Raw genomic sequence first — 144,179 nt, forward strand, 5'->3', positions numbered from 1 at the left:
CCGGGTTTGGAATTCCCGGGGTTAGCTGCAATCCGCGTGTGGGACTTAGAACAGAAAGCCTGACGCACTCCCTCCCCATTGAGACCACAGAGAGCTGTAAAACTGAAGCATCAGGCAGCCCTTCAGATTTCCCAGATGTTGTTTCTTTGCTACACAGTTCTGGTTTTGCCCTGGTGAATGCAGCCTTCATTGGCTGCAGGAAGCCTAGACAGAAGAATCTGTTGTGACTTGATTTTTTACATCCTCTCTGTGTCGCATCAAACTGCTACGCCATGCAGCTTCTGATGAAAGTATCTGATCAAGGCCAGGTCTACACTAGAAAAGATTTGCCAGTGTGGCTAGACTGACAAACCATGCTAGCATAGATGCAGCTTATACTTAGGGTGACCAGATAGCAAGTGTTAAAAATCGGGACGGGGATGGGGAGTAATAGGTGCCTATATAAAAAAAAGCCCCCAAAATCGGGACTGTCCTGTTAAAATCAGGACATCTGGTCACCCTACTTATACTGGCAAAAGAATGCTTTTGCTGGTATAGCTCATACCAGTTCAGTGAGCGAAATAAGCTAGCTGGGCAAAAGCATCTTTATGCTGGAATAACTGTGTCCATACTAGGGCTTTTGCTGGTATCGAAATGTTATAACAAAATCACCCTCCTAACTGATGTTTTGCTACCGGCAAAAGTTTTCAGTGTAGACCCAGCCTCAGGGTTAATAAGGGAACCCAGTCCAGAGACACCCAATGAAGGGAACACACAGCAAAAAAAGAAACCCGTCCAGTGCACCACATGCCAAAATGACCTCTAGGGACCAGTTTTGTTCAGAGGCTTTCAGTGTGTGTAACTCCAAAACAGCAGCAAACTCAAGGGGACCTAAACCAGCCTCCACCCCTGCACATCCGAACACACCCCAACATTTGGTGGAATTTGGATTGGGCTGTGACTTTACAGCAAGACTCTAGTAACCTGTGCAAATGGGTGTAAAACGCTGGTGTCACGGAATGTGGAGGAGTCAGGGCCCTACACCTCCCCTTCCTGCAATTCACCGTGACTCTCAGCCAGCCAGTAAAACGGAAGGTTTATTGGATGACAGGAACACAGTCCCAAACAGAGCTTGTAGGTACACCCAGGACCCCTCAGTCAAGACCTTCTGGGGGTCAGGGAGCTTAGACCCCAGCCCTTGGGCTCCCTCCGAGTTGTCAGCCAGCTCCAAACTCAAACCCCCTCCAGCCGTCTCACCCCGCCTCCCCCTGGTTCCTCCTCCAGCCTTTGTCCAGTTTCATGGGCAGAAGGTGTCACCTGGCCCCAACCCCCCTCCTGGGCTCTCATGTTACATGCTCAGGTATCTTCCCTCAAGGAGAATTTCCCATCCCCAATGCAGACAGTCCCAGTAAAACTCCCGACCCCTGCAACATTCCCAGGTCCATACTCCCCATTCCCTGCTGCATCACAGCTGGTGACTCCGAATAGTGGCATTTAATGTTCACTTTGCACTGGTGTGAATGACCATTAGAGCTGGCTGAAACTTGGAAAATACTTAGTGTAAATCTGTGCAAAAATCATGTCCCCTTTTTCCACTGAACATGTTCAAAATTTAAATAATTTCAGTTGGCTCGAACGAGGACAAAATGAGCAAGGCAATAGGGAAGGTTAGGGGAAAGATGGCCCAGTGGCCAGACGCTAAGCCAAGTCTTGGATAGCAGGTCTGCCACTGAGTTCTTGTGTGACCTTGGGAAAGTCTGTTAGCCTCTCAGTGCCTCATCTGTTCCATGGGGATAATAGTCCTGCCCTGCTGTGCCTCCCAGGGGTGTTTTGAGGAGAAATACAGTAAAGGCTGTGAGGTGTTTAAGTTATTAAAGTAATAGGAGCCTATATGAGTACCCAAGATCGAAAGAGTCAGGTCTCTTATCTCTACAATAGGTCAAACCAAACCTCCTGGGTCTAAACATCCTTGAGCTTTAGGAAAAGTCCAGTCCAGACTTTGTGGCTTATGGCTTCATGATTACTTTAAAAAAAAGAGAAAAAAATAGAATTTCATTGCAACTCATTTAGCTGCCTAAGAGACCCAACTCTGATTTCTAAATATCGTGGGGAGCCTTGTGAATATATAAAGCTCATCCGTGCTTAGAAAAGGAAAGCAGAGAGAGAGAGAGAGAGAGAGCGCTGCAATTTTAGGATAGGGAGCAAGAGGGGAAAGTGCCTTGATAATGTATTTCTTTGATTTAGAAACAGGCACACATAACACACAGTTTATTTTGGTCTCAAACTAGTCATACAAAACCATTTCCAAATGACAGAACTGCACAAGAAAAATGAATAGTGCATACCAGGCGAATAAATAATTCCCTTATTTAACTTAAAATGTGCTTGGAAAATGCTCCTCCCCCCCCCCGACTCTCTTTTAGCCGCAGTACAACTAACACCCATCACTTTTGAGTTTACTTCTTTTCTGACAGGTTTTTTTTTAAAAAAAAAATCCAGAATTGTGAATTTTTAGAATGTTTTTTTTCTAGCTATCTAACTTTGCACATGAATATGGCCTTCAACACCTCAGTATCTGAGCACTGCACAACCCCCCTGTGAGGTGGGAAATACTATGTCCCCATTTTACAGACATGCAACTGAGGCATAGAGAGACCACATGATTTGCCCACGTCTGTAGCTGAGCAGGGAAATGAACTAGGGCTATGTACACACACAACTTAAGTCGACATAAGTTATGTCACTCAGGGGTGTGAATTAGCCCCCCTGGAGTGACATAACGTACGCTGACTTTGCTGCTGCCATGTGCAGGGACTGAAATAATTAAGCTGATGGGAGAGCTTTTTCCCATTGGCTTAGAGCAGCTACACTAGAGAGTGCTGCTGTAAGATCTCTAGTGTAGCAATAGCCTAGGTCTGCCAAGTCAACACCCTAACCATTGGGCCATCCTTCCTTAGAACCTCCAAGTGGTGTATTCATACATCTGCCACGTTAAAGCAGCCAGGCACAGCCTACAGTCTGGCACACGGGTGTACACAAGACGTGGAAACAAAACCTTGGTCATTAACCTCCCCACAAAATATACCCTGAAACCAAACAGGATGGGTCTGGGATTGAGGCATAACACTGCCCTGCCTGCGGGACGAGATGGCTGTTTTAAAATGTTGCTGTACAATGATCCCTCAGTGGAGCTATTTGTTTTAAGAAAGATTCGTGTCTTCTCTGTACATACAGCAGTTGGTTTCTTTTTTAAAGGAATACTTACCACACAGAGTGTTTATTTACATTGTCAAGGCACCGTGTGGAGAGAAACCAAGTGAGAGAGGCAAAGAGAGTAAGAGAAAGGAAAAATAGCCGCTCTCCAGGGTGAAGATCAGTCAGCAAGAGACAAGATGAGAAACAATCGCATTCAAAGGGAGACACATTCGTCAAAGTACCACATGCCCTTGTGTTGGGTCTGGCATGACTTGTTGGCCTAGTGCTATGCTTCCTGGTAGCTAATCCTCCTCCTGCTAGGATGCCCCCTAGCACCAGAAGGCTAGAGGATAAGAAATGCCTGAACCTGCAGCCACATTTGGTGTAAGGGTCAAGCCCACAGCCAGCTTCAGTGACTAGTGAGTGTCCTCACAAGGGACTAGTGAGTTTCCTCCTGCTAGTTGCTCTGTGCGTGAGGCTCTCTGCTACATTTTAACTGAGCATCCTCCGTGGATGGTGCTGACCCAGCAAAAGGGAGAGAGAAAGAAGAGGTGGATGACAAAGAAAGGCGAGAGAAGAGAGACAGATGCAGGAACCCGTCCCACCCAGGAGCACCCAGACGTTCTTTGTCATTAGGTCAGGACCTCCATGTATTTTAATTGCACGGGTCACTAATAATTACAAACCCACCCACAAAAGAGAGAGGCTTCTGCTTTGTAATTGCATGACCGTTGCTGTGCTGGTAGCGGGCTCAATAAAGGATGGCCCTGACATTCAAAGGTATAGTCCAGACGGTGAATTTCCTGTGGAATTTGCCATCCTCTCCTTGACTTTTCATAGAGGCTGTTGTTTGCAGAAGGAGTGAATGGATCTTGGTGTTGCTTTTTCCTTTCCCCCTACTTGGATACAGCTTTAAGTCCTGCAGAACATGTATCAAATCCCTCTTTGAGCCTATGGTTTCTAGCAACAGGTGTTGATAAAGGAGGGGGCCAGGGAAAAGCAGGGAAATATCTTCCTCTGGTGCTAACACCCATCCCCAGTGCAAGGCCCCAGGTTCCTTCATGACTGTCTGGGGTACAGAGACTCACCTTCACTGCTGAGACTATTGTCCTTGTGAGTTTGCGGCTGTAGCCTCCTCACTGAGATAAGAAAAGGGTTTCTTTGGGTGAGAACTGCATTTCGAAAGCTGCATAAGGGTTTTGTCAGGTCGGCTGTGGATGAAAGGTGTTACAAGCACACAGAGCTCGCTACTTCAGCTTCCTTGACGCCCTGAGTCATGATTTTCCCAGGACAGAACTTTGCTGCTGGAAATGGTTATGCTAGAGCCAAGGGCTTGGTAGCATCTGTGTTAGTCTACAGTGGACTCTTGTTGGGTTTTTTGCCCTTTTTTAAAAAAAAAAAAAAAGCAAAAGCAAATGTGAATTCAGTGCTGGTGAAACAAGACTGACATTCTTGGAGATGGCCATTTCATAGACTTAAGGTTAGAAGGGACCGTCATGATCATCTAGTTTGACCTCCTGCACATTGCAGGGCACAGAACCTCACCCACCCACTCCTGTAATAGACCCATAAACTTGCAAGTGACCTGTGCCCCGTCCTGCAGGGGAAGGCGAAAACCCCCCCAAGGTCTCTGCCAATCTGACCCAGGGAAAAATTCCTTCCTGCCCTCAAATATGGTGATCAATTAGACCCTGAGCATGTGGGCAAGATTCACCAGCCAGACTTTGTGTTTTTGCATAGAGCATGTACAGTGAAAGGCAATGACAATCTAACCTCCCTGTCAATGTGCCTTAACCCAAGCGTGGAGAGAGCCCTTGCAGGGGTGAGTAAGTTCAGTCTCAATGCTGTCTTCAGTCCTTAGTCTTTTGGCTGAGAGAGCAAACAAAGGGGGCAATTAGTGTCAGTGGTTTTTGTATGACATGGGCACTCCTCTGTTGGGGCTGGACTAAGACCCCCCAAATCCATTTCACACGGGTCAATGAGCAGAGGTTAGTCTCTACCGACCTAGACTGGGTTCCTAACTGGTGACTTAGGGGCATAAGGCTTGTTAGCGAACCCTTTAGCTGCTCAGCTCTTATTGCACCCGTAAGAATCAAGATCCCACAGTCTCCTGTGAGATCAGAGGTTTATTGATCCTTTCAAGGGAGTGGTGATTGGGTGGCGTTAATAAACCACTGTGAAAAATACATCTGACATCTGCATCCAGCCACATACACAAAAGCATGTACACGAGAGCTGGCTGCAAAATGGGAAGGGAAATTCATTGAAAGTTTTCTTTCCCTTTTTTATTGTTTTAATTAAAATCCTATTCACGGTGAAATTTTACTGATCATCCCCTATTTAAACACCTCCTTAAGACTTGCTGTGAGACAGTACTTCGCAAGATAGCAATATTTGGCTTGGGATATTAAGCACCCAAAGTTCCAGGGCTGTTTGGGTCCAGGGCTTGGGTCTTTCTTGTTATGAATAGAGAGGCCATCTGAAAAATTTAGCTGTGGTTCAGATCTGAGGGAGCGTGGTTTTCTCTGCTAAACACGCACGCGCAAACGTGCGCACCAATGCACAAAACACACTTGTGCACATGTCCCCAAAAGTACACAAACCCACAGCACGTGCACACAAGAACCAAATATATCCACGCGTATGCAAACAACGGCCATGTGTGCACACTTATACAATACACTTGCACACAAACATGCACATACAACACTTGTGCAGAAACATACCCAAACAATGCACAGGCATGCACACGTACACAGACCCACACATTCATGCACTCACACTTACGTGTCTCGTCCACACAAAAGATTTGTCTCCATTTTCTTTGTGCCTAGATGATTTTCTCCAGACCTGCCCCAGAAAACACGCCCAGTTCCTCACTGGGTGCCTGGGAATGTGTCTGCTTGGAAAGCAATGTGTAAACAGGATGAGTAATAGAAGCCGGTTCAGGAGAGTGAGGGTGTGTGGCGGCCGGGGAGGGGGGATGTTTTGCTTTTGGTTCTAATTTTACTGAAAGGTGGCTGTGTGTTTTGGGAAAGGCGCTTGGACAGCAGGCTGGGGCCATCAAGCTCTTTGTTTTCTGCTGTTAGAGTTTGCTGGATGTGGGCTGATCTCCAGTAACCTGCCCATGACCTTCCCCACTTTGTGCATTTGCCTTAAATATTCAGGGCCTTGTTTTAAAAGGAAAGACCCTCCCTGCCCCTCACCCGGCTTCCTTTCCTTCGCTCTCCTTTCAGTTCATGGGCCTTTTCTTTTCTGCTGTGCACCTCTTAGGAGCTGGTTCAGCCTGGATCCTCAGCGCCATCTCTCCAACATAGCATTCTGGGTGGTACCAATCCAAAGCGGGACTTGTCCCTTCCTGGCTCCTTTGCGGCCTGCCTGGGGATACTCAAGCTGCTTGGTCACAATTGCTTGCCATCCTGCCTATGATGCTCCTCTGTTTATCCAGGTAGAGCTCAAGCAAGGGCAGAGTAAGCTTCTTATGTGCTGGCCTACCCAGGTGCCTTAGCCCTAACCCTGGAGGGGGGTGCTCTCTAAGGCTGAGAGAGGGGCGCAGTTTGCACCGTCCCATTGCATCCTTGACCCTCTGCCAAAGCACCAGTCACCACAGGTTAGCCCGACTGATGGACAGATGGATTGGTGTCCAGCCAAGTCGGATCGACAAACAGAGAGCCAGCCTGGGCTGTGATAAGCAGGGCCACTGCGGTCATGTTTCTTGGCCACGTAGAGACTTGTCCACTGGGGAACAGGGCTGAGGTCCATCAAACTCATTTCACATCGGGGCTCGCAGCAGGTCTGGAGGGGGAAGTAGAGGCTGAGGGAGATGGGCCTCTTCCTGACTGGAATCCTCTGGCCTGCTCTTTAGTGTAATGTCAGAGTGGCTCATAGGACTGGAAATGGGGAAACCCATGGGACGCTCATAGGGGGCCTTCCCGGCTGGAAGAACACCTCAATCAGACTCATCTCGAGTACCCACCACACAACAGAGGACAGGGGCACCTTGCGGCAGGAATCATCTCTGCTCCACTGCTGAGGGCTTCTGTTGTTCTGCCCCTGCTCCCTTCTGCCTTCAAGCTGTTGAGAGCCATTGTGCCTCTCATCTGGTTGGTTTATTGGCTCATTTCCCGCTATGCCCTTAGCAATGCTCTGGAGGCATACGTTACTGGAACAGTGCCTCTGGGAGTCAAGCTGGTGAAGCCCATAGGAGGAAATGGAGCAGCCTGCATTCTATCCCGGGGCGTGCTGGGGATGAGTTAGAAGAGCGGACTAGAGCAGTAGTATTTTTCCATTGCTAAGTAAGTGTGAGCCGCTATCTAGCCAAACCCCGGTGGGGTGGCTTTGTATTGTTATCCCTGCTATACAGATGGGGAAACTGAGGCCCGGTCTTCACATTGACAGCGCTCAGCGGTTGTGAAAAAAAATTCACACACCGAAGTCCATAGCTGTGCTGACCTAGTCCCAGGTATAGACACAGCTAGGCTGATGGAAGAATGCTTCCGTCAAGCTAGCTACCATCGCTCGAGGACGTGGAGTTCCTACCGCAATGAAAAAAACCATCTGTCGCTATTGGGAGCATCTACACTATGGCACTACAGCAACACAGCTCCAGGTCCGTAACTGTGCCCTTGTAGTGTAGACGTGGCCTGGGGTTCAGAGAAGTTAAAATGATTTGCTTAAGATCTCTATCCCCTGTGTGGAGAGCATGATATAATGGCAGAGTCAGGAGACCCGGGACCTGGGCCTGTGTTGTATAACACAGGACCATCTTTCCTCTGAGCTGTTTCTAAACCAAGTGGCAGAGCAAGAGAGCCAGCCCTCGATCCATGTTAAATGCCTGTTACACATTCTGAAAGCGTAAGAAACTTGCCTGGGTTCATGCTTTGTTGCAAACATGTCACTCCGCCCAGATTCCACAGAGGGGTTGCCAAGGTTCCCAGTCTTGGGGCCAGTTGGTGATTTTGAACCAAACCCCTGTAAAACCCACAGTGGCAAATGCAAACCTGGATTTGGAGGTGGGGTGGAGGGGCATAAGGCCCTCCATGGGCTGCATCCAAATGAAAAGTTCACAGGGACCGAAACCCTGACACTCACCCAGTTCATCCCAAGTTCGAATGGTGGAGTGTGGGTGATGACAAGGAGTGGATTTTATGCCAGGAATTTACATGCCTCAGACACTCGGGGTGGCCTTGTTTTCTCCACTAGCCCAGGGCATTCAGGAATCTAGCATTAGTGTGCATCTGGGGCCCATGCCACTGTAGGCCAAGCCAAGGTGTGCGGGGTCAGATCACCTGTGCCACACCTTCTCCCAGTTGCCAGGAGTCCGGGCTGGACTTTCTACAGCCACCTGTCCCACGATGTCACAGCAACCAGCAGGAAAAGAAACCTCCATGGAAGATGTTGAAACTTCAGCTGCAGTGCAGGGTTTCGGAGCCTAATCCCTTCCCGCTTTTGTGTTCAAGCGCCCTTGGAGCCAGTTTCTGCCCTTGTCTGGGAGGTTTAAGAATGATCTATTCAGGGAGGAAGCCTCTTTCTTCACACTTGTAATCCTGTTATGTCTACAACTTCGCTGCCTGCCAGACACAATGAGAACCAGCCTACAAGGGATTACAAGATGGGATTGGAGCGCTCAGCGCCGAGAGGACACAGCAGCCCTTTGTCTGGCTCGCTGCTTGGCTTGAGAGGGCCTTGCTGCACGACGCCCCATTGTGATGCCTCTTCACACAGAGAGATTCCTGAAGCAAGCTTCCCTGTCCTACCTTTATAGAGCCGGCTTACAAACAGGTCCTGGTAACTGGTCAGCCAGGCAGCCAGTGAGACATCTTGCGGCAGTGTCAGCATCTGAATTTATAAGGTTGCCCAAACAGGCCTACAGGGGACAGTTTGACTAGTGGTTAGCGCACAGGCTTGGGACACAGGATTCTAGGGTTGCAGCTGACTTGACATGCGAACTTTGGGGGGAAAACGTCACTTCTCTAGCTCTCTGTTTCCCCCACTGAAAACAGAGATACTATTTCCCTGCCTGCAGTGAATATCATAAGGCTGAATGGACAATAGTGAAACATTTTCGGGTGAGAGTTGCCGTAGAACCATGCAGTATATTTCTTTGTGTCTGCAAAAACTTGTATTCTGTTACTCAGAAATCCCCTGGCACTATATTGACATGGCATTCTGTTTATTAAGGGTCAGAGGGCTTGATCTCTGCTCACTGGTGTTATTGAGATCACATTCAGGCTCAGTGGTCCAGTGGTCTGAGAGGGGGCCTGCCTCTTCTCTTAGAAGGGTGTAAATCAGCAGCACCGCCAAAGCCAGTGGAGTGACAGTGCTGTGACATGGATGGAAGAGAAGAACCAGGCCTGGGGACTCAGCTGCTGGGTTCTTCTCCAGCCCAGCTGCGCAGCTCTCAGGCAAATCACAAAAGACAGCGTTTCCACTAATCTGGGGACTCCGAAAAATGGAGGCACCCCAAATCAGTGGCCACTTTTGAAAATTTGAGCCTTCCTGTCTCTGGGGCTCAGATTCCGCAGCGATAAATCTGGGACAACAAAGGTGGGGCCAGGCCTGGATTAACCAATGTGCACTCAGTGCACTTGGACAGGGCCCCCATCTCACGGGGGGCCCTGACCACTGGCTGGGGGTGACCGTGCGGCCTGGCACATATGGTCACAGCACCATTCCAGGTTTGGCTTGGGTCATATAACCGGGGGCAGATGAGAGGAGAGGGAGGGCAAATTTGAGTGAAGGTGGGGGCCCCCCAATTTCAATAGTGCAGAGGGCCCCAAAATTCTTTAATCCAGCACCGGGAGACGATTGCTGTCTCTGGCCTAGACATGTATGATTGCATCTACAATCACATGGACTTGGCCTTGGGGTTTCTTCTTAACTCTCCTCCCTCACCCTCAAGCCGTTCTAAATGGGGACCGTTTGAGCTGCTTCCCTGGCAGCCAAATGCCCTGTCATGCGATTTCTCACCACAGCCTTTGGAAAGCACTATTAAGAGCCCTTCTCTGCCTTGGTTGAGCTTGTTTCTCAGGCAGCGTGACAGGATGAGGAGGAAATGTGCCAGGAATGGCTCCGTCTACTCTCCATAGAGTTGGAGTCTATTTTTAAACATCCTCCGACTCCCCTGAGACTGCAAAGCAGTTGGAGGTGTGGGGACGCTGCTCACAGAAAACTCCCAAGCCAAGCTGAATTCCAGTTCAAAGTCCCGAAAGGGCATGGAGCGACCCAGGGAAATGCAAGCCATGTATAGGAACCTGGACATCTTGTGCTCACTGGGGTCTGTGAGCAAACAAACGCTCCACCCCACAAACACGTACCATGCAAACACACAGCTCCCCTATCACACACACATTCAACCCACAAACACGTACCACACCCCTATCCTACACACACACACACACACTTCTGCCCCACAAACATACCATGCAAACACACTGCTCCCTATCTCACACACACACACACACACCCCTCCTCTGCATACACTTGTGCCACACACTTTCCCCCTTATGAACACAAACCATACCACCCGCCCATATGGACACAAACACAACCCACACACACGGATATATAAACACACATCTCCCCCTCTCAGACACCACACACTTCCATCTCACACACAGATACCGAGACACACAAATAGCCTACATATAGAGTGACACCAAAGTACATCCCTCATTCACGGACACATAACCAGCCTTGATTAATAGTGTCGTTATTGGGGTGGTTCCTAGAGGCCCCATTGAGCTATTGCCCACACACAATGGAAAGTTGATCTCAGCCCCAAAGAGCTTGTGTAACCCTGACAGACCCAGGTCGTTGGCAGGCGGGATCGAACCTGGGATCTCTGGAGCTAAATGCATGAGTCTCTACTGCATGGCTCTTAGCAAAGGCTGTGGGAGACTCATTAATCTCTAAGTGGTCTCCGTATGGCTAGCGGGGACAGAATACCACACCCAGGAAGTGAGTGGGTTACACTTGCAATTAGGAAACAGCAGGTGGTTACAACAAACAGCCAAAGGCAGCACAAGGTAACAGTGAGGCAACCGGAATGGGTGTTATAAGCAGTGTCCTCCACACACCAGCTACCTCGCCGTTGTCAAAGGTTTTGAGCCTGTCCCTGGCGGGAGAGGAGCTCTAAGGACAGGTTTAAGGGCATCCCTGGTCAGATTTTCACAGGGATGGCCTGGAAGATAGCACAAAGGTGTTTGAGGGAAAGCTGGAGGATGGGCATCATTAGCAGAACAGAGGTGGGGGCCGGCTCGTTAAGCATGCAACATGATTGCTCAGGAGAGATCCCCTCAGAATGCCACAGACGGGGTTTTAAACCACAGCCTTTCCTTTCTGTTTTACAGATTTTTCTACTCAAGTCAATTCCACGTCCCTGAACTCTCCAACGGGCCGGGGGCCTATGGCCGCACCTTCCCTCCATCCATCCATCGGGCCAGGCATTGGCTCCTCTCTGGGCTCTCCGGGTCAGCTCCATTCGCCCATCAGCACTCTGAGCTCCCCCATCAATGGCATGGGCCCTCCTTTCTCTGTCATCAGCTCCCCCATGGGGCCTCACTCAATGTCTGTCCCTTCGACTCCCAGCCTTGGATTCGGAACTGGCAGCCCACAGGTGAGCGGGGAGGAGAGAGCTGGGGGCTGTCGGGGAGGAGAAGGGTTTTATTTACAAACAGTGGGAAACGAAAAGTATCTTATCCACATGGATTATTAAAAAAAAAAAAAAAAGTAGCAATGAGCTCAAACCAAGGCCCCAGACCGGAACAGCCGGTGAGGCGTTCTGACTCCAGATCCAGTTCTGAACTACCCAGATGGGATCCCTCCAGATCCGGACACCTCCAAACATGAGCAAGGTTCCCTGCGTGGTGCACCTGGACTCATGGAATTTTGTGGGGCGGTGGCTCAGTACGATCAGGGGTGGGAGCTTGGCTTTACAAACCATGTGCCTGATTCTCCTCTGGCTTACGCTAGCCTCAGCCTGGTGTACCATTGTGGATCCCAGGGGCATATACTCCCGAGCTGCACCAGTGTATGTGAGAAGAGAGTCAGCCTCCGTCATTAGTGAAAGATGTCACCCGACAGGGACGTTGTCAGGCTGTTTGCCTGGGCTTCGTGTTATTGGGCTGCAATGGGGACAGAGTCACTCGGCCATTTAAAGAACAGTCCTGGTCAACAGCAAAAATCCAGCTGAAAAGCTGACTGACGAGTACACCCGGTGCCTCTCCGACGAGCGGAGGTGGTACAAGCACGTTTGGGATCCTTTGCAAAGCTGGTTGATCGATGTCAGCAGAGCCGACACGGGTGCCACTGAGAGCAGAAACAACTGGATTCGAGGGCTTCCATCCTGGGATAAGCCAGGAACAAAATGGGAGAAAGGGCAAAAATGGCTGTCAGGGCCGGCTGGAGACCTGCCCTGCTCCTGGCATAAACTGGAGGCTGTTTTAACATCTGTGCTCGTGCTGGGGCAGTCCCGACCTGTAGCTGAGAAGAGCCAGAACTATCATATGCCCCCGTGCTGGGTATAGCGCCGTTCTGGGGCCCCCCTTTTCTGTATCGCCCCTATATACTGCTCCCTCTTGTTTCCAGGCCGAATGTGTTCCCCTTCTCTTCACTGGCGGAGGGAAGCGCTGGGGTTTGCTGACTGAAGATTATGTAAAAATCTCCCGCTATAAGGAAAATAAGCGCCTTTTAAAAATAGCCAGAGCTGGGAGAGCCGCCCCGGCCCTGCCACCTGTTGCTGACTGACTGCGTATTACGTTGAGCAAAAGGGCAGATTAAGGGGTTGGCTACCACCTGCCGCTTGCTGTTGGTTTATTTATTTCACAGCCTCTCCGGGAGTCAAACACCTGCCAGCACGTTTATTTTTATATCGGCCTGATTTATTTTCGAGGGATAACCACTTTCTTGGCTGGGGATGGGGGGGAGTGGCATTTTGTGCACGCCTGAGATGGAGCTATAAAGTCTGGGCTCCTCTGTCCCCCAGCCCATTCATCACCCTCAGGATTCCACCTTTGTGCCCCAGAGAACAGCGTAGGGGTGCGGGGATAGACAAGAGTCCCTCTTGGGAGCCTGTCCTAAATCAACCCGAGTCTGCTGGAGTTCTGTCAGCACCGACTGTCCAAGCGTGAGAGCCAGTGCCGGAGGGGATGGAGACCTCGTCCATGTCCATGTGTCTGGTGCTGGGTGGGTCGGTGCCGCTGGTGTAAATAGCTATAGCATGTGTCTGTTCAGGGGCTGCTGGGGCCACTGGGGCCCCTGATGCCACCTAGGGCAGCCAAAACAGTTGCTCTGATTTATGGACCCTATGGGGCTTCGCAGGGTTGCAGAATTGCCAGAGAACATGCCACGTCCCCTGCCCCTGCGCTGAGTTCTCCTCCACTCTGCCAACCCCAGAACCCACGTCTCCTGGCTCCCTGTCCAGTGCTCTGTCCACTAGGCGAATCAATACATACGCCTATCCCCAGCATGGTGTCAACACTGAGCACCTTGGGTAGACAGACTGCCTTCCACCTTGAGGTCAGGAGGGGAGAAGTGAAACAACACTTCACAACCGTCTGTGGCACGAAGCCAGGGCAGTGGGAGACATGTAACAATGTGAGTGTGTGAGCTGCGAGCGGGAGAGAGTGAGAGGTTGGGATGGGAAGGGGCGACATGGCCAGAGTTTCAATGACACACCGCGGTTGTTTTAGGAAGCAGAGATGCACAAGACAGAGGAACTGAAATGAGAAGCCACGGAACAGAAAAGGGGAATTGAGAGCACATCAGATGGCGCTTAGCAGAACCCAAGCATTTACAGCAGCTCTAGACCCTGATGGTGTACCAAGAGTGCCTGTTATTTGCTCATGGCCTGTCTTAAATGGTTTTCCTGGAGGAGACAGTTTAAGATATTTTCAGTCTAATGGCTTTTGCCATCTGTCCCCTGTCTGTGAGCATTAGGCCCCTGTCATTGTTAGGGGCAGAAGGACTTACCTGAGCCTGCAGTGAGAGGGGAGTGAGGCAGTCCCCATCATCACAGTGTGGAGGAGGGCAGGCAGGCAGGCAGGAGAGGAATGCGATTCCCTTTGTCTTTGTACCAGCCCGCAAAGCGCCGAGGTTAATGAAGCATGTCCCCCGCGTTGCAGAGGGGAGATGGCACTGATGGAAGGTGGTTTGAATCAGATGGCAGATGCCACTTGCCATCAGACTACGCCTCGTTAGAGCTGGAAACCTAGCAGACCAGAAGGACACCAGGAGGATGAGGTGTGCCGGGCAAAGAGCCGCGAAGCCACACGCCTCCCAGCCCCGCTCGCTCTCCTTTGCAAAGTTTGTTTTGTTCTCTCCCCCATGGAACATTCTGTCCCTGCTGAACATATGCTGGTGCCCGTAAGCTTTGCGGATGGGCCTAAAGAAAGGCCAAGGGTTGGGCCAGCAAGGGTCTTCCCCGGACTTCCTGTAGTGCTGGACTGGGCCAGAGCAGAGTGTTTCAGGAGGAAGGGAAATGACGTTTAGGGCAAACAGGGCTGTAGCTTCCAGCTGCATCCAGAGGGCAGAGCTTGGCCTCTTTGATGTCTTTGGGGAACTCGAGGAGCTGGTAGCACTTGGCTTAAGAGCTAGGCATAGTGCAGGCAGGGGTCATACTAGTTTCCCATGCAGCAGTTTGCCAGTACCCCTCACTCTCCCCTTCAGCTCCCTCTGCTATTCCAGGCCTGTTGATGCACCTCACTTCTAATCTGCACTTCAGTCTCGGCCGGCTGTTCCAGGTCTGGGGCCCCCTGCACAGCTCTACTGATCTGGCCTGCAACATTCCCGATTGTCCCTCTCGTGAGTGATCCAGAAATAAAAGGGAGTGAGCAAGTCAGTCTTGCTGGAGCTATGCCTCACGCTTACTGGATTCTGTCATCCAGGGATCCCAAACTGGTTTTCAAATACTCCAGCCTCGGAGAGCACCCTCCTGTGAGGTTGGTACCATCACCTCTATTTTAGCAATGGGGAAACAGAGTACTGAGAGGCCAAGACGTCTGCCGCAGGCCACCCACAGCAAGATTGCAGAAGATCCCAGGGCAAGATTATCAAAAGGGCTCTCTCTTGCACGCACACGTATGTACATATGACATCGAAAGGGCTCAGCATCCAGCCGTTTCCATGGTGATATCCAATGTGTTGAATTCTCGTGAAAATCCGGTCTGATAGTGAGTCCCTGGCAGTGCCAGGAATTGAACCCAGGAGTCCTGATAAACAGATCAGGACTTAGCTCTTTTTAAAAAAAATTGTGGGATCGTCATTTTTTTCTTGACAACCCCAGGAATCTCTGAAGAACATATGAAAGAAAGAAAGAAAGAAAGAAAGAAAGAATTACATTTGAGTATATTTCATAATCCCTTCTTCTGCTCACTTCAGTTCCATTTGCAGGACCCAGGTGCAAAACTGGAGAAGCAGCAGCAGCCTATAGGACTGTGGCAGACCCCCCCAGGCATTTCTTGTAGCAGCTCTGCGGATGCCTGGGGAAAGCGAGGACAGATCAGACACTGAGTTGGGCTGTGGCGACTCTCTCAAAGCGGTCTCATTCCTTCAGACACAATTTATTCTTTTTAAGGACATCTGTGGACTCCGTGGCAGTTTTTACACCTGGCTGCTATCGGGCCCCAACAGAGAGGACCTGGATCCCCAGAGCTTAAAACAAAGTCAACAGTAGAGAGAGGAATGGAACCCAGGAATCATGATACCCAGTAACTTGTTCCAATTGCTAGGCAATGCTGCCCACTTCCACTGTGAGCTAACTCGAAGCACTTCCTTGTTATCAGCCCTGTGGCCCTCCGTTGCGCACACTGAGCTGAGTTTGTGCTCACCAAAAGCAGAACTAGGTTCCATATGGCGACGAGGGTGAAGCTTTGGGCCAGGCTGGCTGGTTTTCTCACTACCCCAGCTTCAGATTTTTGTTCTGCAGCCTTAAAGCCAAGAGGAAGGAGCAGTATGCGCCAGGGGAGAGTGTGGGAACCAAGAGGTGCACGTGTAGCCTGCCTGTGGTTTCGGGCAGCCTCTGAAAGAGGAAACGGAGGCGGTTCCCATTCCCATGTGCTGACTCAGCAGCTAGTTGGGGCTCCTGCTGACTCATGGGGGAACACTCCCTGTATCAGTTTCGGGTCCCAGCCCCTAGGGGACGGGCAAGCGAAGAACCAGGGACTGCTGACCCCTAGCCATGTGCCAAGGGGGACAATGGGGCTTTCCACTGGATCTGCCCTTTATACCAGCCTTCCCTTCCCTGCCTATATTCAGTCCCCTTGCTCTCTGCAGTCACACTGCACCAGCCCCCCAGAAATGCTCGGTCTGACAGTGCTAGTCTCTCTCACCCCCTGAAGCCAGAAGGACATTTGGTTTCTACATGGAGTGAGTGATTAGCTCAAAGTAGGGGAGCACTGGGATCAACTGGTGACTTCTCCCCTGCTTGTTGAAGGTATCTGCTGCCCAGCAGTCAAAGTGGGCACGCTGTCTGGATTTTCTTCACTGCTCCTGGATGTCCATACAGCCAGAAACATCTTTGACCACCTTCAGCTACACCATTCCTCTCCAGGGCAGACCTAGTAACAGCGATTCTTGGTACCTGCAGCCTGGACCACTGAAATGTGCTCCCATCTGGGCCTGATTCTAAAGGTCACACCAGAAGGTGCAGCAGGAAGTGATGCCTCTTAGACAGGACGAATGTGAATGCCATACACCAGTGCTCCTCTTGTATGTTGGTTGGCTCTCAAATTCTGGTCCACTCCTCATCTCCAAAGCCCGGAATGGGCTTGGGACTGGCTATCTCAGTGAGAACTTGTCTGCCTGCTCCCCACAACACACCAGAACATTTTGACTGAGGGGACAGGTTTGAATTTGCACTGATCAGAGCTGGGGAATTACTTCTACAGGAAACCAGCTTTTACCCATTCCCTTTAAGGAGCTTTACAAGATGCACTTGTTAAATCTGGAGTTGTGTCAACCCCTTAAAAAAAACAACAACACAACCAACAACTGTATTTGTTGTAGGCCACACAACAAGCATTGGAGCAACCTGAGCACTGGAGAAAGGCAGCTTACCAGGAGGGTGAAGGAAACTTTCATCTTCAACAGGCAGCTGATGTTCTTTGACTTTATTGGGGTACCCAGAAGCTGTGGTGATGGGTGCTGTCGAAAGATGTTTAATAATCATCAGCTGCATTTTGCAATTGGACTTATATTCCTATAAAGCGCTGAAGCAAACTGTTGGGTCTGATTGCTCCTAAACCTTATGAAGATTCAAAGTGTGGATCCTTATCTAATTCATAGGTTTTAAGGCTGGAAGGGACCATTATGATCATCTAATCTGGCCTTCCAAATAAAATAGGCCATGGAATTTCACCAAGTGGTTCCTTCATCAAGCCCGTAACTTCTGGCTGAGCTAGAGCATCCCTTTTAGAAAGGCAAAAAGTGTCAAGCGATGGAGAACCCACCATGTCCTCAGGTAAAATCAAAGCCCATGGCGAGCATTTAACAGAAATATCCAGAGAAACACATTTTTTAGTTCTGAGATCCAAGCCTGCTTTAGCTCCTCCTTTTCCTCTCCCCCATTTTGGAATAAAAATTCAGTGCTGCGTATTTTGGGGCTTAGGGTGCTAGTAAGAAAGGGGAGACCACAAATATTGTGGGCACACTAAAGCCGAGACTCCCAGAAATTGAATCTTGCACCTCAGCAATATTTCTGTGTTTCAAATTTCCCACCTCCCCGTCTCTCAAGGACAGCTGCCAACAGGGCAGTTTGAACAGAACAGAGAAGAGATTTTCAAGCACCCTTGTGTTCCTAGATTTGTACAGGAAACGTGCCAGTCAGCTGAAAGGGAACAATGGAGTGGTTCAGCAGAAGTCTTGACGGAGACAGGATGGGGAAGAGGGGATGATCGCCTGAGAGACGAGACCACATCAGCTGATTCAGGAGGCGTGTCGGAGGCGGGCAAGATGGGAAGTGCCGATTTTGCCATGGGCATTTGAGGAACCAAAAGTGCAGGGTCATTCATGAGACGGGGACTGAATATTGTAGAGAATAGGCAAAATGTGAATGAGCACCATTGCCCTCCACTGGAAGTGATCAGAACAACTTGGCTGTATGTGATAGGCCCTATGCCTCTGCCAGCTAACGGAAACACCCCTTTAGCCCCAGTGGCAAGGACCTGTGCCTTCAGAGCAGTAGGCCCTGACTTCTACCCCTGATGAGGCTGTGACACCTGTGTGCCAAGGTGGCAGCTCTAACGTCCTAGGCATACACGGGGTTTTCTCCATAAAGAATGTCAGCGGCTGAGTTTCGTGTGACCGTCCCAGTTAATCCCATGGAAATCTGTCTGTGTGTCCATCCCTCAGGTCTTTCCATCTGTCTATTATCCGTCCAGGGGTTTTAGCCCGTACTCCTCATGGTAACTGAATGCCATTCAAGTCTCTCATATATCTCCGACGAACCTATGGATCCTCCATACAGATGTTCATATGTTCTTATGTCCTTACCTCAGAGGATGGGGCCCAGAGGTCCTAAGGATCTGTCGTTTCCTCAGCAAACCAGGCAGGGCTTTTGGGTGAGGTAGGGAGGAGATTTAAAACTCTCTCTTGTGGGTGGGTTTACCTTGCTCCTTTCTGTGGTTATTAATCATCTGACAGACACATTTCCTAGGGTCACAGATGTGCAGCGTTAAAGGCCAGAAGGGACCATGGTCATCATCTAGTCTGACTTCCTGCATAGCACAGACCATAGGACCTCCCTGGATTAATTCCTGCTTGAAATCCAATAGCTGTGGTTGAGCTACAGCATCTCTTTTAAGAAAAACAAAACATCCCGTCTTGATTAAAGTATTTCCAGGGACAGAGAATCCATCATAACCCTTGGTAAGTTCTTCCAATGGTTAATTACCCTCACTGTTAAAAATTTACATCTTATTTCTATTCTTAATTTGTCTAGCTTCAACTAGAGCCATTGGATCTCATTAGACATTTGTCTACTAAACTGAAGAACCTCTATTACTAAATTTCTTTTCCTCACTTAGGTACTTCTAGACTCATCAAGTTACCTGTTAGTTTTCTATTTGGTAAGCAAAATAGATTGAGCTCCTTCAACCTGCCACTAGAAGGCCTGCTTTCCAATCCTTTAATCATTCTCATGGCTCATCTCTGAACCCTGTTCAATTTATCAGTGGCCTTCTTGAAGTGTGGACACGAGGGGTGAACACCAGTACTCCAGTATGAATGAAACCATCAGACTTACCTTTTTAAACCAATGCGTGTCTCTAGAGAGGGAGGGAGTGGTTTTGCTTTAATGGAAGAAATGTGGAGAGGGCAGAAATATCATGAGAACCCCAGTGTTCTCCATTCCTGCATCTGTTGCAAGGCTGGGAGAAGTCCTCGTGTATTAGATAACATACTAAGGGCCAAATTCTACACTCAGGGATTCTGGGGTGAGTCTGAAGTAATCCTACTGACTTTAGCAGCCTTTCCTTGGGTACACACTTGAGAAACTGAGAGCAGAATTTGACTATAAGACCACAGGTCTTGATCCAAAACCCATTGAAGCTGACAGAGAGACTCCCATTGACTTGAAAGGCCTTTGGATCAGGCTCATAGATGACTGTTCAGATTCTTTTCAGGCACTGTGTCTTGCTAGTGGGGGGCTATGCGGTGCTTTCTCAGTGCAGCGGATTGGAAAGCCCCAGGCTGTGCATCATGCCAGGCATTTGATCAGCCCGATAAGAGTGGGAATCCTCCCTTCCTTTCCCACCACATGCTCTCTCATCACTTTGGTCCCTTCTGAGATGAGGACATGTACACATCCTCCCTCCCCGCCACGCCATGCTGGTTGCTAAGATCCTCATGCACCAGGGACTCAAGAGCAGAGCAGTTCATAGCAAGAATGAATGAATGAGAGGCCTGGCAAAATATCTGCAGCAAAAGGGATTTTGTGGTGGTGCGGCAGGGGTTGGTTTTTCAGATGTAAATTGCCTATTTCCCGCTGGTGTTTGTGACACACAGTCGGGAGAGCTCTATTTCCTTCACGATGGAATTTTGCACAAAATGTTTTTGCCACCTAGATGATTGTTAAAAGGAAAAGAACACTTTGGTGCAAGAGGTCCCTAGTGTTCATAACAGCAAGTATGGACCAGCGGTTAGGGTGCTAGCCTGGAACTTGGAAGACAGGCGTTCAGTTCCCTGTGCCATTGTATTTTCTTGTATGGCCTTGGGCAAGTCACTTAGGGCAGTGGTTCTCAACCTTTTCTCATTTATGGACCCCTAAAAAATGTCAAATGGAGGTGCGGCCCTTTTTTAGAAGTCTTAGACATGGTGGGCATCTGCAGGCCAGAGGGTGACAACCCCTGACTTAGGGTATGTCTACAGAGCAACTAGACACCCGCGGTTCACCCATGCCAGCCAACTTGGGCTAGCAGGGCTCAGGCTGTTTCACGTGGGCTGTTTGACTTCAGAGAAGTGTAGACTTCTGGGCTCTAGGACCCTGCAAGGTGGGAGGGTCCCAGAGCTTGGGCTCCAGCCCAAGCAGAAAATCGACACAGTGCCCTGTGAGCCTGAGTTGGCTGGCACGGGCCAGCTGTGGGTTTTTCTGTGCTGTGTCTACACTGCAACTGGCAGATTTCATTCCCAGCTTGGATGGATGTACACGTGCCAGCTTTGATCAAGCTACTGTGCTAAAAAGAGCAGCGGGCCTCAGTGCCTTGGGCTAGCTGTCTGAGCACAGTCCAGTCCAGAATCATGAGCATGTACTTGGCAGCTAGCCTGTGGCCACACGGCTATTTTTAGGCACTAGCTCAATCAAAGCTAACATGTATACGTCTACCCGAGCTGGGAAGTACACCTCCCTGCTGCTGTGTAGATGGATCCCCCATCTCTCTGTGCCTCAGTTCCCCATCTGGACAATGGGGATAATGGCAGTGTCCCGCCTCGCAGGGCTGATGTGAGGAGAAGTACATTAAAGATCGTGAATTACTGTGGTGATGAGGCCCATATAAGTACCTACGATAGCTAGATAGAGGGGGTGGATGGGGATAGATAGATAGATAGATAGAATGAGAAGAAAGCACCATCACGCCTATCCTCCTTCATACTATCTATCTATCTACTGCAAAATAATTCCAAATCACCAGTCACATGGTCTGCTGGGTTAAATATCATACTTCACATTTCTGAGTTCTGTTCTCACCTCTGCCCCATATTGAGACTTCATAATAATTTCCATGTAACTTAACACTTCGCAAGGGATACATACTAGGATGCTAATGGCTGCTGTGTTTGCTGCTATACATCCGGGGAGCTATTTAAGCCTCCCTAACCCTTTCTGGCTGACCCTGCTGGGGATGGAGTAAGTAGAAGAAAGGGGACAAGGAAAAGAGAAGTCAAGGGGATTTACGGAGGGAACATAAGTAGAAACTGAACTGAGGGGCCCTACACAACCCCAGATCCCTAATTCCAGCCCTGCTGCATCCGTGACCTGTAGCCATTCACTAAGTTATCTTTCCCTTCAAGAGATAACACGAGAAGATGGTCTATAAATCCCAGGTTCTAGGGCAACCAAACTGTGGTGTCCTGGTCTTCATCATCCGTGCAGGCGATCTCAGCCGGGGTGCTCCCACATATAATCACTGCAAATCATTTTCTCTGTTCGGTGTCCTGAGGCGGCATTAGGGGGAATCTTCCTAACACATTTAGATAAGGGCTCTCCTGCGGAGGTGGGTGGAAATTTGGCAGCAGGAAAGGAATTTGCCTTCCCATTAAATCAACCGGCAACAGTGGTTTAAGGGACTAGCTTATTAGAGAGTGGTGTCAGCTCTTACTGCTTCCCTGGCTTTATGGAAGGATTAGTTGGATCCCCGGCCCCTTCCCCTTGTTGTAACATGAAGCCTGTGATCTGAATATTCACAGAGGCATGATTTTATCCTGCTGCAGGGATGAGTTGCCCTTGTCATCTTATTACAGTGGGATTGGATGTTTGCTGTTCGCTCTTTTTCCAGGGCAGTGGATTAGTGATCTTTGGAGATCTGTGTTTGAATCCTTGTTTTGGCTCATAAGATACTGGTAATTTCCAGCTAGCATCGTGCCCACTAAGGGATGTTTTCCATGTCACACCCAATTTGGTACAACCATTCGGTTTAATGCAATTGTCAGGGTGGGGGTCAAGACTGGAATAATAGAGTCATGTTCTGGTCTAGGCCCAGGAGGCCTGGCAGGGGTGCTCCAAAAAAGTGAGGCTCAAACACGGCAAAAGCAGCAAATTATTGGCTTTATTGAAGGTAAGTGACACACCCACAACGGGGACTCCAAGCGTTGCTGTCACGGCGGCGGAGAGCCCAGCGCACCAGAGCAATGCCTGGGACGGAGTCCAACGAAGGGGTGGGTAGCAGGCATTAATATACGCTTAACATTATCAGCTCATGTATAATTACTACGGGGTTGTGCTCCTTTACTGGCATGGGGCCACACGAGGCAGTCAAGGCCAGTTGAGGACCAGTTTTGACTGGTTCCTTATGTCCGACACTGACCGATAGTAACCGTCTGCACAAGAAAGCGTTCTTCCCTAGCTAGGCGCTCACAGAGTCTTCCGCAGTCCCTTACAAGTCAGCTCCGAGGTTAGTGAGGCCCCATCGGGCTCCATCCCTGGCTGTGAATGGTGCCCAGAATATCGCATTGGTTGAGTGCACTTGCAAGAATTTTACATAGGTTGGGGCCCCTATGAGTAGAGCCCTGCAAATCTGCAGATATCCACTTCATATCCCCGGACCTTTTTGGTGGATAGTGAAGCGGATGCGGATACAACTGTGCAGGGCTCTACCCATAGGTCTCAGCCTCCAAGGGGTAACTTCCCCCCATGGGCTCAGCCCTGCAGGGCCCCTGACCGACTGACTCCGCAGCTCGGGGCTCCTTGGTCCTGCTTGCAGGGGTGGCGTGGCGGCTGCTGCTGGCCGCATTGCGAGCGACGGGGTCTCGTGGCTACAGCCGGGATCCTGGCTGGGCAGGGGGTGGTGCCCGAAGGGACCAGCCCACACCGCTGGGCTCTTTTTTTCGGGTTGCTGGCTCTCTCCCCCGCTCCCATCCCCAGCATAGATGGCATCATCCGCAGCAGCCAGGCGTTCTCAGCTTCCTATGGCTGTCAATAGGGCTCTAGTTTACGGCAGCCACGTGGCCTAATGGATAACACCGGTGGCGCCTGGCCCGTGGCGTCCAGCTCGGGCTGCCCAGGGGGCTCAGTGCGCTCGGGGCCAGAAGCCATGGCTGGGGCTGGGCAGCAGGCTGGGGTCGGGGCTGTCTAGCACCTGCTTGCCACGCCACTTCCCGTCCAGCGGCTCGGGCCCCTCGGGCAGCGCCAGCATCCCCACCATGGCTCGCCCTGGCTGCACTCCCAGCCCACCAGCTCCTAGGCAGCAGAGCCCCCTCAGCCGTGGGGATTGGAGCGGGCGCCCCACCTCTCCACCCCATTGTGCCCCATCATGCGCTATTGCTATTGGATGCCTTCGCTTGCAAGCCCCCGGGAGCACCACACGAAGTCACACCACTTTCCACCCACCTCCTCGCGCCACCCTGTGACCCTGCCCTGTGCCACCCCTTACCCCCAGTCCCTGCCCTCGCACGGCCTCTTCCCTGCAAGACCCCATCCCCCTGCTCGCTCATCTCTGCTCCCCCACCTTGGGGTGGCTTGCTGCTGCGGGTGCGGACAGAGGTAAAAGATGGCTAGCAGATAGCGGGTCGGATCGCGGGTTGATCCTAGCAGATGCAGATTGGATGCAGATCCACATTTTTGTATCCACGCAGGGCTCTACCTATGCGGTATCTGAAACCAGGATTGAGGGATGTGGGTAATGTATGAGGATTGCAACAGCAGGGGGTGCTGCAAGTCAGGACTGGGGTGGACTAGCAAATTTGGGGGGTGAGGATTGGGAGGGCATCTGCAGAGCGGTGGGAGAGCCTCGCACCGAAATAGCAGGGGCTCTACAAGTAGGATCTAGGTGGGATCTAGGTAGATCCTTGTGAGTCCTGGGACTTGAATAGGAGGGGATCCTGCCACTCAGGATTGAGGTTCATAGCACAGCCATGTGGGGCACCAGGTCTGGAGTGATCAGCTCAAGATGAGGTGCATGGAGGAGTGTGCAAAGAATCTTCCGTAGCGGTCTTACACTGGGGATGGGTAGGACCCGCTCTGGAGAGCATGACTTTGCCCATTCTCTGCAGCCTAACTGGGGGCACCCCGAGTGGCATCTGGAGACACCTGAGCTCTGGGAGAAGGGCCAGGCCCGAGTGGGAGGATGCCATGTGTACAGCATCCCTCAGCTTGCCTTTATCCTGGGCTCAATGATAACCACTTCCCCTGTGTTTCCCACTGCACAGCTCAATTCTCCGATGAACCCCATCAGCAGCACAGAAGATATTAAACCACCCTTGGGACTCAATGGAGTTCTTAAAGTGCCAGCACACCCCTCAGGAACCATGGCCTCCTTCACCAAGCACATATGTGCCATCTGTGGGGACAGATCTTCAGGTAAAAACCCCCAGGTGGCAAGTGGAGGAGGGGGTTGGGGAAGTGGACCTCGGTGGAAGGAGAATCCCCTTTCCTGGTCTTTATTTGTCCAGCAGGAGCATCCACATGTCTCAGCTTTCTGAGCCAAGGCAATGCAACGCCTTGGTTTTACCCGACTTCTTTCCCCACCTGTGTCCTGCCTCCCTGCCTTGGAGAGAATATGCAGCATGTATTCCCTCCCATCGGGGCACAAAGAGCCGAATGGTCTTGTGACCTGTTAAAGCCACAAGGGGCCACTGGGAGCAATTTGTAAGTCTCTAAGGTGCCACTCCTGTTCTTTAATCACATTAAAGGCATCCCCCAGCTTCTGAAGGTGCCACAGGAATAAATAAGACAAGCACAGCCTCTGCGGGGAACCTTTCGTTCTTCCATGCCAAGTGCTCAGGGCCATCCCAAACCTTAACCTCCCAGCATCTCCTTCCCCTGCACCTGGAGATTGATGGCCAACCAGCTAGGGCTGGAGCAGTAAAAACGGCACCTCAGGAAAATATGGGGGGATGATCCCATTTAGCAGCCCTACCTTAACCCCTTTTGCAGATATGCCAGAGGGGATTGGATTTAATTGAGTGGCAGGGCTGTGTGGAATATCCTCAACCACCACTGAAAACAAACCAAAGCCGGCTTTGGTTTGAGGGTGCCCTTACCGCCTCTCTGCTCAGAGCAGGTTCACTCAGAGGGAGACTCGGCTTGCAGAGCACCCCAGGGAGCCTGATCTGATCTCCCAAGCCAGGTGAAACTTGGCAGGTTCCTCTGTGGTCAGAGAAGAACTTGGTGTGGGAAACAGGTGAAATTTTGCCTCAACCTCTGCTTAGCCGCTGGTTGCTTCATTATATATTGGAAATTGGCTACCACTGGGGCAGTTCAGCTCCTCCTTCTACCATAGCCTTTTTATCGCATATCCTTCCTTCTCCCATGTCCTTTTATCCCGTGATGACCTTCTCAGACAGTACCAGATAAAAGATACACTTCTGATTGATTATCCCCACTCTGTAAAATAAAATGTGTTAATTCCCTTTGTTCTCATGTCATTAACTCTTATCACAGTGGGCTCCCTGCTTGTCTTTCTCTCCAGGCAAACTTTGCTCTCTGTTATGCCCAAGTGATTTTCTAGGAGAAGGTGTCCTGGATGCGTAACTCAGAGCAAACTTCAGTACATAGTCTCTATCAGTAACATTTCCCTAAAACTTCTGACTCCATTCCCAAGCTATGCTCTCTGGCCCACGAGTGATCCCTGCATGGGGTCTTCCCTGGGGACGTGCTCAGAATGAAACCACTCGAGAGCCACCCACTGAGGAAAGAGGGGAGCTCCCGTAAGGTTGTGTATGTAGTGAACATGTTGGAGAATAACCGTGCCGACTCAGTCCAATCTGTGGAGAGGCTGTTTGTTCTCACATAGATTACTGCGTGTGCGGGGAGAAGTCTCCTCCGCAATGAGCGGCCATGTGGATTGTTCATTTCTTATGATACCCCAAATGCCATGGACAAAGAGAGCAGGGGCTGTTTGTCACAAATAACGCTAGCCTATTGGCTTCTGTGTCCACAATGTGAGCAGAGAGGTCAAGGGCTGAAAGAGTCTTGGAGACATCAACTACTCTCTGGTCCCTTGTCTTCACTTGGAAATTAGGTTGTGTTAGAACATGACTGTGGCTCATGATGTTAAACATGATTTGCAGCCCGTATGGACAGGGACATCTTGTCATCTGGTTGTGGCAAGGCCTGTATTTCCAGTTGGGTTTGATCCACGACCAATGGACATGATGGTAAACATGATGGTTGAGGCAGGTTGCCAGGGCAACATGGGGGAAGCTTGCCTGGATGTTGTACCTATTCTGTGGATGAATAAAGAGCGGGCAGGACCTTGTCCAGACAGGGGTGCCTAGACTGAGCTAGCTAGCTTGATTGCATTAAACTGTCTGAAACCCTAGGCGAGACAAAGCAATTGTATATTAGCACGTGCTAAGTGGGCCAAGATAAAGCCTGATCCCCCCTTCAAATCCGAGGCTAGACAAGGCCTAAGGTAATTAAACAACCCAGGAGTAGCAGCAAGAGGGTTGTGGGGGGGGGTCAGGTAGGTGACCTGTTGGTTGCTCAGTGGGTCTGCATGATTTCTGTGTTTCTTCATCCTCCTCAACCCCCTGCAGGTAAACATTACGGGGTGTACAGCTGCGAGGGCTGCAAAGGTTTCTTCAAGCGTACAGTGCGGAAGGACCTCACCTACACCTGCCGCGACAATAAGGATTGCTTGATTGACAAGCGCCAGCGGAACCGTTGCCAGTATTGTCGGTATCAGAAGTGCCTGGCTATGGGCATGAAGCGAGAAGGTAAGGCAGACGGAGCAGGGACCTCCCCTACGCACGCGGGCACCTGCAGCGGACCCGGCGGGGGCTCAGGCACACTCCTGCCGCAGGAGGCTCCCTCCCGCTTCTAGCCCTGCAACGTAACAGGCACCAAACCTGCCTTTAGCCCCTTTTGTTGGTGATGGTGAATGCAGCCAGGAACTTCTGCCAAGGACCTCACTGCGGAATCGCTGCTCCTGGGCCTGAACCGTGCTGTTTGCTGTGACGCAAAGGGTGGATTTCTCTCCCCTGTGCAGACCTCTCTTGCGTATATTCTGTGCTCGCTCGACAGTGACCGTTAGCAAGGTTGTAATGGAGGAATCAGGCCAGATGCGTATCTGAGAGGAAGTTGTTGCCCTGAGTAACTCACTTAGTTCCTTCACCAGCAACAGAATGTGTCTGTACATTCCATTGCCAGGGTATGCTTTTATTTCTCATAAGGAGCAGCATCCTCATCAGATTCTTCTGGCTACCCAGGCCTGAGCAAGGTCACACTATGTGACATGATATTACTGTGTGTTAATGTGCACAAGCAAAGCTCCGAAGGTGCAAGCATAGTGTTCGTTTCAGAGGGGCGAAGCGAAGCGAGAATGGGTAGAAGCAGATACTATTATCCAGTGGCATGGAGGAAGGCAACAGGAAAATACAGATTTGCCTTGATTTTAAAAAGCTTTCTTTTCCAGTGTTCAGAAGGCTGTAAAGCCCAGATCAAGGGGTGAATGTGGGACTAGCATTTTAGGTTTATGTTGGGTGACAAGCACTGTAATCTGATCTGGCCCATCCTTTTACAGATAACATGATCTGAAATGATGTTAAATCCTGGAAGATTGGTAGATTATAATGCGACACTGTCAAGATACAAATGGTGTGTTTAATAAAATGCTTTCCCTGCAGCACTTTAGATTAGTAAACCTGAAAGAATGTTATCAGCCTAATTTATTTCTCATGGTGCTGTTTGTTTATATTTTGCACTTCTCTGAGCCTGAACAAGACAGGTTAGTTTCATTTTTTCTTTATAGTCAGTTTTACTGTCAATTCCTATGAACTTTCCCCGTGCTGTTGTGTTTGGGTTTCCAGTGTAGTGGGAAAATAGTTGAAACTCTGTTTTTTCCATGAGGAAGAATAATTATGATTTTTTTTTTTTTTTTTTTTTAGTTTTTGTAAAATTTTTTCCCCTCCTGAAATTTAGTTTTGGACCTAAACGACTTGACAATGGCTCGTCAACGCTGTGTTGGTCGGTATGTGCTTATGACTTGAGAGCGACTGTGTGAATAATCCTCCACTGGTATCACTCCAGTCACTGATATCTGCATTCATTACATCTTCTGAATCACATCTGCCGTGCTCACTGACACATAAATCCACTTCTTTACTGCTCTCTGTTCTGCGGAGTCACAATAGTCGTGGGAGAGCAAAGCTGCAGGATGTGTCTCTTTGAAGAGCAGTTAGTCTTGTCTGGAGCGTTAACTAAATAGGGCAGCGCTGAAGCTGTGTCTAGTGTTTAACAAACCCTGACATGTTTGATTTACGGGGTCATATAAGGACCCACACATGCAGATTCTTCAAATGTCAAAGCCATCTCTGCTTGGGATGCTTTGGAGTTCCAAAGGCAACTGATTAAAAGGGCATTTGGATGGGGCTGGGGGAAAGGGTTAGCTCTCCAGAGAGAGCAAACTGCAGAGGACTGAATTCCTAAAGGGAACCTTCCTCACCCCAGCAAACTCAACCATGGGTGTCCAGAGTAGAGATTTCCGGAGGGGAGTGTAATATGTTTTGCACTGAGGAAGGCTGGAAACTCTGGCAGATGTTCTGGGTTTTATACAAGGAATTTTTTTTTTTTAATCATGGGGTAACCATGTATAAGATATACATATATGGTCTTAATCAGACACAGAATGTACCTCTGGTATGTTTCAGACATGAATCAGGGTGTGTGTGTGGGACCCAGAGCATTTTGTTTAGGGTGCTATAGTTTTAACAGGTATGTTAGAAATGTGAGCATCCCTCCCTATGCTAGCAACAAGTCTGCATCTTCCACATGTCAGGCAGTGGCAGAAAGAGTGCGAGTCACATTTGTTTTCTTGTTTAAGGGGCAGGGATTGTGCGCCTGGCTCTGCAAACAGATGACAGCCCTCCCTCACAGTAAGGCAAGAGGGCTCTCTCTACCTTTTGAAAGTAAAGCAGCTTTGAGGCTGGTGTCCTGAGCTTCCCCCAAGACCCTGACTTGACTGCACAGTAGGTAGTAGACAGACAACAGAGAGAAGGAGAGAGCGCGCGATGTCCTGAATCAACCCTGTCTCTTCCAGGTGGAAGAGACCGAGTGCTGGGATGTGGACAGACAGACAAAGCCACAAGCTGGTGCAAAGAAAGCAAAACCAGCAGGGGATATGGATGGAAAGGAGAAGAGGGTGGAAAGTCTTTGGACTTCAGATGAAAATTCACAAGTGGTGCTGGCTGTGGGCAGAGGCAGGTATCTGGAGTTAGGCAGGGATTGGGCTTAGGAGGATTGGTTGTTATTGGAGTTTCATCTCAGCCGTGGCTATAAAGAGTGTCATAGGGTACGTCTACACAGCAAAAAAAACCCCTGCAGCAGCATGTCTCAGAGCCTGGGTCAACTGACTTGGGCTTGCAGAGCTCACGCTGCAGGGCTAAAAATTGCAGTGTAGACATTTGGGTTCAGGCTGGAGCCCTGACTCCAAGACCCTGACCACTCCCTGGGTTTCAGAGCCCAGGCTCCAGCCCGAGCCCGGACATTGACACTGTTATTTTTAGCCCTGCAGTGTGAGCCCCAGCCAGTTTGACCCGGGCTCTGAGACTTGCGGCCATGGGGTTTTTTGGCTGTGTAGACATGCCCTCCTTAAAAGCGTGTTGTGGCTTAGATTCTACAGGCTCCGTGTGAGGCTCTTGCAAGGACGTGTGACCACTCAGTGCTCCTGCAAAGCCAGCCTTTGTGTGTGAAAAGCATCGGAAGTAGCCAGGCTGGTGTCTGGCTGCAGGTGTTTGTTCTCTGTGGTGCTGCCAGCATAGGAAGACTCATCCTGAAGAAGAAACCAACTCCCTTCTTCCTGTCACGTCTCCCCTCCATAGCCCCTTGCCCACCGAGATGCCCACTAGTACATATTGGCAATCTGTGCTGGCATGATCCTGGGCCTGTAAAGCTGTGAAGGAAACAGTCTTCAGAGGAAAGGCACAGCTGCCATGCCAGTGTGAACAGAGCGCTGTCAGATTGCATTAGCGGTAACTGATGGGTGTTGCGTTCTTTGCTGGATAAAAGTTGCAAGTCAGGAGGTCAGCTCTATAACTTGTACTCACCAAATTGTTTCACTGAGAGAATAAAAGTGACTAACAAAGGCCAGCTCATCTAATGTATATTCAGCAATGGCACTTGCTTTTCAAAGAGAGGTGAGGGAACGTATTCATTTTTGTTTTTATTTTCAGTAAATGTATTGTTGAAGGCTGGGATTGTCTCTGGAGCCTGTTAAATTTCATTGGAACTGGGCACCTAATTCCCCTAGGCGCTTTAGAAAATCCAAGTGAATTTTATCTTTATTTGTTCTGAATCAAAACGGAGCCCAAAGGTTCTGGTTCTCGTGCACTTCAGGATCTGTTTTTTCCCTGGAAGTGTCAGTTAATGTGAGAGGGTTACTTCCAGAATCGTCCGCACTCCCTGAGATGGTGTCACAGGGCGAGCTGGGTCTGGAAAAGGGTTAAGGCCTCAGAGCTCTGGATGATGTGTTAGAAGCCCAGAGTTGGCACCGAGGATAAGAGGTGCTGTCCTCAGAGCAGGAAGGAGAGTATACTGTGAAAGACCTGGTGCGGGGCGCTCTTGCAGTGGGCAGCTGTCTGGGTGGGGAAGGGCAGTGGCCGGAGGTCTGGATTGGGACTGGAGGAGTTCCTGGAGATGAGTGAACTGGGACCCAGGAGGGGCTCAGTGGGTTCAGATCAGCGGGAAGCCTCGCTAGGAGGAGCTAGGGGGAACTGGGCTGGACTCAAGGCGAGTCGAGTGGTGGCAGGAACAGAAAAGGAATGGCTTGCGCCTGGAAAGGCGGAGGAAACTCTTTGTCTTGCTGTGTCTTAATAAACCTGGCCCCAAGAAGGGGAATGTTACTTGAAATGTGGTTGTGTGGGCACCCATTGGCAAGTCAGAGGGGAAACTGAGGCAGCACCCCGCAGGGGTGGGGCATGCCGCTGGTGCAGATCGATTTAAGTGCAATGGTTTGGGGCTCAAACAATGGACCTGGCTGGTTGCCCCAGGTGATATGTGGCTTTTCTCATTTTCTTTCTGTTGGCTCTGCTGAACTGACATCCTGTAAATCAGGTGACTATTAAATTCCTACAATTACGGCAATTGCCCGGGCAGCGCCACTGTAAAATTATAGGTCCATTAATTAATTTCTAAACGGCAGTGCAATTCCCAAGGGAGTGCAGACTGTATGCCATCTGTGTGAGGACTCTATTAATTCATCTTGATTCACATTATCACAACGTATACCGAATGAATCCATAATAATCAGCCAATTATTTAAAAGTGTGACAGATGGGACCTTCATAACCCTAGAACTGAACTCACACACTACTGGCAGACTGATCTTATAGTGCAGTGTATATATTATGGAGGGCGAGGAGAAAGAGGAGAAAGTCTTTGTGTTTAGCATATGTGATAAGTAGACGTTCGGAGCTAGATCCTCAACTGAAGTGAATCAGCACAGCAGAGCTCTATTGATTTCCCTTGAACTATCCCAAGTTGCACCCAATGAGGATCTGGCCCATAGCAAATAACTATTTGGTGCTATGTTGATAAAGACCTAGATTCTGTTCTTGGCACTGCACTGCGACTCAGTTGCCCTCTCTGTGAAATGGGAATAACAATACTCGGTTGTAAAGTATTTTGAAGTCTGTGGGTAAAAACTGTCTATAAATGAGCCATCCATCTGGATCAGATATACAGTTCCAAGAAGCATCTTCTGCCCATTTTGGAGCAGCCTTTTCACGTTTTTTATTCCTGAAAATAAGTTGGATACGGTTCTGGTTTTCAGAAGTTCCTGGGTGCAGTTATGCGTGCAAAGAATGCACATGCAGTTATTGACCGAATTTACTCATGCAGTTATTGCAATGGACAGAGGGAAGTGACCATTTGCACATGCAAATGGTCAGTGAGATACACATCTGGCCATTTGCCCACATACACACCAGAGACAATTTGCAAATATAGGTGCGAGAATTGTGTGCAAAGCAAACACATATGTATTTTCCACATGCAACTCTGAGCCTGCATCTTTGGGAATGAGCCCTTTGCTGTGACTTCGTTCCCTTCGACCCATTTCCCATCTGAGACCCCTTCCCAACTCACTTTTCCCATTGCTCATCTCACCTACCAGCACCACATTCCAACATCGGCTCCTTCCCACTGCATCTTCCTCCCTCATCTGTTGCCTGCTCATTCTGACTTGTCATCATACTCAATATATGATCTGTACAGGCCTGATATCTCTCTGATTCCCCTCCTCCCCTCCCCCCGCCCCTACTGAGCCTCAACTCTAGTTTTGGCTGAAATTTTGGGCTGGTTTGTATGATCAAGCCCCATTTGTCCATACTCCTAATCTAAACAGCTACATCTTATTCACAATAAAGCCAGTGATATGGGCCTTAATTCCATTCAAAATATGTTGCTCTGGAGACCACATTTATGGCAACGGAAATAAATACTTGATTCCTGTCGCCCCAACAGTATTTATATGCCAGGGACGTACGGTAAAACCCTCTTACCAAGCTCTCTCGCTCTAACAGAAGAATAACACAACGGTAAATCATTTCCCACATGGGAAAGGAGAATAATGTTGTGACCCAGGGAATCAATATGGGGAATGAGAGAGACGTAGGCCACACTTCAATAATGGAAATTTATGCAAGAGGAAAAACCCTCTTATATAAATAGCTGAGGAAGGAAACATGCTTATTTAAGGAGCCTAAGTGCAGGTTTGCCATTAGACAGCTGGTGGAAGACACAAAAGGGGGCGGGCCATAAGAATCCCTCTGTCAAAGAGTACTCAGAGAGGGAAAACTTATGGGACTGAACTCGGAGGAAGTGCAAAGAGCAGCTCACGGTAGACAGAGATGGCAGAGCCTGGTTCATGCCCTAAGCAATGTCTGACAGCATGGGAAGGATCAGAAGCCCCGCATTGGGGAGCTAGCTTAGGAGTGCCTGTGTTTTATATCATTGGCAACATCAAAAGGCAAGAGGGTTGACATTTAGAATGAAAAGGATCAAATTGTCTGTACTCTGGGCTTGGTGTTAAAATTTAAGGCTTTGCCTGTGTGATGTTCTTAGTTTAAGGGAGGAAAAGCATATAAATGGAACATTTTTTCTGGCATTTAAGTCTCTTCTTAAGGCTGTCTATTGATAAATTTAAGTAGGATATCGATGCTAATATCCATGGTGCACTCGCCTTATTGATTCCGAGACACGGAAGCTGCAATAAATGATTAACTGAAAGTGTTGTTTGCCATATAAATTACTGCCAGCTGCACAAGCCTTTGTTTTCTATACTTTGTCTTCCGCTAAGTATCAGACGTTCACCAAAACTAAGGTTACAGTCTGGAGAGCTTCACCAATGCAGGGGATATTGTGGTGGGGTTAGTGGTTTGCATCAAGTAGTATAGATCTCACTCCTTGACATCAGTTTTCGATGCTTGGAGAAACAAATTCAGCCCTGAAGTCTGCAGTGAATCCATGAAACACATGCGCACGTGCACCCACAGGTCCCTAGTGCTGCCAGCCTGGGAGAGGTGGTGGCCTTGATGGAGGAATGAGCACTCAGCTAATGACTGCTGCAGTGAGGGACACCCTGAAGATGCATCATTTTGTTGTGTGTCTCTTCTCCACAAACAGCCCACGCACAAAGAGCTCCTGCCCAGGGTTTGACGATGGTGGGGAGAAGAGTAATGGAACTCTACCCAGCTTCCCACACCCAAACAAAACTCCACTTAGAGGAAGGATGGTCTTGTGGCTAAAACAATGGACTGGGACTTGGCAGATCCGCGTTCAGTGCATGACTCTGCCACAGATTGAGTGAGCTTGGGCAAATCACTTCATCTCTTTCTACCTTAGTTTCCCATCTCTAACACAGAGTAATAATATTACCTACCTCCCACCCTGTCTCTCTATTCTTCTCCAAGGGCCAGCCCCTATGCGTGTTCCACACCTGGGTGCACATGTGCTCCATGCGCCCAAGTCCAGAAATTCTGACAAGCGGGGTCACGAGCACAGTAGTTCACCTTGTGCTCCGGACTGAGGCAGTGCCTCGGAGGTAGTGCGGACCAGTGCCTCTCCTGTTCCTTTTTACCACCTCATGGTGTCCCTGCGTCCACAGATTTCTCCAGCTTTTATCCTTATACTTTGTAAATACATTTGTGAGTAGTTGATTGATAGTTTATATTTGCATAGTTGGAATTTTTAATATAGTTGGTGTAGGTAGTTTTTTTCCCCCATACTGTGAGCTCCCTCCACACGGTCTGGGACTGTGCCCAGAGTCCCACGTTCAAGAACTGTGTCTCCTGCCTTTTCTCTTTCTCCGTGAGCAATGATCACCAGTGCTGTCTCTGTTGTTTGGGTGAGACGTACATTGCTGCAAAGTGCAGCTCCTGTCGCTCTTTTCCGCCGTGAACTTGCAAAGCTCAGATTCAGAACATACCTTATGGAGAAGGCTCTGGGGCTTCACTCTGATCCAGGCCAGGGTAGACCTCTCCTTTACGTTGGTCCTGTCAGATGAGCAGTGCCCCTCTGAGCACAAGCTTAGGAGCGGAGTCTGCAGGTGGCTCTTCCCCCCGCTCAGAAGAAAGCCAAAAGAGGCTCTTGCATCCCCCCAGAGGGGCTGAATTTCTTTTCTCCCATAATTATTGCTTGGTTGGTTTGTTTTTTTATGTATCCATTCTTTCTGTCTTTAGCCTTCTCTTTGAGGCAGTGCCTCACGATGGCAGGACACTGTTGGTAGGAAGCACTCAGCATCTTCAGTGCTTAGGTATCTCTCTTGGTGACTTTGGATTGATTAGAGTCTGGAAACAAGACTATAGAAATAGGCAGTAAGGTGGGGAAGCAGTGAACCCTGGAGAATGGGCATTGGAGAAGAGCAGTGGCTCTTCAGTTCAGATGAGCTTGTGCAACTTCTGTTATCTTTGCGTGCACAAAACTTTTCTCTGAAATTACCCCAGTGTTTCCCAGGGGCGTTAGGTCTAAACCAGAAACCCCAAATGGACAGTCCTTACGTGCTGAGAATGGGGTTTGGGAGCTCCTTTTCCTGTGGCAGATAAACACAGGGGGCCAGATTTTCAGCAGGTGTGAATCAGAGTGGCTGAGGATCTGGCCCAGTGCCTTTCCAGAGATGGACAGCAAGATGTCCTCTGTGTCTGAACTTTGCTTGGTACAGTGGGTGTGTTTGGGTGAGGGCAGGGGGAGGGCATCAAGGAACCAGTTACTGCTCTTTTATTCTGTGCTGGCCCAATCCTGGCATCAACTAGCGCCATGTAGGAGCTGCTCTAACTTCTATCTCTAGCCGAAGATCCCTAAGGGACCTAATACCAGTAAAGAATCAGCGTAGCAAAAAGCAGCTCCCCCACAGCCATTCCCACCAATCCCTGGCCGTGCCTCCCAACCCCTGGCCATGCCCGTGTCAGCGTGTGGGACGGCTGGTGAAGAAGCTGTCTCTGGCCAGCTTTGCCATACTGAGGAGTTCCACCAGGAAACTTCTTTGCTGACCCAGCTATGGCCTGTGTGCATCTGCTTTGCACCGCCTGAGCAGCACAGAGTCCAGACCAGAACAAGGAATCTGGCCAGGCTTCTTCCAGCAGGTTTGCCATCCAAGCAGCACTGGAGATAGGGCAAACTCCACTCCTTTTCCTTGCTGTGCGTTGCTGTCCTGTGTGATGATATCCCACTGCGTCCAAAACTGGAGAAACTGCTGCGATCGCACAAACCAAGCAGGAAATAGCAGTCGGGAGCCCTTTCTCATGCTCCCTCCGGCAGTCCTGGGACATATCACACAGTGCAGACTTTGGGAAAGCTGCAAGATGAAGCTCGGGGCCATATCCCCCCACCCCATCCCTCCCTCCCTGTTACAGACTTACCTGTTTATTGGCACCGGTGGTTCCCAACTTAGCAAGAATTCTCTCCATTTCCCATGTCCTGAGAACCGCAATCTGTTAATTCTGGGGACCCACCATCACAGATCATGCTATGATTTTACTGTTATACATTTATATAGCACATCCTTGGTGCACACGCCGCTTTACATAGCGAGTGAAGAAGCCACGGCTTCATCCCAACTCTGCTACTGCCAACCTCCAGCACCCTGCTCTGACCACTCGAGCAGGGTGTTCTGTTCCCCCAGCTTGAGACCATAAAAGTCCTCCCCAACCTCCACAATCACTGCAAGTTCCATCTTCATTGCTGCAAAAGAAACCCACGCTCATTCCCAAAGGCATGCACCAATGATGTGCCTTGTTACCTTCTTTGTGTTTAGAAAGAGATGTGTCCATTCAGGATTGGGGCCCCATCGTGCCAGCAGAGAGAGAGACGTGATCCATGCCCCACAGAGTCTACAATAGAGCAGCAGTGCCTTGAAGGCTAGGAGCATTCCCCCTCCTGTAAACTATATGATCCCTGACTCTGAACATTCAATAAGCTTCCCACTATAGGACTGTCTTTTCCCTTCTTCTCGCTGCATTTTCCCTAGGGCTTGCAGTATGGTTTGCACATTGCTCCACACTCCACACTGAAGCTGAAGGAGTTAAACCGAGGATGAATTTAGGCTGTTGTGACGCATTAAGTTACTTCCGCCTGCAGTTTCAAGACCTCTCTGTGACTCCTTTTCTCCTAGGAATTTCTCAGATAAATCACTGAGTTTATAGAGACCAAACTTTCCCCTTGTTCTATCCTAAAATGACTTAGTCAGAGCCCAGGTCCTGCAGTAACACAGTTGCCATTGACCCATGCCTAATCTCCTCCTCCTGATGTCCCGGCTGTGCATCAACTCCCCGGTGAATTACACACGCTCAGGAAATCCTGGGTTTCAGAGTAACACAGCATGGCCGTCTCCTGTCGATTCATTAAAGTGGCAGCTGGCATGACTCGGGGGTGAGGACCAAAAGGAGTCCAGAGAGAAATAGGGAATTCAGCTTTCCAGCTTGTTGTTCTACATGAATATAAAAGCAGGCAAATGGCCACATCCTACTGCAAGAGCAAAGTTCAAGAGAGAACAATTATTTATAGCTATAAGTTTAGACTGCAAAATTCTGTCCCTCCAGTTTAATGTGTTTGTTACTTCTGTCCGCCTGATGCTTTGTTCTTCAGACCATGCCATTAAAAATTCTACTTCTAATAATAATTCAACTTTAAAGGGACACTATTGTCAGGTTGAAAAATCACATCCATCCCTCCATCTCCTTAACCTGTGCGCCTGTGTTACTTTTAACTATTGATGCAGTTTGTTTATATTCTGCACTTCACTCAACTTTGACGACAATAGATTCATAATTTTCACTTTTGTTTACCGTCAGTTTCACTTGTTGCTTCCCAGTGCTGCAGCATTTGCAGGGGGGATGTTTAAATCCATTTTTTAAAAGGGCTTTTCATTTAAAAAAAGCATGACCATGTTTCTATTAACTTTAGATTTTGCATAACTTAAAAAAACCCCACACATACAAATTTTGGGTCCAAGTTACAGGACAGAGTTACAATTTAACTTTTTATTTCTCAGCTTTTTTTCATTTCCAGCAATATAAAGCTCTGTCTTTGAAAGAGGCATATTTGGTTCAAAAGCCAAAGAAAAAGGAATCTAAGGCTGAATTAGGTAACTTAGGTCCCCAGTATTTTTTAGGGATACAGACACTACCTGGCCAAAGAGCCCCAAGGTTCCTAACAATATATGGCTAACACCTAACTTCATAAAAAAGGCACAGAACACAATACATTCCACCTGCGGTGGAACGGAAATCCCCAGTAACCTGTCCCTGCCAATGCTCCATAAATAAAACACCCTCTCACAGAAGGCTAGAGAGGAAACTAAATATTCCTGAGGCTGTGCTTTGAGGATGCCAGCAAAAGACGTTGGCTTACAAGGAGAGGGGGAGTATTGCAAATGGAGAGGGGATGCTGCCCCTGCCGCTGTCTACTCCTGCTAATACCCTGGGATGCTCGGTACTTCCAATTCTGCTGGCTCATAGCTGCTGTGAGGGGATGTCCGACATAAAACAAATACTGAATAGAGCTGGACAGTCCAATGGTTGTGGTGCTAGTCTGGGACTCAGTCTGCTTTACCACAAACTTCCTGTGTGACCTTGGGCTAGTTACTCAGTCAATCCATGCCTCAGTTTTCCCTTCTGTAATATGGGGGCACTCATACCTCACAGGAATGTTGTGAGGATACATACATTGCGAGGCACAGAGATCTCCTGCTGATGGGGCTATGTAAGTACCAAAGATAGGCTGGTAATAGCAATGTCCAGAAAGGATGCTCTTCACCGCTGGTTTGTCTTCTTTTGTCATTTCCTCTCCCAGTGGATCCTTATGTCCATCGTAGAACTATAGTTGAGAGGTTGGGATGGCAGCAGGATAGGATCAGGCAGCACTAGGGAAAGAGGGAGACACAAGAGGGAAAATGTGCATCCCATTGACCATCCATTGACAGCCTTTTGCATGCGTGACGGAGATGGATGTAATCCCTGGCATGAACAGCTCTGGCTAATCCAACGCCCCAGATTCCCCAATGCTTTCTGTCCATGTACTTCTCAGTTCTGGCAGCAGAGTACATGCGTGCAGAATTTCTATGGAGACTATTTGTCTTCAGCGACATTTTGGTCCCGGGGGCAGCCCTGCTGAAAGAGTGAGAGAAGCTCTCCCAGACAGGAGCAGCAGGGTGGCCTCCCTGATTGTGTGCTGTAGCTTCAGGATTCTGGGGAGAGCTGAAAAAGACAATGGATTGGACAATCGCTTGGACGCCAGTCCTGGGGTGTAACCGAGGCTAGATGCTGAAGTACGGCCATCCTTGCTCACGTTTACAGGGTTAAACTAATCGCCAGATGTGAGGTCAGGGAGGGATTTCCCCCCAGCGCACATTGGCAGGGACCTTGCATTTTATCTGCTTCCTCCGGGGAATCATCTCTGTTAGGATTGGGTAGACGATGACCAAACCACCTTGGCCAGACATGGTCGGGTCTGCGCAGGGACGATCCCCACTCCACTCCCCTACCTTTGTGTGTGGTGTTGCTAGCTTTATGCAGACATTACTGAAGGCAAAGAGTGACAGGTCTTCCCCCTCAGCATTCTGTACTGCTCCATAAGCCCTGCCTGGTGGACAGAGCTTATGCCACTTAGCTCACCATATTGACTGGGTGGGCACAGGCAATCAGAAACTTGTTCAGGATGTGTGCAGCTCAGTTGTGTCCAGGAAACAATCTGTAGCGTAGAGGGAACTGACCATTGATGCTTGGCTATCGTCTTGGGTTTGGGAATAAAAGACTCGGGAACTATGAGATCTTACCAAAGCTGGGAAAGCTCTCTTCTGAACTTGAGTGTTTGGGTGTAGTATTAACCTCTGGGCTCTTTACCACCTGAAACTCTGCTCCAGGTCCCTTAACAACGGCTCGTACATTCTCACAGGGGTGTCGGCAAGCAAACATACTGCTGCTGCTGGAAAACAGTCCCTCCACACAATGGCTGGTGGACTTCTTGGAGGTGCGTGGGCAGTTGTGTTACTTTGATCTGCGAATACCAGAGGACAGTGGCCTGATTGTCATGAGTGCTGATCGGTGATAAATTGAAGTCCGCCCTGGAACAGGAAGCTGTTTGTCAAGAGCTCTCAAAGGCATTTCTTAAAGCATGTGGGCATCTGTGTTAAAAATAGGGACTGAGGAACAGCTTTGCTAGGCCCATCTCTTGCATCATTTAAAACTGGACCAGATCATGTATTGGTGAATATACTCCTGGGGGGAAAAATCCCAGCCGGCCTTTTCCATCAATGAGCGCTAGGATTCTTTGATCACTAATCAACTGTGTCCTCTCCACTCAATAGTCGCACCTCCATGAGGGCCATGTGCTATTGAAAAAAAAAAGCATCTTGCAAAATAGGGCAGATTGATGGGGTAGTGGGAAAAGACTTTTTACAAACAAAGATCCAGGGCACGTGTCAGCTCAACTTTGGCATCTGCAGCTATTGCACCTCCCTGGGGTATTTCCAAGCAGTTGGTAATGGCTCTGATGCTAATACAGCCTGAAAGTGGGAATTGGGCTAAAAAATATGAGAGATTGAGAGAGGAGGAGGAGCAATGTGGATGGAGAAGAAATGCACCACGGAGCGGAGATATGGTTTAAGTAACAAGAACGGCATCCCTTCCCCTGTACCCCTGCACAGGGCGGCTCATTGGAAAGTGAGTAACTCCGGTTCATATACCATGCACGCACCAGAGTGCAGCACGTGGCTTTGTTCCCAGCTAGGAAAGCAACAGCAATAATGTGTTCGAGTGGGATCGGAAACTAGCTCAAGACAGTGACACAAGTGGTCAGAAGAGATGGCATGAAACAGAAAGGCTTGAAAAGAAGAGAAAGGAAAGGCCAAGGAACGTGAAGGGGAAGAACCAGGTTAAAATCCCCATTGTTAATTAAACAGTGGGTACGATAATACTTTATGCAGCAACTGGACTGCTGTCCCGCACCACCATAATCTATTCTGAATCTCGGAATAGCATTTCTCAGAAGTACTCTCTTCCCCTCTGGGCGGGGACCTTGGCCCAGATCCTTAAGCATAATTAGGTTCCTAACTGCCACTGAAATTAGAGTGTCCTTGTGATTGTATTTGTCTGTATTTGCAAAAAGAAAAGGAGGACTTGTGGCACTTTAGAGACTAACCAATTTATTTGAGCATAAGCTTTTGCTGTAGCTCACGAAAGCTTATGCTCAAATAAATTGGTTAGTCTCTAAGGTGCCACAAGTCCTCCTTTTCTTCTTGTGATTGTAGATATCTCTAAAGCTCCATGCACAGCTAAATAAATAAAAAGTGCTATATAAATAAAAAGATTTCCCTCTGACCTGGCGTACAGTAGGTCTGTTTCGGAATAGATTGCGCTTCATTACCACAGGAAAATTCTCTCCATCCGTCTGTCCATCTATCTATCTTTTCACACCCTGCCCATCACATACTGGGATTGAGTGCTGGGTCCAATGAAAAGCTTCAATTCCATTACATTAGTTTCCGGTGAGAGCAACATGCACCGTGAGAAAATGGCATCACCCCATCCAAGTTATTATTCCTGTAAGTACACATTTTCGTCTTGGAAAAACGTGCTTATCTGTATTAGTGCAGGGTAAGTGGTCATTAGAAGCTGCCACAGCCTGTTGCTTTTCCTGAATAAACAAACAAATGCTGTAACATTAGCACGAATGGAGGCTCTCAAAATGCTTCATTCTGGCAACTCTGCTGGTGGGAAATCCAGTCTCCTTTTGTCCCCATTGCTGCCCTCATTAAAATTCTTCTTGGACACAAAAGCACTTTGGGATGTTGAATCTGGCTGTGCAAATGGCAGGTGGCTTTGACGCGGTGCCCAGGGACATGGATGCAAAGTCCACGTGTTGGAACAGAACGTCATGCACATTGCTGTTTGACGGTGCCACATTTGTGAGAGACCTTAAAGGTACAGGTCACTGGGGAGCGTAAGCAGGAGGGGATTAGATCTTCTAGCTCCTGCTTGGAAGTGGCTTTGCCTGTTACATCTTCCTCCCTGCCAACCTCCTCCCCAGAAACTGAAATGGACAGAAAGGCTGTGCAGGAAAGATGAACGTAGTTGCACGGCAAAGCTTCTCATGGAGTCAGGAAAAGCAGCCAAGATCGAGCCCAATGTAGCCTGAATTCTCAAGCAAGATTGTTGGTACCAAAGGGTAGGTTACACAAACTGGGGAGCAGTCTTAGGCATGACCAAAGCAGATGGTTCTTAGGGTACCCCATCCAAAGGGGTATTGAATCGGCACTGCAGTCCCCATGGAAACTTGCAGACAAGTCAGTCGTAAATCACCGCTCTCCAGCATCACAGACCCCCCCCTGTTGTCCTTCTCCATTCCAGCAGCATGTCACCTGTTGCTCAGTCATGTGTCATTGGGTCTCTGATAGACCCCAGGACCTTTTGCTCTCAGCTCTCGGGGCACAACTGCAGCTGATGCAGTTGAGGGGGCAGGTGTTGGGTCCTGGGCTGCATTTTGGCATCTCCATGCATCTGAAGAAGTGGGGTTTTTACCCATGGAAGCTTATGCCCAAATAAATCTGTTAATCTATAAGGTGCCAGCAGACTCCTCATTATTTTGTCAGATCTCACTGAGCAGAAAAAGGACAGTCCTTTCAGAGGACGGGTTAATATAGTTGAGAGACTAGGTGAGTTACTGAGCTGGTTGCTTAGCGCACGCCCCCATTAAAGAGCACCAGGCACTGATGGGTCTGATGATGACGACCGTTAAGGTTCCATCTCAGAGTACTGACTAACGAGGGGACTTCTCTGGGAATTGGTTATCCAGCCCCTTCCCAGCTCAGAGGGCAAGGCACAGGCAGAGAGACAGATATAAGAGTGGCATGACCTCACTCCACTGGCAGAGCACCTTATATCCTAGTGGTTTAGGCATCTTCAGTCCCAACCCCAGAAGATACCTCAGCTCTTTGTAATATTGCTAAAGAAAAGTGCTAAAAAATCACGAGTCAGGCTCCACAAATGCGGAGATTGGGGTTAAAAATCATGATTATTAGTAACACTACCTTTGGAGCTCTGGTCATTCACTTTTTAGTTTTTGCGCCTGTAAGGATCACATTTTCAAGCTTTTCTCTGCAACCATGTGGGCTAAAATCTTCCTTTTCTTTTTTACTGGGAGCTGAGATTCTGGTGTATTCACACGACTCCAGGAGCTGGGGCTTTAAGTACCATGAGACTCATTATAAAATCACAAGCATTGGTGACGCGGCAGTGGTAACCAATATTTTCCCTTTCCTAGTTAAAGCTCTAATTGCCAACCTCTTGTTCTTTTCCAGCAGCTGGTGGATTTATTACTCATCCACACCCTCATGGTGGTAGCTCATCTTCACATGCTCTAAAAGATAGTGTCTTGTTATTAATTTCACTCTGCAAGGAGAAAATATCTACCTATTAAAGTGATCAGGCAAAGTATTGGTGGGGGGTGTATTTTTTTCCTGAATCTTCTTAGAGGCCACCTTTTATTCTGTTTCCTTGCTTCTCACTGGCTGCTTAAGAACAAAACCAGACCAAATCACAGGGGCTAAAAGGATGGCTGCGAAAAATACTCTGTAAAGATCTTGGCAGACTTTGTACTTATAGGTCAGAGGGAATCTCATAAAAAGTTCTCTCGTGTCTCATGACTAGCGCTTTGTGGAGGATGGAAGTTCTATTTCACAAAGGATTTTGAGATTTCCAAATCTGATATCATTCCAAATTGGAGCAAAACCTGAATATTTCCATATTCTCCGCAAAAAAAATTCTGAGAATAAATATTGTTTCCGGTTGATTGAAACATTTCATGTTGATTTTGACTTTTAATTATTTTTTTTAAAGTCTTTTCAAAATGAAAAATCAAAAGATTTTGTCCCCAAAATGTTCCAATGGGCTATTTTGACTGTGTTAGAACTTCCCCTCCCTCCCCCATTTTTCTTCTTAAATGAAAATTCTGACAAAATTAACCTGATTTTGTGAACAGAACTGCATATTCCAATGGAATATGATTCCACTGAAGTTTCTCCAGCCCGCTTTATTAATGACAGTTACTTTGTTATGTACCACTCTGGGGTAGAACTTTGACTTTGAATAAAAAATCATTTAATAAATATATTGGAATCAAATCACAGGTTTGCCCTAATCAGAGATGGAAAAGGCCCACTATATCAACAAAGCCAGGATAACATAACACAAGAACTAGGGGTCACCAAATGAAATTAATAGGCAGCAGGTTTAAAACAAACAAAAGGAAGTATTTTTTCACACAATGCACAGTCAACCTGTGGAACTCCTTGCCAGAGGATGTTGTGAAGGCCAAGACCATAACAAGGTTCAAAAAAGAACTAGATAAATTCGTGGAGGATAGTTCCATCCATGGCTGTTAGCCAGGATGGGCAGGTATGGTGTTCCTAGCCTCTGTTTGCCAGAAGGTGGGAATGGGCGACAGGGGATGGATCACTTGATGATTACCTGTTCTTTTAATTCTCTCTGGGGCACCTAGCATTGGCCACTGTTGGAAGACAGGATACTGGGCTAGATGGACCTTTGGTCTGACCCAATATGGCCATTCTTATGTTTTTATGATACAGTGTCCCCTGACGGAGGGATATTAAAACTGAAAGAATTCCCAGTTCTCAGTCACGCATCTGATTCACAGGACATCAATGTACTCAAAAATCTGCTGCTGATGCTGTGTAATAAAAGGCTCCTTTCATGAGATGAGGTTCCTGATCTTAAGGGACGTGAAACAGGGTATCTGCTGATTCCAGACCCAGCTTGGCTGGTTGAATCCTTCCCCGCTCTGATCAGCAGTAGCTTTGTGCAAAGGGGAAAGGGCAATGTTCTGCAGCCCCTTGCTCATAATTACTGTTTTTATTACAGTAAAGGCTAGACGGGCCAACTGAGATCAGATTCCGACTGGATAGACACACAGCACTGGATAGTCTTTGACACTGAGAAGTTACGATCTAAACATGAAAGACAGACTAGACAGAGGGGGAAGTCGAGGACCAGAAATTGTGGCCAATTTCACACAGCAGGTCAGAGTCCAGAACAGAACCCAGGTTTCATGAATTCCAGGCCAGCGCCCAATTCACACTGTCTTGTCTTTCACCTCTCACATGTGATGTAGGGGAGAGAGGCACAAAACTAGCCCCTCTGGCGCTGAGAATTCTTTTTCCAGTTTGCCATGCAATATTGTTGCAATTCCCCACACGATTCCCGTTCCAGTTGTGCTGCCATAGTCACGTGCTGCTGCGCCGTGGTGTTCCTTTGGGATGTTGGGTTGTCGCCACTGTACCCTGAAAAACCATGAAGGATTGCTCTGGGTCATCCAGGGTGTGAGCTGGATGTGCTGTGTACAGTAGAAGGGCCTGAAATGCAACGTCTGTATCAGAATCCACACCCTCCCCAGGTTCAGGGGGTTCACCTCTAAGGTTGGTTTCAGCCCCATCATAGAGACAGGACTAGCCACGAAGTCTGGAGCTGGTATCAGTAGTGTTCTGACCCGGAGTTTTGGTTCCCACACTATTCCTTTATCAAGATGTACAGAAGTTGCACAGTCTGCTGAGACAGGCATCCTGCAGCTGCATTGAGAAAATACTAAGAAGTGCTAGGATCCAGGCCACCCATGCCCTTTGCCTCCTTGAGAGAGTCACATTCCTAGGAGAGAGGACAGTAGGGTTATAATCTCATGAGGCCTTCCCTACACAACTAACACACTTTGAGAGAGCCGTCCCTTAACGTCATTGTATAGTGTCCTGTGGAGGGAACACTCTCCCACCCCTTGTAGAGAGGGACCCCTTTTTGAAATGACAAAACCAAGCCAAAATCTTTGCAACTATGTGTAAATAAAGGAAAGACGAAACCAGCATAAAAAAAAAAAAAGCAGCGACCACCAAACGATATAATGATTTTTGTTTCTAAATTTTATTCTGTTACAGGGATGGAGCACCATCCATCCCGGCCCACAAGACTTCTGGGAAGCCAAGAAGAACAAGGTATTCCCATTTCAATATTACCAGACAAGCTGCCATGCAGCTACCAAGTTTATATATCTATATATCTAGAGTTAAAACAGCCACCGCCAAAATCTAATTGCAAACTGCTCCATGTACTCTGTCAGCAGGCAGTGCCTTTTCCCCTGTGACTAGCCCCTAGGCCAGGCGGGAGTAGGGAACAGATTCAGCAACAGTGTCCCAAGTCTACATGACTAGGGCTTCCCTGACAGCCACTAAAGAACTTGTCCCTGGCACCCTTCTCCCAGATTGCATGATAATAAGCAGTCCATCTGCTTGACTCCCAAAACTAGCAGATCCATCTGTATCCTCAGCTTTCCCTCCCAGCTACCTCCTAGTCCCCCCCAGTTCAACCCACCCCATTGTGTTCTCTGCACGTAAAAAAACAAATGGATCCCCCCCTCTTTCCAAACACACACGTTTCGTTTAGAACATCTCTCTCCTGTGGACAAGGGTCAGCTCTGGTTAGGTTTCTCCAGGCACGTGGTGGAGGGGGAAGGATTCTCGCCCATGGCTGAATAGCGGCAGATGAACATACTGTAGAGATCTCCGCTGGAAAGAGCTTGGGGTTCCAGGTTGGAGAGGGAAAAGGAGGCAAGGAAGAGCTGGTGGAGTAGAGGTGTCTGCATTAAGGAAGCCTGGGCCTGAAGGGTTAAACCCAGTCCCTTCATCAGGTTTGCTTGCTCCTTGCAAAGTGCAAATTCTGTTTCTCCCTCTCTCTACCTCTCACCTTCTCCTTGAACTTCTGAAGCATAGGCATATTACCTCACGCACTTGGTCTCTCTAATATCCTGGGACCCACCTGGCTGCAGCAACACTGCACGCTTGTGTAACTAGTCATCATTTTATAGCTGTAATTTGTCTTCGCCAGGGCACATCTAGAGATGCCGAATCCTCTTTATTGTCAGTGATGATCATTTTTGTCTTAAAAAACAAGCACCAAACCTACAAAAAGCGCAGATATCTGTGGCAGGGTCTAAAAGTCGTCCTCTGTCCGGCGGCTGTTGGCAGCCTGCGTGAGACGCATTTGTGGGCCTCAGCGTAGAGCCTACGCATCACAAATATCCTGGCTGCTAGTAGCTTAGCCGTTGGCAGTCTCAGCTGAGAAGCTACAGTATGAATGGGCCATGGAGGCAGAGCTCATCTCCCATCCGCAGAGGTCCGGACTGAGACGATATTGGGAAGTCTGCACTGCCCATTAGGGTGGATAAACTGAGGACTTTGGCTGACAGGAGTGTTGATCCAGCCCCTGGCATTCCAGTCTCTTGTCCATGCCTGCGTCCAAGCAGGGATCCTCTGGGAAGCATCCACTGAGTCCTTGGCCTCCTTGCAACAGCAGCCGTTGTCTGGGGTTTTTTTGCTCGGTGTTGCCTTCTGGTTCCTTCCTTTGACCCTGCCTTCCGTTGCCGTTTGGTCATTCTTTATGCTGATATCTGGTTTCTGTGGCCCCTCCCGCAATTGAGGGGGCGGCCTTTCGTTCTGGTAGACTCCGCCCACCAAGCCCAGTCACCAGATGGGCCGGCACCTTGCATCTGCACTACGTTCATACACAAAAGGTCGGAGGGGCTTAGGCTCTGCTCCACACAGAACACCACTCAAGGAGCTGCCGAGTACTTGCTGCTCTGTCATCTCCCTGCTGTGACCTATATGCAGCAGACACCCCAAGCATGTTCTCAACACTAGTTAAAAATGCATCCGTGAGAGGAAAACAGCAATACCCCTTGTCTGTCTGCAAATAGCAGCCCATTGCCTGGTCTCTCCTCTGGACGTTCAGAACAGTGATGGTATGAAGAGCGTCCTTTGGGTCACTGGGGCACTAATGCCCATGTTTAATCAGTTCCGTTTCCTTCACACTGCATACAAGTCTCCTTTGATTGGTTCTGTTTGTTTGTTTTTGTTGGCAATGCTGACCTAAAAAAAATGGACCCTGTGGCATTTCTAATGAGCGTGCTTAACTGATTTCCATACTCAGGGCTCGGGGATATCACTTGCTAACACGTGCTCAGACAGGCCACGTGGGGCTTTAACATCCAGTGCTGAATCAATAGGGAATAGCTCTCCAGTTGATAACACAGCTTGGGAGGATGAGCTAATTATTCCGTGTGCAGCAGAGCGGTCCGGTCGCTGCTTCATAGCTCAGCGCACATCTGCCTTTCGCCCATGGTGGGGCACTGCAAGGTTCCAGAGCTGCGGGACTGCTCCTCAGGAGCATGCCCTGAGCCCAGCACAGAGCCTGAGAGGCCAGGCAGTGTTGCAGGATGGAGGAAAGCGAGAGGAATTGCCTCACTCACTTGCAGGGCAAGGAATGACTGCAGCAACTGCTGCAGCCCTGAAGCCAGCTATGTCGGGGAGAGCATGGGCAGAGCTGCGTGGCAGCAGATCCCACCACCAACTATGCCCTGCCCCCTGCAATGACTGCATGCTGTCATACAAGGCAGGCGCTTGCAGGGAGCATTGTTCTGTGACACGCACAGCTCCTCTCTGCAGGAGTGTTCCACGGATTCTGCTAGAGTGCTTTTGTGGCCACAGGGATGGGGCTGGAATGGTTGTTAAGGGGCTGTCCAATTTGAGCTTCAACCCACTGCTGTGGCTGCCGCCACTGTCTCCGTGAAGTGCTGATGCTTTGAGGCCTTACAAGAAAGTTGGCTTCCCAGTCTGGGGCACAGGAGCAGCTTCTGCTACAGAGATCCCTCATCCGGAAGTGTGATGTTGTAAAACTAACAGCTGCAGGTGGTGCATTGAACTGGGAGGGAGGTACATGTGCTGTGATTTGATTGTTTCATTTTTTGGAGTGCCCCAGCGATGGGAGCGAACGTGCACCTGGAGGGGAGAACCCAGGCCATGTGTCAATCTGATTACGTGGAAAACCTTGCCTCATGTTTAGGATGGCATGGCTTCTGCTTCATTCTGTCCGCCCCTCAGGGGTGCAAATGTGCATGAGATGTGAAATCCAGCGTGGACACGCAATCCCAAACCTTTCCAGAGCAATCGCTGCTTTCACAGTCATCTTTGGAAACCATTCAGGCTCCAACCCCCACTTTGTGTTTGCATATCCCATCGCTTCAGCATGCGGTGTGTCCCTGGGGGACGCTTGCATGAAAACAGGGGGGGTAAATTCACTGATACGTTCCATCTGCTTTGCACTGCCCCGCTGACAGGATCCATCTGCAAACTTGGCTTTAGTGGCTGATGAAACCAAGTTGACAGCTGTTTTGCATCACTTGAGTGTACCAATGAAGGTGGCCTCAAATCTCCCTTTCTAAAGAGCTCACCTGCTGCTCTGGCCTAGTTCTGTATGATCTGGCCTCCCTCCGCACTAGTGCTCTGTCTAGTCTCCTGAGTGATCTCCCTTAGTGAGGTACCCCCTTCCTGAAGTGCCCCCACAATCAGAATGTTTTCCTGAATGTCTAAGATAAGTTTTCACTTTCCTGGTTTCAGGCCCATGACCTCCTTGTTAAATGATCTAATTCCCCCCCCCCCCCCCATTCTTGTATGTTACCGCCTCTTCCCCCCGCAGGTTCAGCATGTCTCAAACCTGTGGCATCACGGTTCTGCATTCTGTGGCCCATCAGAATTCATGGTGACAGGAAGAAGAGAAATCTCCTATAAATCCAAACATTTACCCACAAGACTTGTTACTCAATTGCCTAGTAGCATAGACAATGTAATGGTTAAAAAACAAAGTGTTGGAAGTGAATCCAGATGCATGTTATTCTAGCCCTGGGCTTCTCTTGAGTAGAGACTGTTCATTGGGCAGAACTTTCTGATATGGGCAAGAATCCACTAAAGACTGGAATGAGACTGTTGTGCTAGTTTTCCTTTGTGACTTCGTCCAGATTTGCACCCACATGCGTGATGCGTTTCATTCTCGCTGCGGAGGGAGGTAGAATTCGGTGATGATGGAAAATCGTAGCTATCGCTTTTCATTGTTGTCAGACCTTTAGTTTTCACGTGGTTGGTAAGAGGAGCGGATGGAAGGAAGAGCTTACAAGCGATGGGGTGTGTGTTTGTGTGTGTGTGTGTGTGAGAAGCTGTGGTTGGAAAGGAGAGAGGAGGAGGTACCCATGTCAGAAGAGGTGGGGGAAAACCATATTCTGATATCGGGGAACTCCCTCTCTTTAAAACAGACCACAAAACAGATTATGCTACCCCGTCACACCTTGTGACCCTGGAAGCTCTGAACCGGCAAATAAGCAAGTTTCCTCACTGGGAATTTAATGCATGGTTTCTGTTTTCATTTTGGACCGGGGGCATTTGATGACAACGTGTTACCTGCTTCTGCTAACCAGGTTCTGCTGGGCCAGAGCAAGCCTGCCTCAAGGGTTTAGACTTGGGTTGAGCAGAATTGAGAGTCGGCTTTCCACCAGCCATAAGCACAGACTGCCTGTGGAACAAACTTTTTGGTGTAGTGCTTTTCAGCAGTGATCCCTAATAACAACAATACTTATATAATCTCTCCCTCTCTCTGGCTTCTCTGTGTCTGTTCCATCTGTTGTCTATCATTTATATCATCAGCCAGATTCACTTTCTTCACTAGCAAAGCCTATTCAGGTGTCTCCCTGTCCCATCATGTTCTGTAAGATCTGCTCTCTCCATACCCGCATACAGCTTCTCATACCTGAGGGCATTTCAGTGGGTTTCCTTTGGGTCAGGATTCATAAATCTAAGGTCAGAAGGAACCACTGTGATCACCCAGTCAGACCTCTTGAGGTCATAGAAAGTCACCCAGTGACTCTTTCATTGGGCCCAATAACCTGTGGTTGAACTAGTATGTTTATTTTAGAATGACTTCCAGTCAATGTAAAAACTCCTGATGAGGGAGAATTTAGCCTGTTCCCTTGGTAATTGTTACTTTCAGAGCAAGGACTTGTTGTCTGCACTCTTTCTTCGGAACTCGCTGCTATTGTATATTAGATCTTTGTAGCTTAAGTCATTGTTAAAATCCCATTTGCTCAGGGCTGCCTCTGTTGTAAGTTTTTAAATTGGGTTTTTGGCTTGCTCAGCGTCATTTGTAGCCAATTTATCTCCTGTAACATGCCCAAAGGAGTTCCAGTGAAGGGGGCCGCATCTGTGAGATTGAATGAAAGGTTGACATTATGAGCAATAAAGTTCTAGGCTTATGACAGTTGAGAGCGAGAGAGGCACCTCCGTCCCCCAGTAACAGGGAGATTCAGGGTCTAATGTCAGCCTATAAAAGTAAATAGAAAAATTCAAGTCAGACCAGGGCCAGATCCTAGGCTAATGTAAGATCAATTGGATCTATGCTGCTTTAGAACAGCCGAATATCAGGTTCTGACTCCCCACTTAGCAGATGTTGCATTGTGCCTTTAGAGATGTAGCAAACACAGTACAACACTTTAGATCAGTTTGCAAAACTAAGTACTTATTTTTTACATAGCACCTTTTATCTCAAAGGATCCCAAAGCACTTTAGACACTATAGAGATATGTAGTTACATATATATCTATGTACAAGAATCACTTTGCCCTCCACAGAGGTGCATCCACCTCTGGGGTGGAATGTGATTGCTGTTTAACAGCAGAGTGACAACACTACACTACAGTTTAAGACTGGAGGCTAACGATAAAATTGAAAAGCATTTGCATGATCTAGATATAGAGGATGAGTTTAAGACTAACACGATTGCCATATTCTGTTGTGTAATCTTTTAGCATGTGTTTGAATTTCCCATATTTTTTGCTGTTTTATGTTGCCACGTGGCATGGAGCCAGTTTACCTGATAATCTGATTTAAAAGCTTTATTGTGTTACGTACTGTGCCGATTTCAATGGAACAATCTCTGTGTCCTGTTACTTCCCATTAGTGTCACATAATCAGCTTCATCCAGCAAAGAGATAATGGATTAGGATAGCTGCTAATAGTGTTTTCTCTGCATTACTGAGCTTCTTTCAATATTGAGCAAAGAGCTGGGTGAAATGATGCAGTTGTTCCTCATGGCAAGCAATGGACACTCCATGGCTGGAGTCATTCTGGACTAGAATGGGCTAGATCAGTGCTACTCAAAGTGGTTGTCCGCGAGCCATCAGCTGCCGGTCTGTGCGTACACTGGAAAAAAAAATGCCAGTCCCCCACATCAAATAGCTTGAGAAGCACTGGGCTAGAATGTACTGCAGGAAACAATTCTGTACTAGGGAGTGGATGAATGAGATGTCTGTTGGCTCTTTTCCATTTCTAAAGCTTGATTTTGTATTTGGAAAGATCAGCTAATGCAATTAGCTCCATAATGTGCTGCTTTCCTAGGTTATTGCCATTAAAACGGTGTGTGCTACATTTAAATGGGGACTAGCGTGAATGATAATAATCAATAATAACCCACTTACACAGTATTTTTCTTCTTCAGAGCACTTTTTCAGACTTTAGCTAAGTCACAGGCCTGTCATCCTTGTGAGATAGGTAAGATTATCCTCATGGCATAGATTTGGGGAACTGAGGTAAAAAGGTTAAGTGATAAGCCCTTGGTCCCAGAGGGAATCAGTGTCAGAGTAAGAACCAGAACATAGGAGGATCCTGTCTCCCAGACCTGAATTTAGACGACTAGGCCATACCTCTCTCAAGGGAAGAAGCATCTTTCAGTAAAGTATGTGGCATCTTATGTTGTCTTGGCAAATGAACATGTTATGGTCCAAGAGAGGCGTGGGGAAGCCAGCTCTCTGGAGACAGAGACTATAGGACTGTGCCGATACCTCCGGGCAGCAAACTGGGAATGCGTATTGCAGTTATGCCCCCCGTCTCCACATACTGGTAGACAGTGCCACGTGGCTGGCAGTGTTACTGCCTCAGAGGGGAGGAAGGGTTGGCACGCTCTGCATTCCCTAGGAATCCCCTTGCAAAAGGCCTTTCTTTCTTGATCTGTGGGAGGTCTGGTGGCTGCTCGGGCACTTTCCTGCTGGCGTCTTGGGATGACAGCCAGGTAGGGAGGCCTGGAAAACAAGGGCTTTTGCAGTGGCTTTTCCCATATAATTAAAGGGTTTGCTTTCCAGATCTGTTGCGTTCCCTGGATGTGGTGTGGACAACTCGGGAGGCATTCCCTTTCCTCAGTGTTTGTGTGTGACTCAGGGCTGGATAGTGCACTGTAAGGTTCCGATCAGCTATCTTTTAATCTCCAGTTCTCGCTTGGTTTCTTTCCCCCTCCAAATGTCACAAGGGAGTGAATGGGTTTTTTTTTGCCCTTCTATGCTTTTTAAAATATTGGTGACTCATTGTCGCTTCTAATGCCAGGTTCTAGAGGGACAAGGATGTTCAAAGCAGAGCAGACACGTGGCAAGATGGGGATGGAATTCAGGCGAGACTGGACCAAGCTGGATGGGTGGGAGGGTTTCTTAGGCTGCGTGTTTTGCTTGTCTTAACACATGACATCAAAGCCCTGGACAACACGGAAGGGACTCAGGTGCAGAAAGAAACTCCCTCTCAGTGTCGAGGTGGCCAGTCTTCAAAGACACAAGTGAGGAGAAGGACTGTCTTGAGGTGAAGGCACAAGTGCTGGGATTCAGGAGGCTAGGGCTCAGTTCCTAGTTCTACCACTGACTTCCTGTGTAGCCTTAGGCAAGTCACTTTCTCTCTCCCTGACTCAGTGCCCCGGCAGTAAAATGGGAATAACGCTTCCTTTGTGTGCCTGTCTTGTCTATTTAGATGCTCAGCAGTATGGGGCAGGAGTTGTCTCTTACTTAGTGCACGTACAGCGTCTAGCATGACTGGGCCCTAATCTCAGCTGACGCCTCTAGGTAATAATGGCCTGGTGGCGGCCATCAAAGGCAGTGGAAATCAAGTAGCTGAAAAACCCTGCGTGACCTCTTTGGAAATTCAGCCTGAACAGCCTCCAGAAATGGTTGGGCTATCTGGACTCACACTTTACAATTATTATCTTCTTTCTTTTCTTCAGGATTGCCCCATCCTGCCACCCAGCCGCCCCCTTTCCTCTCCCTATCCCAGCACTGATCCATTCCCTTCAGCTGCATCACCTGTGTCCAGCCCCCTCCTTAGCTCTTTACTGCAAGTTCCTTAACCTTTTAGCATTTCTTTCCAAGAGAGGGGTTCTTTGCAGCTGCCCAAACTTTGGTCAAGGACAAATTTGGGGGGCGGGATCTGGAGAAATCTCTTTAGGTTCTACTCCCAAACTCGTCTGCAGAGATGCACATGCCCAGTCCAGCTCTGTTCTTGGGCCACGAGAACTGTACTGCAACTCCTCTCAGAACTAATGCTTGCTTTGTTCCTCAGTTGGGTTCCAGAGGTCGGAGTCCCCGCTGGCCATGCCAGTGAAAGGGTTAAGTCAAAGCGAACCCAGGCTTCCTACATGCCAGCAGATGCTTGTGCTACCATAGGTCAATGTTCCTTTCGATTCTGAAGCCTAGCGATCCTCACAGCTCCCCAAATCTCAATATTTTAACTCCCCATCCCAGAGCTGCGAACCACAGACTTACGGTGCCTCCCTTCTTCCCTGTTTGTGTCTGCAGCTGTGCAGGAGGAGAGGCAGCGAGGGAAGGACCGAAATGAGAACGAGGTGGAGTCAACAAGTAGCGCCAATGAGGACATGCCCGTGGAGAAGATCCTGGAAGCTGAACTCGCAGTGGAGCCAAAGACAGAGACGTACATTGAGGCAAATATGGGCTTGACTCCTAGCTCGGTAAGGACGCCTGCCCCTTTCCCCTGTGCGCTAATGCCATCCCATTTGTGGGAATGCAATGGAGTGAATCGGTGGTAAGGCCTTGAATGCTGTCACTGCATGACTATACAGACAAGCATGGTTAAGGGGAAAGGGGGGCCTTGGGCACTGGGACCGCAGGAGAGCTGTGTTCTAGTCCCAGCTCTGCCACACCTATCTGTGTGACCTTGGATAAGATGTTTGATTGCCCTGTGCCTCAGTTTCCCCATCTATAAAATGGGAATAACACTTCCCTTCCTCCTAGAGGTGTAGTGATGAAAAAACCATTGCATGTCTGTGAGGTGCTCAGGGGCTAGTGATGAAGTGCGGTTAGGAGCATACATAGAAATGATCTGTATTGTGGGAACACAGCTTGTTCTACTGCATGCTATATAAACAATGGAGTAAAAGCCTTGCCTTGAAAAGCCTGCAATGAAAGGAACCCTATAAACACACCCTTTATCACTAAAGTGCAAAAATATTGCTGTATGTTTTTAAACACCACAAATTTGAGGATTGTTTGGATCCACTGTAAAATTTATATATACTGTATATATATGGATGAGGGCTTGGACTTTAAACCCACTCAGTGTTCTGAGGTGTTTGGATCCAGAGTTGTGGTTCAGCCCCTTCGAAAGGTGTGGACTCTAGTGGGACCCTTTTTGAACAGCAGATGCCCCATAAATAACCCACACATGGTCCCACCACTCCCATTAAAGAGCCCTGATTTATAAAGAGCATTTGTTTTTCTCATTTAGGTGGTTGTTCTCAGCTATAACAACTCAGGCCTTATAGTCTATGAACTCCTGCTCCTCTGAGAATAGCTGCCATATTAGGGGAGGTCACCATGCAGTTTGAGCAAATTTATAATGCATCAGGCTCAGTGGGTGTGGCTAGTGACTCCATCCCAAAACCCTTCCCTTGGTTTTAACCAGGGGAACACTGGGGTGCTGGAGGACTGGGAAGTCTCTTAAGTAGAAACAACTGGTTGGAGGGAGGGGAGAAACAGTTGTTGTCATTTTACTTTTTTGCCTATGTTGTTTGAGCCGATATCAGTCATGCATATTGAGTTTGCAGCTTCACTTGTGAAAAGGGCAGCCCTATAGAATGGCTTGATATATAAAAACAAAAATGGAAGTACCTGGCCTGAATGAGTTTTTCCTTGGGGGAGGGGATAAGGGCCTTATAAAGTTCAAATGGTCCTAACTCTTCACAGTCTTGCTGGTGGTGGGGTGGAAAGTATAGGTTTCTTACATTTCTATGCAGTAAAGCTCATAGGAAGATTTCTGATTATTAGCATTTAGAGATCTTTGCTATAATGCATTGTAGTTATGTTCCTTCCACTGCCAAACATTCAAAAGTCATGCATCAGGCCCCCAAAATTGTATGATTTTTTTAAAGTAAACTAATAAATGGGGTGGGGGGTGTATTTTTTTAAGCCTTTAAAGTAAACTTGGGTCACATGTTTCCAACTTTTCTCTGTAATTATCAGGGCTACAAACTAGGGTGCTGTTTTAAAGGAAAGCTGAGCTTTTCGTGTTCTGCCATGACTCCAGCATCTGGAGCATTAAGAACCACATCAAGTATTGTGAGGCTTGTGGTGCAATCATGAGAGCTGGCAACACTGAGAGTTATGTTTATGCACTATGTGGTGTTAATCATTTTGCTTAATCTTGTTAAGGATTTGAAAGTTTGATTCTGACTCAAGTGACACTGGGCACTTCAGAGAATAAAAAACTGCGGGATAAGATAGGGTGGAGGGTGAACGCTCAGAAAGCAGCTAATAGTTGGGGGGGGGGGGAAGGGCAGAGATTACTATATTTTTTTCTTATAATCTATGCATATATTGTATATAAACCATCTACTTGAGCCAGTCTAGCAATGTTCTTCTGTTTCCTAATAGAGAACACAGGCTGCCCTTTAGCTGGGGAAACATGTTTAGTTTTTTGTTTTTTAATTAATTTCTCCTCTTGGGGAAGAGAGTCAAAGTTTAAACTGTCAAAAAAAGAAGAAGATTCATGACCGCATGCTAGTGGGGCAGACCCAAACTAAGTGGGGTAGGTTTGGAAAACTTTACACTCACTGAGCTTTGCCTGCCCCCGATCCTGGCACAGCTGAATGTCGTAGAGAACCACCAGCTCTCCACATTAAAATGAATAACTTCTGCACCACTAGTGGTTTGAGGCCCACTACGCTCAGATCGAATAGATCGGCAGATACCGTCTTCTAATCAACTTGCAACATGTCTGTATACTGCTACAAACTAGCTGATCATTTCTTCAGGTGTTGTAGGGCAGAGCCATGCATAGTAAGGGAGATGTTTGCAGAATGTATATGAGCTTCCACTAAAAGTCTTTTGTCACTGCACATGTTCTCCCCAACAGCTTCCTCATTGTCTTCTGTAACCGGAAATCCACGCTGATGATGTAGATTTTTTACCCCAGATTTAATTGCACTATTTCTCCCAGATCCTTTTCCATTCCTAAGGCCTCTTCCTTCAAGAGGTGGTGCTGGATGATGGCAAAAATCTCTACTCAGCTCTTTGCCGAGAGGCACCTCTGCTTTTAATTGTAAGAAGCGTGGGGAGCATGTTCTAAGTCAGTTATTTTGGTTTACTCCGAGCCATGCTAATGTGTCCAGAGCACTCAGAAAGATGCCGTCTCTCCGCTCTAAACTTTGAGTTGCCCTCGTAGTTTATTGTGCTTAGCTCTTCTGGACAAGGAACTGTGCCCGTTTTATTTGTGCGTGAAGCCCCAGGCACACCTATGATGTTGCGTGACATTCGGCAGCACCTGAGCTCTTGGCACCAGCACTGCAATGGGACAGCGATAATATGTTGTAATATCTTATCATTCTGTAGCATTTTTCCCAGTGACTCTGATACGCTTTACTGGATATCTATGAGAATCATGAAAATGCAGCCACTTTTGGGGTGGGGTACGGCAGCTCTTTCACAGCACGCAGCAACGCTACAAAACAACAAGAGCTGAGCATAGGACTGGGAGGAGGGAATATCCTGTCTGGTGGCACCTCAGAAAATCACAGATGAAGCTACCAGCCTATGAACTGCTGTGTGCGCCTCTGACTTGTATCGGATAGCTCAGTGATGCACCAAACACTGGGCTCAGATGTACCCTCCTAGGTGTTGGATGCCAGGCTTCCGTTCCTGTTCAAAATAAACAGCAGAGCATCCCCATCCCCATCAAGCAGTCGGGGCTTCCCTGCAGGGAGGAGCTGGAGATCTGTGCCTCAGTTAATGATGGTGCCTCTGATACTATTCGACTGTGTGGGCGATCAGGATTAAAAATACTTCAGGGGGAGTTGTCGCCAGAGTTGCACCAACTTGAAAACAAACCCCAGAGAGGGAGCTAAAATAAATGGCTTCATCTGGCACTGTCTCTCCCCTAGCCTCCTGTAGCAAATTGAAAGCTGGTTCCTGCATAATTCAGCACACATTACGGTGAACAAGGATGTGTGCCGCATCTCAATAGAGGCGGGAGGCTTGTTGAAATGTCCTGTTATTGTCAAGCGGCTTCTGTCAATTATGTGACATTTGTAGCAGGTTTAGCAGATGTATGAGATCAGTGGCTAAGCAGTGAGGAGGCTACAGGGTGGGTAGAGAGGAGAGTCTGCTTTCCCCCTGGAGAGCTGTTGTGATGGAAAGGCAGACAAATTCAGTACCTAATAGATTCAGCATAAAATACAAGCTGATTCCCGTTAGCCCAGTGTGTTGGGTCCTTGTGTTGAAGCCCCCACACCTCGATGCATCTGCTCTCAGCACTGCCACATGGAATTCATCTGGGAGGATGGAATCAGCTGTGATTCCAGGGACTTTCTCCCAGGGCTGTGCCAGATTGGGCTGGCGAAAACAAGGCCTTGTATGAACTAACCCTCTCCTACAACCTCCCTGCCTGTAACCAGATCCTTCCCGCCGGGCTACAGTTGCGTGCCTGCAATCCTTGCCCAGGTCTGTGAGGCTCTGTAATCTCCGGGAACTGCCCAATCCTATGTAAACCTGGAACAGTAGGAGCAGGACCTCAGCATCGCTCTCCAAGTGGACAGCAGGGGAGGAGAATAAGGGAATTCGCTCCATGTGTGGCCCACCAGCACCAGAGCCCAAACAATCCACCCAGCAGCAACTGTGAGCGGCTCAGGCTGAATGTGGGCACACGAGCAACATCCAGGGCAGAGCAGGGCTCTGTGTGGGCTGTGTAAAGACCTCAGGCCTCAACTGGCAGGGGGCACGTTGGGGAGAAGCTGTCCTAGGTTTCCCAGGGTTTGAGAGGGGAATTGGAGCAGGTGTGGCTTGTCTCTGGTGAGCTGGCCCAGACCATTGTTGGAGCTGAACGCTGGCTGCAGGGGAGATATTGCAGGTTCCCGCTGAGCCCGCTGGGTGGCAGGAGACAGTGGGATGGGGGAGGGGAATACTAGCTATAACAAAACACTGCATTGACCTGAGTCACCGGACTCCCATGCTCCAGTCGCCTCTCCCGAGCAGAAGGGCTCTAATGCTGCAGTGACCGAGAAGAGACCTGCCCATGAAAATGCTCAGACCTGTCCATTGCACACAAGCTCTGAGAGTTGTGGTTTAAACGGTCGCCCTTAAAACACCTGCTTGGAGAGCGATCGCACCCAAGGGCGGCTCTTTAGTGATTGTGGGTAGCTGCTAATCGTGACGCTGAGCAGTTCTGTCATTTCACACGGCGCCCTGTTTTAAACGGTCTCGGTTTCACGCAGCGCATATTGCAAAACCCTCCCGTGACACTGAGCAGCGTGGGGATAAGCTCATCATGGGGCTTCTCTCGAGGTCTGCACCCAGAGCCACTAGAGCACCTTCATGCCGGGTGTTCTTGGAGCAGCGCTCTGTCCCATCTGTAGGTAGCTGATCACCTCCTGCTGATCACCTCCTTGGCAATTAGAGGCCAGCATTAAGGTCTCTCTACCGACTCCTATAACTCAGCAGCATGGAAAGGAGGAATTCTGTCTCTCCACTGCTATCCCCTTGTGTCACTGCCCTTCCATGCCTATCAGCTGACAACCCTGTGCCTAGGGCTTCTGCAATCTAAGTCTCTCCTCGGATGGCCTCCTGGGCACTGAAAGGGAAAGCTTGTAACTGTGATCGGCCTTATCCTCAGTAGCTCTTATTTGGCATTTGAAGGGAAGGTTCTGAGTGATCGTTTTCTGGAAGATGCTTCCAAGTTCCTCTTTCGCCAGCAGGATCAGGTGCCTGACTGTCCTTTAATGCTATCATACGCTGATGCTTTGCCCTTACCGTTTACTGCAAGGCTTGGGAATCACTTGCCATGAACGAGGAAGGCTTCCAAAGACTCTAAGCCCAGCTTGCTTTTTGGAGGTAGGCCGGGCTGCTGTAACCTTAGCTGCTTCTCATGCTACAGTGATTAAAATGAGGCCAGTAAATGCCATAGCTGTTCCCGGAACAGAAATCGGAGGTATAATTAAAGCACGTTGGATGGATTATCAGTCTGTGACAGGCCTATGTCGTCTCTCTCTAGCCTGTAGCATGCGCTGGGCAGAATCTTGGCCTTGCTGACACTTGCTGTTGTCTCCAAGGGCATGATCCCTCCAGCAGTGGCCCCCTCTGAGGAATTTTAAGCAGAGCCCTAAACTGCTTTTAAAGAATCACCACCGCCATGTCAAGGCAACGAGGCCTCGCTGATAACTAACTCGCTGCACTATTTGGGAGGCCTTTTCCTTATGGATCCCGGTAACCTACTCAAAAGCAAAAGCAAAATGCAATGGCCTTTGCTGTGGTGTGGAATTCTTGCAGAATACCAGTTTAAGTGCAGGTCCCGGTGTAGGCAAACTAATGTCCCCCATCAGGCCATGGCTGACGCCTTTTTAGAGCATATGCATTGTCTCCTATCAGAGTGTGCCCCTGTTAGCTGTACCAGGCTCCATCCCTCACACACGCACCGTGGCAGCCCGGACTTCTGGGTTCTATTCCTAATTCAGCTCCCATCTTGCTGAGTGAGCAAGTCCCTAAGGCCCAGATTTTCATTCTGGAGGCTTACATTTTTGGGTGCCCAGTTTGAAACATCTTTTTTTTTTTTGGTATTATTATTATTATTATTATTATTCTCAAATTGAGCTCCCCAAATCTGTGGCCATTTTTGAAAATTGTAGCCGTTAGCCTCTCCTCTGAGTCTCCCACCTGTAAAACAAGGATTATTCTGCCCTAGTCCCCAGGGTGGGCTGTAAGGCTCGAAGTCGCTGATGTGAGTATAACGCTTTGGGACCTCAGGTGAACTGCTCGTATCACTGTCCCTGCTCGCCTCAGTCTGCAGACTGTTCCGAATGCTGCAGACCCTGAATTCAGCATTTCCGAGGGAGAAGGAATCAGAAGGTGCCAGACCCTGCTCCTGGCTTGGCGTAACCATGTGGGGGCTGTCGAGGGTAATCTGAACATCTCCTGACCTCCCCTCCCAATCCTTGTCAGACCCAGCAGTCCCTCTTTTCAGACTGGCATCTCCAAGGCAGAGTGACAACCCTGCAGGATCCTTCACAGGACAACACTTCTACCTTTGGCCCCTAGTCTAGGAAATAGTGCCCTGATACCTGTGTTCTCTCATGTCGTTTTCCTCGAGAGGAGCAAGAAGAGGGAAAACTCCTCAGCAGAGATTTCCAGCATCTTAGAGAGAGCATTAAAACCAAGTCCGTGCCCCCAGCCCTCTCTGCAGGCAGCAGGTGAAGACACTTTGGAGCCTGATCTCCGAGCACTTGCCAAGTGCTTGTTATTTTTAAATACTGAGGATTTGAGCTGTTGGCCACCTAGGCGAAAAGTCAATGTTTCCTTTTATGTGGCTGCAGAATAACCTAGGCAGGCACTTTGAGTAGCAGCATAGTGGTATCTTTAAAGAGGTTAAGAACAAGGACATTTAGGTGGCAGAAAGCAGGGCTTTCTCAGAGCCATGTCATGGAATGGGGAGGGAAGGGGGGATATTTTTCAACATTTCAATCTTAGCTCCTTCAAAAATAGGATTTTCTCTGCTTTTCATCCAGCGTTTGAATGTTTAATGTGGTTTCTAGGTAAAATACAGTCAATGTGAAAACGAAAGGGAAGTATTTGCATTAGTAACCTCAGAACCTCACTTTTATTTTATTTATTTTTACAACTCTTTCCTTCCCCCCAGTCTCCCTTGCAGTGTCTTTACTTTCCCTCTCCAGACTCATTCACTGGTCTCTGGAGTAGCAACTTGTCCCGCACACTGCCCAACATTCTACCTCCCTGAGCGCCCTGTTTTAGGTCAACAATTCCCATTTTATCCACTGTGTGGTCTTTAAAACACCATCGTTCCCTTCTTAACATTCTTTTCCTGTCCCTGTCTGCCTTAATGTTCAGGGAAATACCACAGGATATGTTACATTCTCCCTCACCAGTCTTTTGTCCCCCTTACAATCATGGGCCAGGTCCCTCACTCCCCAGATGAAGCTTCTCATGGACATTCAGGATTGCCTGCCAACGTGTGATCACTGTTACTTCCTTTGTGAATGGTAAAAACAAGACACCAATTGCCAGATATCCGGTGTGAGCTGTATATTTGTATAGTGAAATCGGCGCAAGAGACTAACTGCACCTGTGTTGCATTTCTGCTCCACCTTCATTAATAGGCTTCTCTATTATTCAGCTACTTCACCGTGTGTACAACTATGTCAGTCATACACACAGCTTATATATACTTATATCCATTGACAGTGCCCTTGGTGCTGTGTACAAGACCCAGAGGAAGACATCCCTGCCCCAAGGAGCTTATAGTTTAGGGGCTATATCTGGCCACCATCACTTGTACTGGTCTGGAAGCAATACCCTTGCTCACACTGAGTAGAACCTTGCTCCACAAATAACCCCATTGATTTTGGTGGGACTAATCATGGTAGAAATTACTTGTCAGCATGAATAAATGGATCTACCAAGTAGTGCCACCGAGTAGTGTTTTAATTTTCAAACAGGACTTGTTTCGTAGTTTTAGAGAATTTAAGGCCAGAAGGGACCATTAGATCCTCTAGTCTGGCCTCCTGTATAACACAGCCACTAAATGTCACCCAGTTACCCCTTTATTGAGCCCAAAGACTTTAGTTAGACCAATGCAATTCAGTCCTCAGGAGACTGAACTGTATGTCACAGGCAGAGAACAGGAGAGATCGAGGTGCCACCAAGCCCTGAGGAATTAAGTGAGACATGCCCAGATGACCCCAGCAGGCAATTCACACCCCACGCTGCAGATGAAGGTGAAAGGCCCCACAGTCCCAGCCCATCTGAACTAAGGGGGGAATTCTTTCTTGATCCCAAATCCGTCCATCAGCATGATGCTGAGCATGTGAGCAACACACGTCAGCCAGGCACCTAGAAAGAGGATTTTCTGTACCATCTCAGAGCACTGGGCCACCTAGCTGGAGTCCCACCTCCAGCTCTGGCCAGTCTCTGATGCTTCAGAAAAAGGTGGAAAAATAAACATCACCAGCATAGGTCTGGCCAGATGTGAATCAGGGGGAAATTTTCCTTCCTGATCTCTGCGTGCGGTTAGTAAGGGAGGCAGAATCTGTCTCTAAATAGAATGTCTTATTTATAGGCTGCACCGGATTAGTATGATTTTCCCATGGGATCCAAAGGTAATATAATTAATTACACATTCTCTGGGTTTTGTACACGTTGTTTTAAGGACATAGAGAGGCACAATTATGCTTAATAAAAGGTGCGGCCTCTAAATGGAGCCGTACGGTGCTGTGTATGTATAGACAGACTTTTATATATAAAAATTTATAGAGGGGTGTGTGTGTGGGTGTGTGTATATAGATAGACATACATGTTCCGAGATGTAAAATAAATAGTGGATGACTTTTTTTTTTTTCTTACTTTTTCCAGAGGGTTGGATAGTCTCATCCAATTTGTAATCACAATCCCACTTGAGCTGTTAGCAGTTCCTCTAAACAGGGATTTGGTCTGTTTAGGCTGCCTGTCCAGCTAACGAGCAGATGGTTTTTGTTACTGGGTAGTATTTCAAAGGGAAGGGGTTTTCTCTTGCTTTAGTACCCCTATTGTTGTGTTTTATTAAATTATGACATTCTGACGCTTGGAACACGTGAACTGTTCCGTTCCCCCGCAGGAGGAATCTGGGAGAAGGGTTTTTCTTTCCTTTTTGTGTCGGCTTGGATTGCAATGATTATGAAACCCAAGCAGCACTGACTAGAGTCAGGTACTGAGAGGGACCACGGACTCTCTAGTGGATAGGGCATGGTGCTGGACATCAGGATATCTAGGTTCTGCTCTGGACTATGCTGCTGGCTTGCCTTGCACGAGTCACTGCTCCTTTCTCTTTCTCATCTTTCTCTCCCACCCTTTGTCTGCCTCGTCTCTTTAGACTGAGATCTCTTCAGGTCAATGCCTGTCTCTCACTAGGTATAGGTACAGCACCTGAGATACCGGGGCCATGATCTCCATTGGCGCCTTGTGGTGTTACTGTAATACAGATAATAAGTACAAAGATGCGAGCGGCTTTGTGAGCGTCCTCCAGACAGCCAGACCTGAGCTTTCAGAATTTGATAGATTGCTGTAAAGGCTTCTCTTAGGCCAGCTAGCTCAGCCCCCTTTGTATGTAAGAGCCCATTTGGCTGGTCTTTAGAGGCTCTGGCAATATTTTTATAGATAAGATCTTGCCAGGTTAGCTACTCCTCCTCCTAACTTCCAGGTCTCTGTGCAATGGGACATCAGTCGCACAGATGGAATCTACATCAGTAGTGGCCAGAGACTAGTCCATTAACCCTCGGTGTCAGAAATCCTGACATTTCATATGTGTGCATGGTCACCTTCCATTTTTCAACTGGCCAAAATTGTGCATTGCCTGAAATTTCCTCCTTTAAAGGCAAACGCAGTGTAGTAATCATGTGAGGGAGCTGATCTTTCTCCTTGGGTCCCTCAGACCGAGAGGATCCATCCCAGTTGCTTGTCTGGTTCCCCCTCTTTGTCCTGCGCTACATTGTTGTGCCTCATTTTAAGTCTTCTTTTCTTTGCAGCCCAATGACCCGGTAACCAACATATGCCAAGCGGCAGATAAACAGCTCTTCACCTTGGTGGAATGGGCAAAGAGAATTCCCCATTTTTCAGAACTGCCGTTGGATGACCAGGTCATCTTACTCAGAGCAGGTAAGAGGGATATCTTAGTGAGGAAGATCTCAACAGGGCTGGTCGGTGTAGGTGGGATGCTCTGCCGAGGACAAATGTTATATTTATAGTTAGTACACCAGGACCTGAAGGCTACTAGTCACGTCTGCCTTTTAGTCACTGATAATTTAGTTGCCAAGAAGGATTTTAAAAGCCCTAAGAAACACGTCACTGAGCCTGCTCCACAGTGCAGAGCCTGCTGCCAGTCAGCCCGAGAATCACCCCATTTCATCTTTTGAGAGGCAAGCGTATCAGAAGTTGGATGGGTTGTTGAAATCTGAAGGAACCATGTAATATCTTCCCCGCTCACAGAGACTTGAAAGAGAACTGCCAGATTTCACAAAAATAAAATGTGTGATCAAAATTAAAAACAGAAATGGGGAGGGAGGGGAATGGAAACCACCCATCCTTTGCCACCCACAAAGATAAAAATACAATTCTCCAGGCTCATTCTGAATTGCCTCTCCCTGCAGAGGAACTAGTGCGGGCGGGCTAAAAGCAGTGAGTGGTTAAAAATGCCGTCTTCCCCCTGTGCAGATTTCAGACCAAATGCTGGAAGGTATGCACAGATAACAGAAGGAGTGAGAATCCAGAACTAAAACTTGACAGGTGCGGGTTTGGACATGAAACTGTTTGCATAGCTCTGATTGTCAGATAAGGTAAATACAGCTGATTTTAAAAGGGTTTGGCCTGTCATCACAGAATATTGTGCCTGCATATTCAAAGTGGATGGATACATTATCTTATTAAAAGCACCTGCAGCAAATGGCAAAGTTGATATTAAGGAAGAAATTACCCTGAAACCAAGCCATAACTCATAGCTCTGTACTTCACAATGAAAAAGTGTTACTGTTTAGAAAGTAAGAAATCAAGGCTCTGTTTGGTGCACCGGTGAGTTACAGCACTGCATGGGGTGCTGTTAATGGTTAAGGCACCGGACTAAGACGCTGGAGATCTGGGTTCAGTTTCTGGCTCTGTTGCAGACTTCCTGTGTGACCTTGGGCGAGTCACTTAGGCTCAGATCATCAAAGATATTTAGGTGCCAAACACCCATTGAAATCAGTCTCTATGCCTCGGTTGCCCATCTGTAAAATGGAGATAATAATACTTCCTTTGTTTGCCTTGCCTACTTACATTGTAAATTACGTAAGGCAGGGCCTGTCTGTCTTTCTTACCTTTTAATTTCCTTGGAATTTAATTGGATTGGCACAGGAAGTCATCGGTTTCATCTGTTGGTTACAGCAGTGGTCTGGGAGTCAGGACTCCTGGGTTCTATTCCCAGGTCTGCCACTCGCTATGACCTAGGGCAAGTCGTATAACCTCCTTTGTGCTCCAGCTGACCCATCAGTAATAATACTTCCCCTAATTTCCAGGAGTGTTCTGAGGATCAGTAAATCAGTGTTTGCAAAGCACTTGCAGGGCCTTCTATGAAAAATGCAAAAAGCTTTATTTTAAAAAAGCATCTCTAAAGCCTCCTGGTAGAAAAGTATTTGTAAAAACAATCTTTATGGAAATGGATCTTCAAAGTGAGAACTGTATGTAAAAACCATAGAGGGAGAATGATTGATTGAATCCAAACAAAAATCAATATTCCATGTATTTTAAAAAAATCATGACAACAGTTCTCAGTTTTGTAAAAAATAAAATAAAATGAACAAAACCCAAATTTGAGGCCTAAATTACTTGATGTTGTCCCTGTAATTTTGTTGGTATTGTCTTGTAAGCATGAGCATGGGAATGAGTGACAGGGAATGGATCAATTGATGATTTTCTGTTCATTCCCTCTGGGGCACCTGGCACTCGCCACTGTCGGAAGACAGGAGACTGGGCTAGATGGACCTTTGGTCTGACCCAGTAGGGCTGTTCTTATGTTCAAACAGTTGCATGATTCTCACTCATTTCAGCTATAGACTGGTGTAAATCTGGAGTGACACCTTCAAAGTTAACGGCTTGTAAGTGTGATCAGCGTCAGGTCCATTTTCTGTGAATGTTCTTACCCTACCCCCGCATTTTTTTGCTGTCAATCTGTATTGACTTTCCCGGTTCAAACTCTTAATTCTCTAAGGCTGCCTTGTAAAATTTACCAGCTTGGGTGAGTCAAATTTTACGAGGGCTACTCCAACTCCAGAGCACCTTAGAAATGTAGGTTCCATCATTGCTCTGACCTTTAGCGTTGTTTTCATGTCTCCTAACCATGTGCCCAAGAGGCTGATGCTACCGAGGAAGGCAAAGTGCCAGGACCTGGAAAAGCAGTGCCAGGAACAACTCCGACAGAGAATCAGAATCCAAGTGTCTCTATCAAGTGGGGCCTCAGATAACCTCCCTAAAGTCTTTTAACTAGTGGCTTTATCTATTATTGAGTGCAGAGAGCGGCCTGCTGAGAACAGCTGCTTATGAAATATTTAAGTATTAAAATTTAGCTAAGAGCGTCGGTCGGATTCATCCATGCATCCTCTGTGGCAAAATAAATGGAACTCGCATCTTCTGAGGAGCAGGAGCTAGACGGGTCCTCAATCAGTCGTGCCATGTAATCTTTAATCATTTAAAATCCGCCCTCTTAGAACTTTCTCAAGGGGAAGAAAAAAAACCCCAAGTTTTTAAACCTGCTTTCATGTTATTTTTTCCGTTCCAAGTCTGAATTACAGTTGAGATGATTAAGATAATCTGAGGTGGTTCTGCAGTTTAGACAGTGGGCTGGCCAAAGGTTCTCTGTTTGGTAAGTGAGGCACGAGGGTTTTTTAATGGGACCGAGTGGCTTATTGAGACTCTTGGTGGTGCAGTTAGTTAACACGCTGGCCTCTTCGCTGTCACGTGCCTAGGTTCGCGTTACAAGTGAAACCAGCATGGGCAGTTTTGGGTTTACTTACAGTGAGAAGAATGCTAGTCTTGAGGAGAAGGGATGGTCTTGGGATAAAGCCACTGGGATCCCGGAGATCTGGGTTCAGATGTGATCCTAGGATGTATCTGGAGAGAGATTTCCAGTAGAGCTAGGGGGAAGCAGTAATGCCGTTGTACAAGGCACTGGTCAGACCTCATCTGGAATATGGCATAAATTCTGGTTGCCCGTGTTCAAGAAAGTTGAATTCAAACAGGAACAGGTTCAGAGAAGGGCCCACTAGCATGATCAGGGGAATGGAGAGCTCATCTCACGAGAGGAGACTGAAAGAGCTTGGCTTGTTTAGCCTAGCATAAAGAAGGCTGAGCCAGGATCTGATTGCTCTCTATAAATACATGGTGGAAGAAGAGCTATGTAACATAAACAACAGTGTTGGCACAAGAACAAATGAGGATAAACTAGCCACGAATCAAATGTAGCTGGAAATCAGAAGGTTTCAAACCATCAGAGGAGTGGGGGTTCTAGAGTAGCCTACAAACAAGAATTAGGGAGGAAAAGAACTCTAACTCACCCAAGTTCGATAGGTTTATGAACAGGGTGATAACCAGCAATTGCCTGCAATAGTAGGGCACTGGACTTGATGACTCAGGAGGTCCCTTCCAATCCCATGTTCCTAATTCGCAGCTCTTCCACAGACTTCTTGTGTGATGTTGGGTAAACTACATAATCTGTGTGCCTCAGTTGCATCTCTCATCTGCAAAATGGGGATAATACTACTTTATTTTTTCCCCATTCTTTGTCTCGTCTGTTTAGATTGTAAGCTCTTTGGGGCAGGGACTGTGTTTTAATATGTGTGTGTACAGTAGTCCCCATAAATGGATACCTCATGTGAGTTGGATCCTCTAGGTGCTAAAGACAAATAAGTAAGGCTATGCTGATTATCTGAAATTTCTCCTTCTTTGAAATAATAATGCAGATGTCGTCTGACCTCACAAAACCATCACACACACAAAACCGCTCATGCATGGTGGGCGCACTCCCGGCTTTGAGAGGCCCGGGACTGGAATAGCAGGGGAGATGCTAGAAGCTGGCCTGGCAGCATTGCAGAGCTGTAGGGGAAAATGGCAAGGACTGGCAGGGTGCGGTTGGATGGGGCTGAGATGCATTGGCATTGCCATGTAGGGCCTGCTGAGGACAGGAATAGGAGAAGGGCTGCAAGCCAGCACTGAATTTCACTAATTAAAGCTGTGTGGAAAGTCTGGGTCCGGAACTGCAGAGGATCCGGATGTGACGTGACATAACTACATGGAGGAAGCACACACAACACCTTCCAGCATGATGCCAGTGATTCTCATGCAGTTCACATGCAGTTGTAAAGCGTGATTAATGCCTATTCCCTATTCCAGCCCCCATGGCTTGCCCTTGTTCCCTCTTGAGGTATGCAGTGTTGCACACTCTTCTGTAGCTGCTAGATCCCTCCCTGTAGTTAGTCATAGAATCTTCTCTTAATTGGGGTGGAAGCATCCTATGGCCATTTAGAAATGGTGGACTTTATCCCATGTATGTCATTCTCATGACATACCTTGTGCATAGCCCGTGATTGCAAAAGTATATAAATATGACAATCCCTAAACAAGCTACTCACCAGCATACCTGGGCGTAATGCTTATTGCTGATATAAGTATCAACCACCAGCAGAAGTTGTTTTCTCCAGGACGTCTCCCCGACATGCCTTCCATGGAATGGGGGAGGGGGGCGGTTAATAGAGAAGAATTTCTTCTGTGGCTGTTTTGCTTTTCCAGCTTATTGACATGTTGCTGCAGTTCATCCGGGTGCCAACAGAGGGCAGTACACACCTCTCTTTGGAAACGGGCTTGTCTACTGATTAGCATGTAAATTACAGTGACTGGTGGTGGGACTAGAATTTGAGTCTCCAGCTTTCACCAATAGGCGGCTCTGTCAGATGAGGAATCAGATACTTTGCACTTCTCTAGCTCCTTTCACCTGAGATTCTCAAAGCAATGTACAAACATCAAGTAAGCCTCCCCGCTTCTTTGTGAGGTAGGTCAGGGTTGTTAGCCTGGTTTTACAGATGAGAAAACCGAGGCACACAAGATGAAGTGACTTATCCAAGGTCACATAGCAAGTCAATGGCAGAGCCAAGCAATTGCATCACAGAGTCCTGGCTCCCAGTTCTCCTAGCGGACCCATCTTTTCTTATCCATCCTGGATGTTTCCAAGGCACACATCGGTAGAGCATGTCAAGAGATTCCGGAATTTTGATATTTTGATGAAAATTTGAATGTGGAAATTCGGGGATATTTTTTTAATGAAATCCCCCCCCCCCCCAACACACACACACACACACACACATATATTTTTTAACCAGCTGTAGCTATCCCCTTAGTATCTAAGCACAGAAGGTATAATATATATACACAACTTATGAAGAGAGGCTGAGGGAACTGGGATTGTTTAGTCTGCAGAAGAGAAGAATGAGGGGGGATTTGATAGCTGCTTTCAACTACCTGAGAGGTGGTTCCAGAGAGGATGGTTCTAGACTATTCTCAGTGGTAGAAGAGGACAGGACAAGGAGTAATGGTCTCAAGTTGCAGTGGGGGAGGTTTAAGTTGGATATTAGGAAAAACTTTTTCACTAGGAGGGTGGTGAAACACTGGAATGCGTTACCTAGGGAGGTGGTAGAATCTCCTTCCTTAGAAGTTTTTAAGGTCAGGCTTGACAAAGCCCTGGCTGGGATGATTTAATTGGGGATTGGTCCTGCTTTGAGCAGGGGGTTGGACTAGATGACCTCCTGAGGTCCCTTCCAACCCTGATATTCTATGATTCTATGATTCTATATACCTTCACAGATGCCTGACTTCCAGTGACAACTTCTAATAAGACAAGCACCTACACTTTAAAGAAATAAAACAACATGGAAAACATTATTTATTTGTGTTGGAATAATGTCTGGTGGCCCCAGTTATCGACCTGGGCCCCATTGTGCTAGGCACTGTACAAACCCAGAGCAAGGAGATGGTACCTGCCCTGAAGAGCTTTGCAGTCTAAGCAGAGGACCGAAACAGACAATATCCCCAACAGTTTTCAGAAGCACGCATTTGAATCACAGGCTCTTAGCTCCTTTGCATGTTATTGCTTGGAAACAACTTTAGTAGTAGCTCCTTATTGGACACATGTCATGGGTATTAGGCTACATTAGGTATGTGTAGTTACACACACATACACGGGTCAATTGCTGTCTGTACAGAGAAACTTTGGGGAGGGGAATTACTTGCTCTAATGCGAGCATTTTGTTTGTAGAGGAGATGGCCTCTGTTACCTAATGTCTACCTAATAGATTTGTTTAAAAATCTTTTTACTGTTTCTTCCCATAGTTTCCCCTCCGACAACCGGGAAAGGGATCTTTCCATAGACTATTTGGCATCTAACTTGGGATTCCTGCAACAGGGGTGGCTCCCAAAGAAAACCGGGTGGGGCCAAGACCCGTTCTGCAATGACCCCTCCTCGATTCTTGGAGCAGGCTAGTGCCTGGGAGGTGGCGTTACTGATTCCGAAAGCCGTAGGGGAGCCATTGGTATTAACAATCATCCTTCGTTGTTTCTTCTCTCCAGGCTGGAATGAGCTTCTAATCGCCTCCTTCTCCCACCGTTCCATAGCTGTGAAAGACGGGATTCTCCTGGCCACTGGCCTCCATGTGCATCGGAACAGCGCTCACAGTGCAGGAGTCGGCGCCATCTTTGATAGGTGGGGGCTGATGCCAGGTGTTGTGGAAGGGTTCTAGGCTGAGGTGCATTGGCAGAGCCCTGGGCGGGGGAGCCTGGAATAGCAGTGAGTGCCGCGGGTCTGGGCTATGGTTTGTTGGCAGAGCTGTGACATGGGGGTTTGGTTTGAGGGGATGGGACTGATGGCCAGGATTGAGATGTATTGGCCGTGCTATGCATATGGAAACTTGCCATCCACGTCGGTCCAGGCTGCAACCTCAAGTCTCTCCTTTTAAACGCACAGAAACGTCCAACTAGGAATAATGTGTGAGCTGCTCACCCAAAGCAAATTAATACGTCTTTCATGGGGGCCAGCTGGCTCTAATGCCATGAAGAGGATGCTTGTTTATTGTGCTTTTCATCTTTAATTGGACCAAAATATTTGATTTTCACTCTGAACAACATAAAAGCACCAAAAATACCCAGCTGGCGCCACGCTCCTGCTCTTAAGGCACATTTAATCCACTGCTTTGGCAAAGCTTTTTAACGTGAGCCTTCCCTACTGTCTGACCCAGTTATTACTCAGAATACCACTCACATTGTGACTGCATCATCTGCCCTTGATAATTCTCAGAGATAGCTGGGTTACGACCAAGGGCCGTCTCATCCTCTTTGCCTCCTTCCGTCCCTCTTCTGAGCTGGGTGACAATATTCATTTCCTGTGAGGTCATAGGAGTGGGATCCTGACTTCACTGCAGGATCTCACAGGAAAAGCTGAGCAAACACACCTGCAATAAGAGGAAAGGGAACAATAAAAATTACCAGCGGAGGAAATTGCTTTTGGATACCTGGCTTTTTTACTTTTTAGCCTTTCTCCAGTGTCAGAGCTACTAAACTCGCTCTGAAGATAGTCTTTATGGTCCTCACTATGTCTCTCAGGAACCGTAGGCACCCAGCTTGGATTATGTTTGTGCAACAGGAGAATGAGAGAAGGGATCAGGGGGGCAAATCTTCAGCAGGCACATATTGGCACTGTTCCATGGACTTCAATAGACCTACTCCAGATTACATCAGTTGAGGGGCTGGGCCAGGGTTTGTTTTTTTTTCATGCTGATCCCATGGAATTTTTTGTCCCCCTGCAGAGTACTGACAGAACTCGTGTCAAAAATGCGAGACATGCAGATGGACAAGACGGAGCTGGGCTGCCTGCGAGCCATTGTCCTCTTCAACCCTGGTACATTCAGATGCTCTGTCTTAATCTTCCAATTTTGGCTTGGCTGGGGCTCTGTTCTTTTGGCTCTTTCTTTTATTGACTGTAAAATGCTACTGCAAATCACTCTAGGCACCAAACACAATGAGAGCCAGGCGAAAGAGAAGAGACAGAAAACCAAGGGGGAGTGCCAAGGATGGGAGTATGTGATGCTATAAATATGCCTGTTTACGCTATCAGTGTATTATGTGTAGTCCCCCCTTCCATCTAGGGCTGGTGTAGGTAAAGCCTAGAGAAATAGCCATAATCACATCTTAAATCTACCTATTCTAAAGTGAATATAATATTTTGTTGTCAGACTAAGGGGCATTTCCTCCTGGGGAGAAGGAAACATTACAGATATTAGGATTCTCTTGTAGGCGCAGGGTAGCTAGGAATTGAGCTTAGCACAGCGCAAAAGCTAGCTGATACCACTTCTTCGGAAGATTGCTTGGACCATATTTAGTCACAAGGGATTTCCTAGTTGCGTCCAACAGGCCAGATTCTCAGATGGTGTTAATGGGCAGTGCTGAACTGATCTTCAGGGAGTCCTGCACCGTTTTATGCCAGCAGCCCAACAAAGGCAAAATGATCTGAGATTTCAGAAAGTCAAAGCTGTTCTGTTATCTCCAAACAGGTTCAAAAGTGGATTGAAACTGGAGAACTACTTTGTAGCTGCCTTCTAAAAAAGGATGTTTCCAAGGCAAGACTAAAATGGTGGCCAGTGTTAATTATTCTTGATTCCATATAGCGCCCAACACTCTCTAGAAAACTTAGTAACTGAATCCATGTGAAATGCTCGTATAGCAGCTGGATAGGGAGTATTATACAACCTCTCACTAGGCCACAATTGTTGGATTTTGTGAGAAGCAGCACCACACACACACACAGGGCTCATCAGATTAAGATGATTTATCCCTAACAAAACAACTCTGAGGATGGCATTTCTCCATGTAACTAACACACCACTAGCTGCGTGTTCCAGCAGACCTTGATGATCGTTGGTGGTAATTTTCTCATTAACCATCAGTAATTTGGGAATGACCATGTCTGGCAAAAGAGAAAGTCTTAGAGAGGTTCCCATGACACATTTGCTCGAGGATATCATTGGATTGATATCCTCTTGGGAGTCCTTTCAGCCTTCCAAAAAAGTGGACAAGGGCCCAGATTTTTAAAAGCAATTAGCCATTGGTTCACTCAGCATTGCAACACTGAGCTAGGAGCCTCAGTCTCATTCAAAGTCAATAGGATTTAGGCTCCTAAATACCTAAGTCGCATTTGAAAGGAGATTTAGGCTTCTAAGTGACTTAGGCCTTGCTGTGCAGAAGGTGTGGGATTGTCAAAGGGATCAGCTAGGGAATGTAGATACTTACCAAGTCCCATAGGGAGCTGCCAAAAAAAGGGCTTTCTTTTGGCCCTGCTGCTGTGGTTTGCATTTGGGAAAAACCACAAGTCAGTGGCTTGAGGGGAGCTTAAATCTTTTTGATGAGGGCTCGTAATCGCTGGAGTGAACGAAAGTGCTGGATTTGAGATGCTCAGAGTGGGCAGGATAGAACCTTAGTTAGGCAAAGCAAATCCTACAGCTGATTATCTGTCCAGCAGCCATCGTCAGACGCACAATCGCTTGAGCTCTCCCAGAACCCACTGAACTGATGCACAAAGGGGCTGCGATTCCGATCGCAGGTTTTAGGGATGAATACGGCAGCACAGCACAATAGATAAATCGAAGGGGATAAAGCCAAATCTGAGATTAGTCAGCATAACTGGATTTGTCCGAGTAGGAAATATTTGAGTGTAACTCTGCCATGTTTGTTTGTTTTTTTTAAAACCCTTTCAAGATATTTTAATTTACTCTTGCAATCCAGATCGGTAGCCACCACAAGTTGCCACCCTCCGATGGCAGTTCAGTGGCCTGTATGAAATGAGATCGGTGGTCTCAGACCAGTTCCCTTGTGTCCATGGTGCAAAAACCACTAGCAGCATAGCTGGTGCTAACTGTCCCCCTTGTTGGCAGCCTCTGCCAGGAGGCCAAGGCTTAAAATGGCCCTGCTCCTCTCTTGTCCCCTAACTACAGGGTTCCTGTCACATGAGGGTTGAGTCCCGTGGCTCCGGGGATTGAGGAATGGAGCGGAGAATCTGTTGCTTCCCATCCAGGCCAGCTCTGGAGTGGCTGACCCTTATTGCTTTTGAGTTAGGGCAATCAAAATCCAATTCCCAGTGTGCAAAATCCATCAGGAGCTGTACAGCCGGCCCCTTTAATGGCAGTCTCAGCAAAGAGACCATGGATTAAATCAACGCGGAGAACAAACTCCCCCTCTGGCTTGTAGAGAGCTGGCAGGGTTGACACAAGTGCTGTATCCGTCCTGAGGATGTAACTAGCACACTAGCTCCAGAGCTGTTCTTTGTAGCTCTTTCTTACAGGGGATTAATTGGGCTGCGGTAGAAACAATAGATGGCCTCCTAACTCCCCTCCCCACTCCTCGCTCGCAGCGTAAAAGCAGGCACAGTTGGCCCATGAAGGCCATCAGTTCCTGTTTCCATCCCCTGTCTAGTTCTCTGGCTCTCTCCCTTCATCCAGCTAGCTGGTTTCCTGGGCCAGAAGGGGATGCTGATTTCCCAAATGGGGAGAGACGCTCAACCATTGCCTGACTTGAGTTCTGTTGCTTGTGAAAGAAGCTGGGGAATGAAAGCACTATCAAAACAGGTCTCCCTCCCCGTCCCCTGCAGCACACTGCTCGTCAGTGCTGTACCACAACCCTGGCCTGGACGGGGGGGCCCTCCATTCTAGGGTTGCAGAGCAATTTGGTCTCCATTTCCATTCTGCTCTCGGCCTTTGTGCTGAGCCAGCCAACAACCTGACTGCTGGGAGCTAAACTGAGATAAACACCCTCCCCCATCAGCCCCGACTCATTTCACAGCGGGCACCAAACAATCCTCTCCAATTAGGTGCCCCTAAAGTGCTGTTCAGTCACCACCAAATTAGGCCAGAATCAAACCAGTGACCGGAGACATCCATTCCCCTTAGCTGGCCATTAGGAGACGGCTCTGGATGTACGCAGCCCACCAGTTGATACTCCTCACTCATCTATTGTCTCCATCCTGGAAATGTCCAACGAGCTCCAAAATGTGCCTTAGTCTCAGCTAAGGGTGCTTGCTGTGTTTCAGACTCGAAAGGACTCTCCAACCCCGCTGAGGTGGAGGCTTTGCGTGAGAAGGTGTACGCGTCACTAGAGGCATACTGCAAACACAAATACCCCGACCAGCCTGGAAGGTGAGTGTCTGAGCATGGATGCCTGCCATGGGCAGGGCTGGCACCAAGCTCCTGTTCTTTACTACTAGACAAGACCTGTCTGCAGTGCCATCCAAAAGCTGCTCCTGGGGAAGGGTTACAAGAAGTGTCGTCCCCTCCCCATTCCAAGTAATAACAACACTATGCACTTACTGGAAGCAGTGCCTTTTGTCTGGGGAACACAGACTCTTTACAAGACTTAAGATTTGCAAGAATCATAGAGGTAGGTAATGTGAACCTTTTATAGATGAGTAAGTGGAGTCTGAGAGCTACATTTCCCGGCTGGTATAAGTGGAGGCAACACGGTTGAAGCTAAACCGTTAATTTTGCCCTGCTTGATCAATGGAGCCTCACAAGCCCCCCACTATGAAGTGCAGAAGTGTCACCACCCCCGTTTTACTGAATGGCCAATGGAGGCAGAGAGAAGTGATGCAACTTGCACAAGGTCACGCAGTGAGTCGGTGCCGGGAAAAGAACCATTGTGTTCCTTCTGATCCCCTACTGTAGCCACTAGAAACACATAGCAATGGGATGAGTGCACCCCAGGGGAAACCACCAAGAATAAACCACCAAAAAACAAGACACACACGGAATTAATTTTCAGTGGCACATGAGCATCACTGCTGGGAAGCAAAAGCCTCAGTTGAAGCTCCCCCTTTCTCTCTCCCCCAACCCCAATCCAGCTGGGTACAGGAGGTGAAATTCACAATGCTTTCCTGGATCATTCCAGAATTGAGTGGGCGCATTTTCCCAGTCACAGCTTGGTGTTGGCAACTTCCAGCTAAGATATGGTCAGGAACAAAATGAAGGAACGCATTGTGAATTGCCTGCTGGTACAAGTCAGTTAAGGAATGTGTATATCAGTAAAAATGGCAAAATAGTGTAGAAATTTGGATTCACATCTCATCTGGCTTTCTGGGCTTCCTTTGCTGGACAGTAGAAAAAAATGGATCCTCTTACAACAGTAACTGATTTATGCAACGATTGAGAGCCATTGTGCCAACCCAAAATTGCTTTGAGGTTGCAATGTTCTAGACTTCAATATCAAAAGTCAAAGTCGGCCCTGAGCCAGGGATGGCTCATCAGGCTGATGCGGTTTAAGACACATCAGTTTCCATAGCCAGTAGTACGCAAGTGAGCAAAGTGGCAAGCATTATGTCTGACCACCTTTGACTACCCTAACCTAATGGATCACCTACCCATTTTGCAGCTGGGTAAACAAGAGGCACCCTTTCAGTGTGCGATCAAACAAGGCTCAGACCCATGGCTGCTGGGAGTGTAATCTAGCAGTGTTTTATAAGATTATTAGAATGGGCTAAAAAATAGTGTGAATATTATTGCCTGCCCTGTTTGGTTTGGAGGATGGTGGGAGGTGGGTTGGCAACCTTGAAGAAAAGGACAGGAAAGGTTGGTTGAAGCCCAGAAAATCCCATGCAATTCACCTAAGTTTTGGATCCTCTTGCCAGCTCTGAAGCCAACTCAAGTTCATGTAAATTTCACCTTTCGAGTAAACCTGGACCCAATTTTGACTGAACTTTTGTAGTAATTTTCAAAAGATCTCAACTCCCATTTGGGTTTGAAATAAGTGGTCGGCCATAATTGCCACAATGGGAGCTGCCTTAGAAAATCAGGCCCTCTTCCTCAGCAATGGACTGACCCAAACCCCCAGATGCAAACATCCTTGTCTTTGGAGAGGTGTGCAAAATCCACATTGAACTTTCCAGCCTGTGCTCATCACTACTCCTTTGTTTGCACTTCAGATCTGGGCAGACTTCATGGGAGCGGGGTGGGATTCAGAGTTGCGACCAAGTTTTGCTCTGAGTTTCTGGATTCATTGGAACCTGAGATTTGGGAGGTGTGAACCTACCTGGATCGAAACCAAAGCAAATATTCTCAGAAAACCCTGTAAAGCAAGGTCACCCCATTTCACTTAGCTCTGTTCCAAAACCCATGAAGATCTAAATGGCTTTGACACAGCTGGACTAAGGTGTGAGGACTCCACTGGAGATCTCTCTGCTCTGAGGACTACGCTAGTGATCACCGTGAAATGGAAGGAAATATTCAATGTATCAGATGACCGATACCATAGTCCAGTGGACGGGAGTCCTGGGTTCTATTCCTAAATAGGGCGGAAGAATCCCATGCACTGCTACAGGCTGGGGACTGACTGGCCAAGTGGCAGTTCTGCAGAAAAGGACCTGGGGGTTACAGTTGACGAGAAGCTGGATATGAGTCAGCAGCGTGCCCTTGTTGCCAAGAAGGCTAACGGCATATTGGGCTGCGTTAGTAGGAGCATTGCCAGGAGATTGAGGGAAGTGATTATTCCCCTCTATTCTGCACTGGTGAGGCCACACCTGGAGTATTGCGTCCAGTTTTGGGCCCCCCACTACAGAAAGGTTGTGGACAAATTGGAGAGAGTCCAGCGGAGGGCAACAGAAATGATGAGGGGGCTGGGGCACATGACTTATGTGGAGAGGCTGAGGGAACTGGGTTTATTTAGTCTGCAGAAGAGAAGAGTGACGGAGGATTTGATAGCAGCCTTCAACTACCTGAAGGGGGGTTCCAAAGAGGATGGAGCTTGGCTGTTCTCAATGGTGGCAGATGACAGAACAAGGAGCAATGGTCTCAAATTGCTGTGTGGGAGGTCCAGGTTGGATATTTGGAAACACTATTTCAGTAGAAGGGTGGTGAAACACTGGAATGGGCTACCTAGGGAGGTGGTGGAATCTCCATCCTTTGAGGTTTTTAAGGCCCAGCTTGATAAAGCCCTGGCTGGGATGATTTAGTTGGTGTTGGTCCTGCTTTGAGCGGGGGGTTGGACTAGATGACCTCCTGAGGTCTCTTCCAACCCTAAAAATAAAAAAATAAACTTTTTTTTAAAAAAATGACACAATGTGATTCCCATCTGGGGTCAGGAAGAAATTCCTCCCCTGGTAGAACAATGGACAGTTGAATTCTTTGTGGGCGATTTACTGGATCATCTCACAGTAGGCACTACCAGCGACTAGACAGTCCACTGGTGAGTTTCAGATGCCCTTCCTGCAAGACTATGAATAAATATTGTACTCTAGGAACTGGGCTCACAAGAATAGTGTAAATGCTCGTGCACCAAATAAGCAACTCCTTCACAACAGCCAGGCTAAGGGAAACGTTCCAAGGCCAAACATAACTGAGCCCCAGCCTCCTTGTGCTGCTCTAGCAGGGAAGGCTTGGTGTGTACGTGACACGAAGCAGCCTCACACAATCAGCTCCCTTCTCTCCTGGCCCAGCCCCAGCTCTGGTGCATTGCGCGGTGGGCTGGTTATCTCATGGTTAAATGTATCCGAAGGCTGCAACCATCATCTGGTTTGGTTTAGAGTGAAATTTCCTGGATGGGATGGCAGGTCTGATTTGTTTTTTCTGGCCCTTGTCCCACTGCTCTTTCCAGCTCAGCAAATATATACACACACACACACACACACACGAGCACACAGTCCTTGTCCTCCCCCCCAACACACACACACTCCTTTCCCTGGCCCAGCTCCAGCCTTGAAACTGCGTTGCTTATTTTGAAGCCCTGCTTGCATGGGGACAATACAAATAAATAAATAAAGACATTCTCTATTATTAATAGGAATTTTTTAAAAACATTCATCCAAAGCGCAACGGTGTGTAGCGGGGTGGGGGGAGGGGGAGCCAAATGAGCTGAGCAGAGATCTCATGGAGCCGCTGTGGCGGTGGGGGTGGAGAAGGGTCTCTGGAGAGACAGTTCTGCATCTGCGCCCTATGCAATTCCTAGCTCATTGGGCCTGAGCCTATTAACCCAAAGGAACAGGAATTGCAGGTGAGTCCCATTGTTTGCCCTGGGGTCAAAATCCACATCACATTGAGAAGCCATATTGCAGCTAAAGAGAGCTCCTGGCCTCCTCTCTTCACTCTGGATCACTGGTGCCTGGAGTGTATTCCCCACCAGCTGGCTCCTCTCCACTGGACTCTCGATTCAGGGCAGGCAGAGCACAGCCTTCCCCAGAGCTGCTGGCCAGCCTTGTGGGCAACGGTGGGGGGTGGGGGAGGTCCTCTCACATCCAGAGTTTTGCTGAAAATCACCAGGGCCTGTCTGTCCCCCACTGCTGGGGAGCTTTTGAGGCCACAGAGCCAGCTCTTAAACCCATGATCCTGCTCTGGTTTTGAGTGTCCCTCAGTGCCAAACCCTGTTTGTCCTGTGGTTTGAAAGTCTTTCCCATGAAGCATCAAAGCCCTCGTATGTGAATGCAGCACTCGTTGCTTGTCAGCAATTTTTTTAAAGCATCGTGGGCACAACAGGAAAAGCACCTCTGCGAGGCTAAGCTGAGGGAGAGAGCTCCTTTTAGCCGGTGGATAAAGTAGATGGGCAGTTTCCAAAACACCAGCCAAAGAGAAGTGGGAGCTGCTTACCCACCCCAGCGAGAGGAGGAGGGGCTGTGTTTTAACACCTGCCCTAGCACAGTGGAGTCTTTGCCTGGGGGGGCAAGTCTGAGCTCCAACTTCAACCCCTTGCTTGAGAAGATGCTACCATCTTCCATTTGATTCACCCCGGGTATAGTGCCCCTCAGCCCACAGTTCCGCTTTGCCAGCGGGTCCCGAAGGCAGAGAGCAGTTGAAGCAGGGTACCTATCTGGGGATATGTGTGAAGAGTGACTTGTGGCACTGCTGGCTATGGTGAGTTGCCGTATTACTTCATTAAGGGGATGCAGTCAGGCTGAATTCTGGTCAGTTTCATGAAATGAGTAAAAAGTCACCCCAGCCCCCCTGGCTGGTTTCTGTGCTTTTACAGTCACATTTTCCTATATCTAAAGGGGAAAGAAAAGAGGGCCAGATGCTGATGTGTTGTCTCCACTGACTGCTGCCCTGCCGCAATATGTTTCTTCTCTCCCCTACTATTGTGTAAGACTCACACAAACGACAACAGGAAAATGACTTAAATGGCTGAACACAGAGTGCTGCCAAATGCAAACCCAACACCCCAGAGGGAGAGATTCCCTCTACCCTATTTCACTTCTGGTAACCGCAGACTGTTGTCATTGTTTACCTTGATTGGATGTCCCGCAGGGGAGAGAGTCAGTTGGTAACTTCTCGGTGTCCTGAGTCCATGGGGGATTTAGCCATGTGACTTCCAGTAACTAGAGAGAGGTCCAACCTAAAGGGTGACCTGTGCTTGGACTAGACCCATCTCTACCAGGAATGTTCACAGGAGCCATGCGAGCTCTCCCTTCCATGCTGCACTGCGCCTCTGAATCCGATAGACAACACCAGCTGAGTGTGAGGGGTCTAACCATGTTCTCTTCTTCACTCTTGCTCCCCCCTGCAGGTTTGCGAAACTCTTGCTTCGCCTCCCCGCCCTCCGATCCATTGGCCTGAAATGCCTGGAGCACCTGTTCTTCTTCAAGCTAATAGGAGACACGCCCATCGACACCTTCTTGATGGAGATGCTGGAAGCACCCCACCAAATGACATAGAGATTCTCAGCTGGGTCAGTCCCTTCACCCAGCAGGGGCCTCAGCAGCCTCCTCCCACCTCCACTCTTCCTCTTCCTCCTCCCTCTCCCCAGTGCCAGAGACCCCATCCGCTCTTCTCTGTCTGACCCAGGGTGACACCCCGCTGGCCCTTGCCTCCTCGTCACACTGACTTCTGCTCATTTTGTCACCGCTGCATCGAAGGGGCTGACGATTGTTTTACTATTTTAGATGTAGAGAGGTGGGATGTAGCGTTTCAGAAGCAAACAACCCCCCTGCTCCGCCTCCTGGCACACCTGAGTTTGAAGCCAAACTGAAGGCCAGGCTTCTCAGCTCCCTGTCTGCCCCTGCCGTAGTTGGGTTTGGATTTCTGCATGTGGCTGAGATGATTGGTTGGAAGCAGGCAGCGGGGTTGATCCCACCCATAGGAACTCTGAGCTGCTGGGGTTTGGATGGACTGGGGGAGTGGTTTAATCCTGCTTACCCACAGCTGGATATTTTCAGAGGATGGAGTTTTTGAAAGAGGAAAGAATATATATTTTTGGTTTCTAACAATTAGTATTTACTTCTCTCGAGGAAAGCCGCTCTGGAATGGCTCCTGCCATGTCGCGAATGAGGATTTTTTGCAGAGCCTTCTCTTTTAAATGAAAAGCAGGGGATTGTGCGATTGATCGCTTATCCCCTTCACCCTCCCCAAACTAATGACCTGAACGGAGAGATGACCGGTCACACCGAGAGACTGAGCCCCCCTCTGTGTGTGGAGGGCAGTGTGGACGGCAGTGACTTCAGTGCCCTGCTTTCCTTCTGGAAAAGCAACAGCGTGTCATGATTTTTCCAAAGATGACTGTTCTCTCAGTTGTGGAGCTAGCCAATCAAAACACGAACCATCCGGATTGCACAAGTCTGTAGCGGTTGCTTTAAGGCTGCAGTGATTCCAATTCCCACTCCCTCCTAAGAGTCTTACTGGGATCCCTACCTCTCCCTTAACACGCAGACATTCGTCATGACCCATAACGCTACGTGCATTTCACATTCTGGTGTCCACGCACACTTGCTCAGCCAGGCCAAGCAAACTGGTTGATGTTAGATTGTCAGGGCTTCTGGGAGAGCCAGTTTGCCTGGCAGTAGGACTGATGGCAGAGTGGTGCGAATAACCGATTCTTCAGCTCACGTGCACATCGATAGGGCCCAATTCATCACCGTTTTGCAAATCATTGACACCAGTGCAAAATGTTACCACCCTCATCTGACGATTTGGCAGCATGGGTGTAGATGACTGCACAGGGTGCCAGGCAATGATAAATTGGGCCTTAGGGCAGCACTTAATTGGTGAGATTGATTGGTGAAGTGAGGGCTGTGCCTTCCCCAAAACTCTTCCCCGTCTGCTCTAGTTATTGATTTTTGTGGGTGATTTGGTGCTCCCCACAGGGATCAGGAAATGGGGGTGCAGCTCTGTCCTAGTGGCCAAAAAGGTGATTTTCCATTTTTTGGTTAAATATTAAATTTACCATCTCAGGATAGAGATTTCAAAGAAATCCCCTCATCCTCCCCCCGCAAAAAACCCTTTTGCTTTCTCCATTGGACTCTCGCACCATTTTCTTAGAACAACTTGTGATGAGCATTCAGGAACACCTCCATTTTGGAAGGGCCCGGGCAGGAAACCTTTGCCATGCCTGGGGAGATATCCGAGAACAGCAGGGAGCACTGAAGGGACTACTTACCTTTGCAGTACCTTTAGCTGATATTCCATGTTTCTGTGGTAATTCTGAGGGAAGCTGTATTATAAAAATTCTGCTTTAGCCAGGAAACAAAAATGCAGTAACTTTAGCTTGATCACTCAAAAATCTCTGAAACCTGTCAAAAATCTCTGATCTCTTGGACAGCAAGGTGGCTGGTGGGTTTTTAGGTACTTCCCTAAATGCTTCGATCCTAGAAACACAACCACTGAGGAGCAATTACTTGCTGATCAGAGATACTAATAAGATCTTATCTAGCCCATTCATTAGAAAGCAGGATTGTTCCCTACAGTCTATTCCCCAGAATTCTGTCCAGTCCAGTTTGAAATGACCTGAACAACCAGGACTCCACCACTTCCCTGAGTAGGGAGGTTATTTCACAGTCTGCTGGATCTCACTTTTACAGATTTTTCCAGCTCTTCAGCCTGTTGGCTGATTGTCCCAGGCAGCAGGAGACGCTTTAAAAAATGTGTGGGGAAGGTGGATCAGTTTTTTTGTTGTTTTTTTTAACAGACTGCTGGTTTCTCACTTAATCCCTGTGCATTTGCCAAAACACAGCACTGCGCAAACTCTGGGGAACGTCCTCAGGCTTCTTAGGGGGCAGCGAATCAGCCAGGTGTCGCCTGAGGCCAAGCTAGAAAACAAATTAAAAGGAAAAGCAGAAGAAACAATGAAGTATCTTGCTGATTTTTTTTCAGAGGAAAGTAGCTATTCTTAACACACGAAAGGAGCATTTGGGCCAAGCCAAGAACGAGATGCCTGCAGTTGGCTCCCTACCAGGGACTTCCCTGCTACTTTTATTTGGTTTGTGCTTTAAAATGACAAATTATTAGCGTCCAAAACTTTCTTCTCCTGCCCCGTTCGTTACAACTGGCTCTTTAAATAGCTGCTTTGTGTCTCAGTCAAGTGTGATCAAGCAAATCCAACCCTGGGCTATTACCTGTGTTCATTCAGAGGCATGGTTGATACTCAATCTTGCAGCTGCTGCCCACTTTCCAAACATGCTGGCAGTTCAAATTCCATCAGCTAATAAGGCCATCTTGTAGTTAAACAAGGATTTCAGGTCATAACTGACCCCCAGGCCAGCCTGAAGTGTCAACTCCACAGAGGCAGGGAACGTGTTTTGGCTGCGTTTCTTTGGCAGCCTGGGCGCTGCTGAAAATATTATTAAACAGCTTCGTCCTGGAAGAATTTGCCAAGGAAACAAGGCAAGAGAACATAGTTATCTAGAGGATGCCAACGTGGACCATCATGGTCTATGCATTTCCATCGGAAGCGTGAGAGAGCAGTCAGCAGGGGATTGCGGGTACCTGTAAACTTCCCACCAGGCTGGCACATGGGATCTGAGCCCAAAAGCATCATGGTTATTTTTTAACCAGCATTTTGGATCACCATCCCTGTCATTGCTACTGAATCTCAGGTGTTTAAACATTTTAGGAGTCTAAGAAGCCTGGATTATGTGTTATTATGTCTGCCTAGAGCCTGCTTGCCCGAGAATATCAAGGTGCTTTATTAAAGAGCCCATTGAACCTAGCACTGTAATAAACCTTTACTCTTGTTTATCTCCATTGGGCAGAACCCCCTTTTTTTTTCAATTGGATGCTTGAAAGGAGCTGTGTTGGGACTGGAAGTCTGAGTTGCTGTTTGTTTTTCTAGGTTGCAAATGTGAGCTCTTAGCCAGCTTTTCATCAGCCGTCAGAAGGAGCTAGGGAACAGGGGCTGGTTTAGGCCAAAGACGGACTTGTGCGGGGGGGATGACGACTTCTGAGCCCCCCTGGGAAAAGGTGGGCAGAGCTGCGATCTAATGAGCATTCAGCACATCTCACCCACATTAATGTAGAACTACATCTGAGTCTAAACGGCTTCCCCAGCTCTTCAGTAAATAAATAGTACAGTATCCTAGAGCAATAGCGTCAAACACTGCAGTACCAGTATTAGAAACTTGAGCATCCCTGCAGAATACTGTAGAGTAAAGATGAAGTATCATCCAGCAGTTACAGCAGGCGGTTTGGCAGTCAGGACTCCTGCCAGTGACTTGTTGCGTAACCTTGGGCACGTTTCTGTGCCTTGGTTTTCCTTTCTTTAAAATGAGAATAATAATAATAATGCCTCCTAAGCATGGAGCATGAGGTTCTTTTTAATTTCGAGGGGTGTTTCAGCAGAGGTAGAGACAGATCTTCAACTGGTGCAGATCGGCAGAGCTGCATTGACGTCAGTGGGGGCTATGGTGATTTGTACCAGCTGAAGATCTGGCCCCCAGGGAGTCGAGGCAGCATTTGTAGGAACGTATTTTACCCTGAACAAACATGAACGACCCATTTCAGGACCTGCAAGCGACAATTACCAAAATCAAATGCCAACCCAAATGTTCCCGACCCTGCTTGTTCCCCAGCTGCAGTGACACAGAAGCCCACATGGGCTCTGTGACTTTTGCAGCAGCAGCAGCCTTAAAGTGACCTGCTTTTACTTGGATTTAATTGACTCCTTCATTTGTATCTTCCTTCACGTTGGTTTTTTTCCCCCTTCTCATCATTATAATTATTATAACTATAATACATGCTTGTTTGAAGAGGTGATACATGGGTAAAAAAGGAAAGGCACATTATTCACTAGAGAGCTAGGACTTTTACTTAACCAGACATTAGTATTCTTGCAAAATCTGGTTCGATTAAGGTGATTTATTTTTTAATTCTTGGTTGGTTTTTTTTATTATTATTATATTTGTTTGGTGGGACAATCTTTAATTTTCTAAAGATAGCACAAACATCAGCTCTTCAGCCACCCACCTGCCACACTGGATGTTCTTCGCTGCCTTGTGTGTGTTTCCACTGGATCCTGGAACAAACTGAGCTTAAATCAATGTGCATTTTAGGATGTTTCCTCAAGAAGCCGTTGCACCTTCCCCCCACTTTCTTCTCCCCCAATCCCTAACTCCCAAAAACCCACTTCATGTAAAACCTTCACTGCGGAACTATTTGCGTGAAAGGCCTTGAAAACATACATGTACTGTATACTTAGGCAACATACAGTGTAACTGGCCCCATGGTTCCTGGCAGCCAAGCTGATCTCTGCACTTTCAACCTTTAGACAGCGGTTTCAACTCAAATCTGCGTCATATCCGTTGAAGGGGAACGTTCCAGCCTAAACCCAGAGAAGTCTGCGGCGGGGGAAAAGTAATACATCAGATTGGTTTTGTCTCAAAGGTCCAGGACTGGAAAAGCAAATTGGCTACACCCCCAGTCTCTGGAGTTCTCCAGTGAACTGTAAGATCCAGTCTCTCTGAGTCGTATATTTCTTTGGAACAGACTGCAGCCCACTTGCGTAACTGAAGAATATATTCAGCCACCCATCCTTTGACTCTTTGCCTGCTCATCCCTTCCCACATTGCCACCACCCATCAGCCCGTTGAAACCAGTGCGGGTTAAGTGGCACACATCCAGCAGCAAAGCTGACACAACCTTCTACCTGGACTGTTCAGCAGCCCTGAAGTGATTTGCTCTTTTCCAAAGGGCAAGAGGAACTTAAATGTTTGTAATCAGCAAATGAACAAAGGCTGGTTCTTCATCATCAGAGCAGGACCAAAGGAACCACACCTGACCACCGATCTCCCAGTCAACATTTTGGCATTCTTTGAGGACAATCCTAAATGGTGGTGGTCGAAGTGGGGTCAAGGATGGAGACATGTGACCTTGTAGCTGGCCCCTGTTACCAGCTGTGGCTAAATAGCTGATGATGTCCCCATCAGTGACCAGAGTGCATGATCTATTTTAAGTTGATACATATGTGTGTGTGTATACATGTATGTACTGTAGATATATACACTGTATAAATATCCTCACTCACATATACATATATTATAACCGTAGCAATTACAGACTTTTTGTTTTCTTTAATTTGATTCTTTTTTTTTCTCATACATTTTTGCTTCATGTAAGCAAGTACATTGTATCAGAACCCCTTCTGGATTGGCTTGCACCAAGACCGGATCTTTATAACTCAAGACAAAGGAAATGCATCTATTTTAAGATGCTATTTTTTTTTTTTTTAGAAGCAGGTGATTTGACTAAAATAGCTTTAGCAATTCCCAACACTTAGCGAGAGATGCCTTAGCTATGGGGTGCATAGCTAAAATAAAATAAAATGTAGAAAGAATTACAAAAATAAAAAAACAGAAATAAATAAAAAAGAAGATAAGGAAAAATATCTAAATCATCAATAAAGTTTAAAAAATCTATTTTTGTACAAATGTAATTTTATCCCTTACATATTCTTTGTTTTATTTCTGCTTCTATAGAGATTGTTGTAAACTCTTTCTCTCTGTATAGATGTTCCACCAAAGGGACGGAAACCTGAATGAGAGGGAGAAAAAATTGACAGTGTTTTAAAGGCTTTCTATGAAATCTCTTTGGAAATATTTTTTTTAATGGACTTTTTATTCTTTCCCCCACCACTTCTGAAAAAAAATTTTTTTTGGTCTCTTGTCATGTTTATCCGGCGTTCCTGCAGGTCTGTTTTACTGTGAAATCACTACCGTATATTATTGTTCACACACACACAAAATGCTGCTGGAAACGCCAGTATTTTGATGAACAATTGTATTAGAATTGTAAAAAAAAAAAAAAAAGAGGAAAAAAAGAGGAAAAAAAAGAAAATATACGAGCGTTTTAAAATATAATCTGGTTCAAGCCCTCTTTTGTTCTTAATGGGTGTTCTTTGATTTACTCTTTAAAGACCTGATCCCAACCCCATTGAAGTCAATGTAAATACTCTCTCATTGACTTCCCTGGGCTTTGGAGTGTGTCCTCCACGGGTACTTCAATGGAATCACTGGCAAACTTCATGTTTTCTCACTTGTATCTGTAATGAACCAGTGTGCACAGCTCCACCTTGTGGCCACCTTTAGTCCTGTTTACATTTCTACTCCACTTGACTTTTTCTTTTCCCTTCCTGAACTGGGCAACCTGAGCTGCTTGATGTCAGAAGAAGAGAGGCTGAGATTTGACGGCTCTCTTAGGTTATTGTTACCATTTGGTTTACACATGATCTGTCTACGGTTGGACAGAGGACAGAAATTCAGTCCAATAGCCAGCCACCGTTGTGTGAGAGCTGTATTCCCGTTCGAGAACCACAGAACTGTCCACTCCAGTGTAAAACACAAGCTGTTCCTCGCCTCCCAGGCCACGCGCTCCAGAATATGCAGCCTGTATTGGTGTTATGCTCTGCGATACATGATCGCAAGTGGCCCGAAACCTTTCAGTTGGGTTGGGTGGGTGGGTGAAGGAAAACAGACATTTTCCTTTCCCCATTGCCTGCTGCTCAGCCAGATGAGCCTTTGAATTCGCCAAAACACCTGTAGGACCAGAGAATGCTCATGGTACAGTTCAGAACTCCAGGCACTCCTAGAAGCAAACTGGATACTAGCTGTTATGGGGAAAAAGCTTTCCCTCTGCCATAGGCAAATCACCCGTTTAACACCTTCCAGATTTTGCCTTAGATAACTTAATAGAAATACAGCGGTGGCATAATTCTCCCTGCTTAGCATAGAGGATCCCGAGGGAATGCTGCAGATAGTCAGGTGTTGTAATTAATACAGGCCATTGGAAAGCTGTTAAGGCTGATCACTGGAGATTAGGGTGAACAGGTCATAGGGATGGTGCCTAGTGTAAAACCCCTACTGCTGATGACGAGAGCTGTGGATGCACAATGGAAGATCCAAAGCCAATGTCAATTCAGTTTTGCACCTTGTGGGCCGTAGTCAGACTTAAGGGTGTAGAGTCCTGTGCACATGGAGTCCTTTCATTGACATCAAGAAGGCTTTGGATCAGGCCCTACGTGGACAATTGATATCAATGGGAGGGGTGGGTGAGGGTCTGGGAACAGAGGTTACCCCTTGGCTTTTCTTTTGCTGCGGGGGATTGTTTTGTGCAGCTCTGGTGCTTGTGATCAGCCAGTATAGAGAGGAGCAAGGCTGCCTTTTGGGTAGCCTATTCCACTGTAAAACATCAATACCTTGAACTAATATAGCAGGACCATGATTGCACAATGGAGACGTTAATCCACGCCCCTTTGGGATCCACTAAGTGTTCGGCTCAGCATGGAGAGTAGGTGCACTCCGGTCCTTTTGTGACACTTCTCACTCGCACAGTGACAACGTTATATTGACACTCTGTCCCCTGAGGGCTGGCATGAAGATACCAGGAGACTGTGTTGTTTTAAACCCACCTTCCCTGCTGATGTCCAATTTGTGCCCTCAAGTGGGAGCATTGCAGTGTAGGGAGGTGTCACTGAATTCCTAAGGCAGTTTGTGTGTGAACAGAAGCTGCTAGCAGTGGTCTGGGCTCTAACCTGAACTTGGTGCTACAAAGAAGACTGGATTTGCTCTTGGGTTTACAGTGGAGGTGAATGTTCTCCAATTGCTACAGAATAGATCAAAATGTGGGGGGGGGGGCTTAAATTGAGTTAGTGCTGATCTGTGAATTTAAAAAGCACTTACATTTTGTTTGAAAAGGGAGGTGGGGGAAGTTTTTACCTTAAACTCAGCATATTTAGCAAGATCGCTGCATTTTGTGCTCCCTAGTGCAAGCCTTTAGGAAAATATACTGCAGTAATAATCTCTAATGCTACAGCGTAGTGTTATTGCGGAGTTTGAGGCTGTTATTGCACAGTACTGTAGTCATGATGGTTAAGTATACAATACTGCAACAGGGTGAAATGGCAGAAGATGGGCCCCAAGGAGCTTTGGACCTGACTCTGAGCTAATGCTGGTGCAGCTCAATTGACTTCAGCGGAATCTTTCCTGATTCATGCTGTAACAGAGATCAGGGTCAGGCCTGGTATTTGGATCTAGATTAGGGTTAAGATAGCAGTTCGAAGCTCTGAGAGCTAGGGATTGGGTTGTGGTTCAGGTTTGACAGCTGCAAAAATGGTGTGAGCTGTTCTTGTGAAATGTTGTCTTGTGGGATTCTGGGGAGATCAGCTGATTTGGGCCATTTTGAACGGGGGACTTCTGGATAGAGCAGCTGGCTATATGAGATGTTAGCCATCTTGTGCTGTTCCCCTGGAAATATTGGCTGCATCCAGTCTGAAAACAGATCCCATTCACCGCTGGATCCCCGCCAAATCCATCGCATTTGAGGGGGAATATTTGGAATTGAACTTCCAGTTTTGCCCCATTTCTAAGGACAAATTAAAGAAAAATGGAGAGTGGTTTTTACAAATAGGTTAGATTTTACATGGTAATGGGGAAAAGGACACAGTCGGATGCTGCTGAGTGAAGAAAGGTCTGGCCTTTTCACCGCTGAAATCCCACATATGCTCTTAAATACACAGTGCCCATTCTGGGCCTCTGCATAGGGCTGAAATTCACCCGCCACCCCCAAGGCAGTATCTCAGGTGAAGGGAGGGGCAGACGGCACACAGAGCCTGTTGAGTTGACAAATTTCATTGCTCCTGTCTCAGAGGCTGGTTATTTGTCTTGTTAATCTGCAGGCAGCTGTATGTGTTTGGAGAATAAATATTTACCTCCCTTTCCTGTGTTTTTTGGTTCTCCCAGGGTGGAGCTAGGTGGCTAGGACCGATGGCGACGTGATATTCTTTCTCTTTAACAGAGGACTCACATTCACTGTAGTGATTGATGAGTAGTCTGACTTAAAAGCTGCTCACTGGTTTTAAAATACATTTATTTTTAACATACGATTTGTTTATATATTTAAAAAAGAAAGTAAACATGAAACAGCTTTCTTTCTTTCTTTCTTTCTTACTCTTCACAGCTTCTTGGTGATCAACACTGTGTTTGTCGAAATCTCACTTGTGAAGTTTCTCTATTCTTCCCTCCCCTCTCCGTTCTTTTCCTCTCCTCCCGGGGGAGGGTTCATGATCAATTTGCTGCTTTCTCATGGCCTTAGAACATGAAGGGAGTAAGAGGTGCGGAGCTTGGAAAACTTTTTGGGATTTCTCTGTCTTATGCAGAGATCAAAGCGCCTGTTTTGAACTTTTCTTGATTTGCTGGTATCAGATGATTATTGTTTAATGTAATAAAATCTGTTACATACAATCAATGTGTGGGGGCTTTTCTTCTGTCCGAATTTTGGGCACCAGAAATTAGGGCCTTGAGTGTACAAAACTCATCTATATTTTTAAAGATCTCGTTAGCCTGTGGATGAGAAGCTGGACACTGGTGCATGGATGCTACCCCGGCTGGTTCAGAGATCTGACTAGCTAGGTCCACTCAGAGTGTTGCCAACTCTCGCGATTTTATCATGAGTCTTGTGATAGCTGGTGTTTTTTCTTAAATCCCCAGCTCCCGAAGGCATGTGATAAAAGGCAAATCTCAGCTTTCGTTTTGAAAAAAATCATGATTTTTAAGCCAGTCTCATGATATTTTGGGTCCTGACTCCTGATGTTTGAATGCTCGAGGCCGGCAATACTGCGAGCATCCAGAAGTTTGGCGCTGATCCAAAATCTGATGAGAACAGGCCAGAAATACTGCAGGAACAGGTGTCATGGATGTATTTTGGCACTTGCAACACTGAAAAGCAGGAGCCGGGGAGGGGAATGAATCAAGAGGGGTTTGTCTGAACCACAGCCAGAGTCAGGAGCTGTTGGAGAGGTGAGCTGCAGGGAACAGGACTCCTGTGTTCCAACACTGGCACCCAGGAGCTCTCCATCTGTGGCGATGGGCAAGTCTCCTGAATTCATCTTTGTCTGCCTTGGGCTCTGTGACTGTGAAATGGGAATAATAATAGTGGCCAGCCCCAGAAGGGTTGCGCAGGCTGGTTAATGTTAGTAGAGCTCTTCGTGGAGACATACTAGGACATCCAGGTTGCATTTGGGAAGTCCAGGTCTATTGGTTTGGCTATCGCTAGTTGCATTATGGTTTTAAATTTATTTTTAAAAAAAATTCCAAAAATGTTTCAGAATGGTTGAAACCAACAGAAAACCTTTTGTTTGACCCGAAACATTTTTTTCCCGACTTTTTGAAATTGCCAGTGAACTGACAAATCCATTATTGGTCCAGCGTTCTAGGTGGAAACATATCGAGGCTAAGTGCATGCTTGCAGTTGCAGGCAAAGCCCTGGGAAGGATTGTCTTGTGGTTTAAGCACTGGCCTGGGTGTCAGGAGTCCTTGGCTCTATTCAGCTGGGCCACCAACTTTCTTTGTGACAATGGGGGAGTCACTTAACTTCCTCATGCCCTGTAGTAAGTGACACCACTTCCCTTCCTCAGAGGAGTGGGGAGCGGGAATTGTGAGCCATCAGCTGCTAGGGTTTGTAAAGTGGTTTGAGATCCTTAGATAGGAGAGCAAAGTTCCATTATTTCTTGCCATGACTCAATCCTGCGGGGATAGAGGCTTTGGGAATACAACACGAGAGATCATTTCTCTCTCTGGTACTTTGTCATTTACTAACTGTCCAAGGAGCGTGGGCTAGTTCTCTCTTAATGGTCCCTCTCGAGTGGCTTTTTCACCCCAACCAGCCCATTAGGATAATCATCGTAATGCCTCCAAGGAGGGTCGGGGCAGCTGTCACTGTGGGCACAGTTCCAGCGGCCTGAGTGGGGACCTCAATCTTCTGCATCAAGTTGCCAAGCAACACTTCTGCAGGCCTCCCCATCACATCCGGTATCCATAGTGACATCTCTCCCCAGAACAGAGATACTGGACTAGCTGAGTTTGTTGTGTGAAGAAGCTCGAGCCTTTTGGCCTGATTCTCCTCTCTCACACACAGGTGGAAAGGGGCGTTGAATTATGCTGGGTGTAAAAGCAGGGTGAATGGAGGGCGAGTTCCCTTGAATTTTCCTTCTGGTCTAGGAGTAATGCTAATATACCATCAGGACTCACGCTGAATCACAGTCTGTCTATCTCTAGTACTTTACATCATGGCACCGGTTGCCTAGCAGAGCATCTGAGCACTGCACAGTCTTTAATGTATTTACCCTCTCCGCGCCCTTGTGAAGCAGATTGTTACCCATTTTACAGAATGTGAAGGGGAACTGAAGCCCAGAGAGACTAAAATGCCTAGCCTGAATTGAGGAAAGGTTTATGCGAAGAGATGCCTTTTGCATTGTGTTGTAAAGTCCTATGAAAGTCAATGAGTTCTAAGGGCTTTGGAATCAAGCACGAGTTGATTCTGGTCTCCTGCTGCAGAGAGTTTCACAGATGGACAAGATAGCTTTGCCTCCAGCACATCTGAGATTTGGACTGGGTTCTAGCTGCGTTATCCCTGTGGATCTTAGACCCCTAACACAGGCTATAGTAATCATCTAAATATTTTTTGTCCCATATTGCCCCATTATAATTGCTTTCAGGCAGGGCAGTCAAACCGTTCTGAATGTGATATCAAACTCTGATTGGTTGTTTGGCTCATCTATAGCAGTGGATAAATGATATAACCCACTTAATCTGCATTCCTGTTCATTGAAAGGGGAGCATCGGTGTCATTCTGTTGTTTGCTAAGTGTCTGCTTTTGTTAGCACACTCATTAACACAGAGGGATATTGAATAGCAAGGCCCAGCTGTCCAGAGAACTGTATACTCTGGCTGTCACCAAACCATCAGGCCAGCTCTGCTCTTATCTCTCTGTAGGAGGCTGTACTTTGGGAGACTCCTTCAGAAAAAGCAACGCTCCTCTTGATTAGCCAAACTTGCTGGGGATAGAGGTTTCAGGGTGGGCCTGGAGTCCCTGCAAAGTGGTATGCTGACAAGAGCAAAGTGATGCTGCCACCTGCTGGGCAAGGTGCTGTACTTGCCTTTAGAGGAACATTTTTAAGAAACCCTGTTGGGAAATCTTTGCAACCGGAGGAGGCAGAGGTCTGGGAGAGGCTCTCAGTGGTTTTAATTCAAAGAGGCTCACGGGGGAGCTCTTTAATCTTGTTTCATGCCCTATGGGTCTGTGGTCACTCTGAGTTTCTGTTCTGAGCAAAGGCCAGAACTAGAAGAGAAACTCAGTTGAAACTAGTGGCCATCAACTGTCCCCAAGCTCACCTGAAACTCGGACCTGCAGCTCGCTCTCTGGTTTGTACACATCCATGGGCCCTACTTAATGTGTGCAACTCCATGTGCATGAATTCTCACAGCCATCTCCTATTGTTTCAAGCATGGCTGCTGCTTCTTTCTGTTTTGCACTCCCTACGACCAATAAAGGCACACTGCGAATTTTGTAATGTTGTGATTAGATTTAGGATATTCTTTCCTGACCCTTGCAGCCAATCAGCTTATTCCCTTGAAGCATGTGCTTTACTTTCACCATAGCTTCTTTAACCTTCCACCCTCACGCCCTGCACTGTATTTGACTCACTAACTTCCTGCAGCAGTGTGTTCCGTAAGTTGACTGACCACTGTGTAAAGCAGTATTTCTTCTTATTTTCCTTTAAATTAATGAGGGGAATTCTTGTTGTTAAAATATGGGAAAGGGTTAAAAATAAGCTTATAGTTAAGTACTCCGTAAAATGTGTAATTTTCATTTCAAAAGGTCCTGAGATCCCAAGGGAGGAGAAAAATACTATCCATAAAAATTTAGCATCCCTTTCCCCTGCAAAGCTGGTGGCAAACCTTTGTTTGGCTTTACATGCAACATTTTCCATATGGCACTCCAAAACATCTCACTTCCACTAAACCCACGTTTTGTTTTTCTACTAACAAAGTGAGGAATGACTCTTGGCTTGGTGATTTGCCACTGAAGAAGGCTAAAAGAAAAGTTGCTTTTAAGACTCAGTCCCTCACAATCTAAACCCATTCAGATGGTCACACTGAAATTCATCAGAAGGGCTTTATGTGCAACCACTCTCTCGGTAATATACTTTAACTGATGTTTGAGAGAGAGAAAACTATTACGCCAGGGAGAACCTAATTAAAATCATTAAAATATGCATAATTATTAATATACTGATAAAGATGGAGTTGACTGAAGACCAGAAGGACTCTGATTCACAACTGAAATAATGAAAGCACTGTGTGGTTGATTCACTGTGATTCATGGGGTCATATTATCAGTTGCTCGCTCTCTGTGGGCTTTTTATTATTTATAGTGTAGTATAGTACAACCAAAATCAGGGCCCCACTGTGCTAGGTGCTGTACACACACATAGTAAGAGACAGTCCCTGCCCCAAATGCTTGGGATGAGGCAAAGAATGAGAGGGGAAACTGAGGCACAGGGAGGTGACGTGTCTTATCCAAGGTCATACAGCTGGTCAGTGGCTGAGCTGGGAATAGCCCCCAGGCCTCTTGACTCCAAACCTAGTGCCTCATCCACTAGCCCATGACAAATTTCTATTCCTGCAGTTATTCCCAAATCCTGAGAGTTTTGCTTCTTTCACCGTGAATGTTTATTTGTCTGAAAAATAAAAGACATTATTTACTGTTTGTCATCCTAAGAGGGAAAAAAACAGTTGCTTATCCAATCACGGGAGCAGAAAGAATACCACATGACTTAGGGGACCAGTCACACAGGATGAATGATGAACAGTGATACTTTGCAAACAACTCACAGGTTGCAAATTATCCATCTGGACCTTTCAGTGTATCCCTACGAACAATGAATACAAGTGCTGGTGCTGGGGGTCAGCTCACCACTTATGCACTAACCAAGGGAGGAGCAAGCAGTCTGACTAGCTCTGAGGACCAATGACAGTACCTAGTGATTATCTAGCACTTTTCATCTGAAGACCACAAGGTACTGTACAAAGGAGGTTCGCATCGTGACCCGCCACTTTACAGATGGGGAAACTGAGTCACACAAAGGGGATATGACTTGCCCAAGGTCACCCAGCAGCAGAGCCAGCCTTCCTGAGTGCCTAGTCCAGTGCTCTGTCAACGGTGATCAATGAAACCTAATCTTTGAATAACCAATTTATTTGAGCATGAGCTTTCGTGAGCTACAGCTCACTTCATCGGATGCATACTGTGGAAACTGCAGAAGACATTATATACACAGAGACCATGAAACAATACCTCCTCCCACCCCACTCTCCTGCTGGTAATAGCTTATCTAAAGTGATCATCAAGTTGGGCCATTTCCAGCACAAATCCAGGTTTTCTCACCCTCCCCCCCCCCCCCCCCCCAAACTCACTCTCCTGCTGGTAATAGCCCATCCAAAGTGACCACTCTCTTTAAAATGTGTATGATAATCAAGGTGGGCCATTTCCAGCACAATCTCTCTGGTCACGCAATCACAGACATGAAGGTCGCTATCTTACAACAAAAAAACTTCAAATCCAGACTCCAGCGAGAAACTGCTGAATTGGAATTCATTTGCAAATTGGATACTATTAATTTAGGCTTAAATAGAGACTGGGAGTGGCTAAGTCATTATGCAAGGTAGCCTATTTCCCCTTGTTTTTTTCTACCCCTCCCCCCCCCCGATGTTCTGGTTAAACTTGGATTTATGCTGGAAATGGCCCACCTTGATTATCATGCACATTGTAAGGAGAGTGGTCAGTTTGGATGAGCTATTGCCAGCAGGAGAGTGAGTTTGTGTGTGTGTTGGGGGGGGGGGTGAGAAAACCTGTATTTGTGCTGGAAATGGCCCACCTTGATTATCATGCACATTGTAGGGAGAGTGATCACTTTGGATGAGCTATTACCAGCAGGAGAGTGAGTTTGTGTGTGTGGTTTTTGGAGGGGGGTGGGGGGCTGAGAAAACCTGGATTTGTGCTGGAAATGGCCCACCTTGATTATCATACACATTTTAAAGAGAGTGGTCACTTTGGATGGGCTATTACCAGCAGGAGAGTGAGTTTGTGTGCGGGGGAGCGGAGGGTGAGAAAACCTGGATTTGTGCTGGAAATGGCCCAACTTGATGATCACTTTAGATAAGCTATTACCAGCAGGAGAGTGGGGTGGGAGGAGGTATTGTTTCATGGTCTCTGTGTATATAATGTCTTCTGCAGTTTCCACAGTATGCATCCGATGAAGTGAGCTGTAGCTCACGAAAGCTCATGCTCAAATAAATTGGTTAGTCTCTAAGGTGCCACAAGTACTCCTTTTCTTTTTGCGAATACAGACTAAAACGGCTGTTACTCTGAAACTAATCTTTGAATGAGGCCTCCTGGCTTCTCTCCATGTGCCAAGCTGAGGCAGCTGATTGCCTCAAGTCTGGTCTAGTTAATTTCTCTCTCCAGTGCTTGTTCCTGGAATTGTCGCTATGGAAATGCACAGCCAATCCACCCAGTCAGACCTGGTTAATGCATGCTAGGTTTAGCTGCATACCTGCTGTTCTAAATGGCTTTAAACAAGGACTTGGTCTGATTCTCCAACATGGACTGCTGGCTGGGCTGCCGGCTGCACTGGTGAGAAAGCACCAGTGAGATGCTGTCATGGAAGAAATCGGAGACGACGTTTCAGATGGATTCTTTTCAAAAGGTTAGGGTAAGATTTAAGCCTTACATTTTTCCCAGGCTCCCTGCTGGATGGTCTAAACTTTGGGATTTTATGTTTCCACCAGTCTTTGCTGCACAGAGGGGGACACTGAGGCCCAGAGCAAGGAGGTGAGTTGCTCAGGGTCAAACAGCAACTGACTCAGATAGGCCTGACTCCTTTTAGCCCAGTGCCTTCCCCACTGGACTGAGTGAGGAAACAAGGCTTGACTCCATAGAGGTAAACATAAGGGTACATCACAATGGTTTTATTGGGGAAAATGTTGTTCATTTGTGGGCTGATCCCCCAAAGCGCCATCCTTGGCGTGGAGGGTAAGTCCCAAGGACAGCATAATAACAAAGCCATTATGGATCTCATGCTTTTGGTAGCTGGTGGTACCATCTGGCTTTTCTTTGGTACAAACAAGCAGTTACTAGTTTCCGAGTTCACAGGTGGTCTTCACTCTTAGGGAGTAGTTGAAAACATAATTAGCGTGGGAGTCAAAGATGGCATGGAAATGCTCTGTAGAACATTTTTTGAGTGGGCATGAACACGGTTATATAGACACTAAGGTGATACGTGCCAAGGGAACAGCCTAAGGTAGGTAGATATTTCAACCCTGCAAACTAAGCAGAGAACAGTATTTGTTTTCCTTTGTGCATTTCATGGGGTGAAAGGTGCCAAACTGTGACAGTGTTGGAAAGTCAAGTCAATTGATTAACCAGAGCACAGTATGGGCGGTGTCAAGACAAGCTTTCCCTGGTATTCCACTAGCCCTGACCTGAAATGGGAACGAGTCCGAACTGAAACATGTCTATGAGTTTCGCAGCCTCTTGGCTGAGACCAGCTGTGATGGTGGGCACCTCTTCTGTGCAAATGGAACTGAGACCCCCACAACTGAAGCTGTAATTTGCTAACAACTTCCAGTCACTAGTGCCCCGGGCAGAGAATGTTATTTTCAAAATACCTGCAGGGTGTTTGCAGTTATAGACATCCGGACTCTCCTGTCCCTTATTCACTGGCTGAACAGGCAGATCAGGATGTGGGTCTCTGGGGGATTTGAAGACATTGCCCAATCTTTGAAACTAGATGCACCAGTCCTACTCCAGAGGGCTGAACAAGGCTTGCTTGAGCCTGTCTGTTCCTGCTCAGAACTAACAGTTACCTTATTATTGCAAAGAACGTGCTGTGTTCGTCAGGAAAGCACACGACTAAGACCCCATAAACCCTGCACAGCCCAGCCCTTGTCTCGAGGGGCCCTCCCTTTCAGATGATGGAGGGATTTTTGCACGCGTCACAGTAGAAGAATGACATTTCCCCATCTTGTTACATGAAAAATACCCTGGGACTGAGCCCTATGGACTCTAATCTGCCTCCTGGAAGAGACTAAGTGACAGGTGATTCCTGGAGGCAAATACAGAGGCTCACATGGCAGCTCCATGACTATGGAATATCAAGCTAATAGGGATTTTGGCGTGGCCAGTTTTTTTATCCGTTTAACCATACTCGCTACGGCCAATCCCAAGTGTTCAAAAGTCGTGAGTCACAGCCACAAAATTCAGGAGCTTGACTTAAAAATCACGTCATCTAAGAAAAATCATGCTCACCCTTGCGCTGAGTGGTGGCAGAATTCTGGGGCCGTAGTACGCTGGCTTCAGAGTGGAGGAGAAACCAGTGACACCGAGTATGGGTATGTGTAGGGTGTAATTTGCTTTGTTTGCACACACACCTGATCCTGGAACAGAAGCAGTCACAAACCGGATGCAGGCAATCCTCTGGGCCAGGAACCTCACACCCACAGCCCATGCACAGGAAGCTACTCTGTCCCAAGAACTGATCCTAGTTAGAGAGATTCAGGTGGACAGCAAACCCTCTGACTGCTTGCCACAGCTTCTCTCAAAAGGCAACTGCATAACAAAACTGAGAACAATACGGCCATTCTTCCAAGACCTAAATCTTCTCGCACACAAAGAACTTGGAAAACTAAGTGTAATAGCACCAGCTGGTGACACCAGAAATACATGTTGGATTCTTTTTAACCTTCTGGGTTTTGAACCTTTTGGTCACACTAGAGTCATATGGACAGGCTTTGCTTCACAACCATAAAGGTTAGGAACTTTAATTTTTAAATGCAAGTTGAGAGTCTCAAACAATCACGTGAGTCCAGGAGCTGTGGCTTTATAGAAAACACCAACTTTTGTGAGAATTCTGGGATTTTGTGAGAATTCTGGAATTTTGTGAATAAAATCTGGAATGTTGGCAATGCTGCCTACAGTTGCTGAAATGGTTGAACTACTTTATTATCTCCCAGTTCTCAATCTTACATTAAAAAACAACTGTTTTACCATTAAATACGTATCAGTACCCTGTGTCCTCCTGCCACATCCTTCTTTCTTTGTCTGCTTGAAAATAGCAAAACTCAGAGGAAGTAGCCCGTGGGAGCAGTTGCCCTGAGTATGTGAATTTGCCTCCCCCACTCTCTACTTTTGTATGAGGATCTAACCAATGAGCAAGATCAGTCCTGTGAACTGAGCATCTGCTACAGTTTACTAAAGTCTGGTCTGGTGGTTCCCTTCGGTGTAGAGATTTCACAAACTCTCCCTAGAACTCCCTGCCGTGAGAGGTGGTTGGCACTGGTTTGGTTTCCTTGCATGGAGAAACAATCTTCAGGGCATCCAAACAGGGCCTTAGGGCAGGATTGTGTAGGCCCCATCTCCATGTGTAGCACGGATCTGCCATTGACTCTGAGGGGAGCTCAATGCACTGATGAGATACAGGGCTGGGCCCAAACTGGGATGCACCCAACTTTGCAACACCAAGGGGCAGGGCCGGCTACAGCTTTTTTGCCTCCCCAAGTGGCAAAGAAAAAGAAGCAGGACCTGCCGCCAAATTGCCGCCGAAGAGGGAGTGAAGGGCCCGCCGCCAAATTGCCGCCGAAGACGCGGACGTGCCGCCCCAATCACGGACAGAGCGCCTTCCCTTTCTATTGGCCGCCCCAGGCACCTGCTTCCTTCGTTGGGGCCTGGAGCCAGCCCTGCCAAGGGGTACGCTGGCCATTTTCCAGGAGTCCGGGGCCTGCACCGAAGTTGCTTGTAGACTGGTGTGCATTTAAAAATCTGGAATAAATGCACACAGCCTCAATATTGACTGGGACCTGCATTTTCCATGGTGGTGGAATAAATTTCCTTGTTGCACAGGCTAACAAGCTCTTGCTCAGATGCATGCTCAACTTTCAGAAAGTGCACAACTGAGGGCCTACTTGTATTTCAGACTGGTTACAATGTGCTCGGAGCACATGTATGATCTGTTGATTTTCTGGCTGTATAGAAATATTTTATCTTCTCTTGTTAGTGTTACCAGGAATCTTGAGGTGGCAAGACTCTGCTGACTATCACAGCTATTTCTTTGCTTTGCTAATCCCCGGGCCACCATCTTATCCATCACGTCTGCATTTGGAGGGATCTCACAGGTCTGATGGACAGGTCTGTAGGAGAGACTGGCTGGCCGAAACGATTTGCTGGGAGCTATTTGCTGCTGTCATTCCAACCTCTTTGCCTGAAGAGGTAATAAAGATGAAAGCCAATAATAAGCAGTCATCCATCAGTTTTGTAAAAGGCAATAATTTAGTTCTATTCCGTGGTTGCAGGGAGTCCATTTGAGGCTGCTGTTATTGACAGTAAAGCTATATGTTTTGTTTCTTAAAGTACTCGTGAGCCTTCAGAGCCTTTGAAGGCCGCATTTTTTTTAAATCTAAAAATATACAACCGGTGGCAGATTTTCAACACTGCAGAAGAAAAGAGAAGGATTTATGTTCAGAATCCTACTGAGCGGTAAGAAACTTACGAGTACAGACAGGACTGAAAAACCGATAATGCACTAGCAATAAAGGAAAGTTCCATTGTAAGAGGCCAGAACCGGTGTCATTTGGAGTAGCTCTATTGAAATTAGTGGAGCGTTGCGGATTTACACTTCACTGAGGCTCCTCTCCAAGGAATGTGGTGCCTTGAAAGCCAAGTCTGATTTCATTTATACGAGTATAATTCAGGAGTGACTCTACTGCAGCCAGTTGAGTTTCTCTGCTGTAAAACTGATGTGAATAAGAGGAGAATCTTCCGCTGTCTGGAGCGGCAGCAGGGCCCAGTTGACAGGGAATGCACCACAGATCGTGAAGATTAGAGCGGACTATGGAATTTGAAATTCAAGTTGCATCAGTTTGTTACGTTAGGTGCTTGTGCTACATAAGCTAGTTACCGCCTGTCAGTCACGGTACTGCTCACAATGCACAGTTCAAACAGTCTGCAGACCAAGAACCGGTCACTGCAGCAATTCATGAATAATTCTGAATAATAAATAAGTTTGAGGCTGTCGTATTCTGTTCACAGACAAATTGCAAACAGAATTAAAAGCAGAAGGGGTTGACTAAAGTATGAATTGTGAACTATTTGCTCAGCAGCAGAGACTGGGCTGAGAATCTGGACACCTGGGTTCTATTCCCTTCTCTGCCGTGCAAGCTTGGGCATGTTTCTTCCCTGCCCTGTGCCTCTGTTTTCCCTCCCCCAACTTTGTCTATCTCGTCTATTTCGCCTGTAAGTCTCTTATTACGTGTACACACAGCACCTAGCACAATTGCCCCCCAGTCTTGATTGGGCGTCTCGGCACTCCCATAATATAAGCAATGAAGTGTTTTCTGCCCCAGGAGTGATCATAACTTGAGTTAGTCCGCGTCACAGGGCCAAATCCAGCCCTAGCATAAGCAGGCACAACCCCACTGAGTTCAGTAGTATTTTTCTAGCTTTTATACCAGGGCTGAATTTGGCCCAGAGCATCAAAATAGTCTTATGGTCATTCTGTCATCCCAGGGACTATTGTGTAAATTAATTCATAAGCTCAAAGAAAGGCAAGCCATGGGCCTGATTCTGATGTTACGCTGGTATAAATGAGGAATAACCTTGCTGAAGTCAATGGACTATTGACCTCTGATGGGCCTCTAATTCCTTCATAAGAACTTAAAAACAGCCATACCAATGGTCCATCTATCCCAGTATCCTGTCTTCTGACAATGGCCAGTGCCAGATGCTTCAGAGGGAATGAACAGTACAGGGCAATTTCGAGTGATCCAGCCCCTGGCATCTAGTCCCAGCTCCTGACAGTTGGAGGTTTAGGGACACCCAGAACATTATTAAACTGAACTCACCATTTCTGATCAGTGTCTGTCTTACTCAATATTCAGAATACTTTCCAACTTCCCTGCCCTTGCTACCCTCCCGTCTGGTATTAATTCTGTCCACCTCCCAGCCTGCCGTCACTCAAGGTTCTTAAATATTTACCCTGCCGTTACACTGTCACCCCGGAACATCTGTGCCATTAACTCAATTGCCCAGTGTTGCCAAGTCTCGTGAGATTTGGTAGTGTTCTTACAACCCCCGCTCTTTACGATTACATGAGAATTTAAGCATTTTCTTAAACGACCAAGTCGGTTTCTGGCCTTCATGTTGCAGAGAAAAGTTTGAACGTGTGACTTGGGTGCACCCTTAAGGTTTGGAATGCAGAAGGCAAAGAGAAAGAACTCAAAATGTTTTTTGGTCTTTTTGTTGTTGTCTTACTCCCATGATTTTGAAGCCAATCTCATGATGTGGGGGGCCTGATTCATGAGATTTGAAGGCTCAGGGTTAGCAATAGTGCACATAGCTCCTAGAAAAGAGTCCTTTGGTGTTGCGAGTCCTGAATCTCAGCTTGTTGCCAAGAAATTACCCCCTAACATACCATGGGAACTTGCCATTACTTAAACCCAGGGGTTATGGTCTAACTTTTGCCGATCACGACCACCCTCCCTTTCTGCGAGTTGGGAGGCCTGGAAATTATTTTCTGTTGCAACCTGGGGTGCCAATACAGGAAAGTTTTTGAGACATGCTTAAATCAAAAACCATTTTCAGCATTTCAGTAGGTCCTGTTTCTGTGATGCAGTGAATGAGGCCCCAATTAATATGAACAGGAGTACTTGTGACACCTTAGAGATTAACAAATTTATTAGAACATAAGCTTTTGTGGGCTACAGCCCACTTCATTCTATGCATCTGATGAAGTGGGCTGTAGCCCATGAAAGCTTATGTTCTAATAAATTTGTTAGTCTCTAAGGTGCCACAAGTCCTCCTGTTCTTTTTGCGGATATAGACTAACATGGCTGCTACTCTGAAACCAATTAATATGGCGTCTGTGGCTTATAACAGCCAAACGGTTGAACCACTTACTTACCTTGAAAGCAAAGCCTCATGGAAATCAAATCAATAATTTCTGGAGCCTCAGTTTTTTTGACATCTGCCGTGAGCTGAGCAGAAATAAACCCGTTGTTAATCTTTCTCCAGAGATGTATGATCTCTCATAAAAAGCCTCTAAAGTAAGTAACTAATTACAGCCTGCACGCAGCTCCAGTATGTCACTCCGAGACAGTTATGGATAGAGTGCACATACTGGCCCGTGGGATGTATCGGTACACGGGGGCTTCCGGCGTCCCATGGAAACAGAGTGAATGAATGTGCAAATAAATTATAAATCGATTATTAATCCCTAGACGTGTACAGGGCACTGTTCATGCCGGGTATCAAATATCCATTTCTAATTAACTCAACAGGCCTTGTATAATGCATACTGATGTTGTCCAGTGCTAGCAATATTAATTTTGTTCCTGTGAAGTTTCTAGCTAGGGCCTTTCATCTGTATCTTACTGCCTCCCAGTGGGATTCAGGCCCTGATTCTTCAAAGAGAACTGCCTGGGGGCAGGGAGCTGCAGCGTCGCTCCCTTTAGAGTGGGGAGGACCTTATAGCTAAGGCACTAGATTGGGATTCAGGAGAAGTGGGTTCCATTCCCAGCTCTGCCGCGGTCTCCCACTGTGGCTGGTGGCTCTGATTCAGCATGGTACGTGATGGATTGACGCATGTGTTTAAGTGCTTCCCTGGCCTGGTGCATTCATCTTCTTTGAGCTTCAGTTGCCCAGCGATAATGGTATTTCCTTGACCCCACACCTTAGTCTCTGTCTTGAAGAGTTTACAGTCCAAATCAACAAGCTGGACAGTCTCTTACTATATGTCTGGACAGCGACTAGCACAACTGAGCTTCTGAACCCAGTTGAGGCCGCTAGGTAATTTGCGTCTGGGTTTGAAATTTCTAGACAGATTTAAAGTCATATCCTTGGCAGGAGAAATCTGACATGAAATGCCAATCAAATATAGGAGCTGGCTCGCTACAGGCAAACAGCTAAGGTTAAAGTCCTTGCGTCTCCTCTCCTTTCAACCAGCTGTCACTGAGTTCTCACTTTAGTTCCATCGGTTTCAGTGGAGTGGCTCCTGATCCACTGAAGTGAAAGAGGAGAATCAGGCAGCCAGCCAGAGATTCAGGCATGGAATTAATGGCTGGGTCTCTGCAATGTGAGGGCATTTTAGGAATTAATCCTTTGCGCAATCTGCCTCCTATAATAGGACAATATTTCTGTCTCTCTCTAATCATTTATAATTCTTGTACATACCTCACATATGGTGCCTCATAAATTGCTCTCTCTGGCTTATCCAGTCAGTCTTATTTGCTTGCCACGAGCTCCGGGGTGAATATTATTTTTATGTTAATATTAACTCGAGTGCCTAGAACGACATTTCTTTATTATACAGATATTTTTAAAGCACTTTAAAAGCCAAGACCCAGGTCCTGAGGCACTTGGACTTTATGGCTATGTCTACACTGCAGTGTACCCAGAGTTAGTAGAACTCGAATTAGCAGACCCTGGGTTCGTTAACCTAAGGCTTGAATGTCTGCTCTCATTTGTAACCCCAGGTTAGGATTGTCGAACCCTGGGTCCCAACCTGGGGCGCCAGTGTCTACACTGCATTATACGGGCCTGAGCCCAATCACCCATATCCCAGACTTCCTAATGCCCTCCCAAAATGTGACCATTGTAGCCCCTGTTCATGGTGCAGTGTGGGAAAACTTGACTGTCCACCAAACTTGACTGTTCAGAGGACAAAGGAAGTCAGTCCGTGGGATTGTGGGATACTTTTGGTTGACTCCCAGAGCATGAGTCTAGTGGGACTGTGTGTCTATACTGTAAAGCCGTGGGGCTTGAACCCAGGTCTTGGCTTGACTCAGGCTTGGGCCCTCCACCCCATGGGGTCCTGGGACCCTAGATTCGAGCCCTGATTTAGGACAACATATGTAGATGGAAGGAGGGGTTAGGCTTGAGCCTGAGTTCAATCCCTGGGCTTACACTGCAGCGTAGACATATCCTGAGGGCCCAGTCTGCAACCCTTACTCACACACTTACTCACTGAGGTAAGGATAGCTCATGCAAGGGCTTCAGGGACCAGGCCCTGCCTAGGTTAGAAACAATGCAGAGTGCAACAGGCCGAGTGGCAATAGGTATGGCCATCAGCATAGGAAGCTCTGCTAATGCAGGTTTGAGAGTGGGTGCCTGGCACATGGACACTGGGAGACTGTTTCAGGCAGGACAGAAAGGTGCAGAGTCAAGCGTGGGAGGCCTTAGGGGAAAGGCTGGAAGAACGTGATGTAAGCAGGGCTGGGGTGGGTCTGGCTGGGCAGAAACCTGAATCTTGAACTTGGAGGCAGGAGGAGAGAGGAAGCCAAGAGAGGGAGTGAGTGGGTGGTGAAATGGGCGGGAGGATGGTCTGAGAACAGCGTGGAAGCAATTTCAGAATAATTTGTGTGTGTGTGAGAGAGAGAGAGAGAGAGAAACACTTGGTTCACCTGACAATGCTGGGTGTAAATGTCAGCATATAGGACCTCAAAGTGCAGCACCAGAGAGTACAGGCAAGACTCCACTGAGGGGAGCTGAGGATTAAAATAGCCTCCCTCACCAGCCCCCCTAACTCAGAATGTCCCAGGGCTTCTATACCTGTCCACTCCTGGTGTCCCCGTTTGCGGGCCAGCAAATGGAAAGTGACAAGTCTGTTTCAGAGTAGCAGCCGTGTTAGTCTGTATCCGCAAAAAGAACAGTAGGACTTGTGGCATCGTAGAGACTAACAAATTTATTTCAGCATAAGCTTTCGTGAGCTACAGCCCACTTCGTCAGATGCATGCAGTGGAAAAGCACGTCCCTCGGCCCATGCCGCTTCCCGCACCCCCCATTGGCCTGGAGCGGCGAACCGCGGGCCAGTGGGAGCCGCAACCGGCCAAACCTGCGGACGCGGCAGGTAAACAAACTGTCCCGGCCCGCCAGCGGATTTCCCTGACGGGCCAAAGGTTGCCGATCCCTGCCCTAGAGCCTTCACCCACCCTGCCAAGCTCCCGAACTGGCCCGTGGGCTGTGGGGCACATTTTCTCAGGTTGTCAATGCAGCTCTGTTTACAGGGCCCCTAATTAGCTGGCCTCTCTGTTTCTACTCCTGATTGTGCTGAATAAACAGGGTTCCTTTTTTTTTCTTCCATGGGCATACTCCACGCAGAATGAAAATTCCAAAGGTTAGCTCAGTGGCAACCAGGAGATGGAAAGCACCCCTCCCAACTCCTGGAGTGCTGGGGCGGGGGAACGAGGTCTGGGCCTTGGAACCAGCTCTCAGGAAATACTAGCGCATCCTTTCTCTCATAAATACTTCGACAGCACAGCTGTTGTTCGCGGCCTTCATTTTCTAATGTAAACAAGAAAGAGTTCGCAGCTGTACTGAAACAGTTTGCAGGGGGAAAAGACAAGGCCTGTAGCTTGCTTACATGGGGAGAGCGTAGGTTTGTAAATGAAGCTTTTATTCAAGTTTAGGTTTCCACCAGAATTGGGGGGGGTAGGGGCGGGGGATCCATCAGAAAACCCCCCTGCACATCGCACACAAACCTTGCATCCAGCTAGGGTAAATCAGCTTATTTATGGTTTGCAGTCTGGTGTGTAAAGTGCTTGGCTAGCACAGAGTCATTTCTTCTCAAGGTAATCCTGTGAGCGATTGTGTGCGTGTGTATGTGCAAATCATTGCAGCTGTACTGAAGGGGAGAGCTAGTTCTGATCTAAACCAGCTGAGGCTCTGGCCTTGAGTCTCTCCCGCCTCTTTTAAAAACCAGGCAGTTAATATTTAATTTTGGCCCAGATTTTCCATTTTTAGAGCTCTCCACTCCTCTTGGTCAGCCTGGGCTCTGGAGTGGGGGGATTTCCCACCAGAAGGCAGCAGAAAGGCTATTCTCAGCTCCACTTCAGAGCAGGAGTCTTTTAAGATAAGCCTGATCTTAAGAAATTTCCAGCCCAGTTGTACTGTGGACTGAGAGTTCTGAGAAGCGATCTGGGCTTTGGGGCCCATATCCAAACTGATCCCTTTGAGGTTTGCTGCCCATCACCAGGACCTATCCTGCTCTTGCTGAAATACTATTTATTTTTGTTATTGCTGTTACAGTAGAACCTAGAGTTCCCTGCTGAGATCAGGGTCCCATCGTGCTAGGCGCTGTACATACACAAAGTGAGACTGTGTGCCTGCTCCTCAGAGCTTACAAGCTAAATAGACAGGATAGGAGAAAAGAAGCATAATTTTGCCCCTTTTTACAGCCAGGGAGCTGAGGCACGGACAGATTAGGTGACTTGCCTAACGTCACAGAGGGAGTCTGTGGGAGAGCCAGGATTTGAACCCAGCTCTCCTGAGGCCCAGCCCAGCATTTTAACCATAAGACATCAGTGATGGTCATTCTCCTGGTTTCAATGGAGTACTTGTGTGAGGGCTCGCCCTGGAAAAAGTCCATGATTAACCTCGCCATCCTCCAACCTCCTCCCTGTTGTTACACTTACTACACTACCTTTTAATGCCAAGTTGCCATCTTGGCATCTAAAGAGTAATTAACCTGGTTATGCTTAAAATGAGCTAACTAGGATTAACAATTTCTAAGTTAAAACATATGAAGGAGGGGCAGACGATTGATTTGGCATGCTACGGTTTGGAGGGCAGAGATCCTGTTGGGATGTTACTATAAGCGCCGGAAAAATAATTCAGCAAAACTCAAGTATGCTAAGCTTAATATGCGGTGCGCTTATTTATTTATTTCTGCAGCCCCCTTGCCCTGCACTTTGTGCCTGATGCCACCGATGGACACCCAGCCACCAGATGGTGCCATTGCCCCACTAAGCATGTTGCTGAGGTAATGGGGACCCTGTTCTCATTGGCTGGCTTGGAATGTCTCCTTAGTAACGCCTGCTTTGGCAACAGTTACCCAAACGTCCCTCCCCCTCCCCAGGCTCCTGCAAGACTTGCACATTTTAGCTAGTGGAACATTTGCATGAGTTCCAATGAACATAATGTTTAGTTGGCTTTAACCCTCCGCCTCCTGGAATGTCTCTTTCTCCCCCTGTCTCTCCGTTCACTTTCTATATTTTTATTGGCATGGCCAAGTATACTCAGTGTGGCCCAGCTTACTAGAGATTGTCTCCTCTCATCATCATCATCATCATGATATATTCTATTTTTTACAGTAGAAGGCTCAATCAGGGATGGGGGCTCCCTTGTGCGAGGCGCTGTACAAACACGCAACAGGAAGATGGTCCTTGCCTCCAAGCGTTTAGCATAAAGTGAGAGATAACAGGTGGAGACAACAAACAGACAGTCAGCATGGGGAAGGAGATGTAACGAACTTTCCCACAAATTGTCTTCCTTGCCCCATCCTCCTTACTTGAGGCATTAGCATCTACTGAGAAGCTTTGTGTGTGTGTGTGTGTGTGTGTGTGTAGCAAACCCCTGGTAGTCAGAGGAGGTGGTCTGCAGTCATTTGAACTGTCTCCATGTATAATAACTGTAATTAAAAAAACCCCACCCTACACATTTCTATAAGCTGCTCATAAAATAACAGCAACATGGAAACGGGGTTAGTGCAGTCAAAGCGCTGAGCCAAAATGTAAAAAAAGAAGGGTTGTGCAATAGACTGTGTGATTCCAGGGCTCCTCGACCCAAATACCGAACATTTCTTTCTTTCTTTCTTTCTTTCTACAGCAGTCGAAATCCTGGGCTGGCATACTTATTTATTTATTTGCACCGTCTAATGACCATGCAACATATATGGTTTGTGGAGTGAGCCATACAGTTTGGAAGTTCAGTCCCTGGACAGCAAATTCTTCAAGGAATAACTAGGCAGCTGTAGCGTGTGGAAGGAAACACAGACAAACTCTAGCATGGAATTGGACGGCGGCCTATGACATCTGGTTGGCCTGACATGGGAAATGAAACTGCAGGCTATCGACGCTCAGGACAGTCTTTGTCAGACCGAACTTCCCTTTGATCCTCTGGAGCCTCCAGTGAGGTCTCATTTTGTGTTGGATGGACATGATTCAGTTAACATCCATTGGAAATGACGTGTATCAAGGTAGAGGAGGACCTTAGAACAATCATGATTAGTAATTAAGTACAGGCCTTTACAGTGGTGACTATTAAACATTGACAGTGTGCTCAGTATTGTATAGAATACAGAAGAAGACCTGGGCTCTCCCAAGGAGAGGGCTAGCTGAAGGCTATGCATCACGTAAGTGCCAGTTAAGCCCTATTTTGAGGGTATCAGTGCTGAGGCCTTATTTTGTCTCTGTGCACAGGGGTGAATTTCACCTGAATAAAATATTACCTGTCCTTTTTATCTCCCTTTCTGGAAAAAGAAAACAACCAAGAACAGATAGACCAACCAAGTCTTGAATGCTTCTGAAGTGATTCAGAAATAGACCCAAAGGGCTGCTAGCCGCATCCATCCACCTCCTGCTGTTCCGCTGTCTGACAGATTCCAGGGGAAGACATCTGTAGTCCAAAGGCTTGTGTCCCCCTTTTTGACCCATGCTACATTCTTGTTATTAACAGGAGGCTCAAAAATCAGTGGGGCCAAGGTCATACCTGGTGCATCTCCACTGAAAGGAAGGCAGTATGGCCTAGTTGATAGAGTACTGGATTAGGATTTGGGTTCTATTCCTCTGGCTGGCTTGCTGAGTGACCGTGGCTAAGTCACTTTCCCTGCTATAAAATGGGGTTAGTCCTGCTGATCACTTTGAGCTCTACTGATGAAAGACCGTCTATAAGAGAGGCATTATTATGAAGTTATTGGATGTTACTTGACTTGGGGTTGCTCCAAAGATGAATTTGATCCAATATATTTATTCACATTTTTTGGCTGGTTGTGTGATAGTATTCTCTACCCGCCTAACCCCCCTGCCATTGTTCCTCTCCCAGCCCACAGTCCACATTCTTACTGCTGATGGACTTGCTAGTCCTTAGGAAGCGCCCAATTCATTATTGGTAAATTGCCTGTGTCTCTCTCTGGAATGACTCCCTGTCTCGTCCAGCGGTCAAGTGATGTCATCCTTCCTTCTTTTCTTTTCTTATTTTTTTTTTTTGAAAGCCTGCTGGGGATTGAATGTTCAGATTGCTGCTGGGGAATGGCATTTGCAGATCTGCCTTTTGTCTGTGGGATCCATCTCTCCCTTTGTATCCAAAGGCTGGGTGGTGGCGAAGGGGGAGGAAAAAGTGGTTCTTGCAAGAGTCATTTGCTTCCATCATCTTCTGTGTGTTGCAAGATTTTTTAAAAAAAGAGAGAGATTGGGGGATCCAATTTTCTCTTCGGATGAGGTGGGGAAGCTGAGGCTATTTTGGTTTGTTTAGCTAGAGCGGGCAAAGTTTCCCCTCCTTGGAGATGCTTTGATCACCCCTTATCTACTTATACTTTAGGAGCATTGATTCACTGTAGATGTTAGGGTAAGAAGAACTCTGGGTTTGTAGAATGGACCCTCCCCTACCCGGTGCTGATCCTTCCTCCCCTTGCCACTATGGCTTCTCCTACCCTTCCATTACAAGCCCCAGGAAACCAAACAGCTGGTCCCAAGAGTGCTGGGTAAGCCAGCCGCACTGCAAGCAGTCCTGGGCGGATCTGAGCCATTTTCTCTTCCTTTCCAGAGGAAATGAAGAAGGGGAGGAGAATGCAGGGGTGCAGGCACGGTCTTTTGAGTCTGTTACACTTCCCAGAGCAAGTTCAGTGAATCACATCCTAATTGAAACCATGTTCTGCCAGTGTCAGTCTCTGGATGCGCATTTCTGTGGAGGCAGTTTGTGGTAATTGATAAGGTCCTATGGAACTGCTATGCACGAGTCTTACTAAGATAGGGTGAGACTTTCAAAGGGGCCTACATGACTTAGGAGCCTAAATCCCCTAGATCACTAGGTGCATTTGGAAATCTTACCTAGAGTGTGGGGGGCTATCTAGTAGGCAAACTGTGTCAAACAAGTTGGTGACCCCCAGAGCTTATGGTCTACAGGCAGGGAGTACTGTTCAATACAGAAAGGCATGGGGTCCTTGTGTCCGAAACACTTCAAAAATAGATGGGCTTGCAGAAATGGAAGCCAAACTGATAGAGGGGGTGATTGGGGGCCTCTTTTTAATGTAACCAGTCTGGGTAGCTTGACAGCAGAGGGGACCTATGGCTGACTAGTTTGGTACACACCCACTCCCCCCTGCCAATAGGAATGGCCATCTGTGAGCATGGAAATGTGGTATATTTTGTTTTCTGTGTACTCCACTTTGAAATCCCTATGGACTCTGCTGTCTGCAGACAGAGGCAGACGTTTTGTGATCAGTGCAGTGTTTCACAGAGGGGCATGACATACGGTTGCTCCTGGAGCCCTTATTACTGTTCTTTCCTGTTTTCTTTATCTAAAATAAAGGCCATTCTTGTTTCATGTACCGCGTGCTGGGTAATAACATGAGAGGACTCCATGCTTGTAAAACTAAACTGGTTCTTTGTTCGGAGAACTATTTACAGAGATGCTGCAGCTGCAGTAAGCATTCCAGCCATGGGCACACAGACTTACTTCTGGGTGCCTCCTCCAAATGCTTCCCTCTTGCAACCTGTGCTCCTCCCTCCAAGTTCCACACTGGTTGCTACAATTCTGTCTGAGGATATCCCTGTGTTCTTTGTGCATTGAGAAATGCAACAAGAAACAGTGTGAATTATTGTCCAATAAAAATGTTGGTTCACCAGAAACCTGGCCTTTCGAATCGTCTACTTGTTTACAGATGCTGCTTGTGAACTCATCGCCTTCTGCATCTTGCTTTCAGCATGTTGATTGCTCTCCTAACAGGTGTCATGATCCGCCCCACTAGGGGATGCTAACAGGCTCCTGGAGGTAAGGCAGATAACAGGGAAGGGAAGTAATTGTGGATCGGGAGACCTATGCACCTCTGAGCAACTAGCTCATGGAGGCAAAATGGTGGAATTTACAGGGGCATGATTTAAATTGTTATCCTGCTCTGACACTAAAGGGAACCCCTGGTGGTTGTGGAAAAGGGTGTTTGGGGCTCTCACAGCTGAAAAGGGTTTTGAAGTTCATCCTGGAGAGATCTATGACATCTCATTGCTCACCCCTTGGAAGATCTCCCCATTGCCCTGTTTCGCTAGCATTGACTTTGAGACCGTGCCATGCAGACTGCATCTCTCCGGACAGGACTCCGTTCAAGGGCCTATCACCCCCACCACTTTTTCATCCCAGCCAAGAGGCTTAGGTTGTGAGTCTGACTCAGAATCCAGGAGTAACCCCAAGGTAAACAAGAGTAGATTCAGACCTAGGATAGTGTTCTGTCTCCAGGATCTTCCCTGCCTCCTCACCAGCCTGCTCTGCATACTCCTTTTTCCCTAAGTGGTAGCGATGCTGGCCTATTTGATGGCTCTTTTTACAAAAATCCTCCTCTTTCTTTCGCTGCTGTCTGCGCATATCTCAGGCCAGGTCTGCCTGCTATATTCGTCCATGATGACATTACCCGATTTAGTTACATGGTTCCAAGCATGGGTTTGTAGCCATATAAACCGTAATCCTGTGGCTGTCAAACATCCATGTCAGTGCTCAACAGCACCGTGCAAACCTAGCCAACAAGCCAATGTCACTATTCAGAGGAAACATCTCCCCATGCCAAATGGCTTTCCCCTGTGCAGTCCTTGGGCTCAGCTTCTGCCTTAGCTTTTCCCAGAAAAGCAGGGAATTCCTTTCGAGGCTCAGTCAGTTCCTGACTCCACAGGGTGATCCACTCACTGGATGTCTAAAGCGCTGCATTGCTGTCGGGAAGGCATGCCTTTATTCCCAGTGAAGTGCCAGAACCATTTCAGATTAAAGATACAGAGCCTGATTCACCTCTTACTTGCACTGGTGTAAATGGAGTGACACTGGGATAAAACTAGACTGAGAGGAAAATTGAGTCCATAAGGGCAAATTCTGGCAAAAGTCTGGACTGACTCCCCTGGGGGCTATGCAGTTACTCTGGATTCACACCAGGATAACTGAGAGTATCTGGAGTATGAAAGAACACTGATGAATCTGAGAGTGGAGCCTGTCCCATCATGTGAGCAAATTTGAACCCCATGTGTTCTCTGGTTTCCCCTTTCTGGCTTGAGCATGGCTTACTATATGTGCTATTTTCATGGGAAGCTGAATCTGATCACAAAATGACAGCTGCCTCTGGAACAAATTGGCGGACTTCTTGTGCAGTACACAGCAAGCAAGTCCCACCAAGTACACCCTATATTCAGCCTCCACATGCCTGTGCCTCCCTTTACTAAATGCAAAGTAAGGTCTACTGGTGTGATGGCCATGCACAAACTCAACCCCCTGTGGTAAAGTGCATAAAGTCAACTTTCCAAACAGAGCTTCTTTAAAGGACAAACTTTTTCTCACACCAGCGATCTGGGTATTCATAGCAAGAGGCTCTTCCGAGCCTGGATACACTATGAAACAGAGCTGCACAGAAATGGTTTCCATCCCAAGAGGCAGCTCTGAGTCATTTAGCAGAGAGGTGCTTTTTATTTATTTTTTTAAAACAAGATGGCAGATGCTAAGGAGAGGCTTGGCTGAATGTGCAGGGAGGCATAGCACCAAATGTCCATGAAGGCAGGAATTTAGAGGTAGGGTGAGATTCCCTGGGGCTGTGCAGTTGGGACTCCAGTGTGGGACACTGAGGGGTCAGCCATCTCAGGTAGCTAGCAGTAGCTCGCGTAGCGTATCTGAGCATGGTAGGGCTTGGTAACCTCGTGGGGTTGTGCTCAACTCTGGTGGTGGTTGGCATTTCCCATAAATCCCCACCTCCTGGAGTAATTTGATTACAGGAGACATTCAACTTTTTTATTTTTTAAAATAAAGTAAGTGTCTAGCCGTTGTGGTTGTACAAAACTTGGAAACTTGACCTGAGTGTGACCTAAAGGCCGAGACAAATAAAAAAGAACCCAACATTGATTGATTAATTTTAAAAAAATATTGTGATTGTTAAACCAATCTCATGATTATTTAGAGGGGAGATGAATTCTGATCCTTGGTGGTTGGCCAAACGTCGCGGGTCAGGTACATTAGGCTTTAGGGCTACTGTTAGAATCTGAGGGAAGGGTGGTCAGGGATCTTGCCATTTCAAGGGGGCCATGGGGGGTGTGTATTAGAAGGATTTCTTCCCCTAGGAATGGCTGGGAGTGAAGGGCTTGTATGCAGGAAATGGCAGGTACTCCTGTCGGGGGGGGGGAGCGTGTGCTGTAGGGTGACTGGGTGAGAGAAGCCCTGGGTGTATGCTACAGAATGGGGTATGGAACCAAAGACACATGCTGACAGCCACCATCACTGGAGCTTCCCCGAGCCTGGTGCTGATGGTCCGATAACAGAAATCACACATGGATCCCCCTCTTTGGCCTCCGCCCCTTGGGGCATCCATCATATTGCGTCCCCACTTTCCTCTTTGCACTTCACGTCCACCACAGAATATTGCCGTTGGCAAAGGACGGGCCGCTTCCTCCTGTGGGTGCTTCATTTCATCCTGGAAACATGCAGTGTCAGGCGAGCCCAGGGGACGCAGGGCACATGGAATAGCTGCGACTCATGGAAAGTTGGATGAAAGAGTCTGTTTTACAGGGAGATTTTTTTTCCCAAGGCTGCAGTGGCACCAGAATGGGTGTCAGTCCAGCCCAAGCTGACTCAGAGGCACATTCGGCAGCAGGCTGAAATAAAGCACTGGAAACGGCCCTCACCCACCACTGAATGTATATTTGGTGTTGGTGGTGGTGGAGAGAATGCTTCTTTGTGTGTATTCCCAAGACACTGCTCTGAACTATGCTCCTGTAAATCTGGAGTAAGCCCATCAGCGCCAAAGCAGTTATTCTGGATCCACACTGATGTCCCTGAGTTCTGACTGCAGGATGGGTCCTGCCACTTGCCAAGGTCCAGAGTGGTGCAAAGGGACCTTACATTTGCTCTAAATGAGCAGCTGAGGATCTCCCCTGGAATGGAGGAATCCTCAACTGGTGTCAACCTAGCATAACTAGCTCTGTATAGGGGCCACAGCACACTCCCTGTAATGATCCATGCAGACCTGTAGCCCCTAAAGGGCCATGACAAGCCATCCCAAGTCAGGGAAGCCATTACTTTTGATGGAGGGGCCATCGAGCCCTAGGCTTGCTAGAGGGGCAGAAAGATGGTCCAGTTAGGAAGCTGCATCTTTAGCTCCTGACTCTGTTTGTACTCAGATAGAAATCCCACTGAAGTCACTGGGAGCCTGTCTGAATGTGGACAATGGAGCAGGGATTTTGATTCTACCCAGTGCTTTCAGAGTGTTCTCCTCTCGCCACCGCCCTCCGGCCCAGGGACCCTGCTGCCACGCGGCCCTTTCCACTCCACAAACCCTGGCAATGTGGGTTGTTTTTTCTTTTTTTCCAGGAAACATCTGGAAGCTGCACAAGAAACATAATAAAAGAAAAGGGGGGCGGGGGAGGAGAAGCTTGGGAACACCATATGATTTCATTTTTGCTAAGACTACTGCAATTATGCCTTTGAGAGTTTACCAGTCGCTGTAGATTCAAACCATGTTAGATGATGTAAGTGGGAAAATATGAAGAACCTACTGGCTGTTTAAAAAAAGTCCTGGCGTTTTATTTAACTTTGTGAATCAGGAAAAGGGAGCTGACCAGATGGGCTTTGTCTTTATTACTTTTCTGGCTTGAGCTGTATCTTACTGATCTCTACAGAGGGGGAAAAACCAAAGTCTCCTGCATCTAGAAGATCGAGCTCTGTGCTCCTATATAACACACTGGGCCTGGGAGCACTGCTGTCATAGCCTGCCTGAATGCCCGTCGGGCAGAGCGGAGCCAGAATTCCTTGCTGGCTAGAACCATCACAAGCTGCTTTTTTTAAAAAATAGCCACATATCAAGCACCAGTGCAACATGCCAGGAGTCCCAGCTTGGAGCCTGGCCGAAAACAGACCTCTCAGTCCAAATGGGCACCGTCTCTTGCCCTCTTTTCAAATCTGAGGGGCCAGATGAGCTGGTGGAAGTCGAAGGCTAACTTGCACCAGCTGAGGATTTGGCCCTGAGTTTTGGTGTAAAACAAGCTCTACATCGGAGCAACCCGCTGGTTTTACAAAACCACCCAATCGCGCACCCCCCCCCTTTGGCTACACTTTGGGGTCAGGGGTTTGGCACCAAGTTGGGCATCACTTAGGATCTTAAAGGGCTAATGTTTTTGTCAGCCCTATTCAGCGGGGTTTCCTGTGGAAAAACCAGGAACGTGCCAAAGATTTGGGCTTTAGTTGACAGGGGTTAAACCATCTGAAAATACTGCTTGATGAATGGAACTGATGAAGAGTAATTAGTGGAAACCTTGGCTCGAGACTATGAATGGGAACTTCTGGAATAATTTGCAGCAGAGAAGCTGCCTCAAAATACTAGAATGTATTGGTTAGAGGTCTGGCATCTTGGAGCGTCATCTGAAACAGGGGCTGTACGAAGCCTAAAGTTACAAGGGAGGGGAGAGGTAAGGGATAAGAGTTTTTCCTAGGGAAAGACGGAGCAACGAGGCTAGTTCAAAGAGCTCAGACTGCATCGAGGGAGTTGCCAGAGTGCAGAGTTCAAAGCTATGTCAATTTTGTTCTTGTTACTTAGAGTGGAGGGAAAGAACAAGGGCAGTGAAATTGTCAGACATGACAATAGATTAATCACCATGGGAAATGTACCGAGTGTTTGGTGTGGGGGTGTGGAAACTACTGTAGAGTGTCTTTGGAGTAACAGCCTTTTGAAAAGTACTAATGGAGCCCGTAACCCCCAGCCATAGGGAGGGAGATCAACTATGAAACAGGAAAGAAAACCAAATGCCAAAAGGAACAGGCTAGGCAGGCTTTAGTGCCATGCAGCGGGGTGTATGGTACGGTGAAGTTCTGCTGACATCAGTGTGGGCGGGGTTTTCTCCCCATGAAAGAAGCAGCAGAATTGTTCAGATGAGACATGAAACCCAAACTGGAAACGGCTTGATCTAGCTGCTTGAGCACTGGGCTGGGATTCAGGAGAGCTGGGTTTTATTTCTGGATCTGCCACTGACCTGCTACGTGACCTTGGGCAAGGTATTGCACTTCTGTGCCTCAGGTTTCCCTCCCACCTTTTTCTAGCTTGCCTATTTAGATTATAAGTTCTTCCAGGCAAGGAGTGTCTTGTACTATGTGTGTGCGCAAAGCCTAATATATTGGAGCATATAGGCAATACTGTAATACAAATAATAATTATAGTCAATCGGTGTAGATCCTAGACATTTTTTTGTAAGAACGTTAACTCCTGAGTTCTGGCCATATTGGGGTTTGGGTAATTTCATTCAGTTTTTTCAGATGGACACATTTTCTTCTTCACTTCCTGTCTAAAACTGTTGGAATGTTCCTGTGCACTGATAAACAGCCTATTCCATATTACCCCAGAGACGGCTGCATTTCAGTGATATTTAAACAGGATCCCAATCCTGCAAATACTCTTACACACATATAACTGTCTGCATGTGAGCAGTTGCACTGAACTCAAGGGAACTAAACCCATGTGTACGTGGTTGCAAGATTGGGGCCATAGCTTATAAAGTGCTTTGTGATCCTTCACGATGGTGAAAGGCATTCGAAAATGTGTGATTATCTTCTGCAGTCTGGATTTGCTCAAGGGCTTCTGGAACTCAGCTTGATATTTCCTGGGCTTTTTTTTTTCTGTCCAGAAAAGGAATTGTTTTTAGCAATGGCTGCAGATTCCAAAATATGTTATTAAACAATGGAAATGAAGTCTATAATCATGCCAATTGCTTGCTTTTATTAAAGAAAGCTTTAGTAATTTGGGGCAGCCCAGAACAATAGCTACGGTGAGATGAATTTAGCTGCATCATATTCAGAGCCTGACCCTGAAAAGCAGAGCTAAGAGAGCCCCTTATCCCCGTGCAATGTGATTATTAAACTTGAATGGCATTAGCAACATCTGCATATGGCCTCCGATTTATAACACAGTAGAACCCCCATGTTACAAATTAGTTAGGGAGTGAGGAGCTCATAAAATTGAACATCTCAAAATTATAGTGTGTATGGTGCATAAATTGAAGCATGGAGCACTGAATCAGTTTCTTCTTGTCCTTCCAACCATGGCAAAGAGACTTCCAGTGAGTTGAAGGCATCAGAATGTATAGGGATGTCAGCTTGTTCTTCTCCAACCTCAGTTTGGTTATATGATATCGTTTTTCCATCGGGGAACTTGTCATGTGTAAGATTGGTGTTCATAAAACTGAGGTTCTGCTCTAGTTATTATTATTATTGTATCATATCACTCATGGGCACATTGTGCTAGGAGCTGTACAAACACAGAACAAGAAGACTGTCCTTGCCTTAAGGGGCTTTCAATCTAATGCAACAAAGCTGCACAGATGCAACAGCAGTGGGGCTTACATCGGGACAAAGACTAATGGCAAACAGGTAAGGGTCATCAGCTCCTGGAAATGCCCATTGAGGGCTAACAGCAAAGCTGTTTGTAGGGAAGAGCTGTAGATATCATTATCTCCCGGGGGCTTTTAATGACAAAGGCAGCAAGACAGAAGAGCGATAGATTCTCAACCAAGGGGTCCCAACCCCCATCCTTTTCTTTAGGGTTAGCTCAGCTCTGGCAATCTGGGAAAGTCTTTCAACATTTCCTGTGCCGGAGTCAGTTCCTGTCCCATTGGGAAGATCCAGTCCCAGACTGTTGGCCCAGTCACCAGGGCTGTAAGAGGAGCCCCATTAGGACTGGAATAACCTATGGTCTTTATTTTTCCGCCTCTCTTATTCATTAAAGCTGGGCATGGAGCTATTTATGGCAAATGCAAGAGAAACATCCCCTCCTCCCCTGCCCCACTTTCTCTCTGTGAGTGCCTTTCTCTTCTTTTTTCCTCTTCTGTCTCAGAGCCAGTTTTTTCACTTTGCTGAATATCAGCAGAGCTGCAGAGGTCAAAAGAGGATTCATGAATCTTCACACAACATTCCCAGGAAGAACATTTCCCCGTAGCTGTAACCTTCACGCAACCACAGTGTCTGCCTGCCCCTCACCATCCCTATCCGGTGTTTCCCTTATGCCGAACATCTGCCAGGGCCCAGCTGTCTGCAAATAAAGATGTTCTTCCACTAACACCTCATCGCTCTTTGTCCATGAGCAGCTCTCCCTGCCATCCCTCCAACTTCCCTGCTGTGCAGTAGTAATAGACCCCAGTACAGTCAGTTCTAATAAATGAAGATTTCTCAGTAGATTAACGCTTCCAGCGGTTTTCCCTCCGCCCATCCTGATTCTCTCTCGCTATTCGCTTGCCTGTTTAAAATGGGAGCATGGTGCTGGCAGAGCTGACCGGGCGTAGGCCCCTGGGGGATTGTCCTCAACAAAAAAAAACAGTGGGCAATAAACACAAGGGCTCTGTGAGAGCCAGCCCACTCTGCATTGCTCACTGCTTGCAAAGGTTAGAAGGCAGGATTGGTCTCTTACCAAAGGGAGGTGGACACTTGGGTGTTCCTGGGCCTTGTTGCTAGAAGAGAAATAAAAGATCCTAGCCTAAAAGCTGCGACAGAGATTGGGCTGTGCAGAAATGGGATAGAGGATTATTTCTCCTCTTGGTCATCCATGACAGTAACTTGAAGTTCTCCACCTGCGCTTTGCGGGGGAGGATTCGGTGACCTCAGTGCGGTTTCTGTTCTGCTGAAGTTCACATCACAGCTATGGCTGCCTGGCGATCGCAGCGAGGCAGATGGGTCATGGAGACTCACTATTCTTTGTATCACGGTAACACCTAGAGGCGCCAAGACCAGGGTCCCATTGTGCTCGGTGCGGTACACCCACGTAGTAAGGTCCATGCTGTGGAGTGCTTAGAATCTGACTTAGATGGGGCAAAGGAAGTATTGTCATCCCCGTTTTGTAGCTGGGGAACTGAGGCAGACTCGCCCAAGGTCACACCAGGAGTTTCATAGAGTTTAAGGCCGGAAGGGATCATTAGCTCACCTAGTCTGACCTCCTGTATATCACAGGCCATGAATTTTCACCCAGAGACCCCTATATTAAGCCCAAAGACTTTAGTCTCCAAAGGGCTGAAATGTTTTGGTCTAACTAAACCGTGTGCCCCAGGCAGAGACCAGGAGACACCAAGGTGCACCAATGCTAGAGGCCCCTGCAGTGGCAGAGAACTGATTAAGTGAATTATGCCCAGATGATCCCAGCAGGAGATCCATGCCCCATGCTGCAGAGAAAGGTAAAAAACAAAACCCCCAAGGTTTCTGCCAATCTGACCTGGGGGAACATTCCTTCCTAGCCTCACATCCAGCCATCAGTTTGACCCTAAGCCCGTGAGCACGACCTACGAGCCAGGCATCCAACCCAGATCTCCTGAGTCCCTACCCAGTGCCTCAGCTACGAGACCATCCCCCCATCTCAAAGACCGAACTAGCCCCTCATCCCAAAGTCCGGGCCATCCGTCCAGGTCAGGGTGGAGGCATGTTGCTGAGGTGGGCTGAGGGAAGGTCACACGGCAGCTCTCCATGCAATGTGATGGCCTCAGTCTCTTCAGGGCCGTGTGTCCAGCCTCTTTCAGCAGCACCCGAAAGAAACTAAAACCCGGAGTTTGATCACAGTGGCTGAGCCCAGCTGTGCTAAGTGAAGAGGATCCTGCAGGACCTGCTCTGTGTCAGACAGCAGCACGTTAACCGCTGCTGACATCTGTCAGCACAGATAAATGAGGGGAGGGCTGATATCCCCTTCCTATTGCACTTCCAGGCTGCTGAGAGCAGGGATTCCCCAGCTGGGATGGCTTCCCCCTCTCCCGCCTCTTCAGGACCCAAAGCAGCGAGACTCGATACTCCTTCCCCCGCCCTGGTGCATGTCTGTCCATACGTTCCAGTCGACATCCCGATTCCAGGAGCCGTGAGAAGAGTGGGGAGATCTGGCGATTGCTTGGCTGACAGGTGGGCAGAGATAGCAGGGGAGGGATTGTTAGCTCAGCTGACCACATCTTTCCTGGACGGGTTGCACTACAGAGCAGTGGACTTGGCTGCACTTTTCCTACTGTCTCCTGAAGAAAACAAACACAAACCACTTTCTCCCTCCAGTTACCTGGGGATGGTTAAAATGAAAACTGGGGGGAGTGGGGGCTAGGGAAGGCCCTCAGATCTCAGACCCTTTTGCTTTTTGGTTGCAGGAGGGAGGCTGCTGGTAACAACAAACCAACGCCCCATCCCTGGAAACTGCTCTGATTCTGAAATCCAAAAGACTGGTGTGATGCCCCGAATTTGATCTGATCCAGCCCAAACCTCGGGCTTCCTACAGCCGCATAGTGTTATAAACCACATGGCCTGGGTGTCTACCATGGAGAATGAGAGAGTCCAGACAAGGGCCTAACAATTCCTGCTATGGCCAGAAATATCACAGCCACTACCCAGCAATTCAGGTCATTGCGAAAATCACAACATCCCCCCCCACCACCTCAGTGAAGCCCTCTCGGCAACTTTTCCTTGTAGCTGGCCTTTGTGTGTCCTCTCCAGGTTGCCTGACCACAGACAGAGAAAGGCCAGTAATGCAAGTAGATTAACCACATAGTTAAGGCCCTGTTGCACTATTGAGATGGCACAAAGGTCCAGAATCTGGCTTCAAATAACCAGCAACCTCGTTGGATGGGAATTCCTTGCCAATGCAAGCACTGCTGAATCTGTGCCCGCCCCCCCCCCCCCCCCCGACTGACTTCCTGGTATATGGGCACGTTGGGGCCCTGGCAGAGCAGACCTCTGCTAGCACAATCCTCCATTGCTTTGGGGTCCACAGAGAACTCTGGGCTGCTGGGACAACTTGGAACCACTCGGCAGCTGCTCTAAGTTGTGTCAGAGATAGATCTCAAAAATCTGGGAGCTGAAATTGGCTCCCAGATGCCCCCCTGCACAGCGCAGGAGAGAACGGATCTCTAATGCTTGCCAACTGCATCAGTAGGGTGGATGGTTGCGGTGGCTTTGATTGCACAGTGATTGATGTTTCAAAGCCTGCGGCTGAGAGACAGCAGTGGGATGGGAAAGCTCCTCTTTCAGGGGTGGCTTAGTGTCTGGGAAAGCCTCAGTCTTTGGAGTTCCTGAGTCACTGTTTGCGGCTGATGTACTCTATGTTCCTGGGTTACTCCTTGAAGAATATTTTCCAAATAAAGCATGCATGTTGTGGGGTCTGTTTCTCCAGAGGTTAATGATACTGATTCACCAGTTTCATGAATTGTGTCTGTTTCACTCTCACCACATTTGTGTCTGCTCTGCAGTCCTCTGGGGAAGTTCTCATACAAGAGACTTTGTGCAATTCTCCCTGTTACCATCTTAGCATAACAACTTGATTGCAGAAAATAAATAAATAACTTTTGAAAAAATGATGCAGTAAAATCCCACATCTTCTCCATACCTTTTTTACATGAACAAGCGAGTAGATAGGTACAAAGAAAAATGGGTGTAAAATCTCGCTCTCCACCCTCTCGTGAAATCAGCTTTCTTTCCTGGCTTTTCTTTAGCGAACGGGGGATTTCACTGTGTTTGTGTTTGTTATTGGGATAATGTCATCTGCCAGTGAGACCCCTATGTAAAAACTCATACTACCTGTGTTGGAATCCCCCCGGCATGCCGCCTGGAGCTGTGGTACCACTGAGCCCTCTGACCCACCAGCTTGGGCTCCCTCTCACACTGTGCTGCTGTGACAAGTTGCAAAGCCCTCCAATCTTGCACTTTCACCAGCATTCACACAGGTAGGGACACACCCAGCTGCAGTTACATGTAGGCTCTCTAACCACCAGTCTCCCAGGCTAGGACCCCAGAGCAGTACCGTCCTGCCCCGGTCAAATCTGGCCAGTATGTGGGTTTAACACCCGGTCCACCTGTCCCTCAATGTGACGAGGACCATGCACACTTGTGGTAACCATGCTGAGATTTTCCCCAGACACCTTAGTCAAACGCACACTGGTTTGGATTAAAACATAAGTTTATAAACTACAAGAGGATAGATTTTAAGGAATTATAAGTGTTAGCAAACAGATCAAAGCAGATTTCCTAGTAAATAAACAAAACTGCAAACTGAGCTTAACACACTAGATAGGTAGGATATGAATTAGCAAATTCTCACCCTGAGTGATAAACAGGCTGGCAGATACTTAAGGCACTGGCTGCCTTGGCTTTGCAGCTTGGGTTTCCCAAGTTTTCATACACAGTCTAGAAATCCCTTTAGCCTGGGACCATCACTTTCTCCCGTTCAGTCCTTGTTCCTCAGGTGTTTCCAGGTGTGTTGTTGTAGGGAGAATGAGGTGCCCACATGATGTCATTTCCCCCTTTTGTATCTTCTTCCCACTTGCTGGAAAGCTCTTTTGCTGTGACCTCTCTTTTGCTGTGACCTGGGTCCAACAGTTCCCAGGGTGTAGTGCTATCTCGGAGAGGTTTCTATTGTTCACAGTTCCTGGGGTAATCCTTGTACTTGTGTGCACTTCCTCAGTGAGCCATTCACATTATTTGGCCTTTTTACTGTTGTACCTGCAAGGCTGCTTGTGAGTGTTTTCACCCTCACAACAGGTTTCAGTAGCACATACGTAGCCAAACTTCATAACTTCACAGACGACGGTAGCACATACAATCCAATGAGATATGACTGTCTAGCAGATCAAGACTTTTAGAATGATACCTCACAAGGCATCCTTTGTGCAAAACATATCCTAATTACATGCCAGTGGTGAAGATTGGGGTGTCAGGATGTCACGCTCACCATCTTACAAATGCAGAGGCTGCATCAGCAGTTGGGATCGAGCTGAAGGATCAAAGCTTACAGTTAAGTCCAGGCATTACTTGAGTCCCAAACTATTATTTATGGGGTCTCACTGTTGCAACAAGGAAGGAGATCACAAGAAATCTCATGTGTAAGGTAAAATTCCTCTCTTGTATGCACACTGCGGCTCTATTGCAAACCTATCCCCAATGTGAAAAACTATTTTTTCTCCCTTGAGTATGCCTCCCACTTAGTACTGAATGGGAAATGTTGAGGTCCCCCCCCAAAAAAAAAGTAGGCAAAAATGACATTTTTCTTAGAATTTTTTGGTTTTTCATAACCCCATCACCATCACCCCATCACCATCATTCCCAAAATCCAAAAAATTTCAGCCAAACCCCACATCTCTGGTTTGGGTTTTTTTTAGTTGTTGTTGTTTTATGAAAAAAAGTAATCAAACCCAGACGTTTCCCACAAAAAGGTCTGTTTTGACTAAAAAGCTATTTCCCATCTAAAAGAAAGTTTTGGATGGAAAATTTTCAACCAATTCAACTCTTGCTGTACCAATCTGTTTATAAGTGCACCACTGCCCTCTGCTGGATGGAGTTAGAACAGCTCAACTGTGTATCAGAGGCCCTATCCTGCTAATAGAGATTCTCCTTCAGCTCAAGTGGTAGGGGCCTGTGCTTTTTGGGGCAGGAGACCCGGTACCGTACTCCAGGAGGCTCATAGCTAAAGGGTCCTTTCACTCACTCCCACAGCTGTGCAGCATTCTCTTAAAACTGACATACACCCAGGGACATTTTTGTTGGGGACCTCTTATAAATTAATGCAGATATATTGACTTGGCTGCAGGAAGTTCATCCCTCGGTTTGGACACCAGATGAGGAAACTTGCGGTTTATGATTCTGAACCAAGGCTGAGGGGAACTGTGCATCTGATTCTGATCTGACTCCCAGTGGCATTAATCAGGAGTCATTTGATGGAAGTCAGTGGAGCTATACAGCTGCTAAGACAGAGAATCAGACCCCTGAGTTTTACACTGATCACTAAAGAGGGTGTGCCGGTTCCTTATTTTGTTCAGCGTAACCATCGACTGTGTCAAGGAATGCTCATGTTAATAATAAACTCCCTGTTATATAGTGCATGGAACCACAAGCACGTTCCCTCTCCTACTGTGGGTTTTCAGGAGCAGTGACACCAGCCATTTATTCCCTTTGGTTAATTCTAGCACAGAAAATGAGATGCAAAATGTGGCTCCAGACCTGAGCTGTCCCAAAGTGCAGGGAGTATTTGGAGAGCTAGAGTTTCGCATGGGCCAGTTCCTGAGACTGGAGTCAGCTGCAAAGCTTGGCTCTAGATCCAGGCTTCATGGGTCAGGGATATTCAGAACAGAGGTGGGCCCATCTGTAGTTAAAATGGAATTTTAACGCCAGAAGGGGCTCTCTGGCAAAGGTCTCTGCATTACTGGGGCTTCTGCCCCTGGCATTTTTTATTGAAGGGAAAGGATGTGCAGAAGGGAGTCTGAAACATTTCTCCCCCTTGGTGCAGCCAATTGACTTGAATATTTTAAACAATGAGGCTTCTCTGTGGGTAATCAAAAAGCAGCCTTTAATCTGCAAGGATTTAAAAAATGCACAACTTCCTGTCACTTGAGCGGAGCTCAGAGAATCCTCAAAACCTTCCCACCACAGTCCCTCTCCACTGAGTCAGGGCTGCCCCCACCGAGACATCCATCCGGGCATGAATAATGTTCCACACTTAAAAATGTAAATTTGGGTTACATGCATCTCCCAGCTGGGTTCCCCGAGCCAGGAAGTGAGGTGCACTGCCTGCCAGGAGATCAGCAGGTCAGCAAGATATGTTTCTTCATCTGCTTAAATTATGTAAACGTATTAGAAAGAGCTGATGGGTAAAAACCTCACCAAAGCAAAGGGCGTTGGATGTCTCTCGGCTGAATTTGGAAGCAGATCCCTTGCAAATTCAGTGTGCACAGCTCCAGCTGTTGATTTCACAGCTGGGCAACACCCCTTTGCTTACCCAGAATATTTCCCATGGCTGGAATCCACCTTCAGAATTTTAGATACATTTATCATCTTGATGGGTCAGCCCCAAAGTCTCGCCTACCTTCCTCCACACTATCAGTTTCAGGTGGAAACTTTAAAACTCAGTGGTTTCCTGTGCTTTGGACCTAAATCTTGGCACAACTTGGCACTGTTGGCTGGCTTTTGGTTTGGGTATTTTGTTCACCAAACTGGAGCAAAAGTCCAAAGGGCAATTCAGCTTCTGGCGTGATACCAAAAGGAGGTTTCCACAAAACCCTGCAAACCTCTTTGTCTCACACAGAACTAGGATTTATCTAGAATTAGAATTATTAGCATTGTTGTTATAACACTAACCTGAGCCTGGATTCCCATTGTGCCAGGTGCTGTACACTAGGGCTGGCCAGAAACCAAGAATTCTGTTGTGTGACAAATTTTGAGACCTTGACATTTGTTTTCATTCTGATGTGGAACAAAAATGAGAGAAAGAGAGAGAGAGACACACACACACACACAGAGCCACCCCTGAATAGTCAACGGTCCAGTGGGGGGGGGGGCACTTACCTGGAATTATTCTGCCTGATTCAGACCAGAAATTTCAACTTGCTCCTGAGAAACCTTCCTGATGAAATTTCTATTTAAAAAGACGTGTTTCCATGAAAAGTTTGTTTCAATGAATTGGCATTTTCCAATGACCAAAAAAAAAAAAGTGTTTTGAAGAATTCCTAACCACCGCTACTCTCCATCCATATAATCAGAAACAGTCTCTACCCCAAAGGTCTCACCGTCTAAGTAGACAAGTCAGACAAAAAGGGAGAGGGGAAGTGACTTGCCCAAGGTCATCCAGCAGGATGGTAGCAGAGGTGGGAAGGGAAACCAGGTGCCCTGATTCCCAGTCCAGCTTCCATAGCTGAGCAAACAGTTCACAGTGAATATTTTAGTCAATGACTTTTGCTTTTTTCTTTATTTTGAGATTTGTCTGTGTACAGAATACAACAGTCTCCAGCTTATTTATTATTCAGTAACAAACGGCGCAGTGAGTAGTTCTTGGCCTGCAGATCGTTTGGCCTGTGCATTGTGAGTAGTACAATGAAAGACGGGTGGTAACTAGCTCATGTAACACATCCACCTGACGTAACAAATCAACTTGAACTGCAAATGGCCCAGGCCACTCTAATCTTCACAATCTGCTGCATGTGCATTAGTTACATAAGCCGTCCAGAGCCTGATGCAAAGCTCACTGAAGCCAGGAATGGCCTGGCTACCCTGCAGCTGGGAGCGTGCTTCCCAGCCCTCGTAGACAGGCACACGCTAGCTAAAAATAGCAGTGTGGATGTTCTGGCACGGGCTAGCCACCTGAGTATGGACCGAGGGGTCGGCCTGGCTTGTACTTGGAGGGCCAGTCCACGTTGCTACTTTTACTGTGCTAACGGGAGCAGAGCTAGCGTATCTCTGTCTCCCTGCGCTGGGAGCCACGCTCCCAGCTTCCGTGCAGACACACCCTGAGAGCCTTGCACTGACACCAATGGGCTGTAGATCAGGCTTCCCTTGAGGGAAGAGAATCCATGGCACTTTTGCGGCATATCTGAGCTCAACCCTCGCTTTTCATGAGTCCCGGCACCAGTAAAGCTCACACGTTCCTGGAAAGTGAACACACAAGGGTCTCAAACGTGGGCACCTTAAAATTTGCTTTTAGATTTAACCAGAAATGCACAGAAATGTTTTTTCCTCCTATTTACTAAGGTTAGAGCTGTAGGGAAAAGGAAATTTTACCTTCTCTTCTTTTCCACATTATGACATTCGACCTGAGAATGCGTACATCATTTCTGAACATGATGGACCTCAAAACCAAAAATTAAGGCCCTGATCCTGAAAACACTTATGCATGTGCTTAGCTTTAATCGCCTTCCATGGGTCTGCTCACACCCTTAATGTTAAGCATGTGCATAAGCGAATGCAGGGCTTAAGGTGTTGGGTGGGACTGACCTTAGTGAGAGATAAGTCTGAATAAAGCCCCAGCACATCTTAATTTTAAGCATGGGACTCGTTCCACTGAAGCAAAAAGTAATAATACTTAACAGTTACAAGGAGATTTTCATTGGTGGGTCTCAAAGCCCTTTGCAGCACGAGGCAAGTATCCTTAGCCCTATTTTAAAGATGAAGCTATTGAGAGACACCGAGAGGTGCACAGACTGGCTCAAAGTCATGCAGTGGACTGAGCGGGGATGAGAATCCAGGCTGCCTGACTTTAGTTGGAAAGCAAAGCTAGCTGCTCCCTAGCATGAGGGTAGCCCCCACACAGTCCTGCTCCTTTCACAGTTTAAGGGAGAATGCAGAGGTGTCACTCAGTTTAAGCCTGTTTACACGTGCAATCTGCACAGCCAATCTGCACCTCAGTCAGACTGTATGTATGGTTTTTATTTGGCTGACCTTTACGAGCCATTAACACTGTCCACATGATGACGTCTTCAACCCTTAACAAGATTCTTCAGTGGTGGCAGTGAATAGCTCCTTTTGACAAGGCTGGAAAGAGGCAAATTAGACCCTTTCAGAGTACACGGTTAGCATGCTGTAGACGGCCTTTTTAGCAGCCTTCAGGTTCAGCTGTTTTTTCACTTAATCTTTGTGCATGGGGAGGAGGGGGGGTGGAAATAAAACCGTAGCGTTTACAACTTAATGGTCCTCGCTACCAACTTCCTATGGCCTTGTTAACCTAAGGTACTGTACTCCAAAATTCTCACTGGTGCTAGCCCCAGGTCAATTACAGCCCTATGGTAGTAGACAAGGATCCTCTTGTCAGACCCATTTTTACTTTCGATAATATTTTAAGGGCGCTCATGAATTTTACTATGCCCCAATCCACACACATTTCTATTCTATGCTCTATGCTTATCAGAGGCGAATTGGGATAAAATCCTTGGAGCCACTGATAGCTGATACATACAGTTCACAAATAAATAATTGCTTCTGTCTACAAGTTATGCATGTTTCCTTGTAATGTGTCATTCAGCCTCTAGGGGTCTCTGTGTACTGCACAACATTCCAGAGCGGGTGTGGAACCTGGTAGACAAGGAAGACAAAACTGGGAATAAAGCTGTGTGGAAGCCTGTTTCTTTGTGTCTATAGTTGTAGCTGTTTCTTTACTAAACACTCTGTTTAAGGCAGACTGATTCCATATGTCATGACAAGTAACATATCTGATCCTCAAAGCATTCTTGGTGTAATTCCTAATAATCCATTCTATGATACCACCACCTAGGTAGAGGTGACCGAAAATCCCTGGAACCCCCTTTGCTTTTCTAATCACCATGTGAAGAAAATATTATTCATCTACAATTACTCTTTCCACAGGCTATTACCTCTGTGCTATTTCAGATCATGTTACAGCACAAGCTGCAGCGTTTGGAGCCAGGACTAATCTTCCTAAATCATGAATGGATATTAAACAGGTAGGGTTAAAGTTAGGGCACTACACTCTATACCACATGAAATTCCTCTAGATGTATAAGCGCCTTGGAAGAACAAGACCTAATGTCTGCTGGTCACCATACATGATCACTCCTCTGGACAATTAAGCCCTTGTATGAGGTTTGCCATACAAAGATTTATTGGCAGAGCCAAGACTAAGACTTGGGCTTCTTAATTGCTGGTCTGGTACCCAATCCACTAAATCACACTGACTCCTGGAGCATTTCCCCCTGGCACTTCACAGCTACCCTAGTGCTGGTAACTTTGCTTCCTCTCCTAGCTCCTTCTTCCTTCCATAGGATCCCCCTCTTCGAGCTATGGTTTTGAAATGTCTATATTATAATCCCAGTAATGCACATATGGGCAGTACTGATACATTTCACAGGCAGCTGATCACATTGGGCCTAAGTTTTGCATTGGTAACAGACATTCTTCCGTGCCTCAGTCCTGAATCACATTCATATTTGACCCAATTAAAGTTTGCATGCTCCTTTAGACAGAGATCATGGAATTCCTGTAATTAATTTATTTCTGTATCCCATGGCATGTCTTATTGACTAGTTAAGACTTAAAGCCCATGGACTGGAACATTTTTCTGCTGTAGTCTTTAAGTTTCTTTCTTACCCTGTAACTTCAGTTGGCCTGGAACTGAGCCTAGACATGAAATAGTGAACTTAAATCCTTAGACACATTGACCAAAGAAAACAGGCTGTCAGATATAAATATTACCCCTTCTTTTCGAAGCGCACCAAATCTCGCTCCCATCTGCAGATATCGTTACATAGGGAAGGCGGTGTAAGTAACACAGCATGAAATTGTAAGTGACAGCGTGCAGTATTGTTTGTAGAGCATAAATCAATATGGGAAATGAAAAGCTTCATCATTTTTTCAGGGTCTCTTGGCATTTTATACTTCTAAAGGGACACTGTCAAGATGATGCATTAAAACCCCCAGCCCTAATATGTGCTACTAACTCCATCATTTATTAGAGATGAAAGAGATTTGAAACTCCAATTTGCGTCTCACCATTTGCACTGGGCCAGATTCACACACATTCATTCCTACCCTGCTCCAAGATCAGTTCCGATGAAGTCAATGGCACTACACATGCAGTAAGGAAGATCAAAACCTGGCTCACTGGCTGGTTTTTAGCTCAGCCTGGACAATGATACTAGACAGGTCAGTTTCACTTCCTGCTTTTCGCATGCTTACACAACACCGTTGTGTTTGGGTTTCCAGTACTGCAAGGGAGGACAATAATAGCAATAACAAGTCCACCCGACGGTTAAACACCACTAGGAACAAACGTTTGTCCCTTGTCTACATTATGATTTACCGTCATGCTAGTTAACACATGTTAAAAGTGAATAGCAGTTATGGGCTAGCCATATCCAAAGTGTGTCCAGCTGGGCATCCAAAATTAGAGTCTTCAGATTTAAGGGCTATTTTAGAAAACTGGGATTTGCCCAGTGTCACCCAGCAAGAAACCGGAAGGACCGGGATTAGAATCCAGGTCTCCTGACTTCCAATTTGGTACTTTTAAGAATAGGGAGAGCTCAATAGCTTTAGTTCTTCACGTCTCACAATGGCTCTTTATCAGATGTACCAAATCTTCTTTTTGGAACCATTTAAAGAGGAGCCTGGGCAGCAAAGCTTAGCTCTGCTTCCGACTGAAGGCTGCCAAGTGTTTGGTCAGCATCCCCATGAATTAAGTAAGAACAGACTATCCCCGTTTTACAGATGGGACAACAAAAGTGCAGAGAAGTGAACGACTTGCCCAACATCCCTCAGCAGGTCTGTGGGTCTCTTGACTCCCATACCCAAATTCTGCCACCGTTGGGTGGCATTCAGTGACGAGAGAAGCACACAGAGAAATGCACATCTTCTTCTCCCAGTAACCTCGAAGAGAATTGCCCGCATGGCAAAATCTGGCTCGTTGTGTTTTGGCATCACCCACTGGAGGGTATGTCTACACTGCAGATGGGAGATGCAGGCGCAGCACATGCAGGCATTCCTGAGCGGGCTTTGGTCTAACCCGATCAAACAGAGCTGGGATAACAATAGCCATGTAGTCACAGCAGCACGGCTGACTGCATGGGCCAACTAGCTTATGTAGCAGGAATGCAAGAAACCCACAGGCCTACATCCTGAAAACCACTCGCTTGAGCAGTGAGCATAAGGGTAACTGCTGGGCAGCTCACTCATGCTAAGGCTCATAGGCCCCAAGCTTTGTGCTCACTGCTCAAGTGAATGTTTTATAGGATGCAGAGGCCTGTAGGTTTCTTGCGTTCCTGCTACAGTACCCAGGGGCTGCTCATCTGCTGCACGCCTGCTGCAGTGGGGGTTTTTATTTTTTTCATATAACTGATGACGGTGTCTATAAAGGCTTGCACAGGGAAGGCCCTTCTTTAGTAGTTATTCAAATGGCATGGAGGCTGTGAATTCTCAAACAAAACAGCAATTAGTGCAGATTTTCCTAGACAGCTGCCTGCATCTGCTCTGCGGGTTGTTTGTTTTGGTTCGGTGCAGATAGCAGTGTTTTTGCTGGGCTCAGATGGTTTATTACAATTGAGTTAGGCGGGGTGGGACATGCTGCAATTTAAGACAGATACTTCCTTTACGGTGGAGAGGCAAGCCTAGTGTTCAGGTTACGCTAAAATTGCACAATGAAGCGGTAGAGAATGAAACCTCTCAAGTGATGTGACTGTAAACATCTCCCAAAGAATCAGTTACATTTTTATGGCAAATTAGCCAATTATTCATCCACCGTGGGGAGATTTCATGCAACATAATAGCTGTATTTTAATATATTTAGGGCTAGATTGTGACAACCTATACCTGCACATCCTCACCCCTAGGGTGCTTCTTCATGCGGGGAAACAACATTACAAGAGACTTCACCTCTCCAGTCCAATCCCTAGTGGCCACTTCCTTGGCTATAATGGCCAGTCCCAACCAGTAGCTTCTTCCAACTCCCACTCTGGGTTGTCTATGGCTTGGGCCTTCGGCCAAGTCGTGTAACAGTTCACCCCCTTTCCAGGGTAACAAAAGGTACAACTTGGAAGTCCAAATCAAATGCCCAAACTCATAGTTGTTCTGCCCTCTCTGGTTCCAACGAAGTCCTCTGCTTCTTGGCTTATGCAGCGGTTCTCTTATCTCACTTCTTCCCCAGAAGGATTCCCCTACTGCTTCCCTTTCGTGGATCGCCCTGCTCTTTTTGGGCCCTAACTCAGGGCTTCTCCCCCCACAAGCCTATCCTGCTCCCAGTGGGTGACAGCCTGACTTCCGCAGGCTCTTCCTAGAGGGAAACTCCCCTTATTCCTCCCCCCACAGTCTCCCTCTCTCTCCCGAGCTCCCAGCTTGATTGAAGTCGTGCTCTGCCGGCTCCACCGCCACACCTGGGGTCACTTTTTCTAATGAAGCCCCATTGCACCCAGTTGGGGTCACGGATTAACCCTTTATGGTGCTAGGTCCTCAGTGAGGCTGAGGGATAGGAGGTAAGTCATGGGCTGGGCTGAGCCCAACATACCTCGAAGGGCTCTCCTGGCTCTCCCACCTTGGGGGGCTATGGCAGCTGGCTGGGGGCTGGCTGGGCAATGAGCGGCTTCTTAAAAATGGGTGAAGGGACTGATTTACCCTGTCTCCACATGGGGGCGAGGGATTGTGACTCCAGCTGGTTAGAAAATATTTATTTCCCCTGCGAAAAAGTTTGACAGAAATAGTTTTTTAAACATTTTCTGCAGAAAAAATTGACTTTTTTTTTTCAAAACACCTGCAACTCCTAAAACCATAATATTTTTGGCCATTGGGTTTTATTTATTTATTTATTTACTGAAAATGTTCAGTGTTCTCATGGGAAATGCAAGAAGTTCAAGGGCAAAGCAGACGCTGCTTGCAAGAAAGGTTTTGTTGAAAACCCGATTTTTCTGATGGAAAATTTTAGACCGGCTGGGACTGGGAATTACAACGGGGTCTGCTCTCTGCCCAGGGGCAGCGCAGCTATAGGGCAGATTGTAAGGTTACAGTGAGTGACTGGGGCTAAATTCTGTCCATATGTTCCTGTGGAGAATCTCTGCTGACTTCACTGGCATCACCTTGGTGTGAGTGAGAGCTGTATTTGGCCCACGGGATGTATGGACAGTCAGCCACCTAGACGGAGAAGAGATGGGGGTTGTGCCATTCGCTTTCAGTAATAATTCTTTTGTTTTATGAGAACAGAGATGGGCCCTGGGCCGTCTGCCTTGGTGGATTAAATCCCAAAGTTGAAGATCCCTTTAGGAGAATGCCCTGCTGCTGGCAGCCCTGTCCCATTATAACCTATATTGCACTGGGAAGATCATTTCCTCCTAGCTTTCACAGTAAGGACTATTATTTATTATTATGTACCTAGTACAGTACTGCTGAAAGGATCCAATAGGGATCTGTGTCCTGTTGTGTCAGGTGCTGTACAAACACACAGTGAGAGAGAGTTTCTGCTCTAAGGAGGTTACAAGTAAACAGACAAAACAGAATTATTAGCCTTGTTTTACAGATGGGGAGCTGGAGCACAGGCCCCATGTTACATAGGGAGTTTGTGGTAGACCCAGGATTAGAACCCAAATCTTCTGACTCCAAATCAGCGGCCTTAACAAGATAACGTGACCTCTCCAGAGACTGGAAGGTGCTGTGAGAGCCTTAATGAAAAGTGTTATCATCTTACTATTAACAAGATAAGGGGCTCGTTATGGGCTATGCTTCATTCTCTTGTGCTTTGGTGCAGTCCTACTTCTGCTGAAATAAATGACACTATCTCGCAGTCCATCATGAGAAGCCATAAAAACATATTGTGGTAGGGTGAGAGGTAGATGACAGATGGTGTTTGGGGGATGAGTTATGGCTGACGCTGAGAGTAAATCTCACTGGGCTACAATATGGTGTGCTGCCATTAAAAAGTGAGGAGAAAGAAAGACTCTGACTTATTATTTTTATTAATAAGGAAAGTGATTATCTGGCCAGGGACTAGGCACTTTGCCTGTCTCCGTGACAAATCAGGGTTACTAGGCTGACTTTTATGTGACATTAACTTCAACATTCGCCGAGCGATTTCTTCATTTGTCGCCATTCCAAGAAGTTTGGCTCATTTATTGCCGAGGGTTTCACAGCCCTGGCTCAGCTCATTGAGGTCCCCTGGTGAAAGGAGCTCTGGGCACTCTGTCAGTGACAGCAAGGAGAGGCTGCCTGAGGCCTTTGCGCTAATTCCTCAGAGCTACAGGGTCACAGCCCTTAGCTGGACTGGAGATTGAGGGGGAGTGAGGCTTCCGTTCCCCGCTCCAGCTCAGATTGCAACACTAGCTGTAGGGAGAAGAGCGCGACCTACTCCCCTGCTCCAGTCCAAGGCCAACCAGCAGTGCTGGTGTTAGCCCACCCTAAGCAAGTATATTTTTGCCCCTCCTCCCCACAACACATACTAAAAAAGCGATTTGGAGGCCCTGTTGAGCTGCTCGGGGCCCTAGGCAATTGCTTAGTCTGCTGATGCCTAGTGCCGGCTCTGCCAACCAATGTGGAGGAGATGGAGAGGTAGGAGCCCTGCTTTCTACTTGCTGGCCAGAGTAGCTCAGCAGATAAGCTGCTCCACGAAAGGGGATGAAGTAATTTCCCACTCTTCAGACAGTCCCTGGCTAAGGGGGTGGTGGCAGAACGCAAAGTCGCAATCTAGCCCTCAGGGAATGATCAAGACAAAGCAGTCTTTGGGGAATGAATCAGTGTTTTCTGGTTTTTGAGCTTTATAAAGACGTACCTGTAAATTAATTCAGATTAAAGAAGGGTGTGAACTTAAAGTGCAATAGCCACTCCTGAATAACTAGTCTGGAATGCATAGATGAGCCTTAGAGGAGGAATTTAAAGGAAAAACTCGGCCCGAGGGGTGTGTGATGTTCTGCCTCTTTTAAATTGTTGGGCACTTTGTCCTCAGTGCAGAGCCTTATTTCCGTTTGTTGTCAGAACAAGAAAGTCACCACAGCAAAGAATTGTGTTTAAATCATCTCCCCCTGTGTCTAGCTCCATCACTTCTGGGTCCAAATCTAACAGTGTGGGAGGCTGGGTTTTTGTGTGTCCTCCAGACTGAATTAATTTGGCTCTGCAGCTATTTCAGCTGATTTTGTCAAGCCAAAAAATTGTGCTTAGTTTGACGGTTGATCCTGGCTTGCCCTCAGCCGTGAGTTCATTTCCACAGGTTAGCAGGTGTGAGAAGTGGGGTCTGCTTTATCATTCTGGGCTGGAGCAGTGTCAAAAGTCAAAGACTGGAAGCTCCCTGGGGCGGAGACTGGCATTTTTGTTATTTGTCTGCTAAGCACCTACCACAGTGGTACCCTGAGCCTCAGTTGAGCTTCCTATGCACCACTGTAATCTAAATAATAAAATCATTAACATATATCATTTTGATGATGCGTTACTGGATAGAGCACTGGGCTGGGACTCTGCCTGCCATCAGCTTGCTGGGTGACTTGGGCAAGTCACTTTGCTTCTTTGTGTCTCAGTCTCCCCATCTGTAAAAAGGGGATGGAGATACCGCTTTTGTAAAGCACTTTGAGATCTGTGGAAGAAAAGAGATCACTATTATTATAACTAAGGAGTGCATTGTCCCTTTGGATTTGCTTAGTGACCAGAGCTATCACCAGGTGGTCCCATAAACACAAGGCTTATAGCTCTAAATTATAAGCCTGTTGCTCAGGGTCATGGGTGGTCTGTTTTCTCTTGATTACATTGCTCAGCGGTTCTCGGGAGGTAAATCCTATAATGGGATCTATTCTCTGAGAGCAGAGCCCATGGTGCGGAGTCTTACCCCACTGCCAAAGTATTTCAACTTTGCCCTTTCCTCTTTGTGGAATGAGTAATGCTTTTGTGCTAGGCGGATAGTGCTGACGTGACACCGTGAAAACAGGCTTGCTGCAAACGAGCTGGCGGGGCTTATGTATGGATTTCATTTCTTACAGAAAAAAGGGGGGGTGTTATTATGGAAGCTGTTTCTATGGTGACCTTAGAAAGCTGGGTTCTGCTCCATAAAACTTCCCAGTCATATGGAACATGCTTAGGACAATGCATGTATGGACCCTGTATCTAAAGCCAGCAAGACTGTTAATTAATTGCCCAGAGAGGCTGGGCCATATTCTTATATTGTAGGATTTTTGGAGCTTCAGCTTTATTTATTAATTCATTTGCTAGGGGACGTCCAGGAAGGACAGGGCAGGAGCAGTCATGCTATGTATTACAGAAAACCTGCTGACCCTATGGAAAAGTCCTACAGGGATTAAATCACTAGGGGGGTGCTGTTAGTAGCTATAAACTGTGCCTTTTGGAAGCCAGCAGCTTGGTCATGAAGAACACTCAGGGCACCGGTGAGTTAGAGCAGGAGGGACTGAGGTAGTTTGGGCGTGGAGAGGTAGAAGGATCACTTGCACCTGTAGGGAGCCTGAGGCACTAATGAGGTAATTAGCTGACCAGCTGGATAGCACTAAGGAGGAAAGCAAGCAATATAAAAGGCTGAACCAGGGAGCAGGCAGGGGACTGCATATAACTGCTGTGTTGTACCTGAAGCCAAAACAGCAATGAAAACACTGGGTGGACTGTGTGTGCTGCTTAATTCAGAAAAAGGGCTTCCCTTGTGGGAGGGGGAGCCATTCACAGGTCCTCTAGAAATGTAATAGGGTTCTGGGGCATGACTCCAAACCCCCATAAATAATTATTCCCTTTCTTGTGGTTGTTTGTATCATGGGAGTGTCTGACAGCCACAGCTGAGATCAGGCCCCATTATGCTAGGCACTGAATATACACATAGTAAGATCAAGCCCCAAAAGAGCTTACAATCTAAATAGATAAGATAGAAAAAGGGAGTGTTTCAGATGGGGAAACTGAGGCACGGACCTGTTACATGGCCTGCCCAAGGTCACAGAAGAAGTCTGTTGTGGAGCCAGGAAATGAACTGTGCTTTCCTGAATCCTACTCCAGTGTTTTAACCACAAGTGCCTCCTTCCTTTCTGTAGCTTATTTATCCATCCCAAAGAATTCTATAGTGGGGTAGCATTTTCTATTAGTGTTCATAGGATGTTTCAACAGCAATCGACAGGAATCAGTCCCTATTTGTATTTTCATATTCCCGTATTTCATAAGGGAATGTCTCCTGGGGGCAGGCGTTTGGTTTGGTTTTGATTTCGTATCTCCTGCAAAATTGATACTCCTACTTTGCAACCCAACATCTGTCCTGGGAAAGGGAGTTTTGTGTAGCCACCTTATTTCTCACGGTAGAGAGCAGTGCTAGCTGTCATGGTTGTAATAAATGCCTTTAAAACCATTAGAAACCAAATAACACAGAGCACGCCTGATGCACTTATCAACCACCAAACTACCCCATTACCCCAAAAGTTGTGGAACTAACATGACTTTTGCTTTTGTCACGTTGTTCGCTTGGCTGGTGTGTTCTACCCCTCCCCCACCCAGTGTCTGTCTTGTCTAGACTGTAAATTCTTCGGGGCTGGAACCGTCTTCTACTCCAGGTTTCTACAACACCTAGTATAATGGGGCCCTAGTCTTGGTTGGTCCTTAGGCACTGCCATAATAAATATGATTAATAATAAAAGGCTCAAGGTAACCGGTCAGCATTTGACACTAAAAATGCCTCTCTCTTCCTTTTGCATTTCCTTTCCTGCATCATCATCTTTGTGTACTAGTCAGGAGGGGACAAATTCGTTCAGCTTCGTCGTTGAGAATCTAGATTCAATTGAAATGCTTATGGGCAAAAGTTTACCCACTACGGGGGAATCCAGTTGTTACAGCTCTTTGAGGTGATGGAGCAAAAGAATCTATTGACGTCAGGGGAGTTGCACTGATTTCCACCAGCTAAGGGTCTGGCCACGCAGGGCCCCGATCTCAGTATGATAGTGTTTGATAAGAGAAGGCAAGCGTACCCTGCACCTGCTGCCAGGGCCATTGCACGAGTTGCTAGAGGCCAATTAGTGCTCTGGGAATTTGCATTGCAGAGCCATGTGAGGTGGTTCAGGTGGGTTTCTGTAATCTGACTGAACTGGCTGGTCAGGGGATGAATAGCACTTCTGTTTGGTCCTAACAGCTTGGGTTTCAGCTTGGAGAGAGACCTTGTGTTTGAGCAGCAGGCAAGGCAGTGGTTTACAAAACAAATAAACCACCGTGGCCTATAAGCACGAGTAATCTGTTATTCTAAAGGGTCCGGGGATAATTTACCATCTGATGGCAAATGCCCATATGCTTACAAAGGCAAGTTACATAGGGGAGCTGAGACACAAAGGGAAAAGAGTCTCCATCAGGCTTTCTTTCCCAAATTGCTTTTCTCTCTCTCTCATACACAAATGGTTTCCCCGCTACTGTTTCCCTTACATGGGACACTCACCAAGCTTGTACATTGTTCGTGCCTACAAGTGCTGTTTGGAAGAGCATCCCAGTGTGCTGATCAAAACACAAACTTCACTCTCCTGCTAAGCAAAATGGGCTGATAATTACTGTCTCCTGGTTATCTTGAGTATCGGCCAGGAACAGAACCTGCCAATTCTACTCCCCAGAGGTGGGAAAGAATACCTTTTAATAGGATGGGGGGCGGAGGGGGGAATGTCACCCAGCTCAGAAATGTAAGGCAGCAGCTACAGAATATACAACTACGTGTTGTTGGGCCTACCAGAGTAGAACTTGGGTAGGAACCTTGGGTTTGGTGTCTAGTAAATTCTCACCCAGAGCTTTGAAGCTTCATTGACGACTGTTGATAAATGGATCTATTGCAAATCTAACCCAGGGTGACCCATTCGATCATTCAATCCCACTCCAGGCAATGCAGGGTTGTTCCCTACATTTCAGCACAGGTGTAAATATGGTTCTCTGTGTGAAGAAGATCTCAGAGAGATTCTGTAACTACTATCTGGTAGTAGTACTTTGTCCAGGAACGTCAAAGTGCTTTAAACACAAAAGCACTAAGGGTGGGATTTGCAAAAGCCCGGTAAGTGACTTAAGAGTGCAAGTCCTGGCTCCTAAATCATGTAGGAGCTTTTGAAAATGTTACCCTGAGCCTTTAATTAACTCAAGTGAGTAAAATTAATTACAGATGCGGAAACTGAGGGACAGAGAAGTTAAGTGAGTAACTCAGAGATGCAGTGGCAGAGTCACAAATAGAACCCAGGAGTCCTGACTTCCAGTAGACTGGCCTGGCCCAAGTTGCTCACCCGAGCTCTCTCTCACGCACATGGGGCTGGTGTCACCCTCCCCCCCCGGTATGTTCCTCTGCACCCCATTAGTGGCCGCACCCCACTTTTTTGGGCAAAACCGGGCATTTGTCCCATTGGACAAGCGCAAACAGGACAAATGCCCAGTTTTGCTGAAAAAGTTGGGACAGGCTTAAAGAAGGGACTGTCCCAGCCAAAATGGGATGTATGGTCACCCTAGTCATGGACCAGGATCCCATTGTGTCAGGAGCTGTACAAACACAGAACAAAATGACTGCCCCTGCCCCAAAGAGCTTCTAATCGAAGTACAAGGCAAGAGACAATAGATGGAGACAGACAGACAGGAGAGCACAAGGAAAGAATGAGTCGCTATGGGTCAGCGGGACAGTCTGTGGTCTCTGCATACCAGTAGCATAACTGTTGTTGGGTTGTTTGGAGGCACTGAGGCAAAGAAGTGTTTTAAAGTAGCTCATGAGGAAGCTGTTCATGGGGTGTCTCCCCAGTGTGAGGCGCAGCATGGGAATGAACCCCAGGGGGCTTGTTTGAAAATTTAACAAGTGGGCTATGTAGGTGGTCATCATGGGCCAACCAGAGGCAGAAGTTAACATCTCATTAGTGAATGAGAGCTGATCGGGAGGGTGTGTGATGTTATGAGTGGCCGTGAAAGTGAAGACAATCAGCTTACGGTTGACACGGAGGAATGCTAAGAGAGGAATGACATGGTCAAAGTGATGGGCTAGCACAGCAGACCCTGATCTGGCTTAGAGTCCCCGAGCACTGCTTAAATACAAATAATAATAATTACATGTACATGCGTGTCTGCACTATTCCAAGCACAGCCAATAGCAACGGCATGGCATGAAGGTGCTCTGAACAGAACCACAAATCCCGTGTCCCTTGGCCCTAAGCCAGCTCCAAGTCACCAGGAGTCTTTCCACTCACTTTACGGGAACCTGGAGGGAGGAGGGATTCTTGTGGTTCTCTCTTTTCACACCAGGTAGCTTTGTGGCCTTCTTGCTGAAGTTGCAGCGCTGACGGGAGGGGGCTGTGTTTTGTCTCTGCTAGGACTTGCCTGAGCTCTTTCTTATTCTCTGCATATTCCTTCTGGTCTGTTTCTTCTCCGAGTGCAGCGATCCGGCTTGGGTAGTGTCCCAGGACAGTCTATCCTTGCGGTGTTATCTCAGAGAATTTAAAAAATGTACATTGCCTGCCATTGGCCGTGTTTTCCAAAACCATGGGCCAGATTCTCAGCTGGTGTAAACTGATGTAGTTCCATTGAGCTCACTGATTTGCAGCAGCTGAGGATCTGGCCCCATGCATTTGTGAAAAGCTGTGTCTGTTGTCAAAAGATGGCAGTTATATGTGTAAAAAGAACAGGAGGACTTGTGGCACCTTAGAGACTAACAAATGTATTAGAGCATAAGCTTTCATGGGCTACAGCCCACTTCATTGGATGCATAGAATGGAACATATAGTAAGAAGATATATATATATATATATATATATATTATATATACATACAGAGAAAGTGGAAGTTGCCATACAAACTGTAAGAGGCTAATTAATTAAGATGAGCTATTATCAGCAGGAGAAAAAAACTTTTGTAGTGGTAATCAGATGGCCCATTTAGACAGTTGACAAGAAGGTGTGAGGATACTTAACATGGGGAAATAAATTCAATATGTGTAATGACCCAGCCACTCCCAGTCTCTATTCAAACCCAAGTTAATGGTATCTAGTTTGCCTCTTACTATAATATTCTTCCATGTCTACTTCTTCCCCCAGCAGAGTGAGCCAGATTTTGCCATATCCCAGGCCTATCGCTCCTTGACAAGTGGCTGAAACAAGACATCTGCTAACTGTTGCCTGGGATAAACTCTTCCACGAGCCCTAACTGGATTACTGGGATTGTTTGAAGGCTAAACTGTTTCATCACAGCACCAGAGCATACGTGTTAGAGAGGGGAAAGGCCTATTAAATCCTCTAGTCCAAGTCTCTGCCAGGGCAGGATTGTTCCCCACAGGACACTTGCTGAAGTTCCTTCCAATCTCGTTTGGGGCTGGGATTTCCAGAGCAGCCAGAAGGAGTCGGGGTCCCAGCTCCCACTGAATTTCCACAGGAACTGCGCGCCCAAGAGATGGAGCGTCCACCAATCCCTCTGGGAGACTCTTCTGTCATCTACCATAGCTCCCTGGCTGGAAGATTTCCCTGGTATTCAGCCTAAATTTCCCCCTCTCTTATTTGACATTGCAGAGAGTGTTATGCTTGGTAGAGGATTTTGGCCTCTGAAGAAGTCAGTCCAGACCCTTCCACCAGCCCCAAACTCGCACAAAGAAAGGAAATCTACACTGCAGGTGAACTGAGGGGCTGGGATCCTTTCGGAGACCTTTTACAACAGGTCTTTCATTTGCCTGGGTAGCCTTTTCATTGCATTTAGGGAAACAGGTCCATACTCAGATGCAGATTTTAGCAATTTAGGAAGCGCCAACCTGGATCAGACTTGGTGTCCATCTAGCCAATATCCTGTCTCCAGCACTGGCCGGCCCCCACCAAATCAGAGGAAGGTGTAAGGTTCAAATTGTTGTGCCACAGACTTCCTGCATGTCTATGGTCTACTCCCTTGGCCTCTCTGTGGCCCTGCCTCCCAGGGGTGTTCTGGGAATAAATGCATTAAAGACTGAAGTGCCCAGATTCTATGGGGACGTAAGGTCTTGAAATATGATAGATGATGGGGATCCCCCTAGTGGGATGTTATGGAATAAGTTTCCCACCTCCTATTGTTAGAGGCTGGCTTATGCCCTGAACCAAACTTGCATTTTAAATTCATCTTTAGTGTTATAACGCTGAATATTCTTGTTGCCGTGGAAATGTCCCTCTTTGAATCCTGCTAAACTCTTGGCCTCAGTGATTTCCTGTGACAGTGAGTTCCACCGGCTAATTGTGCATCATCAGGGGGAAAAAAGTATTTCCTTTGATCACTTTAAAATGTGCCGCTGTTCACAGAGTATCCCCTCATGCTTGCATTATAAGGCAGGTTGAAAAGAAGTGCCCGATTGATTGCCCATGCCAAGGATTTGGCTGGTATATAGGTACAGGGATGGAATGCAGTGAGGGCCCGATTCTGCTCTCATTTAAGTCAATAGCAACACTTCTATTGACTTACGTGGGAGAAGGCACATGCTGTGGGTCTTTAAGCTTTGTCTGTGTGTGCATGTGAGGGGTCATCCTGCCCAAAACAGTCACATCTTTACCCAGCAGCTCAAAAAACAAAGAAGCCCATAGTTCATCTGGGCCCGGCTCCTTGTGTTAGTGTGAAGTCACAAGACATGCTTCCTGGAGCGCGATATCAGATGTGCTGTTACAATACTCCGTTGACACTGGACTTTCCTGGGGAGAGCTCAGACACAGGGGTGTTTGCCATAGGGAACAACTCAAACAGCTGTGGCATGGATGCAGACGACAGATGAGGGCACCTTCTGCTCTTAGGTGCACCAGTGCAGCCCTTCGATGCTGTACGCCTGGGAAGGGAAAAGGACAAAAAATCGTAGTGGTAGAGACAATTTAATATAACAAATGTTCTGGCCCTGGAATCAATCGGTGGCAGGATTTCACCCCAGTGTTTTATCTGTTGCCGCTTGAAGACTGTTGAGGTATTACCACTACTTTAAAATGAGATGACATTGGGGTGTTCTAGCTTTCCACAAGGCGGGGCTGGGGCGAGCCAGGCCCACCCGCAGGTGGTGGTTTGATTTAGTGTGGACTGTAATTGGTACCTGGGATGGGACGCCCCCCACCATCCCACTGACAGAAAGGCTAACGAGCATTCCTGCGCACAGGCGGAACGTGCTGCCTCTGGAGAAGGGGAGCTGACAAAGGTGAAACTTACCACGGGGGGAGACGCTTTTCCCAGGAGAAGAGGCTGCTAGGGACTGTTCGAGAGCTCCAGTAGCAAGGGGAGTTTGGCTGGAGGCAGTGGCTAGCCTTTCCTCCCCACTTCTCCATATTTGGGGATAGGCTGATTCTACAAGCCTGGGCCAGGCGAGGGGCTCTGAAGGGCTGTGGCAAGACCTGGAGAGCCCTGACAGGGACTAGAAGTAACGGGGCTCAGAAAGGACA

At 47.3% G+C, this 144,179-nt stretch overlaps 1 protein-coding gene across 1 annotated transcript; it reads left to right on the forward strand.

Annotated features, from left to right (window-relative positions):
* Nucleotides 1-11,566: 11,566 nt before the first annotated feature.
* Nucleotides 11,567-81,233, forward strand: RXRA (retinoid X receptor alpha). The gene is made up of 9 exons (XM_077835868.1): nt 11,567-11,791; nt 24,532-24,682; nt 26,863-27,042; nt 54,299-54,468; nt 64,516-64,645; nt 71,132-71,264; nt 72,364-72,455; nt 75,636-75,741; nt 81,086-81,233. The coding sequence occupies exons 1-9, from the start codon at nt 11,582-11,584 to the stop codon at nt 81,231-81,233; spliced, it is 1,320 nt and encodes a 439-aa protein (XP_077691994.1). The 5' UTR covers nt 11,567-11,581.
* The last annotated feature ends 62,946 nt before the right edge of the window (nt 81,234-144,179 follow it).

This window comes from Eretmochelys imbricata, chromosome 16 (genome assembly GCF_965152235.1).
Source record: "Eretmochelys imbricata isolate rEreImb1 chromosome 16, rEreImb1.hap1, whole genome shotgun sequence".
NCBI classification, from domain to species: domain Eukaryota; kingdom Metazoa; phylum Chordata; order Testudines; family Cheloniidae; genus Eretmochelys; species Eretmochelys imbricata.

Excerpts from the sequence above, each read along its gene's own strand:
- RXRA (XM_077835868.1), top strand. The coding sequence starts at position 11,582 with ATGGCCGCACCTTCCCTCCATCCATCCATCGGGCCAGGCATTGGCTCC. Across the intron at positions 54,469-64,515 it reads TGGGCTTGACTCCTAGCTCG|CCCAATGACCCGGTAACCAA; the intron begins GTAAGGACGCCT and ends TTTTCTTTGCAG. Across the intron at positions 72,456-75,635 it reads CATTGTCCTCTTCAACCCTG|ACTCGAAAGGACTCTCCAAC; the intron begins GTACATTCAGAT and ends GCTGTGTTTCAG.